This window comes from Lates calcarifer, linkage group LG6 (assembly GCF_001640805.2).
Source record: "Lates calcarifer isolate ASB-BC8 linkage group LG6, TLL_Latcal_v3, whole genome shotgun sequence".
NCBI classification, from domain to species: domain Eukaryota; kingdom Metazoa; phylum Chordata; class Actinopteri; family Centropomidae; genus Lates; species Lates calcarifer.
Window position 1 is genome coordinate 5,546,932 of NC_066838.1, and position 122,538 is coordinate 5,669,469.

At 39.5% G+C, this 122,538-nt stretch overlaps 2 protein-coding genes across 2 annotated transcripts; both read left to right on the plus strand.

The window, feature by feature from the left end:
* Positions 1-20,417: 20,417 nt before the first annotated feature.
* Positions 20,418-69,927, plus strand: ctnnbl1 (catenin, beta like 1). The gene is made up of 16 exons (XM_018675295.2): positions 20,418-20,582; positions 21,418-21,657; positions 23,438-23,544; positions 23,961-24,100; positions 24,788-24,885; positions 27,126-27,219; positions 30,396-30,487; positions 31,586-31,658; positions 33,158-33,216; positions 33,836-33,984; positions 39,193-39,374; positions 47,491-47,588; positions 49,468-49,548; positions 61,182-61,319; positions 62,375-62,447; positions 69,315-69,927. Exons 1-16 carry the CDS (start codon positions 20,553-20,555, stop codon positions 69,401-69,403), a joined length of 1,743 nt encoding a protein of 580 aa, XP_018530811.1. The 5' UTR covers positions 20,418-20,552; the 3' UTR covers positions 69,404-69,927.
* A 6,239-nt stretch (positions 69,928-76,166) lies between these two features.
* Positions 76,167-120,687, plus strand: LOC108882650 (V-set and transmembrane domain-containing protein 2-like protein). Its single transcript, XM_018675294.2, has 4 exons — positions 76,167-76,531; positions 113,503-113,672; positions 114,767-114,811; positions 117,958-120,687. The coding sequence occupies exons 1-4, from the start codon at positions 76,414-76,416 to the stop codon at positions 118,420-118,422; spliced, it is 798 nt and encodes a 265-aa protein (XP_018530810.1). The 5' UTR covers positions 76,167-76,413; the 3' UTR covers positions 118,423-120,687.
* Positions 120,688-122,538: the final 1,851 nt, after the last annotated feature.

Consider the following 122,538-nt stretch of genomic DNA (forward strand, 5'->3'; position numbering starts at 1 on the left):
TATTTTAAGATCAGCCAAGGTTATTGGTTGCAAATCAGAATTCCATTTGCAACTTTGTTCAAGAAACATCAAGCAAAATTATTCATTTTGAGAAAAATGTAAGAAATGCAACACCTACACAGCAACACAATGGATAAAGTGCTAACACATTACACTAGAGAGAGAATTACATTCAGCACATTTCAGTGTGATCACAGCAGCGGAGATGAAGCCTGCATGGATGTATTTGCACCAGACCACAGTCAGTACACCATACGTGCATGTTAGACTGGTTCAGACATGTAAAACCCTTTATAAAGTCCTCACATGTCTTTCCTGTCTTTTGTGGAGCTGTGTAAAATAACAGTATATAATTTAAAAACCCAGCCCTGTAGTGCTGTATCCACAGAGATTAACTAGATTCACACAGGCACTCTCTTGTTCTTTCACTAGACCCTCTATGCACACAGAGAAAGGAAAAGAGAAAGAGTGAGATGGAAAAGCAAGAAAAAACAAGAGAAGTGTGAGAGACAGTCAGGCAGTTCAAACGACAGACAGGCAGATAGGAACGTATTGGTTGCCATGCAACGGCCACATAAAGTGGTGATGGCCAGGGTAATGCTACCTGGCGTTCTGTTCAGTGATTTAATCAGCTCACCCAGCCAGCCATAAATCATCATCAGGCTGAGTTACAAATGCTTAAAGGAGAAACGCCAGCAAACACCAGAATTCACATCACGGTTGCTGAAGGAAAAGCCTGTTGCCTGCACGTCTGTGTTTAAACCTTTTTTCAGGACAGAATGATTTCATGGTCCAGAGTGTGGTGACCGGTCTTTCTCCAGATCTTAACATGCAAGTTACTGGTATAGTATTAAGACTTTAAATCATCCTTAAAGTCAAACTGCCAGTGTGAGTACTGGTTATTTGATCAGTGCAGTATCTGTGTGAAAAAAGTTTGTAATCTCACTTTAGTTCCAGTGGTCACACAGGCAGTTATCAGTTGGGCATTGTAGCATTGTTGGGTGTTGCTTAGTCCCATCTGTGATTCAGCATACCCTATGTTACTCTCCTCCATATGTTCCTCCATGTTGTGATTAAAATCATGGGGTACTGTATGGAGTGCTGTTACTGAAATGGTTTTGAAGTAGTCCAAACACAGCACTAAGGTTGGGGAGCTGTCAATGATTCAGCAAGTGTAGAAATAAGGTAATATCTAGTAAAAAAAATCATTGCTAACATTAACAAACCAGCTTGTTAGCTTCCGCTACCAAACTAGATTACAAACATGGCAGAATAGGTCGTCCTAAATGTTGCTGTGTTGTAAAGGAACGGACATCTTAAACTGCTATGGTATATGGACTTGTGAAAAAAGGTGAAAAAAACATTGATGTTTGTAGGCTATGGCATTCTGCAGTCAGTGCACCACAGAAGTACAGTTAGCAACATCTGCTGCCAAATGTCAGTCACCATGGAAACATCAACCCAAAGAGCTGAAGATTTGACAGTCCCCACAAATATGTCCAAAAACTGTTATCCACTTTTGAAAAATTGAAAAATTTGAGCAATAGCCTCAGTATTGCTACAGATTTTTATTTCTTTATACAAAAAGCCACCTAATTTCAGTTGGACTTTGAAATGCTCTTCCAAGGAACATTGTCTGGCTTTGCCATACCTGACCACATCTTCAAGAATCTCTTGAAGACTCATCTCTTCTGAGAGCACCTTGTCTCCTAACATCTCCAACATCAGTAATGCCTAACTTGCACTATCTGTGCATTTTTGGTGCACTTCTTCAACTGATTTTCTTGCATATTGTCTTATTGAACAGATTTAGCATGTAATACTTCACAGTCTGCTGTTGTACTGAAGCTTTAGCTTTGTTCCACCTTGCTGCTTTGGATAAGTATCTGCCAAGTAAATGTGAAGTATTTTATTTATTTATTTATTTTAATGGGGTAATAGGATAATTTCAGTCAATATTGCTCCTTAGAAGTTTTGAGCGATCACCAAGGCTCTAATTTGTGGTACAACATTATGCAAATTCTGTGGGACTCACTTGAAATACTTTTGAAAGTTTACACAAAAACTTAATATAACAGGAGAGTTATTATTATAATGAACTGTGAATGTGCTGGAAATTCCCCCTCACTTCTTCCACAGCCCATGCCATCAGTCTCCTGCTGTCTGTGGACCAGCTCCCGGCATCATATATGGTGTCAGAAATCAAGTTTTGTTCATTATTGTCAGTTTGTTAAACACTCACTAACATGACAATGGGAACAACATGGGCAAATTGGATTTAACAGTGATCTGTAATTAAACAGCCATTTTGTCAGGTAACTCGCTAGGCAGGGAGATGAGATTATGTTCCTTTAATGCATCTCTGGGCACGTTAGCTCGTGCCTGACTCTGGTGTTTGCTTTATCACATCAAAGAAACTACACTAGCAATGTCACAGTAGCTAATTTTCACTGCAAGCATTTAAGTATGTTTAGTCATGATAATCATCATCTTTTACATTCTGACAAGGAGGGTTGTAGCCAGGATTTTTGAAACACTAATTGTCATAAGTCACAATTACCACCACTAGCAAAGAGAGAGAAATATTGGTAACATTTTATCTTGAACCCCATGAGATCACAAACTTAGAAGACCACATTTGCAATTTCACCATGGAGCAGAAGCAGCATCATGTAGAAGTCTGCTAGCATCTCTGTCAACAGGCCAGAGAGATGAAAGCTGGGTCTACAGCTACAACCCAAAGACCAGAGCTTGTAGTCTTCAAGTCCAACGAACACACATCAGGTCTGGAGAGTGATCAAGAGCATGCTCATTGTTTTCTTTGACATTTGTATGGTTGTGCACCATGACTTCATCCCCTAGGGTCAGATTGTCAAAGTCAAGTTCCACTGCACCGCTCTGAGGGAGGACATCTGGCACAAACGACCTGAACTGTGGCAAGTGGCAAATAGGTGCTCTATCATGACAACATGCCTGCTCTCTGTACTTAAAAACATGCAAGTTTATTGGCTGTAGCAACACAATCGTCACTCAGCCTAGTAGACCTTTGTCAGTGCATGGCTACAAAGCCCAAGATCCCTGCAATATACCGCAGAGAGACTTGAAACCCCTTGACAGCACACTCAACAGGCAACAGCATGAGAGCCACCCCTGCCTGTGATACTCATCCACCAAGCCCTCATATTTGGCACTTTACCTCTTGTTGGCCTCTTCAGTTAGTCATGGGGAAGAGTCTGCCACTGTGTTTCCAAATGCTATGATATTTAAAATATTCTACCACAGAAATCTTGCCTTGTGTGTGTGATAAATAGAGTCCGGTCAAGATAAATCAGCTTGTAAAGCACATTTCAAGGGTCATTAAATAATCTGGCCTTTATGTATTAAGATTTCTCTGCTGTTTGATTGGGTAATATTGGTGGATTTGGCCATAAGCACATAGAAATCCTCTCTTCTCTCTCTATAGTAATGCCCTCCAACTCCCCTTTAAGTACAGGACAGATGGCTGCTGCGTCAAGTAAGCTGTTTCAAGTAAGAAGACAACACACACAAACACACATATGCACACAAACACACCTGCAGTAAGACTTGAACCGTAGGTCTTATCAGGTTGCCCCAGCTGTGTTGCCAGACGCTGGCCTCCTCTCTCCGTCTGTCTGCCAGAGTTAAACTGGGGGTGTTTAAAATTAGATTTAACATCGATCATTTCCCCGGCCTGAATGGGGCCCAATGTCAGAGGCTGGCAGGGGCAATCCCTCACCCACCGTCCGTCTGCCTCGCCTCAACACACCATCAGTCAGGCCTGGGAGAGACAGAGGGAGGAATGGAGAGAGAGGGAAAACAAGTGAGGAAAGAAAATGAGCTAAGTCAGGAAAGGGGGAGGGAGGGAGGAAAAACAGGGGGGAAAAAAAGGAGAAAAGGACTTAAGGAAAGATGGAAAAAGGAGCTGATAAAAGGATGAAAAGGGGATGGAGAGAGGAGGTAGGAGGAGGTGACACGGATTAGGAGGAGGGGGGGAATTAATAAGTGAAGGAGGGAATGATGAAGAGACGTGGAGGCCTGAAGAGGTGGAGGAAGGAAAGACTAGGGGAGGGAGTGAGGAGGTCAGGGAGGAAGATGAAGACATATTTACAAATAACATCTTCATGTTCTCATTCTACCCACCAGGTGGATCGATGTAGCGATGTAGACCTTGAAAGAATACTTTAAGAACACTTTAAGTAAGACTATGCCCAAATGTAGGTTCAGAGAGAGTTTAAAACAGTTACTTTAATTTATTATATCATTCCTGCCCCTGAATGGATAGAAGAGATTAGACAGCAGTGATAGAAACTGCCAGTTCTTAGCAGTGGTGTCATTTACATGACTTATTTGCATGGTAATTGTATTTTCATGCTACGTTTCCCTTTATGCCACAAGTCACCGCTGAGTAAAAGAAGGATGGTGATCTGCATATTAAAAAGTTACATGGTGGGTAATGGTGGCACAGTGTTGAATAATAGATTAAGTATACATGTATATTCTAACTGTTCCTGGATTATTGTCCCTGTGGTGTAGCTGTGTTTGAAGGAGCATTTAATGTGTTTGAAATGTGGTTAAAGATGTGTTAATTCTACCTTAAGCACTTTTAGGTGCTTTGTCTCTCTGTCTGACAATAATCTGAGATATGTTCAACTCCCAGAGCAGCACCCCAGCACACAGTTCCCAAAAACATTCCCAGCGGTGTATGGTGCAGCATATTTTTTACTTGTTTTATGTCTCTCTACTCCTTGAACGAAATTAAGACGTCAGAGAGAACGACAGACAGAGAGGACAGAACACTGTACAAGTTCTTAGACAACAGAGATTATAACCAGAAAGTTTAAAAAATGAACACTGAGATCACTGGTGAGTTTTAGGGACATGGACCCACACTGCCGTGCTGTTTTTCTATTTTTTTGCAGGCTCTCAAATAATCATTGTTAAACATAAGGGTTTATTATCAAGGTTTCAATTTCTTACAGCAAGGGTGAGACGTCACCTCTGTTCCACTACTTTCTGTAACTCAGTGCAATTTCTCATTCAACAGTTCTTATATTAAGACATGCACTTTTTTTCATATTCTAAGATAAATCAGCTTCCACTGCAGCACCTGCCATAAGAAACTGAAACCTTGGTGATGCAAAAAAATTGTATACAGTTGTCAGTGATGATATGAAAGTATGATGATTAGTCTATTTGCTCAACAAGAGAGTGATTCTAAGTATGTGAATCCTAAATATGGTCACCACAGAGTTTACATGGCTTTCCAATTATCTGAAAGTCTTTATAATGATAATAATGAGCTTAAATTGTAGGAAACATTGTTACAACCAGCACTTTCATTAGTATTTTTCTGTACATCAGATGGCTAAATGTGATGTGAAAGGAGTTGGTTGAAGTAATGAACCCACAGAGAATTATCACCTGACTCTGAACTCGCTCAACTCACTCACACAGTTTTACAGCCTGCAACTGTACTGTTTCAGTTCACCTCTGAAACACGGGGAACCTAGCTAACACCCAGGACCGTGCTTACACTGAAAGGTGACAAGCAACAAAGAAAACCTGAATGACAGTGAACAGGCTGCTGATGTAGCCTTCTGTATATTAGGGCTACAGCTGCTGGCATGGGTACTGTTGCCAGTTGTAATACCGTAAACTACACAGTTAAAACAGGTGAAACAATACATTCTGAACTGAACTTCTGAACACAGCTCTGCTCCCCCTCTCCTTATTTAAAAGACCTAATTCATGACTTTTGTCTTTTTTTTAATCTAGCGAGAAAAGAAAGTTCTTAACTGTCTTTAAATCTATAAACAAAATAATATTCTTGATTGCTTCAACCTGTCAGTGCAGCTCCTTGGTGTTAGAGAACTCCAAGCCAGTTTAAGTTAAATCTCCAGTGTGTGTCAGAGGATTTAAATAATTAATGAGGGCATTCACACTGTGCCAGATGTGTGTTATATTACACACAGTTTTGGAGAGGTATGGGTGTGTGCGTGTGTGTGTATGTGTGGTTGGTCTGGGCAAGTGGAAACACAAGTGGAAATTATTTACTGAGACTGTACATGTCACCACGTTTTATTTATTTTTCAAAAATGTATTTTTTATCTAGTTCTTTGTTTTGTGACACTACAGTTTTTACCCATACTGCCCAGCAGAAGCTCGGCACATACTTAATTATCCTACTGGTCAGGACAGAGGTCATATATTAAAAAGTTAGGCCGAGTCAGGTCCAGAGTTGATTTAAAGATAACTAAAGGTAAGGGGTTGGTTGTGATTCAGAGTTTTGCAGGTGCACAGCAGCTTTGCAGAACTGGACATATGCAGTATTTTGGACAGAGGATGACAAATATTCCCATTGTGCAAATGTGTTAAAACGTTTTAATAACATCTTATGTTTTTTAATTGCATGAGACTCCCCAATTGTAATGAGTATTTTGCAAACTGCTCCCAGTGCTGTCATCAACCCCATTTCCAGCAGCAGCAGCAAACAGCTGTTTTTAGCAATCAAATACAAAGTAAATGTAACACGTAAAAAACTATGCATAATAATGAATCATCATAGTCTGGAATAGATGGGTGAAATGGTACATTCTTCAAATTTTCAGGGTATCTCCACATTGTTTTTTATGCAAATACACTTATTTGTATCCTGGATGTGTACTTTGTGCTTCAGTGATTATTACCATGAAAATGGTGTCATCCATTTTGGACAGTAAAATATACAAAAAATAAAAGCAGATCTTGTAGAACATGTAAACAGTCAAAAAGGGCCATTGTTAGTCTCATCTCTGCTGTATCCACCTGCCTGACCCTTTGCCACTCAAGCAGCACATTTTTTTTTATGAAACACAGTAAAGTCTTTCCAAGCATGACATTCTCTCTGTAATGCCATCCATCCACCACACCCCAGTTATGGCCTTGCAGCTATAATACCTACTCATTGGACTGTCGCTACTACCATCAGCATCCTTGTTATGTTTGTGAGGCATGGCCTTGCCAAATGCAAGGAACATTGATTTTTATATCCCTGCTCCAAGCAAGGTTTGTAGCATCTTTAGTCTTCTTATCTGGCCTTGCAACTTAGTGACAACATTTTTGAGTGAGTACAGTAATTGAGCAATTAAGGACTTTCTGATAAACATTTGATCAGCAGTGTGATGAACTGTTTCCTCGTCACAGAATACTGTAAATACTTAACACTCTTTCTGTTCATTTAATTCCTGGAGTGGATTTCTCATTACTCTCTTAATGGTTGTTCAATTAGAGTTGCCATTACTTTGAACTGAAAGTGAATTAGCCCAACACTTCAGACCATGAACTGCAGTCAACTGTTTTTACAAAAGGGGCCATTCAGGGGGTGAAAATGGGTTTTCCTTAGGGATGAAATCACAGGGCTGTTACAATAATGAGAGACAGCTCATAGACTGAATGTTGAGGGTATAATGTATATGTGGGGTCCAAAATGTCTTTATATTAGGATTTATATTATTCAGTATCAGTTACAGCAAAAATAAAAGAATGTTGTACTATCAGTTCTTTTGTACTGTAAATAAAGGCTGTGGTTTTTGTTTAGTGGTACATAGTTTGTTGCTTATATGATGTTTTAGGACGTATCTATTGATGTCGCTACATTGAATGTGAGCCTGTTGCCCATGTATCATGTGCATTGGTGTGGATCTGCGGGTAGCGTGTCTCCACTTTAATGGCACAAAGACAAATTACTGCACTTTCACTGTTGTACGTGATAAAAATGATGATGTGATTGTGTTTGCAATTATGACTGTGATTTCTTCTGTGGGGGGAAAATATGCCTAATGATGCCAGGAGGAGTCTAAAATACAGAACAGAACAAATTCACTGCTTCTCCACTCATACATATACATATACTAAGTATCAATAACTTTCCATCTTGGCAAAAATGTGTCATTTGTGATATGCAGCGTGTTCCTTCTCTGGACCAGTTCTGTTGTTTGGTGTGTATTCTGTTCCCACTGACAGATGCTAGTTATGGAGAAGAAAATCTGAAAAATCTGAGTTGAGCAGGAAGTTAAAGTACCCATTTCTCAGCATCTTTACTGTAGGTATATGTAGATATCCACCAGAATCAAAGAGCAAATGTTTCTTTGTTGAGTTGCCACTTTACTCAAAATTTTAACATTCAGGGAGAAATCTATAGAAGGGACACACAAACCAGTTTTACCACAGCCTCAGTGGCTTTGTGTTTCTCTCTACCAAGCATGTTGCACCTTGACACTGCCCTCTGTCTTTATATTCCTTTAAAATCTTTTTACAGCACATCTGCTTTGTCCCCTTATTCAATGCCAACAGCACTGTGGTACCCATACTCAGTTTCACTTCAGTTCAGTACAGCATCAGTGTTGGTGGAATGGAGCTCTCCTGTGTGCTGGGATTTTTTCTAATGATTGGTATATTTGTAGCCATGCTAGCAGCATGGCTCTATGGTTTGAAATGTCAGTTACTTGGGCGGTCCACCACTGTGGTCCAAACTGAAATATCTCAACATTATTTGGATTATTATTTGGAGTGCCATGAAATTTTGTACAGTCATCCATGGTCCTCAAAGGATGAAGCCTATCGACTTTTCCTGTCGCACTGCCAGCAATTCACTTATTCACTTATCCTGCCATACAGACATATAGACATTCATGGTGCCCTGACAAATCCTACAGACCTTGAATGTCCCCTCACTTTTCTTCTAGTACCTTCATCTGGTTACTTATTTTTTCTACAATAGCTTTACCTGCAAAAACTAATGACATTCCCATCAGTCTCAGATGCATTTAGAGCTAATTTGCAAAATGTTAGCATGCTGGCACGCTGAGACAGTAAAGATGGCAAACATTAAACTGGCTTAATATCAGCCTGTTAGTATTATCGTCGTGTGCAATTTTGCACGTTGATGTTAACATTCAACGCAAAGCCACTGCTGTGCCTAATTACACCCTCACAGAGTTGTTAACATGGCTCTACACTCCTTGTCCTGTTATTTAAAATATTGCCTAGAGCAGATTTAAGATAGCTGTATGCAGATGAAAAAAAGGTAGAGTCATGGTTCATCATTCACAGTACTGTATGCCAGAGTACCCTGTTGTTTAATCATTAATAAGGACTATAAGCCATCTCTCACCATATCTGTCCTTTACTTCCAAACTAAGTTAATTTTCCTTTTTTTTTTTCCATCGCTGTCTTCTTCCCTCTTGACCCCTCTGCGATATCCATCAATCCTTAACTGTTGAGGGACACACTCATTTCACGGGTCAATTAATTTTAATCAGAGTATGTCAATTTAATCTGAGTTCAAACCGCTAGACGGACACTTTGTGAAAATCTCATTAACCTTCCCATTTCCAATCTGCTCACTTCATCAGCAGGGCAGAGCAATGACTCAGACATTTTCAAACCCACGCCTTTTCTGTTGGTAAACAAACTCCTGAATTTGGATAATGTCATGGGAAAAGAGGCGCCTGGGAGGAGAGACGCACAACATCCTCTTACACTGAAAATGACACTGATATTGACTTAGTGTCCTCAGGTAGGTGGTTTAATAGCAATAACACCAGCAAGAAAATCAATGTGATCTCAAGATAAGGGTAAGGTTAAATGATTGTCATGAGGATAAGGGATGACTGCTACAGGAAGACACACACAAGAAGCACAAGAAGACATGCAATTAAAGATAATGCAAACCATGGCACTGAGACAATACATAAGTATCTTCATCAGACCAACTAAGACTGAAGGGTCTATACTATATCCACACATATAAATGTGCTTATTGAGACATTACATGACACACATCAGATATCTTTTAAATGCTCTGATGTTTTCTGATTCCAATTATGAAGTGTCACTCTGAACAGACAGAACTGTTATTAACTGTCCATTTGGCAAGGAAAACACTGGTACATCAGGTCAGTCACCCAACTGACAGACAGCAAGCTCACAACTATAATTAATATTTAAGGAGACACTTACATTCAAACTAAATTACAAGGGACACGACAACCAAAAGAAGATCAATTAAAGCCACAGCTGATTCTTTGCCTCAGTCATAACAGGAACCTTGAAAGCTAATCACTGTGCAGTTCCTGTCAGCGATACAAAACGGTTTAGAGTCCTTCAGCTTATTGTTTTGTTTTTATGGTCTGCCACTTAAATGTTTTGATTCACTCTTCACCACTTTCATGAACCTTAATTCCAACAGACAGATAAACACACTGTACTTCACAGTACAGATGCAGTGACCTATTGCCAAACACAGTGGAACATTCAGCAGCTAAAGACAAATATTAAGAGACCAAAAACATTTATCCAGTGTCTAGTAGCACAGCACACACAATGAATATGTATAGATGATAATATGTCAGATGTTGTATTTACAGATGGTGGCACTGCCCCCAAGTGATCAAAAAGAAAAATAAAAAATTTAAACTTTAAAGCTGAGCTCAAGGACAGACATCAGTCAACTCTGTAGTCATGACTTCATCTACGACATGTCCTTATGTGCTGTAAGAAGTTTAGCTTTTTATTTTTCTGAAAGTCCATTTGAGCTGATTCTGGATATTGTTCACTTTTGTTTACCTAGTTTAGATGTCCTAAAGTGTTCTGAACTGAATAAGATTCATCAATTTTTTAATTTTACAGATTTTTACAGACAAGAACACAAAAAACTAAACTAAACTAAGAGATTTCTTCTGATTTAACATCTCCACACACAATTTTATTGTGTTTTCTGGGGCAAAAACATGCTGATTGTTGTAGTTTACAGTAGAAAAGAATGTAAATGAGCTGCTGATTATACTGTACACCAGTGTCTCTAAGAAACTAAAAAAAAAACATAATTTAACAGCAAAGTGTTGTGCTGACAACTGTATTTTTAAAACTTGATTATCACCATTTCTTTTATTTTCAAAACAAGCCACAACAAATTTCCTTTATTTATTTATTTATTTTTAAAACCATAAGAATGAACATAGCAATTACAGCGGAGCAGATGTGTATGTGTGCATAATTAGTTCTTATTAACAGACATATATACTGTAGACACTGCTGTGCTGTTAGTTAGTCACATCTTCATATTGCAGCTTTCACATACTGGTTCATTAAATTAACACCACACTAGAAAGTGAAACTCTGTGACACCACTGGAAAATACAGTTCATATATGTTGCACAAAGATTACATCTCCTCAGTCGAGGTTAAACACACTTCATTAAGCCCAACTCTCATTGCAACTAAGGCTTAGTGCTTTTTATTCTAGAGATTTCTATGTGCTTGACAGACCAGATCAAGCGCACCCGACCACTACAGCCAAGTATTCATTATTTGGACTTGGGTGTCATGGAGAGCTGATAAGATGCGAGCTCATTTGCATGAGAGGCCAAGACACCCTTCAGAAACCACAGAGCCGTGCAGGCCAGCCGCTATAGTCAACACTGGCCTTTCATCTCTATCTCCTTTACTCTCCTATTCTCTTTCTTCACACGAGCACACACTCACACAGCCAGGCACAAAAGAATAATAGGCACGCACTGCAAAAAATGACAGGGTTGGCAAGAGATTTTATTCGCTATCACAGCTTATCAACCTCATTTTGAGATAGTTTCAGTTAGCTTACACTGCAGCAGATTCCCGGCAGGATGTGAATTGTATTCAGCTTTGAAAAAGAGGAAGTTGTGTGGAGACTTTATGATTCTTTGATGGAAGAGGACATTTGAAGTGAAACCAGTGGGGTTCAAGAGAATGAGCAGCAATATAGTTCCACAAAAACACCCTGAAGTAAGGGTGATAATTCTTGCTGCAAAATACAAGCCCTTGCCAAGCTTGTAATTTTTACAGTGTGGGAATATGAGGACAGGCACACACACACACACACACACACACACACATACACACTGCTCTCTGCACTCTTTATCCCTCTCTCTCTTTCTCATAAAGGCACTCTCTGGCCTCTTTAGTATTCTGATGTGGTTCGTGATTCTCTGTCAACATTTGACTTCACAGGCGGTGGGGATCAGACTCATACAGAGAGAGGCCAACTGCCTGTGGCTCGCTGCTGCAGAGAACTGTAGGTAGGGATTACGCGGACAGAGAGACGGACTGACAGGGTGGCATACAGACAGACACTGACTCTCCTTACACCTGGAGTTAAAGAGCATTAAGTAATCTTTGACCTTAAATAATCTTTATATTCAGCTACAAAAGCAGGGAACTGCAAGAAGTGAGTAGGTGGATTGCGTCACACCTCCTGTCGCCTTCAGTTACAGTGGCCTGTAATTGTTACAAAAACAGTGAAGTCAGTTTGCCCTAAAGGTGACAAATAAGCTTTCTAATTACAGGAGAGGCCTTTATCAAAGCCCTGCAGATATATGATGGTCATTCTGCACTTGGAGGCAGTCACTATTTTACTTATGGCTCCCTTAACATTCATCTCACATCCAGTTTGCTTCTGGATATGATTCAGCTAGAGTACATTTACGCCTGACATTAAAATGCGCCTGCGGTATACACAGTGAAATTGGATTTCTCTTCCCCTTGCTTAAATGCAGATTGTGTCCTTTACGTCCTTCAAGACTGACAGTAAACATCTCATCTTGCTTGTTGTTCACCCACAAGTGTCCATTTTTGACATGTGCCTTACAGTCCGAGCCGTCTGTTGTCACTTTGATTTGTCTGCCTGTAGTTACTCTATGTGGATGTGGAGTTGTTTTACATTATCTACTGTATTTAGGCCACTTCAGGGTGTCTGGGAAGGGAAGCTACATCCTGCACACACACTCACCCCTGCTCAGAGGAATACATTTACACATGCTGCTGCAGTAGTATCCTGATAGTACTGGAGCTGATAAGTAGTAGAGCTTTTGACCAAATGCTAAATTTCCTAGCATGCTCTTATCATGCTCATATGCTGCATGCTGCATCTAGTGGAGGCTGAGGGGGACTGAATAGGGAGCGCTGTACTTCCTCCACATTTGTCACTGAAGAGTCCTGGATGAAGACACAAGTCTTTCTGGTCAAAGTTCTTATCTTTGCTGTGGCTTTGCCTTCGAAGTGGATTAGACATACCTCCCATTTGCTCACAAAAATCTGAAATCCTTAAGGTTGACCATTAAACTGTATGGTTGACATTTTGTTAGGGCTAGATTAGGTTTGGCTGGGTTGTGGTAATGCTTGTTTTTATGTATGTGGTAGGAAATATCAGATGTAAACCTTTTTTTTTTTTTTTTTTTTTTGCTGAGATGAGGTGTGTCTACACTGGCGATAGTCAAGATAATTTTCTATTCTTTTTTGAACATAACTGCCATGATGTGTATTGAGCTCTCAGTGTTGCTGAAGCACAGATGACCTACAGTCATTCCTATGCCTAAATACAGCATGTGTAGATGCTGTAGACAGAGCACAGAAGCTGTGGCTGCTGTGCCAACATGCTGCTTTTAAGCCTTTTTCCCTTTCAGTTCAGTTAATGGGCAAATACAAACTCCAAACCATCCAAAGATGCTACAGAGCTGTTAAAGCGAAATGACAGCTGATCCAGCTGTGCTGTCATCATCAGAAACAGGTGTCACTTCAGATGACATTTCAGAGGAAAGGACGTCTCATTTCACTAAAAAAAAAGAAAAGAAAAAAAGTGTTTCCTCTCTCCTCACACCTTTTCTGTACAGTTCTCCTCATGTCTTAAGTGTTGATGCAAGGAAAAGACACAAGTGAGGGAAGTGGGATGCACCCTTTATGCCAGCTGAGGCTAATTACCTGATGAGACATCAGAGTTGTGTTGATGTTCTCACCTGACTCTCAGTGTATTCTGCACATTCTCTAGTCATATACGCACTCTAGGGTAATAAAGTGGGTAATACTTAAAACTGTGATGTTGTAGGTTATGTGTGTCTTTAAATTTTCTGAACCGCTATGTGTGTGGAGGCATGTGAGTGAGGAAATGCTAAAGAGAATCTGAATGGGGACAAGTGGTGTGTACAACTTTATGTGTTCACCATGTAATTGTATATGCATCTGAATTTGTGAGTGTGTGTGTGTGTGTGTGTGTGTGTGTGTGTGTGTGTGTGTGTGTGCGTGCGTGCAAATGTCATTCAAGACAAGCAAAGCTTTAGGGATGTGATCCTGTATGTGAGCAACTAAGATGGAGGAATAGAGGGATTAATCCAAAGGGATTTCTTCAGTGTTGTGAATAATTCATTAAAAATGTGAGATAATGACACATTTGATTTTAAAGCATCACTTGGGACTTGAGATTACTGCTTAAGAGTGGAGTTATAAGTGAATGCAGGGATTTGGAAAAGATTTGTGTGTGTATGTGTGACAAAGAGTAAGTAAAAATGTGGGAGTAATATTAACAGTTTCTCTGTACTTTATATGTAACTTGATGTAACTCAGCTCAGTTGGACTCCACAAAAACTGGCTAGTTAAGCAACCACATGACCCTGCATTGTGTTGAATGGTGGACAGGAGGCTTGCATTCTTTTTTTGCTGTCATTTATTGTCTGAATAGGAGCAGAATAAATGAACTGAGTCACACAGTTGGCTCCCCATAGTCAGATCAGACCCAGTAAACTATAAAAGATCAACAAGTTATTTGTTTGCAGGGTGCTATAAACTGTATTACAACCACTCGTTCCACAGCATTTCAATGAACCACAACACTAGTGTATTCATACTGATTACACAACTACCAGTGGCATTTACCTACTGAAAGAGAGAGAGAGGTCAACCACTAAACCTGAGCTACTGGATTTGTGGCATTATCTCCATTACATATCCACTGACTCGAGTCATTTTTCTCTCAGCCCAAAATCACACAGTGGCTGGTTCTATAACTTGGTGTCCTCACACAATGGATTCTTTTACAGTAATTGCAGAGCTTTTCTTTGTGCAAGTGAGCAATTTGTGCTTTTGGCAAGTTGCTCCAATTAATTGCAGCATCTGTGTCTGTCAGTATGACAATGCCATATTGTCTGATTACATCTAAAAGCTTATCTAATTTTCCAGCGTCAATAAAAACATACCCACTGCAATTAACAGGATGACTTAAACCTCAAAAAAAAAAAAAAAAAAAAAATTGTCTGCACTAAAGGCTTTTATCATTGAGTTGTTTTCACTCAGAAATTCCAAGACCATTAAATTGTTAAGATGGTATTGAAACAGAGGCTCCCTGCATCTGGTGGGTCTGTGACTTTAAATCGGGTTTCCACTTACTATTCACCAGGGGTGAGCAGATTAATTAATTTCATTAATTTTCATGCCTTTAAGGAGCTGTTAATCCACCTAAAACACTTTCATCAGTATCAGTTTCTTTGGAGAGTTTTTGTATCACATCTTGTTCTGAATTCTGTGTCAGAGGCTTTTCCATCCCACCAAGAACTGTCTGTGTCTGTGTGTGTGTGTGTGTGTGTGTGTGTGTGTGTGTGTGTGTGTGCATGTGCATGCGTGCATGCGTGCAGACTGCTCTGATTAGCTACCCTTGGTCCACTATCACCCAAAGTGGTGCATGGGCCACCACCACAGCACACTACAGCCATCATATTCATAATGGAGATAAAATTAACCCTCCCCACCCCCAGTCTCTGACTGCCACTCTCAACCTCCTCTGCTCCCCCCCGTCACCCTACATACATTTATCTCCAAAGTCCAGTGAGTGTCCTGCCACTTGCCATCTCCCCCCTCTCTCTCTTGTTTTTCCTTCATCAGTCTCTGCCATGTTACAGCGCGCCAGGCAGCAGCCTCCAGCCTCTATCTGTGTCAGGTTTATGTATCAGACATTAGAAAAGAAAGTTATTGGATACTGGCTTTCTTTGAAACATTTTATAGACAATAGGCCTGAGCTTGTTATAGTTTTTGTCAGTTGCATTGTGTCATTCTTGATACAACCTACAGTATGCAAATAAGTGTCTGCTAATAACATTTAAAGGAAAGGAAAACAGGAAAAGCAGAATAAGAATGAAAGAATATATCATGAGGTTTTCAGTCAGCAGATGGATTGCCAAATAATCCCTGAAGTCCCTAAATAAGTCTGAATAAACCTTCTTCTCTTGCTTTTCCGCAGCAGGAGGGTCAGTAAAAAACGAGGACCTCTCTAAGCTGCAACAGCAGTGATGTACATTAGTTGAAAATATAATGCTGCTTTGACGTCATAGAGGAATTGCCCTCAGAATGACTTGACCAATTAAAGTGACAAATTTGAAGTGCTTATGCTCTAATCTGCTTTCACCACACACTTACTGTGTTCATGTTTTGGAGCAAGCCAGAAATTGCTGCATCACCCCCCCACCCCCATCACTTTCAAATCAAGTGCAAAAGTGCCTTCTGGGAGCTTTTTAAAACAGGATATTTCTCTGACTTAATGTGACCCCTACACACTATTTTTGCTGAGATGTCACAAGAGAGCTTCACTTCAGTGGTCAAAGTAAGTCAAGAGAGTAACTTAACACACTGTAAAATCTTGTCAATCTCTTAATGGATTTAACTTCTTACTTTTATGCTGTAATGTAAATGTGTACTCTAGAGTGTGTCAGTACACCACAACAACTGTTGGATGAGGTTAGAGGCATTTCTGACCATTTCTAATCACACCCAGAGATGTGTGAGAATAAGTATATAAGTATATTTACAGGTCAAGCAACCTTCCTTTTGTGGAATCCTCTGCATTAATTTTGTCTTTGTTTAGCATCTTTGGTATCTTTTTTGTTTGAACACAAACTCAGCCATAAGTCTGACTTAGACCTTTGACAGTTCAATAATATATAAAGCTGCCAGTAACCTAAATTACAAGAAAAATGACATGAGCCCCTTTAAAAATGTACTTACTGATGAATAGATGAACATGAGAGTATAAAGGTAAAAAGTAATTTCTCATGGACCAGATGGAATTTTAAAGCTGGTACCTCAACACAGTGATACGAGATTAATACATGTCACAAATAAAATCAACAAACTCAGTGGATGATTATGTATATAACACTTTTAAACACAACTTATCCATCTCAGAGCGGAGTCTCATCCACTCTTGTCAATCCATAGAACACCGCTGGATATATCACTCAAACTCTTCAGTGCTGTGGAAATCTATATATGTACCTTATTGATTTGGGTGCTGTTGGGGGGAGGGGGCTCTGAAAGTCTCTGCTGATGTGATATATAACTCAAATCATATCTAAGAGGAGAGAGAATCATTTGATTGCGCCACTTGACTGAGGAAAGGGGGAAATGACAAGGACAATCGGTCCTCATCATCTCTCTCTCTCTCTTTTAATAATAGCGTTGCCACTGAATTTTGAGCACACTTATGTTGGCCTCCACAGCATGATACAATCACACTGACCTCATGTGATTTAATGCAATCAACCCTCACAGCTTGTGTGAAATTGTATTGTTCTGTTTCAGAGGAAACGGGGAATGATTCTGTGGAAATGATCCTACAGCGTCGCCACAGAATAATTCTGCAGGGAAATGATGAGGCGATGTCATTAAGCAGACAGTTGTGTATGAAAAGCTTTTGACTCCTTCAGGGATTGTGGAATGTGTTAATCATTGTGTAGAACGAGAAGGATTTGTAATAATGGAGGCTTCAAGGCAGCTACAGCAGAGGATGAAATTCAGCATTAGTTGATTTCTAGGATGCTAATTAACTGTATTTGACATGTTTATATAAAGTATACAACAAATTTTGACTGCCAAGCTGTCTGTCAAATATACATAACATCTTGTTGGTGTTGCTGGTATTATATTATAGGATTGCTAAGACAAGGTGGCTCTTTGGGTTTGACTTAATACATCCAACCACTGTTTTCTAATATTTTAAAAGTGGGCTCAAGATTGGTCCAGCAATAGACTGCACCTTTCACTGTAGATTGTATGCATGTAGGTGGTGCTGTATTTGTTGCTCTGACACAGAGAAATATTTGAACACTGGTGTTTATTTAATTCCATCACCTACCTGTGTGTAAAGGTCAGCAGTATTGTCCTTAAGATACTATCACCTGTCACTTTAGTTAGAATGCACATCTGATCTGTTGAGAGTGAAGACTCAGTCGCTTTGGTTTGAATGAGCAGATGACCAGTCACACAGTATAACTCACTCTGTCCTCTGTGTCGTGACAAAGACTGTCACATTGTGAAACATCAGTGGGAATGATGTTGAACTGGCTAGTTCTGTCTGAACTTTTTGAAAAAATTGAAATTCAACCTGACATAAACTCAGTCATACTGAAAAGAAACAAGATGAAATGATGATTGTAATAATAGTTTAACATGTATTTGAATATTTCACAATGTTCTCAAGTGGTCTAGAACTGTATTCTAACAGTTTTGGGGGTTAAAATATAGATGTTTTTTTAGTCTCTATCCATCCGGGACAATTGTCTGAATGACTGGAGTTCTGATCTAATAAAAACTCATATATTAAAGAAAAAATCAACTTTTTCCATTTTCCATTACTTTTCTTAAATTTTGGGGTTTATTGTGACATGTCAAAACATCTTCCGTGAAAAAAGTCTATGAATATACAGAAGTTACTCACATACTAAAGTTACAAATTGTGTTTGGATTAAATTAAATTCAGAATTTCCTGTGTGCCAGTTCACCATGTGTTTAACTTGCTAATGGATGGAATGGATTGCTCAGAAAAATAGTTGTATTGAACATTTCATGCATAGATTATTACTTGATGGTTCAAAATCTGTGATGAACTCACATCATCTTGAGATAACTCACCATCAAGACTAATTTTAATCATCAATGCATAATTTTAGAAATACTGGTCTTAGCTGACCTAATTTTCCTCATTAAATATGTACAGATCATGTGAGAGTTGTAAAATGAACTGTCTGTAGAAGTGGTTAAACTTACTATTCTTAACTCAAATGCACATATCAACCTCATTAAAAAAGAGTGCTTTCTAATTTGCCCAATCAAGGCTTTGTATTCATCTGTCTCTAGCCTTGTGATTTCCATATAAATTTCTCTTTTCACCCTGCTTGCTCTCTTTTATTCTCTTTCACCCTATTTCTCTCGCTTTCCTTTGATCAAGTGCGTTCTCCCTCATGTTTGCTGGGACGTCAAGCCTGACATTCTTGGCAGTGGCCATCCTTTTAAATGTTTTTTCTATTGCTCTACTGTCACAGATCACTGGCCAGAGACTGGAGTGGCAATGGAGGCTTCTACACCATGCACCACTCATACATTTCCCAGTGATGCTCATTGAAAAGGTGATTTTCTGCCTGTCTGGAACAATAAGCCAGCTTGGCATATAGAGCTCTGCTGGTATGAATGCAACAAAATTGAGCTCTTAAGACCAGGATTTCATGTGCAAGGTCTGATGAGGAAACATTCATGTCTAATTTTACTTGCATCATTGAGGGGGCTTATTACAGGATTGGTGAGTGAGCCCAAAGGATTCTGTAGAGGGAAAAACATATTTTTTATGAGAAGCATGTTAATGCTGTTGCTGGCTGAGGTGAAGCTAATCTTAACTATATTGTGTGGTAATTTTTAAATAATTATGCATCATCTTTCATAAATGTATCATGTAAAATCTTAATCTGTATAGGAAAAAGTACAGTATTTCTCAAGTGAAGTACAAGTACATAAAAATTGTTCTGAGGTGAATTACTTAGATATCAGTACATTGTTACATTACACCACTGGGCTTTTCTAGATGCTGTGTGACAATGTAGAAGTTGTATTCTGTAGTTACAAGTGCACAGAGGGAAATACAGGCAGTGGACCAAATAACATTAAACACCTGCATAATGCATTCATTACAACGCATGACATAAAATGACAGTGTCAACAAAAACTGAACATTATAAACTAAATATTATTGCATAGCTGTAATTGTAATATGTTGTACATGTATTCACAAACCTTTACAAGCCTACCAACATAATACACTTGTAAATACATTAATAAGTGTCTTCTAGGAATGCCCTTAACAGTGTGCAGACCTCTCTGTCCTGCCTAAAGGTGTCCTCTTCTCCTGCACATCTGCTCTACTCATCTGCTGTAGGTTGTCAGGCTGGACCCACTGGCTCTTTGTGTAACACTGACTCACTGCTGTAAAGAGTTGTGACAACTCATATCCTCTGTGGAAAAACTCAACCAGAATGAATTGACAGATTTTTGTGTGTTTTTATTCACAAATATTTCAGGCTAAAGTGATGCTTGAAGCACATCTGTACATCTAAGCTTTATGCAAAGATATACTGAGAAATGAAGGCATAAACGTTATCAAGTACATTTTTTTCAAGCTTTACTGAATCAAGAAGTTAATAGTTATATATCATTGATGATTTGTGGTCATAGACAGTATTGGGACTATTCATATCATGGGTAACAAAGCTTACGACAGTGTGTTACTACGACAATGAACAGCATCGCTTTACGGCAAGCATGTGTATATGGGAAGCTTGTTGTTAGCCGAAAACCCAACTGCTCGCTCTTGTTTTATATTCTAAACTCAATTAAAACGGTGACCCGTTTAAGACTTCTAACCCGGACAAATGGATGTTGGAGAGCTCCTGAACTATCAGGTAGACATTTAATCCTGCTCGCCAGTGTTAGGGAACCCTAACTTTGCTGACCTCAACTCATCTCATTCATTGGTTTGCATGTATTAGCACTGCTAGCAGTTACCCCTGAACGTTAGCGGGTAGACTGTAGCTTAGTCTCGTTATTTACTTTGGTGTGTGTTTGCGTTAGTTACTTAACCGCCGGTGAATAGCATTAGGTTTTCCTTGTGAAGCACCTGCATGACAAAAGAAGAACTTACCGTTGTCCCTTTTTACATTAGACTACGTTAGCAGTTAGCGTGCTAGCTGGAGAGGTTGCTATGTGGCTGCTGTGGATGAAGAAGGAGGCTGCGATACCAACTTTTGCTGGCTGTTGTTGCCCAAAGTTTTAGGGCTGAAGACAAACACATATGCTATTGTACACTGGGTCCGAGGGGCACTGTGTTGTCAAAGACAGTCAGTTCGAATACGTCGTCTGCCTTGTATATCAATATCCAATGAAGTTTCTCGTAACTCATACAGTTCTGTTCAGGATATTAAACACACACACGTGTCAACATACGATGAAATGCATTTTACCAGTCGTTAGTATTCATTTGCAAATTCGGCATGCAAATGGCCCTCTAAATAACACTTAATTTCAGTAAAATCTCACCATTTTACATCATTTCGAACTGTTTGTTATAGCTTGTTGTCATTTTCTCAGAGGTGGTACAGTGGTACAGTGGTACAGTGGTACAGGCAGATCAAAATGATTCATGAAAGGTGTAGAAAAGGTGTTTACTTATTGAGTTTCTGTGTTACTGTCTGCCATATTTTGTATCATTACATTTCACCATCTCTTTTCATCCTGCAGCCTGATAGAGGAGCAAAACGTCCCAGGCAGGATGATGGAGGAGCAGTGGGAGGAGAGGAGGACTCCAGAGGAGGGAAACAGCATAAAGGACTGGGTGCCAGGGAGTTGGCCAGATACCGAGACATTGCAGCAGGAGTGGGAACTGAAGGAGGGGTTGAGATGAGGGAGACTGAGGAGCTAGCTGGGGACAAGAAGAAGATCCTGGAGAAACTAATGGACCAGGATGAAGAAGAACCTGAGGTGGGGAAAATTATTATATAGTTAGTACAGAATTATTGTTTTTGCAGTGTAGTGTACACTTATAGCACTTGCTCATAGATAGCAGTTATATATATATATATATATATATATATATATATATACATTTTATTGTGTGTGTACAGTTGTTGCGATTATTGACTTTTGTTGGTATTGACCTCTTTCAAAATGGTGCAGGGGCGTGAGAGTGTTAAAGCTGAATTCAACACCCATCATCTACCCTGCCTTTTGAAAGAATAAATGGTACCTCCATACAGCATGCTTAAAGTTACAAACGTCTGAATCGATTCATTTATTTTCAGGGTAGGGTTGACATGGCTATCTTAGCTGTCTCCCAAAATATGTTAAGGTTTATCCAAAGCCAATTAGTGACCATAGGTATTGAAAATATTATAGTGTTGCAGCATAGCAATTATGGTTCTGTCACTCTTGTTTATCTGCAAACTTGTTGCACATTTGTTCAGAGAATGACCTCCTTTCAAGTGGCCTTGTGTATGTGTGTGTGTCTGTTGGTGAACGTGATAATGGTTATTAGATGTTTATATTTACACACTGTTGTCATCACAAAATAAATAAATGTTATTTATATTATATTTGGATCTATTTAATACATGTGAGCTACACAAATTGAGTGTGGCTGAAGATTAATGAGATCATGCCCTAAATTTAAACCTGAGTCTAAGCTATTAATCTGTGTTCACCCTGCTCAAGTGGCTCTTGAATCCATACCTGAAAGCACACCACAGTAAAGACAGTGGATATAGGAAAAAAAAGGTTTGAGAAACTTCTGGACCAGGAAAGTTTCCGTGTGATTGCTCGTTGTCAGTACCAGTGTCGCCATATTATGTAGTTTTCTTTTTTTTAGTTATTGTTATCCTGCTCTTATGATCCCTCACTGCAGCATTTTAAATATTCACTGTGTCAGGAGCTATTCAGAGAAAAGTGCTGCTCTGTTCTGTAATGTCAGACCATTATAATTTCCTAACCTGTCATTATCTGTCCAACACTTCACAGGCTTTTAAGCTCTCACGGGGTCAAACACTTTCCCTTTCCAGTGAAATGCACTCATATTTCCCCTGGCTGTAGAAAACATCTGGCTACACTGCTCTGCTCATATAATTGTGGTGACCTTTGTACAGGCTCAAATTAGGGTCAAAAAGATTTTGAGCTTGTAAATTTATGTTCACAAATAATTTCAAAGTTTGTAGTTGTAAATCAGCCTTTCTCAACATGTAAAATAAATCCCAGGTGGATTTGTTTATATTTGATGATACTGTAGATAAGAACTAAAAAACCTACTACACCTTTGTTCAAGTAGATTCAGGTACAAATTTCATACTTGTGTCTTCAGCATCACAGTGTGGGAATTTTGAATGCTGGGTTTTACTCAACTACTTGTTTTTGCACACAGATTTTCACAGAAACACTCATTTTTTCACATTGCCTTTGTGTAGCCTCACCACTGATATCATTTGTTCACATACATTCTTTTTCTACAAATACAAATCTTTTCCACTCATACAAATTTGAATTTAAAATGCAGATTTATTTTATAAGTTTGCAAAAGTTGTTTTACAACTACAAACTTTGGAGTTCTTTGTGAACAAAATCTTTTTGAGCCTAATTTGAGCCCATAACTCTGGTGTCTTTTTGTTGCTTTTGCAGAAGTTGCCTCAGTAAAAGGCTTTTTTTCTTTTTTCTTTCTGTCTCCTTTTTTCACCTGTTCCTCCCTTCTCTCTCCCCATGTGTGCTAATCAAACAGGCCGAGCCAGTGGATGAAAGCTCGATGAAGAAAATGATCCTGACCTTTGAGAAAAGATCATACAAAAATCAGGAACTAAGGATTAAGTTTCCGGACAATCCAGAGAAGTAAGCCCATTAGTGACAGTCCACAGTGTTTTGCTCTCAGCTGAATTTGAGAATTTCAGTAGAACTAATTTTTGTTGAACTGATATACTCTATGTTCATTAAGCTGAACTTCACATGGTCTTTCTAAAGCTTATTACATTATTTTGTTTAATAGTTTGTTTAATGCTTAAACACATTTTCAAGTGAATTTTCACTGTGACTCATTGTCACCAAAATAAAATGTCTCTTTTTCATTGGTTAAACCAGACATACTATCAATATGAGAGAGTGCAATTACAAACCTGGAGTTTCAGTTGTGTAGCTCCTCAGTTCACAACAGGACATCTGTAAAACTAATAACCAAATACCAGAACTGCACTTTGAGATTAACGGCTAATGCTGACATGCTAACATAACTTTCTTGTTTTTTAAACCAGGTTCATGGAGTCGGAGCTGGATCTGAATGACATTATCCAGGAAATGCATGTGATCGCCACAATGCCAGATCTCTATCACCTGCTGGTGGAGCTTAATGCTGTCCACTCGCTGCTGGGCCTCCTTAGTCATGAAAACACTGATATCCTTTCACTGATGGATTGATTCAGACTATCTGTCCATTTTGATCCACTCCAATCCTGTGTGTAGAATTTAAAGTTGGTCTCTTCCAGATAAGTGTGGTGATATCATATATTTTTTCTTTTTTGTTAACAAATCCCAAGATAAGAACAACACTAACAATGGATTGAGTATTGCATGTAAGTGTAATCTTATATTGCTTATTTCTCTGTGCCATAAAGCCCCACTGTTGTCCAAAACCAATTAAAAAAAAAAAACAAACATCAGTGAGCTGCACCATTGTGCTGGGGTACATGTTACTTTATTCCTTAATTTATGCTGTTAATAGAAATGGCTGGGCTGGAGACTGAGAGCCATAGACACATTGGGGGGACAAATATGGTTGGTCTTTTCATGGGATTTGTTGGCAATATAAAAAGCATATAATATTGCCAGCCCTGTGCTTTAATTATGACGGAGTTATGGAGTTATGAATGGAGGAAACGTTCAAAAGAAAATTGGTTTTGATTAAAAGAAATGCATTAAAAACGTTAAAAAGAACAATGACACAGTAACAATTACAACACAAACATCACTAAATGATTTTCTCTGTGGTCATCTTGAACACAGACTGAAAGAGGACACTAACTTAATATGCAGTTCACAGCAACTCAGCAACCCCAAGCTATTTGTCCTTAGCCTGAACTACATGTCGCCATAGCAGTGGTGGACCTGCTGCAGGAGCTGACAGATATCGACACTCTCCATGAGAGCGAGGAGGGTGCCGAGGTGCTCATAGATGCTCTGGTGAGTCCAGGATTTTATATCAGTCTTTGATGATATTGATGAAGTAGCACTTTGTGGAGTCAGTACTTCAGTTTCTGGGCTCTGGCATCTGAACCATGCAGAGAGGATTGATTCCTTTGTCTCTGTTAATGAATCAAAAGCAAGGCCTTGGTTGGCTCTCGTTGATTGAAATACATGCAGACATTTTGAATTATTGTCTAGACTACAAGCTGTTGCCATGATTCTGCTTCAGACCAGTATCTGTCTGCATCTGATACTGTATATTGATACTATATAATCATTTTTCCACTGGTAGAGATAATTACTTAATCACAGATTCTTAATGTAGAATTATGTTAAAATGAATACAAACATTTGTTTTTATTGGTGTTATTATTAAAACAAATAGTCAGTTAACTTTTGAAAAACACTAAAAATTTAAATGTGGCAGAAAAGTTCACTCTACTCTATGATTTCTCTTTTGGTTTATCAATCATTAATTCAACATGTTAACATTCTTTTTTGGCTGTATGCCAGAGTCAGTTGTTCTTGCTATTAAATTAATTAGAGATTGAAAATCAAGTCAAGTCAAGGTGAAAAAATCTGACATTTTAATGTGTAATGTCATCATAATTCTAACATCTTTCTCACACTCTTTATACCCTTCAGCTGTGTGTGTTGGCATCAGTTCTAAGTTTAAGATTTGTACTCTTTGTACTTCCCTCTCTCTGTAGATTTAGTCTTCTCCCACTCTTGCTCTCTTTCTCTTTTTGTCCCTGAGTCTGTTGTGCTGTCAATGAGCCAGGAATGATTTTTGATGCCCCATTATGTTTGCTGACATTTAGAGCAACACACACAAAGGTCAAACTACAATAATGTGCTGATATACCTATAGTGGAGGGAAGAACGGTGTGCCCCTGCTCCTTCACGGCTGTCACTGTGACACTTCATCAAAGAATCTGTTGGCTTGAATGCGCCAGGTTTTGTGCCAGGCTACATCTGGGTGGCACTCATCAGGGATACTGGTGATTGTGTCCCACCACACCTGTTGTGTCTGATGTCTCAGGGGTCTTTTAGCAGTCTGACCACATATTTTACATTTAAAGTCAGTAGTTCAGTGAGAGAGGCATTAACTAACACATAACACATCTCTTACTGGCTGGTTAGTATCTAACAGAATGAATGTCAGATACTCTTGACAGAAGAGCTGCAGTGTGTGTGTGTGTGTGAATTAGCTTGTGATGTGACAGTGAGTGAGACAGTAGTTCAGGTGGCTTTGCAACGCCCTAAAGGCATTATATAAATGCAGTTCATTTACCATGCAATGGAGCGCCCATAAACCGCTCTCTTCTTTATAACCACAGCCAATGGAAACGGTTTCAGGGCAGCAAGGGGTTGGTTGAATCCATTTGTCTCTCCTTTTTGCTGTAATGCCTCCAGCTCCACTGTCCTTGTTGCCAGAGGGCCAGGTGGTGTCCTTGATAAGATGAATCAAAATGATCCACGACTGTCTCCGGTGCTTCATAAATCTGTGTCGACCGTCCATCTTCTTTCATCTGTGACTGTACTTTTATTCAGCCAGTCGGCACCCCGCCAGCTCTGTTTGGTTATGAGTCTCCAATCTTGACTTGACTGATAACATGTGTACATGTTCAGAGAAGCTCCGACAGGAACCGCGTTTCCTCTGCCAAGACTGAGGCTTAAAAGTGAACCCTCGCTCTGTCACCCGCAGATTCTTCTGCATCTTTGTGAAATGAGTTTGCCAATTTGTCAAGTAAGGATTCAGCTGGCAGATTCCCAGCACAGGGGAAAAGGTTGAAATTTGTGAGATTTGAAAAGTTTTCTGTTAAAAATGATACTAATTTAAAAAGGTTCTGTTAAAGGTGGAAAATTAGTGAGTGTGTGTTCTCAATCACATACCCAACCACAGCAATCATACTTCTTTCAGACCATAGTCATGATGAGAAGGGGAGACATGTTTCTTGGTTGTGAAATGCCATATACATTTCATTTTAATACAAAAAAATTAAACTTTGTATGTGTGAAGCTTTGTAGTTTATTTATTTATGTATTTATTTTTAAGTAATATATTAACTTCCTTCCATAGTTGCAAACTGATAATTGATTTCAAATTCAGGAGATGAAAACAGGGTTTTATAACACCTACATAGAGGAATGACGTCTTTCATCCCTGGTGGACATGCCTCAGTCTTAATGTGTTAAAAAAGTGTCAGATCCTGACTTCATCTCTCTGTGTGTAGTTGGAGGGCCAGGTGGTGGCCTTGCTGGTGCAGAATATGGAGCGGCTGGATGAGCAGGTGAAAGAGGAGGCTGACGGCATCTACAACACACTGGGTAAGAAGATGTAGACCATGGCATTAACAATGATGTTCCAGCTAGTGTCCATGTTGAGACAAACACCGACATTAACATAATAATTTTGCCCTCAAATGGCCTAATTGATATACACTACATATGTAGTTCCACATTTGACTGAAGTTCTAATAAACTCGAACACAGTACAATTTTTTTTATTTTCAGCTCTTTGTCTTAAATGAATCTTTGTGTCATTTTTTCCGAAACTGCCATTGCTCTGTTTGTTTGCGCTCTTCATTACCAGAGCCTTTGACCAGACATAAGGTGTAGGAGACCACAGCTTTGTCAGCTGGAATGTATGGACAGATTGAAATAGTGAAAGAGAGAACAGAAACTGAATTATAGTAATTTCACTGTCACCTGTCACTGTATGCAGAATACATCTGAATCAAACAGCTGAAAACTTTGTGTACCAAATTCAAATATGCATAATGTTTTGAACAGAATCCCAGATCACTGTTGAAACTGGCCAAAGCAAGTGCCAGAAATTAAATATGGAACAGTTTTTCTTATAAACAGTGTTGCTGTCCTATTGTTCAGTGATTGAAAACCCAAGTAACATTACCAAAAGTACCTCAGTGTTTCTATATGCAGTTTCATTTTATTTTACATTCTAGATATGCTTCTTATGTTTCTCATTCATCGAAGAGTTGAATGTGAGTCACTTTTTTCATTGGTAATGTTTGATTTAGAAAAAACACACCACAGGTGCTCTCTGGCTTTTCTGTCTTTCTTGGCAATCTACCAAGAAGAGCAAGAGCACACATATGCACAGTCCTTCTAACGTCAATCCATGCATGCTTATTGACCATATGCAGTCCTCCTATTTTTTGGTCAGTTCCTTTTCCAGTTTTGTCTGTTATGTTCCTGTTGCTATAGCTGACTATAGTCTCACACAAACTACTACTGTATACATTTCTCAAAGCTCAGAACGCATGCCCACATTTGTAGGGGGTTATGTGGCCTCACAGCACCACATCTGCCACATATATCAGATTAAAAGATGATCTTTGGTGTAAAGTCATCTACTATTTTAACCAGCTAGCAACTAGTTAAACTAGCTTACTCTGTGTTGCAGTGGTAGCTTAGTGTTTCTATAGTGATGCTTAACGTAAAAATATGCTGATGCATGTTTAAAGTCAATAACATAATTTGTACTCTTCACAAACAATCACTAAATTTGCTGATTTTGCTTTGTTGGCATAGAAACTGATTTATAAAACACACTTTTTCAATGGTAACACTGTCATGATATTGTATTGTTATGCACATTATAAAAACACAAGTACTACCACAAGTTAAAGACAAAATAATGGAGTCGGAGCACTTCCTTATTGCTGAAACACAAGGTCAGTGGGACATATCAACATACGACCATACATGTGTCTCAACAGCAAAGCAAGACCTAGACTGGAATGCGCCTTCACCGGCTGCAAAGCTTTACACATTCATTCATATTCAAAACATGTGGGACAAATATCTGGTAGAAATCTGGGACAAATTTCACTACAGAGACATCTCTATGGTTCCATACTGAACATGATTAAAAAAACAGGCTTGGATAAAAATAGTATCTCACTAAAATTTGAGTATTCGGAGCAAGCATAACTGATCAACCTCGTCTTGTTTAGCTCTGAAACATGACAAGCTCTTCCAAAGGGAGGTATGCCTTTAAGGTGTGTTTGAGCCTATGTTAGAGCTTTGGGCAGTGTGGTGACAGGGAGTCCTGGTGGACTTTGGTTTGACATTACAGAAGGCGAAGACAAACTTTGTTTGTATTCTTTAAGCGGTATCACTGTGCCCCTCTGCTGCCAAGTATCCCAAACTTTTTCTGTGACAGCGAATGGAAGCTGTCAGTGTCTCATTTAAATGTTTTGCCAAAGAGGAAGCACTTATTTATTGGAAGGTTTTCTTTTGATCTTAGTGGTTGAAATCCTCAGAGTCAAGCATGCAGGTTACAGATAGTGAGAGTCATTGTTTGCAGCATAGATTTGACAGCATTAAATAGAGAGGTCTATGAGAGGGCACAGGCCGGCAGATAGTTTTGAGAAGTCATGGTCTCTGTGTTTAGCCTCACGTGAATCAGACTTTTCTGCCTCTCAGCTCTTTTTGTGTTGAATGAGTCCACTGAGATGATTTTTTTCTCTGTTGCCAGATTGAGGCCGAGTGTCAGGAGGGCTTTTTAGGTGTGTGTTTGGATCTGTGCTTGAGTGTGGGTTATATCAAGGGAGGAGTGCTTGTGCATCCTTTATTCAAGCTTGTGTGGTGTGTGTGTCTGTGTGTGCGTGTGCGTTATCAAGGGAGCTTTCCAAGCTTGAATAAGCCTTTTGTCTGCCTTGGCTGCTCTCTGCTCTGAGCCTGCTGTCCTCCAGGATGCTGTCTGTCTGCTCTGTTTGAATCACTGATAAAGGCTCTTCCTCTCTCTCTCCCTCAGCACGCTTCCTCTCAATCTTTACTTCTGTTTCTTTTTCTCAACATTTCTCTATCATCTGCAGTCCCCTCTCCAGATGTTGCTTGTTTGTATTTTTTTTGTCTTATTTCTTCTTAATCCTCTCCCAACTCCCTCTACCCTTTTTTATGCTCGTCTTTTTCCTCCCTTCTGCTTTTCCTCTCTTCTCTCCTCCCTCTTAGTTTCCCATTCCTCTCTCCTTTCATCACCACCCCACAGTGTCTTTCTCTCTCTCTCTCTGTCACCTTCTGCTGCAGTCTGCTCTGATAGAGATATCATGTGGCAGAGACAGCTTTCTAATGATAATATTAGACGGAGCTGGGACAGAATCCAGACAAACACTCTATAAAAAGATGACTGTCATATTTCACTGTTCCTCTCCTTCAAAGTTAGTTTGCATATTATCTGTACTGTATATGTTAACTTGTGACTGATCTAGGGCTTTGATATTAGTCTTTGACTGTATTAAATTGGTAGTAGGTGGAAACATTGAATTTCATAATGTCACAGAGAAAGAGAAAGTTAAATGTTTGACTGAACTGACCTGATCCACTTAATAATATCAGTACCAGTACTAATCTGGTGGTTCGGATTGGTTCATCCCCAAGTATTTCATCTCTATCATAAAATTATAGGTGTCAGCAGCAGATATGGGTGTGGAGCTGTTAGGTTCTGATGTTTTTTTTATGTTGCCTGTCTTCTTCAGCTATCATAGAAAACATGGCCGAGTTCAGACCAGGCCTGTGTGCAGAGGCAGCCCAGCAGGGACTCATGCAGTGGCTGCTCAAGAGAATCAAGGTAAGAGTGTGGTGGAGTATTAGCAGTATTGCAGTTTTTAGTCATTTAATTGAATAGTTGATTGTCAGAAAATTGATTGGCCAACTATTTTGATTCGTTAATTATATAAGACATTATTCAAGCACAAATTTCTAATAAAGGTTTGTTTATGCTTCTCAAATATGAATATTTGATATTTTCCATGTCTTAACTACAAAATTATTATTATTTTTTTTTAAGTTTTGGACTATTGTTTGGACAAAACAAGACAGTGCATGGCATCACAATGAGCTGTATGAAACTGTGATGGGCATTTTTAACACTTTTATAATGTCATATAGACCTAATGATTAATAAAGAAAATTACCTCAAGATGAATTAATTAAGAAAATAATCTTTAATTGCAGCAATGTCATTGTCTTTACTACAGAACCTTTGGTTGCACATCTACTTGCATGTAGTATAAGTTACAGGTTAAAACATGTAACCCATGTTCATTATATGTTTAACAGTATCCTGTGGAGATCACTGCAAGATTTCATTTTCATTTGATTTGTTTATTCATCAGGACAACACAATTTAGTTAGCATTTCTGTTAGCCTGCTAGTTAATTTTCAGCTGCAGTTCTTTGAAATTCTAAAATGAATGAAGATGTTCCTTGAAATTTTAGAAAACAGAAAGATCTACACTGAAAAAATGAATTGTATCACTTTCTTTCTTTGATCGATTCATGAGACCGAGTATATTTTTATGTATGATGTTATTGTAGTATAGCTATGCTTATTACTTTCTGTAACAACCACAGTTTCACTCTGTTGGTTTGTTATGAACCATGAAATGTTGCCATACGCATGCTTGGAAATGCCCTGTGTTGTTTGTTTTTTTTTTTTTTGTTGTTGTTGTTTTTTGTCCAGAGAAAGTTATTTTAGTTGACCAGTTCATCCAGACATTGAAAGATTTGAAGTTGCTGTTACTTTATATCCATCATGATGTACTGCTTATGGTTAAAAAACTGCAGGTTTTGTTGTAGAATACATGTTTTTGTAATACTACTGGACCCTGGGGAACAGAGTTTCTCAAGATGAGTGATAATTGGAATTTGGTTTCTCTCCCTCTCAGGCAAAGATGCCATTTGATGCTAACAAGCTGTACTGCAGTGAAATCCTGGCTATCCTGCTGCAAAACAATGACAGTGAGTGTGTCAGTAAATGGTTTGTGGGTTTCTCAAACATTTCTTAAAGCATGCTGTCCCCTTATTTCTTTCTGTCCTTTCTTTTCCACACTTCTTTCATTTCTCCTACTCACTGATCATTTTCTTTCTCACTTTCCTTTTCCTGCTAGTACTGTCTTTTTCTTTCTCTCTTTCTGCCTTTCCCCATCTTCTCCTTGCTTCATTTTCGTGTCCTTTCATCTCTCCATCTGTGACCTCCCCTGGCACTGTCCTTTCTGGTTGTTTCTTGTCCTTCACATCCTCTGCCCTTTTCTCCCTCCTCCTATTTGTTGTCATGTTTTCCTCTTTTTAATATCATGATACCTTTCATGTTACTTTGTCTTCTTTCCATTTTCCCTTTCTCCCACTACTCAATCTCATCTTACTTTTTTTCCTTCCCTCCTTGTCTATTTGCTGTCCTCACCACCCTCTCCCTCCCTCACTAAAACCCTGTAAAGCCTCAGATAGCTGCAGGACTATCAGGTCCTTCGACAGGTTCTCATTAATGGTACAAGCCATATTGATATTCAGTGGGAGTCGTGTCTCATTTTACTCTCATTCTTTTCCCCTTCACCAGCGCTGCCTCCTTTCATCCTCCCCGTCCTGCCCCTCCAATACAAAATAAAATCTAATAAAAAACATACTTTTGACACAACAAAGGAAATGTGCTGCCATAAATAATGTTCCATATCTTGATACCGTCAGTGTCTTGAAATAGGAGTAAGGAAAATCACAAGACTACTGTTAGGAAAATGACAATTTTGGATTTTTTGTGATGTGCTAATTTGAATGTAATTATCACTTCCTGCTGTCAAGTTTGACTAAAACACAACTCTGAAGGGTTTATATGTAAAATACTTGCTGTTGTGAACGAGAGGAGCCTTTTATCTGTACTAAATAAGACCCTGAAGATTCACCATTTTGTTCAAATCAAAGTCTGCTCTTAGTTATGAACACATCACTGTTCAAACAAAGTAACAAATGCAAAGCAAAAAATATTGCGGTAAATATTAGTGTGCTGTGTGTGCATTCCTGATATGAATTTTCTGGATTTCTGGTCTGTTGAGATTAAGACAGTTGGCTCTCACCTCCATTTGGGGTCACTAAGAAGTGAAATTGCTTGTGTAACCTTAAAAAACATTTTAATACACAGGTCTAGGTGGAATAACTAGTGAGGATACGTATTTTTCAGTGCCCTCGTTTTTCTTCATTTTCTCTCTCTGGAGGTTTCTCGTGAACAGTGTGTTTGTCCGTGTTTATGCTCATTGTTTGCCTCTGTCGCACTTCTGTTTATTGTCTTTTTGTCTTTTGCATTCCTTCATCCAGCTACTTAAAATCTTTTGCTCAGGCTGTTTTCTGTTCTCTCTCCCACACCTTAAATGTCTGTTTTTTTGGAACCATCTCAATTTAATCTCCCTGTTGTCCTGTTCCTCCATTTTTATCTCTTAGCCTTTCTCCCTGTTTGTTTCTCTCTTCCACAGATACCAGAGAGCTATTGGGAGAGATGGATGGCATTGATGTGTTACTGCAGCAACTATCAGTAAGATTTTGCTTTTACTTCCTATTTTTAGTTTGCTCTACCCTCCTTATGAACCCATTTGAGCCCCACAGGAGTAAATAACAGTAATTTCTCAGGAGCATCTCCACACCCAGGTTTTAACATAAATTCTATGCTTTATGGTGATGCTCCAACCTATGGGTCAACACCAAGCCCAGTCTAAACCTAAGCCAATTTTTTCCCCCTTTTTAAGCCTTACAGTTAACAATACATTCATTCATAGATTGACTTTCATGTGGTTCTGAGCATCCTGTGACATTTTGTGGACTCAGCCAGCCAAATTATAGTTTATAATCTTCCAAATTAGCTACTAACACTTTCATTGACTAGAATTTTGGTGGAGACTGCTGGCACTTTCCCACCCTGTCTCTTTCTATTCTCTTAATTATAATACAGACCTGTCTAACTATGTCACACTAGGCTTGTTCCTGCTCATCATTTAAAAAGGCTCATTTTGCCCACATCTTTAAATCATTCTAATAAACCTTTTCAGAAACCGTCCCTGAAGAATCACCTTTCCATGCAAACGCAACATGCCCCCTGGGTTTCCTTTCAAAATTCTCCCTTATTTAGTGCTCTCTCCCCCTGCCTTCTCTTTCAGGTTTTTAAACGTCACAATCCGTCCACAGCTGAGGAGCAAGAGATGATGGAGAACCTCTTTGACGCTCTGTGTTCCTGCCTCATGCTGCCCAGCAATCGGGACCGCTTCCTCAGAGGGGAAGGACTTCAGCTAATGAACCTCATGCTTAGGTGAGGTTGCGTACTGTAAGAAATGCCAGAGGATGATGACTACTAACTTTGGTGACCCCCTGACCTCAGCTCTAGTGTGATCATGAGGTTGAGTTTTTGCAGGGGGATGACTTGTTAGCCACTAATACATGCAAACAATGCTTTTGTTTTTCTTGCTTAAACTAGCAGAAAGAGACAGCGTTAGCTGACCTTTCAGCCTGCTGCACTGCTTTTTTGTTTTCTAAGATTGGGAATATCATTTACACATGACTACAATATGCAGCTAGTGCTAGCATGAGACGTGAAAGCAAGCCACTCCATTCCCCCTCCTTCTCCCAGCTCTGTTACGCTCCACCCCACCCTTCATTGACATTCTCATTGAGTACACTGTCTCAGTTAACGCAGGAATTGGGATCTTGCTAGTTTATGAGTCAGCCATAGTGACGTCTTCTAGCAGCTAAAACTAGCTTGAAGCATCAGTGTGAGAGGAGTAGTAGACCAGAAGTGCATTCACTTATTGATTGACAGCTGTGAGCTCCCACCCCTGACTCTGGCCCTCTCTGAGGGAATATCTCTGCACTGCTTCCAGGCCGTTCAACGAGTCTGGGTCACAGAGGCTTTTGACAGCACATTAAGATGAGTTTTGGAGCATTTTCCAACTATAAAAAGTTACATGCTGTAGCTTAAATGCCAGATTTAAATGAGATATTAGTCTTGCTTTCTCAGCTTTCACTAATATGTTGTTGCAGATGTTGTCTCACATATATTTGATTCACCAGTTTCTCTATAAATTGAGTGCGAAACTTGCTGCTCATGCTGTCTACCTAGTTTGTGTTTTATTTTAAAAAGTTCTGTTATCACTTATTGCAGTGATATGAACCACCATATGCAGAACATAATTCAAAAGTACAGTGGAAATCTGTTGTCGAGAGCTTATGATATCGACAGTCACCTCTAGTGCACTAAAATATCCAGCATCAGCAGAACTTCTGTGCACCACACAAGTTGACAGGATCCTTTCTACATATTCAGTATATTTGTTATTCATGTATTATTTATTCGTTATTATATATTTTAGCAGTTTTCTGTGTTGCTCCTAAGCTGAATGGACAAGTGTGTATGAGACTATAAAAACTCCAACTGTCTTTGTTAAACCATTACCCTTAGAGGATAAGTTATTGCAGACCTTTCTTATAGTTAATTTATCAGTAATCAGCAGGCTAAGGCTTTGGGTGAGTAAACACTAATAAGAGGTTAAAATGTGGAAAGGCAACTGACTATTTTGTAAATATTTGGAAAGTTAAAATTGTCAAAATAAAAAAACAACTAATTCTTGACACAGAGGAAGATTCCTCTTTATCTAAAAATCTTGAGGGAGCAGGGAACTGTGGGAGAGAACTTCCCTCATACATTTGTTTTGAAAGGTGTGTTTTTGAGCTTGAGGGAATCTCTGACTTCAGAAATTTGGACGTCAGCTGCCAAACAGCAACCTTTGTGTACAAAATTACACAATTTTGGATTATGTAACTTGAGTAGGAGCATCAGTTAAATTCAGTTGAAGCAAGGCATTTGACTGTGTAATACAGCTGCATCACTTCAATGCACATGCAGTGTTTGTACTTAAGCATTGATCAAACATGAATAAACAAAAATTAGTGATGTTATTGGCCAGAAATAAATAATCACTGTTACAGAAACACAAAGCTCCCGGTAATATTTACCTCTTACAATGTACTGGAGTGCTATAGTTAGGCAGAATTTACAACATGTGGACAATAGGTGCTTCAGTGCTATAAAATATTCTTTAAAAGTAAAATATACAGTGTTGAAACCTACACAGACAGTGTCTTGATATACAGGCCAGTGCTCACAGTTCAGGTTAGAAGGTTTTTTTCCCCTGTGCTTTCTGAACTGTGAAAATTTAAACACTCATAACACAACCGGGTGTAGCATTGCACAAAACAGCACGTGTGTCTGCTCTGTTGCCTGATGAGACCACCAGTCCAATCAATCAACAGTTGGTGGAGTGCAGCAAGGCAGAGATGTGACCTTAAAGACTCATAAAGACACATTACACGCATTTATGAAACCTCCACAGCTTCTGCACCTCTGCACTGATAATCACATCACTGGACAAGTAGATTTAGGGCTTGGATCAATATCTCATTATTGCAATGCAAAAACTCTTTTGTGTTAAATCATCCACCAGGGAAATGGAGAGAAAAAAAGTCAGAAAATAGCAGGGAGAAAGAGCTGACCAAGATATGACTTTGGGAAAGTTGTTAAAGTCTTTACAGAGAAGCTAACTGTGAATTCATGTCAATTTATTCACCATTTTCATTCTGCTTCATACTGTGAGTACACAGGGTACAGTACACGAGTCTTATCTGACACAACACTTACCTGTAGATTGGTAAATACAGGTGGATCTATACTTGTGTGTTAAACACTGACCCTATCAACTGTGTTCGATTTAACTTGTTGATACCATCACTGCAACACTTGATGGTTGACACATTTCAGTTAGTGATTATTTAATGTGTACTTAATGAACTGTCAAAGAATTGTATTTGGTGTGATGAATAATTCTTACTGTTGGCCAAGGCTGACGTCATCATTGGTTTGATTTGTTGGTGATCTGATTGAATCCATATTAAATGACCATTATCAAAATCTAGTTTCATATAGGGTTATTATTACTCTATTTTTACTAAATACTGGTGCTTTGAGATGCATTACCTACATCTGTGAGCAGGAGTCCTCTGCACTTCTTTTATCAGATGTAGCAGTTACATTTAGTAGTAAAAATACATTGCAAATTACTTTTGGACCAAAAACTTAGGAGTCTTAAAATTAAGACTGGCAGGTAATTTCAACACATTCAAATTCAGAAAGAAAGAGAGAGGAAAGAAAGCTTAGTGTTAGGAGTGAAATAACATGTAAAATGTATAAAACACAATAGAATAAGAGAATAGAATAAACCTTGTAATGAGAACCTCTCCAAAAGGCAGTAGTGGTGTTAGAGCAGCAGCCCATGTTGTAAATCTGTTAAAATCATATTAAATTATCAAACTTCCAGCAGTTTGAGCAGTTTCATTATAATTTTGAGGAGAGATCAGCTCTGGCTTTCCAATCAAGACTCAGTGCAGCTACAAAATAACAAAAACAGAGAGCAACAGAGTACAGAACAAAACAAAACAAAAAAATCTTTTTCTCTCACCAAGACACATTTATTGGTTTTCCATCAAAAACCCCATTTCAATTCTTACCAGGCCTCATCAGCTTTGTGCTACATACAGATTTCACATCTGGTGTCTTGATGGATTCATGGTACAGCTAAATGTTAGTCAGACCTGAAACTGATGTACCACAGCCATTTTCACACACACGTATAAGAACCATAGTTCAAAGTGAGTATAACACCAGTAGATTTAATGTAATATACTAAAGAATCTAATGATTTCACATTTTTCCAAGTATCCTGAATATTTTGTAATGCACAGCTCCCCTACCCTGAGTGTTTTGGTCAATGTTTGGGCCGTACACAGGTTATAGACATCTCAGCCAGACCAGGGCCGGTCTCTGAGCGATTCAGTCTTATCTGAAATCTGAGTCTAATCAAAAACCCGCTGCTGTCATTGTAGCACCCACAAACATCGACCCACAATCCATCTTGGAGTTGACAACAGCATAGTTCACGACACCAGGATGCTGAGTTAAAGTCAGCTGTCTACCAACTGAACTGCCTAGTTTCCCTTTGGAAAGTACACTGAGTACAGCTCCCCCTCCGGCCTCTCCCGCCGTCCATCATATGTAATGTGTCTGTCTGGAGAACCAGACTCAACTGCCTGAAATATGTGTCCCTCTTCTGAGATAAACACAGACATCTGTCATTGGTGGGAATGGAGGAAGTGACACCATGACAGACGGCTACATTTCTTAAGAGGAGGTGTGGGGTGGGATCCAGGGGCAGGGGGAGATTGCAGGAAACCTAAAAGAAGAAATAGTTAGTCCCTCTCGTCATGTCATTTTTTGATGATGAAAAAGAGATGAATATTTATACTGCAATTTATTTGTTTGACAAAACACACCTTTTCAGGTTTATTGTGGTACTCATTTTTTTCTAACTTAAACTTGAATATTTTATACTCTCCATGACTTTATTTAGAAATATCATGTGGCTTATAATTAGAACAACATTTATTGTAGTTGAGTAAATGCTGCACTCTGATTTCATCAAAGCTCAAGTGTAAGCTGCTGGTAAGAGACACTTTGGGGGATTTTCTTTGCCTTTGGCTGCTTTAGACAAATTAACAAATGTATTTTTAACATTTATTGGATTCATTTTGAGTTCTCATGTGCAGTAACCTGGTTGACAGTTCAACTACATTTTGTGAGTAGAGAGAAATTGTAGGCAATTTACAGAATTTAATTTTTAGTGAGTTGGATCTCACAGAACTCATTTAGTCTTATCCTAAACTTCACTCACTTTTCTCTGTAAATATGTCATAAATCACTGTTTTCAATGTGATAAATGTTGCCTGTTCATGAATAGGTCCATGTTTGTGAGATTTGATCACTGGGATAATCAACACCATTAAACAGCTTCTTTCCTGTACTGTAACAGGAAAAAAAAAGAGTGAATGGTTTTACTTAAAGCTAGATGCTAAAAACATCTTGCTTAATCAAAACAGTCCATGACAGGAGATGTAGTCATGTAGATACTAGACAAAATAATATTCTAATATTAACCTCCTGACTGAGACCTGCAGAGGTAGCTGCTGGAGCAAAAGTTTTTTCTAACAACTACTGAACTTTATAAGTTGCCATAACACAAAAATTAAATAAAATTGTTACATAAGAAAGGAAAAGTGTTGTTGAACTTCAGGAAACTAGGAAGGTATGTGATAAGGATAAGTTAAATATCTTTTAGACAAGTTTGTGTGTACCTAAGGGAGAATTCTTATAATGAGAAATTGGTGAATATGACAAGCTACTTGATATTATGTTTCACTGTTTTGAGATCTAAATTGTCAAACTCCAGGGCCCTTTTTTTTAAAATCAATTTGTTAGTTAGCATTGTGTTACTGCCACTTCACTCAAAAAAAGTTTTTGTGGTCCTACCTTCTCATGGCACTTCATTTAAAATGTGCATGTTTTTTATATTTATTGGAACAACAATAAGTACCTCTGGCTTCAGCACCATTTCCTTTTTTTCCTTTGCTGCAGAGAAAAGAAAATGTCTCGAACCAGCGCTCTTAAGGTTCTGGACCATGGGATGATTGGACCAGAGGGAGCAGATAACTGCCATAAGTTTGTGGACATCCTGGGCCTGCGAACCATCTTTCCACTTTTCATGAAAACCCCCAAGAAGATGAAGAAAACTGGCACCTCTGAGAAGGAGCATGAAGGTCAGTCACTAATAACAACAAGGAAACAGCAGATTTCTTCACAAAGGCTGCAGTCAGCTGCAAGTGTCCCTGATTTGACCTGTTAAAGTGGTGTGACTCATTGGGCTGAGCAGTGAAAGCTGCTATGAGAGCAGCATTGCACTGTTTTCTAATCAGCGAAAATAAACGAACCAATGGAAACTAAACCACTGAGGTAAAAGGTTTTTCTGTGTGATAAAGACACATTAGAGATCAATGAATTCTCACAGATACAGTGAGAAAGTGATATAGAAATCAAGTTTATTTCCAGAGTTCCTTAGTGTCCTGGAAAATCTGGATTGCAGAATAGGTCAAGCACTGGAAGTAGTTGAAATATGAGAGAAGTTACACATCCTGGAGAGCTATTGTCATGTTTTCTTTTTCTTTTACTGAGAATTGTGAAATCCTGCTACAGGGACTTCATGTTCGGGACCAAAACTAGTTGATATAGTCCAGTCAAGCTTCAGGGCTTTAGTTGCCTTTTCTTTTGGTATTGTTTTACATAAATGCATACTTAAATCTGTGTTATGTTGCACGCTTAAATCTAAATCTCCAAAATCACTTCCAGTTTCCTGCATTCTGTATTTGGATCTTACACTTGATTTTTGAGATTAAATATTTAACCTATTTATAGTTGTAATCCCTGACATGTTTGTACAGTGAAACTCCAATTTTGAAAATATTTATGGTTGGTATCTTTTCTGCAATAGCTGTTCAGTGTATTTACACCGGTGAAACTACTATATCTCTATATTGTAGTTATTACTGGTAGTAGCAGAGCCTGCCATGCAGTAGCTGGATTCAGATTGTCTGACTAAGAACAAGGGATTCACAAGAAAATTAGACATGCATGTAATCTAGATTAATTTTATTTCATTTTGACTGAATCACAACAGGACACATTGAAGGCCACAGGTTTGCATTAATGGTAATTTCATGTAAGATATTTTGCATGACTTCGTTGACTTGTTTTAACTATTTTCAAATTTTACTTTTATGTTACTCAAACCCAATTGGCATTAATTTAAAGATTTCTTGTAAAATCTTATTGAAGCTTAATAATTTGAATTTAATATTACCTGAATTGTTGATGGGGAACATTATGATTGATAATTTTTGGGTTTCTTTAAATGTCTGGTAATGGCCTTCAACTCTCTTATTGTTATTTGTCAGGTAAAAAATCTATACATTGCTGACTGTACTAATTTAAGTTATTATACTAATCACGATGGGGACATCTGTTCTCTTCTCCTGCTGCTAGTTTTCCGCACTGTGTAGTCACACCCGTTTCCTGCAGACACCCTCAATCCTAATCTGCTCATGTATCACGGTTTGCTGCCTCTTCGGCCTGTCAGTTTACTCTATCAATCCAATCTTGATTGATTTTCCTGCCTGTGCTCTCAAACCTCTCTTGTCTCAGAGTGAGAGATAGGAAGTGCAAACAAGAACCAGAGAGAGAAAGATAGGATGTCCGTGTGAAACAGGGTGAGAGAATAAAATAGAGAAGAGACTGAAAGAAAAAGAGGTACAAACCTTGTCCATCTTTTTGCTCTTTGTTTGATCAGCTATGTCCAAAATTGTGAAACCCCTCCTCTCTCTCTGTCTGTATTAATTAAGTTTGATATATCCCGTGGGGCAGAGGAGAACAAATTGTCTTCATCCCGTCTCAGCCAGGGACTGGATGAATTAACCTTTGACCTCCTGGAGCCGCAGGAGGAACAGTAGGGAAGATAACCTGTCGTAACAGTTAAACCCCCCACATTGCCAGGGGCTCCACACGCTTAAAAATCATGCTTTAAAAAAGGTGAGGAAACCCACCCCGAAGGCTCTCTCTCCCTGTGAAGTTTGGCAAGTGTGATCTGGATTTCTGGGTGATGAATGAGTATTTTTGTGGAGAGGGGAAAATCAGTATGATGCCAGCCTCTTGCGTTAATACCTCTGTTTGTTAACTGAATATTTTAGTGTCTTGTTCAGAGTGAGCCCCCAGGTGTAAGCTTCTAAAACAACTATGTAAACTACCATTATCAAAATGATAAGTTTGATTTATTGAACCTTTACTTCAGAATTTCAGAATCTCAGCATAAATAATGTGTGCATGAAGAGGTATGATAAGAAGGAAATATAATTTGCTGCATTGTCAGGCACAAATTCATATGCAGAACAAAAACATAAAAATACAAAACAGCAAAGAACTGAAACAAGTTAATGAAAATACACTGTACTGAACAAGACAACATCGTGCTACATTATTATGTACTGATTACAGCCAGGTAATCCAGATACATTAGCTGCCATAATTTGTCAGAGGAGGAGATGATATTCATATAAATACACATGTATTTATAATAACACAAAAATGCATGAGCACACACACTCCTATAAACCCACAAGTGATATACCTGTACTATGTAACATAATCAAAAGAGAAAAAATTGAAAGCAACCACAAAAACTGTGATCAGGTCAACAGTGTGATGAGAGTTTCAGCCTGTATAGGTTCTTCATGCCTCCATTGATTGTTGAACAGCTATAGGCATAATGAGATGCCTGTCATAATATAAGGCATATTGAATGAACCCTCCTTCTCAGTAAGCCTGCTAATTGAAAATGCAGTGAATAAAGTGGTTCTCCAGAATAACACAATAACACAGTAGATTAATTAATTATCAGCTGCTTCAAACAAAAGTAATTAGGAGGTAGGGGCCTCTCTGTCCTCCTGTCCTTAGTCCTCTCTCTCTCACACATTCATTCTGTAGCTCTCTCTATTATAAACCTCGGTGCAAAGATTGATCCCCGTAAAATCCTTTCTGAAATTGAAACAGTCCAAATGACCAGGGATTGCCAGGCCGTATTAGCATACAGAACAACATAATTAATAGAGACGTTGTGAGTAGATAGGAAAAAAGCGGAAACAAAAAGGGAAAAAAAAAATCCAAACAACAAATTACATTTCTCTGCTCATGAATATTCTTGTCACGCCACTGCCATTCACCTTGTTTTTAGGGTCTCAGTTTATTGGTGTATGTACTCTGTCATTACCGGTGAAATGAGATTGTATGATGGAAATTGGTAGCAGCCGGTTGTTATATTTAGGTGGCTAATGATGCGAGCGAGTGTGAGAGGGAACAGAAGTAAACAACTCATTTACATGGCGAGGCACAGTAGTCATAGCTCTGTCTCCAGCTCCAACTTGGAAAAGTGTTTCTTTGTGTGCTCGTGTGCACGTGGGTGTTTGTTTCGGATCAAGAGAGTGCACGAGGGAGAGGCTGAGGGAGGGAACAGAAGCCTTTGTAGTTGATACATTTTGAATGCTACACAAACACCTTCGAGTGCTGAGAATGCCCTTATCATGACCTTTATTTTCTAATGAATAAACTAAAATAGATAATGAGTGAGGCATGCGAGTGGGAAAAGAAAAGCATTCATTGTGTGACTCTGCAGTTCAAGTCAGTTTTTATTTAGATAGCACAAATCACATTTGCAGTATGGACAATCAGAAAGACTGTAAACATTAATGAATATGATCTGGGAGGTAATCAGGCAACTTCAGGTGCTGCCAACAGAGAGAACCTTAGCCATACACCTTCTCTCCACTATGGAGACCTGGAAAGAGGAGAGACTACACAAACATACAAGAGCAAAACCAAACACATCATTTACACTTCTAGGAGAAGGAAACAAACACACAGAGGGAGAGAGAAAAATCCAGATCCAAAAGATCAGGAATGTGGCACCGACAGCCAGAAGGGGAGGAGAGGTCCCAGGACAGGCTGTGGCCCAGCACAGAGAGCCTGAGTAAAAAGAGAGGACAGGCTGGAGAAGATAGGGTGAAACAGAGAGAGGGAGAACGAGAGAAAGGCACACAGCCTGGACACTCATGTGCTTCAGGGAATAAACAGAGGGTTAGTGTCAGTAGGACACCATGGACTTTACTACACGTCCTAGGTTAAATGGATTGACTGAGACTGAGATCAGCAGGTACCAGGCCGGAAGTAACCAAAGAATGAGCCACTAATTGTAAGTTAGTTAGTTTGGATTTAAATGACTCAGTGGTATCAGACAGTCTGATGTCAGCAGGGAGGTTGTTCCAGAGGAAGGGAGGCATAATAGGAAAAGACCCTGCAGCTTGCTGATTTTCTGAAGAGTGAAGAGCATGTGATGAAGTATGAGGCTTAAAGAGAGGGTATGTGGGGGCCCGCCCATTTATAATTTTGTATGTCATTAGAAGTGCCTTTAAGTCTGACCTGACATGGATAAGAAGCCAGTGAAGGGAAGCCAAAGATGGTGGTTAAGTTTTTTTGGATTTAGTTAAAATTCTAGTTTCAACATTCAGAATCATCTGACTTTTAATGCTAGCACGAGGCAGTTAGATGTACGCAGTGAGGGGGGAAAGATGGAAAAGGCCATTTGATAGAGATAGGCATGCTTTTATTAAAACATTTTATCCCGCAAATTATGGAAGTTTCATGACAAAGATAAAACTTTGAATTTTATCAGCCCATTACTTTATCGCCAGTATCTCTTCTCTGATATTAACAAATGGAGATTTAAAAGGCATGACTTCATAGAATATATGAGACTAGATAAGTGCCTGTAATAGAGAAACTTGGTTATCTGGATTTAATGATGAAACTTTCATCATATATTTCAGTCAAAAGCAGAGAATCAAATAGAACTCTCATTTAATCATCATCTCAGCACCAAGCGCCTTTGGCACAGATTGAGATTAGTAACATTTTAGATGATACAAGTTTGATTATAATCTGTTTTGTCAGAGTCATGCTGTGTAATCCTATTATTAGTGTTTTCAGAGGGAGAGATTTGCTGTTAGATCCCTGTGTAAAGACACATCTAATTAACATCTTCTTCACGTTTGGTCTTTCCTCTGGTGGGGATTGATCATATTCCATGTCTGTAAAGTCATACTTGAAAGAAATGTGCTGTGGTATATTTAGATGTATATGAAAGGTTTCGAAACACTTAATATTCTGTCGAGGAAAGGACGTACTCAACATTTTGAGGGAATTTATCACTTAGTAGTAGGAGAAATGTGAATAACTCAAATCTTTTCATATCAGCCATTTGGAATGTATGGCAGGTTTTTTGAAGTGGGACATATCTCACAGTGGAACAAAATTGCAATATGCTGTACGTTTCATGAGAAATTTTAATAAAAGCTGCAACATCTTTTTTTGTATAAAAGACCTAAAGGAATGTGTGAATAATGCTCCCTCTGTCATCACAGACTGTCTTGTACAGAAGGGATAAAAGCAGCCATACTAGTGTATTTGGAGACATTCTCTGTGGTCCCTTGTCTCCAAAGGAACTTTTCCACGAGCCTTTACAGGAGCTCAGGATCTCTTCTTACATTTTGATCACAGTAATCTAGTTTCTGTGTCCCTGGTGTTGTTTCTTCCTGCCTGAATGGCTCTGTTAAACTAGTCTTAACTAAACTGGAATTAAAAGTCCCTGTACCTACTTTTGTTTCCACCACCTCTGGAGATCCAACTCTCCCAACAGAGAACCACCTCTGAAACTTGTTGTGCTAAATGTAGCAAATTGAAGCTGTTTAACTGTTAACTACTTGTTGTAGAAGAAACTCCACAGAGGTCTATACAAAGTCCATAGCTGTTGTAAAGTCCATACCAAGTTGTAGCTGTTTAAACCATGGTACACTGGTAAACTGGCTCCTAGGGAGGCCTGTTGTCATGTCCAACAGTGACATGACAGTAACATTTTAAATGTAAAATCTTTATTATGCATTTGATTATTACTGTCTTGTCATGGCTCTGTCTTTGTTTTCTTATTTGTCCCTTGTTTTTATACTTGATAATGAAGTGTAAAGCAAAGCATGTAAATTAACTATTGATTGGACACCTTTGTGAAGACAAATGAGGAAGCCGTTTTATTCAGCCTTGCCCTCCATCTTGTTCCCACAATGTAATCCTGCCTTCACCCCTTCACAAATCTCCATGGAGCAGTCGCTGTTTAGTTTTAAACTCTTTGGAGAGAACATTCCACAGCCCGCGATCAATAGCCTCTTCGGCAGGGCGTGGAGGTGGCGACATCAATTACCACTCGGATCAAGTTGATAAAGTAGTGTCCTTTCGGAAATGGCACTTAGCTTCCTTGTCATTGTGTACAGCATATATGGTCGTCTACATGAAAATAAAAGAACCTTCATCTAAGCCTAACTGGTGTACAACCAGAGCACACAGCTTGGACTACATGTAATACCTTTGATTAGATTTTCACTCTATGAATTAGATTCCTTAATTAAAGCTTAATTTACATCTGAAAACACATCTTCTACCTTAATCTAAATCTAATTATTTAGCCATATATTCACTAATTTACCTATTAATTGGAAAAGGTGAACTAAGCCTCTAAAAAAAAAAACTAAATTTCACCTGTCACCCATGCCATGCCAGCAGCCCTGTCAAGCTATACTTAGACAGAAGAGTTCTTTGAGCTAAATGCTTATGTCAGCATGCTCACAGTGACAATGCTAACAAGCAATGTTTACCATGCTCTCCTTATTTTAGTGTGTTAGCATACATGCTAACATTTGGTAATTAGTACTCACCAAAAGGTACAACTGAGGGTGGTTCGGAAAAGTTGTTAAAAAGCCTATAACCTCTGTATAAATAATAACTTAGGATGTTGTTTTCCAAACTTTAATTGTTGCTAATTATATAATAGCTATGAATCTTTAATGTTATAGAGATTTAAAACCACATTTTCAAGGACTTAAATCACATCATTAATAATAACTGAGGGATTCAGTTTAATAGAGGGGTAAACAGAAGAGAGCAGAAGTGTTTCAAATCAGCAACTCTTTCAAGGCTTAAGGCTCACAGATTTTACAGTAATTATCAGAAATTTCAAAGTTGATAGGAAATATTTTCAAAATATCTCTTTCTAAAAGAACATGCTTACATTTCTTTTTGTATTAAGTTTCAGTATATTTTCCTGCCTTATGGGCTACAAACTATATTGATAATGTAGATGGATATCTGTGTAGCCTGAAAGATTTGACATGGGTATGTGTGTTACAGCCTTTCGTTTTCTCAGCGTTCAAGTCTTGTGGGTAAGAATGCTGTGGGTCGTAGGGGATTGCACAAAGGGAGCTGACAGCAAACACGACCCCTTTTAAAAAGCAGAAATGGGATTGATTCCTGTACTCTTGTTGCTTAGCAACTGCAAAGCCTCGTTGAGAGAGAATATTGACCTCTTGTTGATAAAGTCAAATTACATTTTTTTCTCCACTCTGTATATCCAGAGCTTTTACAATGTCATATTCTGTGTGTACAGTGTATTGTTCATTCAGTATCATAGAGAAATATTATACTATGTTTGTCACCTGCGGGTGCAGCCTGTGAGTAAGAAGATCCATGAATGAGACACCACATCTTACATAAATTGGTTGACAGGGCCACTAAATGGGACTAACTGGTTTTTGTAGTTAATTCAGTCAATCAACATGTTTTAGACCCCACCCCACCCCCCAACCCCAACCTCTAAATGGCCCCAGAGCTGCCACAGACAAATTTTATCACCCTGAGAAATGTAATTCAGCTACAGCCAAAACACATGTTCCAGCATGCCCTAAGAAGAAAATTGATTTCTAAATTTCATTAACATGTTCTCTTGTTCTGTGCACTCTCTGTAAGAGTATCCATGCTTAGCTGGCTTGCTTGCTGTAATTGCAAATTATCAAGTGCTAATCGATTTGTTCTTTCCTAGGGCTGTGGATGTGGGTGTGAATGAGCTTTGCAGTGATCAGTTTGTTTTAACTGAAGAGCATAACAGTAGCTCATATGATAGTTAAAGCATGTGCACCTGTTTACTGTAAAACACAGTGAGCTGTTTGATGAATTGTTATCATGTAGGAGGTTTACATACTGTTTGTGTATTTCTAAGAGAGTTACTGAAGAAAGGCAGTTGGATGATTTATTCTGTAAAGTAATAAAATATGTGCATAAAGATCGCATCTGAATTAACATTTGATAAAACTAAACTGGGAGAATGTTTGAGATGCTGTCTTGGTGATACAAAGGAGCATGCTTTAGATTTACTTCTCATTTTGCTTTCTTTAGAACATGTGTGCTCCATCATCGCCTCCATGCTGAGAAATCTCAAGTCCCAACAGAGAAGCAGACTCCTCAACAAGTTTACAGAGAATGACTGTGAGAAGGTCAGTTTTCTTTATCTTCCTACTTTCCTCTTTTGTCCTTGTGCTCCTCCTTTCTTTTTCTTTATAACTCCTGTTTTTGATTGCCACTAGATTGTATTGTCAGGATGCCTGAACTGTGGTATTTGTGTGTCTGAAATCAATAAGCTTTGATTGCAAAGTATCCACAGTTCTCTGAATCAGAGGTCCCTACCGATTTGAGAAGATATTTTCACCTTCTATGGGCAATGGGGTCCTACATGAATACACTTATTTTCTGCCAAAGTTAGAGCAGTTTTGATTTTCTCACATAAGAGATTTCTGTGTTTAAGTTTTTCCTCTGTGCTTTCTTTACTTGGTTTGAAGCGGGCACAGCTCAGGTGGAAAAATCCATATTTTATCATATGTGACAGTAAATTAAGCATTTTTAGGTTTTGGGACATCAAAACATTAGCTGTTTCATAGACTTAACAATTAATCAATTAAGAAAATGGAAGATTAATTAAATGAAAATTGTACTTCGTTGAACCTGACATGTTTTTCATGCATGACCCTTTGATTTAAATGGAGCAGTTTGCAATATTTTTTTTCACACACAATAATGCTTTCACAAATTAAGCAAGACACTGTATTCTTAAATTTTTGCCTAATGTTTTTTTTTCTCATTCTGCCCATTAATACATTAACAATTCTCATTAGCTATTTTGATATGGAAACAAAGCTTTCAGCAGCTTTGATTATTTGAGTTTCAATATTTAATACCAGGTATCTTAAAAATGGGTGTTATTTGCTTTTAATTGCTATAAACACTATTATTTTATTTGATCAGGATGCTTATCATTTCCATGACATTGTGTCCATTGACTATAATGATAAAACAAACATAGTAAATAAAATGAGAATGATGCAGGAAAACTGAATCATCAAATGATGCTGTTACTCTCCGTGTTACTCAGCACGTATGGCTGCTGTACAGTCCCGATTCTCTTCATGCACGTTCTCAACACAGCCACCCACTTTGTATCGGCGGGCTTCAAAAGACACATCAGAAGACACTCATCAGGATTAGATTATCATGTCGTCATATTGTGATCATCATAAAATGACTATATCCAAACATTTTTGTCAGTCGTAGTTTTGCCAAAAGCTGGAGACAGGAGTTTAAAAGGCAGGTTGAATTCATTCAGGTCACTTGGTCAGGGGTTAGTGACTGCACTACTCTGTACCTGCATGTTTCTGTTACCAAACTTGAGACAGTGATTATCAGTCTGTATTTTATTTTATTTTTTTATTTTTTTGTATTTTTTTTCCACCACTCACACAACTTCCCTCATATATGCAAAAATGTTTCATATTCAGTGTGTTGTTCAAGGCCATTTTAACATGGCTCAGGACTTTTGATGTAGAAACCGCCTGATGTGCAAATCAAACGTGAATGGTTTTCTCACTATGAAGCCATCTCATTTCCATCATCCGCTTCCTGCGCTTACTGTATTTGTTCATTTTATGGGAATGTTTATGTGACTATAAATAAGGATCTTAGAGATAATTTATTTTCTTGTCTTATTTTTTACACTTCATAAACCCAGTCTACTAGGTCTGAAGTGGAGAGATAAAAAGAATCGATAAATGATTAATGTGAAGTAAATGAAGACATAATTTGAACAAGGTTGAAATATTGTTCCACAAACATAATGATATATTGGGAGTAGACGATGCATATGTTTTATTTGATCACTTTTATCAAATTATTCTGGGTGTTGTGTATTTATCTCATCCTGATCTGTCTCCTCTTTCTGCACTCTCTCTCCCCCTCATACTTCTCTTCACGTTATTTTCTTGTTTGCTGCATCTCACTTGCATTACTTTCTCTCTGTCTGCCTCGGTTTCTTTCTCTCTCCAGGTTGATCGACTGATGGAGTTGCATTTTAAGTACCTGGAGGCTGTTCAACAAGCTGACAAGAGGATTGAAGGAGAGAAACATGTGAGCATCTCTCCTCTTACTTCCATCCCTCCCTCCCTCTGTCCCCTCTATCCTCCTCTCTGCACTGTGTCTCCACACACTGACTTCATACTATGCCAGCTCGTTGGATGGATTGATTCACATGAAACACTGATCTTTTTAGCTTTGCTGTATTTACGTGCCATCAGGGATGTTGTCAGATGAAAACGTCACTAGAAGCAGTGATGTTTAACAGTGCATTTTTGGTATTTTAGTGTAGGAACTCAGCCTGATGAGCAGTTTGATCTTGTTCTGACTGTAGCATGAGAAATCTGTCCAAACCTGATATGAGGCTGACAGGCCACAGTGCAGACCAGACGAGTAAAATCATTGCTTCTTTATTAATGCTAATATTAATAATGGCATGATGTGTTAATAATGAATTCATGATCCAAAAGTCTTCCAACACTGAGTTTAAATTCTACTTGAGTTCTTGAGTTCATCCATAAATCAGTGCCAGACAATGTTACAGCTGCTTTTAATCTTAATAATCCTTTGATATGAATGTGTTCTTCTTCTTCTATTCAGTTGTTGTTGTTACTGTGAACTAACATGCACCCTTTAAACAATATGATTTTGCCACCAAGTCAAACCAGACCAGTCTCAAAAACAGGACTAATGTATAGTAAAAAACTATGCAAATTTTTCATTCTACATTACTACATAGTATAATTTAGTTTTGATGTGCATGTATCAGAGTGGCTACAGAGACCATGGGCAATATTCACCATGGATTCATGGATATTTTTTTGGTACAAAGCCTAATCAAATCATTTTTGATAAAGGTCTATTAGGTGTTTTGTGCAAGTAAAATAGCAGAAAAGTGGCCCAGCTGAAAATTGCATGTTAAGTCTCTTGTAATGTGTATTTTAAGGGAATTCTGTTCAGAGAAATTTATAGAAATGTCCCCTGCAGCTGATTTATCACTGCTGATGGACCACTGCAACAGAGGAAATTATGTTTGAAATTCCACTTCTGGGAAAACCATGTGCTTACCAGCAGTAAAAGGCATTTATTAAACTTGTGCTGGCTGAGACATAAACAACAGAATTACATTATTCATGTTACAAAGTAATGTACAGAGATTGAGTCTGAATATATTTGATTTACCAGCGTTGTGTATTGGTGTGTGATATCATTTAGAGCTGCAACAATTAATTGATTAGTTGGTCAACAGAAAATTATTGGCACTTATTCTGATGGTTGATATAGTCTTTTTTCAAACTAAAATGGTTAATGATTGATTGATTCTTTTCTTTGGTATATATGATGCTAAATTGAGTATTTTTTGGTTTTGGATTTCATTCTGACATCAGTTTTATAGAAAGTAATCAATTTGATTATGAAAATAATCAGCAGATAATTACCTGCAGACACTGCAGTGTCTGCTGACACTGGTCAGTGCTGTCATCATCATAATCTTCAAAATTGTTTTCATTAGTTGTCCTGGTCCTTACTGTATCTCTGGAGAAAAGTTCCCCTTAAGTCATATTTAGTCCTGTATTGAGTCATACAGTCTTGCAGTCTGTCATTGAAATAAATTAAAGAGCTTTCCAAAGGGGTGATAATACTCTCACTTGTTATGGTAACTTGCATTATGAAAGCAATTTTAAACAGAAAATAACTGCAAAGTGTGATCCCATCACACATTCATGGTTTTCTTTATCACCAACTAGATAAAAAAATCAAATTGCATTATAGATGCTCAGATATCAACAACAATCCCTGTTATAAAGGGTTGGGTTGTGTGATCAGAATGTCGTCCCTTTTTGGTAGATAAGATGTGCAGTTCCACACAGTGTCACATCCAAAGCCATGAAGAAAGAGACCAAAAAAAAACCATTGCAATCCTGCTGATAACAATATGACAGTTTACAGAGGAATGGAAAGCTTGATAGCTCTGTGTGAGGGCCATATTGAGATGTCTGCCTGTGTGTGTATGTCACTGTGTTGAGCTGTGGACTGGACAGACTGATGTAGGGATACAGAAAAAAGATGTGTGGCCAGGGGGGATAATGGCTTCAACAGAGAGAAAAAGAGAGGAAGAGTGTCCTAGGACGACAGGAAAAAAGGCAGAGCGAGACACTGAATATCAGGGCAGGAAGTACAATGAAAAGAATAGGAGTGGATTTTTCAAAAGGAAAATGCAAGGAAAAGGAAAATAAAAGGAAAAGAGAGGGGAATTTGAGTGATGGAGGGGATGATGGGGGGAGGGAGGTGTGGGTGGAGACAGATAAGCGTGAGATTCCTATCTAAAGATGACAGAGGATTAATTTCTCAGACAGACATCGTGGTGGGATTGTCAAGAAAAGGCCAGACAGTTTGACATTTTTTCCTCCCTGTCTTTTTTCTCTTTTTCTCTCACCCTGTCTTCCTCTGTCGCTCTCTCGTCTCTTCCGCTGGGATGAGGAGAGTATGACTTTGTGATAACCTGTTGATAAGAAACCTTGTCTGTGTGTGCCACTATCTTTGAAGCCACATGGTTAGCTTTCCTCCAGTTCAGAGCCATCCAGTGAGCTAGGCACATGTAAGGCAGAAAGTATAAAAATACCCATTTGTGGCAAAGCAACAATATTCTATTCATTATACACTAAAGATCTATAGAAAAAAGCATAGTATCTTAAAAAACTTTTTCCACTGACTGTTCCACCCATAAGACTCAAGGAGAACTGACAGATTAGACACATTTTCCATCCCAAGAATAATTCTGATACAATGCACAGGACCTTCAAACCAGTGACAGTCTGATAAAGTAATAAACACTTAAATTCTTGATGTCCAATCTGTTGAAAGCATTTAACAATTTAAAATAGCTTCTTAAAAGAAACACACGTCTTAAATGGTTCAACTTGGTTCAAGGTAACTGTTTTTGCTTTTTGTCCATGAAGAAAGAAATACAGAAAGAAGCAGACAATGAATGGGTGTATGAGATGAAGAGGAGATTGAGTGTAACGATGATAACAAGAGAAACAAAATCAAATAAAAGAGACATGAGCATGGTCTTGATATGGTTAGGTTGGTTGGTTGGTGCACTGTTTTGGTCCAAATATCTGTTTTGCCCAGACATTAATGGAGCTCAGTGGGTGAATACTACTTACTTTGATGATCTCCTGCTTCTGTACATACAACGTGATGGTGACCTCACAAGAGCAAGAAGCAAAGCTACTTTGTTAATTGTATTTGACTGAACAAATACGAAAAAATCAAAAAAGTGGAAAGAATTACGCGTGTGACTAACAAGAATAGGGCCAAGGTTGGGGAATACAGTCTGCGTGAGATGAGAAGCATTGATGAGGACAAGCATCGTGCTTTGCATCACATTCAGAGCCTGCTTATCTGCTCTTGTGAATATGGGCAGATGAGGTAATATGCAGTACTGTGCAAAGGTTTTAGGCGCTAAGTAAAGCAAGGATGGTTTCAGAATAAATGCCATGAATCAATTAACTTCATACAAAGTGCAGAAGACAGAAAAAATCTTAATGAAATCAGTATTTAGTGTGTCCATCCTTTGCCTTTAAAACAGCATAAATTCTCCTAGGTACACTTTTTGCAAGGTAGTTGACTGGTAGGTTGTCCCAGGCATCTTGAAGAACTTTTATGCTGTCTCTGTCTTCTGTCTCTTCATGTATTCCCAGTCTGACTCCATGATGTTGAGATCAGGCTTCTGTGGGGATCAGACCATCTGTTGGAGGACTCCTTGTTCATCTTACCATTGATGATAGTTCTTTTTGACTCTAGCTGTATGTTTGGGGTCATTATGATGCTGCAGAATGAATTTTGGACTGTTTTTTTTTATACTGTCTCCTCTTCAATGGTATTTCATAATGGATAAGAATCTAAACATCTAGTTCTTAAAACTTTTGCACAGTACTGTATGTCATGCCTCACAACCTCACAGCCAAGGATGCAGCAAGCATGTAGCAGTCTCTGGTAATAACCACTCAAAACTGAAATCAGCTGTTTTTCTCCCAGGGTCATTGAAGCAAAGGAAAAAAAAAATCTCCCCAGCAATTTTGAAACAAACGATCATACAGACGGTGTACGGATCTGTTTTAGTATTCTTCTGATCCCTGATCAGCTCAACCATTCAGTGATTTTGTAGATGAGAGAAATTTGCATGTAAGTGTACGTGAAAGTATTAAATCTAATCTTGGTTGCAGACTGCACACTGATTTGTTCTGAGCAACCCATTTTCATTTGATTCAATCATTTACTGAATATGGACCATGTGGTCATCAAACAGTCTTCTGGGTGGACATCTGTAATTTTAACATCCTCACCATCTAATGCAAAGAAGAATTACTCTCTGATGAATTTGTGTCTTATTCAATCCTAAACTGAGCTGAATTTAACATCAGATTATCTAAATTCAAACACTTGGGTGGGTTGGGAAAATAATTTTGCTTCAACATATTACTGATACATGTATTTACCCACAGCATGGTTGAGGTTCTGTGCCGCATTAAGCTCTATATATTGAGCAAAGGCTGTGGTTTAATTCCTGCTACAACTCTAATGCTGAAAACACCCGGATGATATTTTAAGTCCGTATGAATCAAAGCTTCCACCAAATGTCACATGTTATGTTAAATAAGGTGATAAAGACGCCAACCCAGTTCTGTCCAGCGCCTCAGCTGAATCAGCTGCCGTCAGCAGCAGCGTTTTATCTCTCTCTGCCGTGCCTTTTGGTTTTCCCCAGTTAAGCCTGTTTTTAAGGGGCGGTAAGCAAAATGCTTTTCCTCTGCAACATATTATCCTCAGATTTCTCAGGAGGATAGCAAAGAAAAAGCTGCTGCTGCTTTTTCTCTGCGTCTCCAGCCCAGTCCCTTTAATAAGCTGCTTATTTTCCTCCCACCTTGGTGTCTCTCTTCTCTCCTCTCTTTCTATCCTTCTGATTCTCCTTCTCTCCCTTAAAGCTGCTTTTTTTCATCCTGCTATATTTCTCATTTTTGACTCCCTTCCTCCCTCCCTCCTCTCCTCTGTTTCTCTCATCACTCTTTTCCTATCTTTTATTCACCCCCTGACATCCATTGCTCATCTCCTCCTTCCACTCTCAAGTGTCTTGTTTTTCTCTCCCCATGTGGTCCCCTTAATTTTCATATCCTCTCTTTCTATTTGTTGCATCTTCCCTGTTTCCCTCTCTTGCTTGTTATCCACTCAGTTACACCTTCACATCTCCCTTCTTCATCTTTTCATACACCCTTCATTTTTCATTTGTCCTCGTCGCCTTCCTTTCCCCCTTTTTCTTGTATTTCTTCTCTCCTTCTTTTCTACTAATGTAGCTGCTTTCACCTCTCTTTCTCCATTCCTTTACCTTCCCAACCTTCTCTGTGCTCTCAGCTTGTTGGTAACAGCTCTTGGAGATTGATGAAGCTCAGCAAAATGGCTGAGGCTGACCTCAATACTGTAAAATGCACAGTAGAGTGCACTTTCCCTAGCACCTAAGAACCCAGTTGCACACTGTGTTTTGTGTGTGTGTCTTTCCTGTACTGGGCTATAGCACGAGTGTAAAGCAGAAATGGACTGGTTTAACTTTGCTGAGAATAGACTTTTTCAACAAAGTCTATGTTAAGTTGGAACTGTGCACCTGGATGTGATATACTACGTTTTCTTAAATGTCTTCCAAGAATAGATGCTCTCTCTCTCTCTCTCTCTCTCTCTCTCCTCTCTCTCTCTCTCTCTCTCTCTCTCCTCCTCTCCCTCTCCTCTCTCTCCTCCTCTCCCTCTCCCTCTCTCCTCCTTTCCACCTCTCCATCTCCCTCCCTCCCTCCCTCCCCTTGTCTGTCTCTTAGTCACTGCTTGTTCGTCCTCCCATCATCATTGCTCTTTTTTCTCTCAGTTTTCCTCATCCATTCATTTATTTATTCATTCATTTGTTTAGGATGAGGGTATGTAACAAACTGCTGTGCTAAGCTGCTGTGAAATTTGCTACTAAAAACTCCAACCAGCATATTTTGTGTTTGGATTGGTTTATGTCAATTAAAGAGCTTTTACATCTTCAGTCCAGTTCATTAGTTCAGGTTATTTGTTCTCCGATTGCACCAAGATGCCTGAAAATATCTCAGTCATCTTGCTTAAAAACTGTAGAAAGGTTTGGTCTAACCTGTCTCCTACAAATTACATTCATATGCATCTAATTTGCAATGGCTATTAAGTTTTGGAGGAAACAATAATTGTTTGCAACAGAGCAGCAGCCAATGTTGTGTTCCAGTGCAGGAAGCTGTAAGAAGTTGTGTAGAGCAGGACTGGCGGGTAATAGCACCAGAGACCACACTTCACGTCCTGTCTCCTCCTTCAAGCCATTGTTGGCTTCCTCAATGTTTAACCCAAGACCACAGTCATTCTCTAACCTCAACCAAGGGATTTGACTTGATCATGTTTTAGTTGCCCAGAGCAGATGTTGTTCGGAAGACAAATTAAAACAGCAGCAGTGAACATTTTGCAGACATGTACATCATACACTCCGCTTATTATGTGATGGCACAGTTAGTGCTGCTAAGATTATTTGTTATTAGGTCTCTGGGACTTAATTACCACCAAGCCTTATGGCTGTACCTGCTATTAATATGCCATCACATATGTTGAAGAATGCAGGCCTTACTTCATCAGCAGCATACTTATTTAACTTTCTGCAGTTGATCAAGTCATTCTCAGTAGTGCTGTCCACTTGGCTGCGTGACTGGACCAGCTCCTCCCAGGTTTACTCCATTTCTATGTGCCTCAGTATTGGTTTTAGTCCATTTAGGTCAACAGATACCTGAGGGATGAGGGTTATTATATGTTGTCTACAGTCTTAACAAGAAGTTGCTCTCTGCATTAATCTGTTCTGGGTATCTCCAAGACCTGCCCTGGAGAAGTTTAGCAAACATTGAAAATGACAAATGACAACTTGTGACTGTGACAGTTACAGAGTTTTCAAACTAAAACAGGGCCAGCAGCATTTCCAAAAGTTTCCATTTTAGGGGCTCAGAAACTCCAGACTCGTATGCTTTCCAGGTGTAAGCATACCAATAGTGATGTGTTTTGAATGTAGCCTACGAAGCTGCTTGGGACTCAACACAGGCAAAGTCTGTTCCAATGCCCAGCATTTAAACATTTGGAAAGAGTTCAGCCCAGACTGAATGCCATGGTATTCTCAGTAGCACACACCTCCTCCCTCCCGGTAACACTGCTGCTTTGCTTTGCCCCACTTTGTGAACAAACTCTAATTGATGTGCACCCAAAGCACAGGGCTGTTGTTTCTTTTGGAGATTATCATAACTTGAAATCAGCAAGTTGTGTCATGCTCTCACAAAGTTTCATTTTTTTCCCTCAAAGTTTACCTCATTATCAACCTCTGTGGCTCTGGTTTTTAATGAGGATATCTAACCTTTCTCTTTTTGGTGTTTGCTTAAGCCTCATAAAAAGAATTATGGCACACACACACACACACACACACACACACACACACACACACACACACACGCTTATACACACAGTCACAGTGGGTTTTTGCAAAATGCTGACAAAGAAATCACTTTAATTCTGCATCTAAGCATCCCAGCGGAAACGGAAGCACATGAATAACAACCACCACAAACACACACACACACACACACACACACACACACACACACACACACACACACACACACACATGCATAGACACTCATATACAGGAAAGCAAGCACATTTTCACACATACACATACATTAAGGAACACATGCATGGTTTCTAATATACACAGCAGCACGTGATGCTGCCCACACAGTCTTACATAAATCATACACACCCCATCACACAAACACTCTTGTACAATGCAGCTGAGTTACAGTAGAGGGACTGAGACTGAAAATCACTGCTTATTACTTTGTCTGTACTATAGCCAGGCTGCCAGGCTCCCCTGAGGTTGCAGTAATTGACTTGTCCAATCCCTCCTTTAAACACGTTATTCTTTCTCTGCTTCCTCTGCCCGGTGTTTGCCAGAGGGACAGAGCTGCCACACAAAAGATATTGGCCGCAATGTCAAAAGTCACGAGTGGACAAAACTCTGCTGCTGTAATAAATACTGCCACTCTGCCCACATCAGCTTGGGTTTTAATATCCCAAATGTCCACTTCCACTGCTCACAATAATGAATATTTAATGCACTTGTCATTGTTCAAAACCTTCCACTCCCCAAACAGAGTCAAAGGTCTGGCTTGATTCATCATGTGTTTTGAACATCTTTTTTCTGTTCCATTACAGTGAGGCTTCCTGGAGGGTGCAGAAGTTGACTTGTCTTAGACCTTCTTTGAAAATGTTTTTCTTTCTTTTTTTCCTTGACAAGTCCACTTGTTGCTATGGAGTAACCTGATAGGAGGAGTTATTGCAGGTGTCAAGAGTTTCAGAAGTAAATGGCTGGCACCGATGATGTTAAATTACTTAGAGTTGGGGCATTTTTTAGGCTTGGATGGGCATGAAACTCTTCTGGTTGAATCATTAGTGGAAAAAACTGAGCAGTTGCATGTGAAAATATCTCCTTTGTCGAGAGTCAAAGGTATAAGCCTGTGTAGCTACATATAAACCTAAGAAGACATCAACTAAGACATTTACAGTGACAAGGCATTCTGAATTTGTTACAGCTCTGATTGGTCCCTGTGACCAGCTTTTTCCCCATACCATTCCACTGGTATGGGGAAAAATCCAACCAGAATTAGTTGTTCCTTTCACTGCATCCCTTTACAGGGAGCTAATACACAGATTGTGAGCACAATGAAAAAATGCTGAAACGAGGATGTTTTGTTTCAGAGCTACAGTATGCTTTCTTCAGTGTGCTTTATTTATTTCGTTGAGGCAGGAAATGCTTCAATTCCAACAATTGGGACAATCTAACACTGCTTAATTCTTGGTCCGTCAACATACCAGAGTGGTCATCAACCCTAGCTGCCAGCTAGCTTTCACATTCACATAGTAAAAGCAAGGAAAACCAGTTTACTCTGTTTACTCCTGCTTTTTCTGTCACACGTTAAGCTTAACTGTAATTTTCTTTCTTTCTTTAATATTGTGGATGTGGATGACTCCCTTTGCCTTCACTTGCCTTGACAAGCTGCACACACCCAAAAGATATATATTAAAAATTACACTGGATGTGGTTTGGGGCTGTATTTGGGCAGATTCTGTCCCCTTTAGAGGTGGAGCTGATGAAGCACTTAAAACTATATTAGTTGCTGCCAAGTTTATATTGAGGAGGAGTGTCCCCATACCTAGTTTTCTCCTGTTCGTCCTCTGTCATTTTGACAACCACATCTTCCTCCAAGGCAGATTCTTTGTGTGGTAAATAAACTAAAGTGAGCCTCTAACTGCAGGGTCACATGAAAAAAAATGATGCCAATTTGACACTTGCATCCGAATCATGACACATAAAATCTGATTTACAAGTACCCCTGGCTGGGAGTCACAGGTCTAGATGATGGAGACATGGATTGTTGTGATGAAGTAAATAACAGCAAAAAAGTTTCCTGAATTCTTTCATAGCAGGTCATTTCCCTGCATTGCCTTGATTGTAATGTGTTGCCTTGATGTTTTACCTTGATCTCAGAATTAATTTCTGACTGCTGACACATTGCAGTCCAGCATACTGTATTTCCTCTAATCTTGCCAGTACACATATCATAGACTACACTGCAGTCACATTGTTTCATATGGTTGTGATAAAGTCCCTCTACAGCTGAAATGGAAACATGTGGATATGCAGTAATTGAGTAGAAAGAAAATGCCTCCCAACTCTTTGCAGTGGTGACCAATGAACAGTAATGAGGATGACAGGAAACAGGACTTGCTTCCTGTGTGAAACAGTGAGAGAAAATCCAAACGCTGGGTGTTTTGCACATCTGTGTGTGAGCCTCAGGGGTCACATGTATGTATTGTGTCCTATTTATTACCGCATTAGGCCTACATCCTGTGTTTTGTTTCTTTGCTGAAGTTGAATTGTGAGGTTTGTGTAACTTTGCCGCTAGCTGTATTGGCTCTGAATAATGAGCTGAGTTGTCCTGGAAACTGAGATAATCTTTTTCTCCTACAGGAAGTTGAGGAAACACAGTTTACATTCAAATTGCTTTGTTTCAAGTTTTTTTTTTTTTTTCATATTTAATGGGTGCTAGTTGACAACAAGGCCAAGCTTTGGGACTATTTTCGAATGCGATAACTCTCTGCTTTGTAATGTAACAGAATTCTGGGCCAGTGTTTTACCCAGAAGACACAGAGGAGACAAATGCCCTACATTCAGCTGCTATTAAAGGTTCATGTTTTAATTATCTGCATTGCTTTGCATCTTTAACAAGCCACAGTTGACATTGTACAGTAGGCCTTTGTTCTGAAGTTGTATCTGCTTGTCTTTTCTTCTCTCAGGATGAAATAATTAAAGTAAGAAGAAATCCTGCTTTCAGAACCCAATGTCACAAAACTGGATATGTTGTTTTGTGTTCCAGCTCTACAACCTGCAGCTCCAATGGTTTTCCCAGAATAGTCTTATACTGTAGTCTCAGAGCTGCCCTTTGATTGAGGCATGTTAATGAGCTGAACTTCACAGCTATAATTGAGTTTTACAGTGTAATTGATCTTTAAGGACAAGGCCTTTTGAAAGTTTTAATTTTCTGAGATTAAATCATTGGGATGTAAATGTCACGTGTAGTACCCTTTAGCTTGATGCTGTAAGTTATTTGTTTTCATTAGGAACGGTTTGAAATGTTGCCCTTTTTCTTGATTTACTGTGTCACATACTGTAGCACGTTTGCTTTTTTCTGTGTTGGGCCATCCTTTTATAGACTGAAACAGATTTAGGTTCAGCCTGTGTGGGGCATTAGTCAAATATAGTTGATGCAGAAATGTTAGGTAGATTTGCAGTATGCAGGTAAAATGTGTCAGTATGTACTCCACTGAAATCATTATATTGTTTGAAATATTTTTTAAGAGAGAGCCATGGACAGTTTAAAAAGGGTTGCAGAAGAATGCATAATCCTTCTATTTGATTAGAATAGAAATCATTAGGACAAGAAAATCACATTTTTTCACATTTTTCCATATGTGATTATATATACATATATAAATGAACTAATTGGCCTTAACAGAATATAGTTGCGGATCTCCCTACTGTTCATGCATAGAGGTAACAAACCCTTAACACACTGTCTATGTTTCTGTCCCAGTCCAATGGCTCACACTCCAGACTCCCCTCTCCCCCCCAGGTCTGCTTCTTAATCTCTAATGATGATTAATGTGGGCCGTGTGCGTATTGGCAGCGCTGTGTTATTGGCATACTGACAGGGTTGTTAAGATGGATAACTATGCAAGTGTGTGTATGTATGTGTGAGTGTGTGGGCCATGCCCCCCCCTCCCCTTTTTTTTTTGCAGCGTGCCTGTGAAATCAATTGATTTGTGTGTCTGGTCAATGGAGAAAATGGATTTGTAGAGAGGGCTGAAAAACAACACCTAAATTAAACTAGGTCTCTGATTTTCTGTTTGTTGAATCTGTTTGAAGTGTACAGAAAACCTCCAAAAAAAACAAGAACATTGTGATTTATTTGCGACATCATGCATAAAAGCATGTCCTCTTTTTATGAGTGTGTTATATCTTTGTGTATGGTGTGTGTGTGTAGGAGATGGTTCGTCGTGGGGAGATCCTGGATGACAGCATGGAGGATGAGTTCTACCTTCGCCGCCTGGATGCCGGACTATTCGTCCTTCAATTGATCTGCTACATTATGGTGGAGATCAGTAACTCTGGGATCTCACAGGTACACAAACACAAACACACACAAACACATACTCTGACTCTCTGGTTTGCCAAATGAGTTGTCTCTCAAATGAATTATTGTTAGGGCATCTGATCAGACAAGCAATGAAAGCAAACAGGAGTCAGATGGTTTTCATGGGTGCTGCAGCCAAGTGGCTCATTCACTTCACCACCAATCTGGGCCTCATTAGACTCTTGCAGTGCCACTTTTGGTGTTTCAGATTGGACACAGGAGCTGTTTATACCTGCTGTTTAAACCGCTACACTTACACCTTACTCATTTCACGCTTTTTAGGGAATGATAATAAATTAGTTGCCCCTTAAATTCAGATATTTGTTTGATATCCAACATGACTCCCAGCTGATATTGATGCCAGTTATTAAAAAGAGGATACAGCAGTTTCAAGAATGTTTGTGAAAACAGCCTTTAAGCTGCAGGCCTCTGAGTGGGTGTTTCCCATGACAGTGGCTGACTGACATCTCACAGTCAGTGTTGCCTGGAGACACGCTGTCAGTTTCTGTGGCGATCTACTGACTGGAACACATCATAGCCCCAGAGCCCTATACTGTATAGCCTCCAAACATTGATAGATCTTTTCTTATTTTCAACAAGTCCTCATGGTGTTAGCCATCCACTGTTAGCAATTTAAGACAGCTGTCCCTTTACAACATTCATCATTTTGGAAGACCCATTGTGTATGTCATTCTGAAAACAGAGGCCAGCAAGCTTAGCTTAGCTTAGCTTAACTAGCTTTAACTCAAAAAATGGTAGCTAGTTAGCTTAGCTTGCAAATGTACAGATATTTTTTCAACACCTGCTTAATCATGGTTGGCAGCTTCCACACATGTAGTGCTGTGCTAGCTAGCAGTAGCTGTCTGAGTTTAGCTGTGGCAATGTCAAATGACCAGACTGTCCAAATTTTTCCTTTGATAAACAAAATAATATCTTGACCAAATAATTAGACAAGTCCAAAAAACCCACCAAGGGTATATACACTGATATACTGAAGTTTTTCTACACATTATGTTCCTGACCCTCTTTTTCTCTGTGTTTAGCTGCAGCAGAGAGTCCATCAAATCCTCAACCTGAGAGGAGGCTCTGTCAAAGTAGTACGCCACATCATGAGAGGTAAGAACCTTTTATTTCCTTTAACACAGTCATTTTTCAAATAAATACAGCACTCAATTATGAACAGCTTTTCTAAGAAACAAATAAATTCAGTGTAATGTGAGAGAAATAAATAACCAGTACACATTCTGTTAAATTCATCCTAATTTACTTTTTTGTCACAGTGTTAATTCAGTTTAACGTTATAGTCATGCTGTTCTCTTTGCTCTGTTGCTCTGTGTTTTCTTTTTAACAGAAACTCAGACCTTTCTTACTGATTAATGAATTTCAATCAGTTCTACTTTGCTTTGGTTTCTCTGCAGTAATCTGCTGTTGCTGAAACTCACTTCTTGCAGATGTTTCACAACAAGGAATTATGGTCCCCAGCACACTGCTCAAGCCTTTTAATGTGCAATATGGAGCAATAGTGAGAAAATTGACTTCTCACTAAAAAGATAAAATATTTTTGTATAATGAGACCATTTAGAAGAAAAGGCATGTCCTTCCTAATAGCTTGTTTCAAATAAAAGCCTTCCTTCAGTTAAAGCAACATTATGCAACTATTTTACCTTAAAATAACACCTTCAAAATCATTTCAATGGTACACTAACTTTTGTTCTCAGTCCGTGCCCCAAACGCCTGTTTTTGCAACTATGTAACTTGGTTGAGCAGGTATGATCCTCTGTGAGCAGTGCATAATGCTTGTATAAAGAGTGTAATGTTTTACAGCACTATGTCACAGAAGAAACTACCTCAGTAATTCTTTCCTTCAATTTTCAACCCGTTAAATGAATTTTGTGTTCCTTTGTTTTATGTAGATGAACTGTTAGCTTCTAGGGGTGCGCTACTTCCAGTACTTAAAACCGCTCAATTTGGAGTTCAGCTGACTTTAATGTGCCTGCATCCTGTAATTACCACTGGTGGCTGCAGAGGTTGCTGTTGACACTGTTCAGTGCTCAGCAAAAGTTACACAGACTTGCTTTTAAGGAACATAATTTTAAGGAGGTAATGAAATCACCTTGTATGTGGTTCCTGTTAAAACATGTTACCAAAAGTATTTTACTGTGTTTTTTTCATTAAAGTTAGTAAACACTTGTATGGTTTGACCCCTTTAACACTGTCTGAGTAAAACTAGCCCCGCTGGTCCCGCTACAGCGATAAACAGATAAAATAAACTGTTGTGTTTTTTGTCAGGATAAGCAGCCTACCTACAGTAGCTGCCCCTACACCTAAAACATAAAGACTTTGAGAGAAACACTTCACTGACACAGTTTTTAAAATCCTGTTTCCCAGCGTTTCTCACCCTGGCAGAGAAACAACATTTCAGGGGGAAGTGTTGGTATAATCTCTGCTCTTTGGCTGTGGATGTGGTTTGATAGCAAACCCTTGCCGTTTGCCTGCCAAAGTGGTTCTGCTGGAATATAATAAAATACTATGAATGTCATTCTTCCTTATTCTGTGGAACAAAGAAACAGACTTGGGCCAACCTTGAAACTGGGTCGTCAAAACTCTACTCTGTACTTTTAAAGACTGAGAAGGGTTTTTTTTATACTATCTAAACCAGTGTTTTGTGCAGACCTCTGTTCAGTATGTCCCTCCTGTGCAACTTGTACATTGACACAGCTTTGAAGCAAACAGCACTTGTCCATGACTCATGGAGACCTACTGAACAGAAGAGGATGTAAGTAATAATGAAAATCATTTAATATAAAATCCAGTGGGGAAATTAATTTAATTTTTAAGACATTGCAGCAATAAACAAACAGAGTAAAATCCAGCATCTAAAGCATCCAAGCAAAAGTGTATATACAAGTGTTTATCTGCGTATTATCTGTGTACAGATGGGTGAAACAATACACAGAAATGCATCCTGGCGTGTGAATATGCATCATAATTTTGATCATATTGTCATTGTGAGAGGAGCAGCGACTGTCTGTCTGTCATTCACTCTCTTTTGTCTCCCATCCCAAGGATTTCTTGTCCTGCGGTATTTGTTTTCTGTTTGGTTTTCAAAGACCTAGCAGGTGTGTTTCTTTCTTCCCGGTGTGACATCCATCCTTCCTGTATCATTGTCGGATAAAGCTCGCGGACGAGGCTCCGTTCACACACCCTCTGGCTCTCTGTGGCATGTAGCTCTGTAGATAGAGCCATCCGTCACGCATGGCAGTGCCAGCAAGCATGGCAGTTCTCCAGTCTTTAGTGTGTGTGTGTGTGTGTGTGTGTGTTTGTGTTTGTGTTTGTGTGTGTGTGTGTGTGTGTGTGTGTGTGTGTGTGTGTGTGTGTGTGTGTGTTTGTGTTTGTGTTTGTGTGTGTGTGTGTGTGTGTGTGTGTGGGAATGTGTCCCTAAATGTGCCATTGTGTCGCTTTTGTTTTCATCTGAAAATTTACATACATGTGTGCCTTGCTTGTCTGTGTAGGTTCCACAATACGTTTTTGCTTACTAACATGATTTTTTTTGTTTGTGTGTGCATATAAATGTTTGCCTTTAGCATGTCTACATATTTGTGTGTGCACACATGCCCTTGCTTGCTTTCATGTGCATATCTTTTTACATATTAACATCCTTTTGCAGGTATGTTTCCTTTGTGATGCAGTTTACATATTGTGTTCATGTCTGCCTTTGCATGTTTTAACATATTAATGTGCATATTGTGTGTACTTGTCCTTGTATGATCTTGACATATACTTATTTGCCATGCACTGCATTTATGTGTTTGGGGCTGTGTGTGTATGCATCCGTAATGGCATAGTGCTGATGCGTCCGTCCATCTTAAGCATCTGTGTGTGTGCGCGTGTGTGGCTCGTAGAGTGTTCCCTCACTCTTTTCATTAGGCTGCACAATGGAGCCCTCTCCCATTTCAAGTGCCCCACCCGGTCAATGTGAAACTGCAGAAAAAGGTTAAGCACATGCAGAGTGTGTCGCCAGCTCTGATGTCTTGACCTTAATGACTTTAGTTGGCTGAATGAGAAACAGCTCTGCAGGAAGAAAAGCTCAGCACACTGGAAGTAAGAACATTGATTTCACTAACATTGTGAAAACCTGCAGTGAGGTTTTCCACTTAAGAAGCCTTGGATGGGTTATGTCACAGGTAGTTAGAATTGGCATCATAAAAAAGTGATGTTCATTGTCTCTCTTTGTGTTGATAAGATATTGTTTCAGCTGTTCATGTTTAACACTGTATCTAGCCTTCTAGGTAATGCTAATAGGGCTCTGAGAAACTATATGACAAGAATAGGAATAAAGGACATTCAGGTGATGTAAAATGTACTTTCTGCTGGACTTGTTTTCTCCTTTGCCTTAGGGTTGTGTTAAGCCCAAACAGAATTAGTTGATACAACATGTTGTCTGACGGTGAAAGTGTTTATAGCTGTTCCAAACAGCCACACTCAAAGGTGAGGTGAAAAGCCAGTTCGTCACAGAGAGGGGGAGAAGAGTAATGTTGTTTAAATATGGGGGTAACAGCACACATTTTAAATGGTCCCCCTCGGAAGGCATTCATAGTGTTGCACTCTGTTCGCATGAAAATTTACCAAAATGGTTGTGTAAAGAATGAAAAAAGGAGAGCTAAAAAGAGAAGTTTAAAGCCTGGCTCCTTTCTCACCTCCACACAGATGACCAATCACAGTGTGAGGTGACTGTGGTTTTGGAAAGTTACAGAAATTACAGGATGCAGGGCCTCTAGTCCAACATCAGAAAATGTTTTTTTTTTGGGGGGCACGGTTTCTGATGAAGCTGTTAGACCATCCCACAAGCAATTTTGGTCTAGTCAGCCACTCACAGAGACATAATCCAGCCCAGATCCATTATTTCAGCGAAGCTGCTTTGGAGTTACTGTATGAATTTGTCACGTATCCTTCATCAACACTTCAGCCACTGTTGAGGTGTCACTTCTGATAGGTAATCTCACATATCAATGAAGGATAATGCTGGAATAATTGATTTTGTTTTTATTACCAACAAAACCTATGAAGCTTTATTATTGTCCAAAAACTATGAAAAACATGGCAAATGATTTTTCTGATCCTGAGCTTTTGCAATAGCACCTGTCTGACACAGAACTATACTCCAAAGATCTAAAATGCCGTTATAGTGATGAAGCAGTATGTTGCCTAGTGCGACTGTATGGCTCTTTTATTTGCAGTACTTGTTAATGCTGCCATTGTGCTTTAAAAGCCTTAGAAACAGCTTTTTCAAAAAAAACAGCTCAGCAGATGGCTGGCTAGATGTAGTCATACAAATTAGCTAGTGATTTTTCTCAAGGTGTCCTTTTTATGTTTTGATGGTCATATTTTATAGACATCTTTGGAGTAGGTATGACCTTTGTGTGTGTCTGTTCCTATAATGTAGATATGATGACTCAGTTAATCTGGATGAGTAGGTGAATAATACGACTTGAATGAATGAATGATTTCTTCCCTGTTAACCAACAGGTTTGTGTCAGTGACTCAGTGTAATGACCTCATATATATTCTAAAACATGCTGGTTAGATTATCACACAACAGAATCATCTGTGCAGCTGGATCAGACCAGTTTCAGACGAGTGTAACGGTGTTTTAAATGAGCTGTGGCGTCCCAGCTGCAACTGTAATCACACTCAAAGTCCCAGAGTGTGTCCCTACCCATGGCTGCTGCTGCAGAGACTGCTCCTGGAAATGATTCTCCTTGTACTCACGGCAGATCAGTCCCAGTCACTGACCTGAGTAATGGCGATGCTCAGTACTGTATTGTCCTCTGCCGTGTTGCCGTGGTGACGGAAGGAGAGAGTACCAGCATGCCAAAGAAAAGGTTCTGCGGAGAGTTGAAGAGTCACAGAATCTCTGACCTTTCTGTCTGTGTGGCTGACTGCACCGCCATTTATAGACATGGAGACACATACACAGAGGGACAATGACAGGGGTACAATGAAAGGAGGCTGTAGGTTTTCATGTTTTTCTTGAGTCTCTCTCTCTCCGGCTCCCCTAACCTGCTTTTCTCAGTCAACCCTAAAACTCTGCCATTCCTTAGTTCAGTAACATCCCACACCTCCAGGGATCACATTCAAATCCCTGGTGCTGCCATTCAAGGCTGCTGTGGAAGCTGCATATCTCTGTGCCATGGTCCAAATCTTCTGCCCCATACCTCCACATACTGAACTTACATTTTTAGAAATCTGCTCCCAGAGCTTTGGTCTTTTTCAGCCCAACTCTCCTCAGAATACCCAATGATGGAGTGAAAGAAACTCTTCATGTACTGTACTGGTCTGTTTCCTTACAATTAATGTAACTGATGTTGCCCATGACTAGTACCTCTCTGATTGATTCCTTCACTCATGCAGTGACAGAAGGTAGTGTCATTTTCAGGTGCCTGTTTTTTTACTGATTATGATATGATGATCCTTTACACCTTGCTGTCATTTATAATAATGTGTCACTTACAGAGGACAGTTTTTGCTTAGCAAACACTGTTATTTAGGATACTTGAAGTGCATTTCAATGATAATACTTGTACTTTCAGTTAAGTTGGATTTTAATGGAGGACCAATGGAGTGCAATGGAGTATTTTTAAATGGTTGTTGTGCTACTTTTACTGAAGTAATGGATCTGAGCACTTCCACCACTGCTGTCATGCAACACAGTGGTATCATTGCTTTGAGTTGCCGATATTAAACTCTTAAACTTGTTTTCTTTCAGAAGCCAGGTGGAAATGTTGGTGTAGGATTTTAAGCTGATAGTCAGAGGAATACCGTTAAAGGATAATTCCATTTTATTAAAACCTGGACCTACTTTTTATAGCTTCGGCATGATTTTCATCAGTATTCTCACCAAGATAACTGTTGAAATCTGGTTTGGAAATGGTGGTAATGCTAAGAGTTGTTAGACCAATTAGAAAAATTTGAAGAAAACCCCCGGGTTAGCTGAGCTTATTTAATGAAAGCAAACTGTAAAATTGTAAAAACTGTTAAACAAAATCTCCTCGGTGTCTTTGACAACCATGTTTCATCTGAAACCCCTGTGGGCTCTTGTCAGGAAAGCCCCCTTCATTCTCTTCTCTCTGCAGTGTCTCCCAGAGAAAAGTAAGTCTTTTCATCTTTCTGTTTCGACATCCCTGGGTTTAATGTGTAATCCCTGCCTCAGAGGCTGGCTGAGAGACAGAGCAAATGCCCGGACTCCACCGGGGCTGCAGCAGCTGCAACTTTCTCTTTCTGCACATTAGACTCACAAATCGACTGTCGGATGGTCTCAAAGGCCTTGTGTGGGAGGCAGAAGCACAAAATGAAGAAAGCGTTCAGGGGCATGCAATGAAGTATGAGCAGTGCACAATACACCTGGACTGGTTACTGTTCACAGCCAGAGGACACAGTTGCTCTCCTGGGACTTCTTATGATAGGACAGCATTTTTTTTTTTTCAAAGGAAAGATCTTGTAATATGACTTGTTACAAAGTGACTGGAAGACTAGAGACTGTTTACACTATAGCTAAATACATTATTCAATAATGGTAATCCTTTAATGTCCTGTGTCTCCCATCTTTGTCCTTAAAAACTATGAATAGCTTAATTTCTTAATACCTGCGAGTACAATGAAATCTACTGCAAAGATGTCACTCACTGAGTTACAGCATCTCCTGACGTCTTCTTTCTAATTATTCAGTGTTCTACATGGAGGACACAGGAGTCATTCACCCTTTACTCCTTATTTTTCAAGTAACCGATCAAGTAACCGATGCTCTTTCACCTAAACCACGTATTATTCCCTTTCTCATATTTATCTTCCAGTCAGTGCTGGGGAGATCGAGCTTGTGAATTTCTGGCTCCGAGGATGTTCCTCTGTACTCTCAAAAGTCAAACAGCCACGCCTGTGCTGTCGAGTCGATTAATCCTCTGACGTCTCTTTGTCTCTTCTTTGCAGAGTACGCAGAGAGCATCGGAGATGGCAAGAGTGACGAGTTCAAAGAAGCTGAGCGGAAGAGGATCATGGACCTCGTAGACAACTTCTAATCTCACTTTTTCTCTCTCGCTCAACACGAAAAAATATGTTCTTACACACGAGAACATTGAAACTCTGCAGTTCTCATCTGGGACTGATGGTGACCTTGAGCCAGTGGTTTGTATTGAAGTCACTGAGGACATTTACATGCATAGAAATGTAGCTACAATAACATGGATTCCTTTGCCTGAATTTTTGACATCCAATGTGGGGAACAAAGAAAAAGTATCCCAAAACGAATAATTAATTAAATGTTTTAATTAATGAAATCTTTTTCATGTAATAAACACAATCATTATGTATAAGAGAATATGTGCGAATCCAGTGAGCACTGTGCATGTAAATGTGCTTATTGACTGTAACACACAGCAAACACAAGATGTGCTCAGAGCTGCAGTGCTGTTTATTTTCTGTACTGTGGTGTTGAACACTGCAGGATAATTATGGACAGGCTTTGCTCTCCCACTCTACCTGGTTTGTTTGTTTTTGGATTTTGTGTTTAAAGTATTTTCTAATAAAACATTTGGTAATAAAATCTTGGTTGCATGTTTGGTCTGTTTGATTAATGTCACGGTTTAGTGAGCGAGATTGGCACAGCTTGTTGATAACCGTCTGTGCACATGAATCTCATTATGACTGCTCTTGGTTACTGTTGCACACAGACACAGATGGAGACAACAAACCTATATCTGCAGCATCCTGCGCAGAGAGAAGAGAATCCTCACAGAAAGACAGACCCGCTTCTTCTTTATTTGTCTGAACCCACCCACTGCTGGATCTCGGCAGCCTCCCGGAGCTCTCGCCTCATCAATGTGGAGGTGTATTGTGGCAGAGCTGTACACACAAACAAACCTACTCTTTTATTCTGCCTGTCTTGTGTACCGTACATCACTGTATCTTTCCTGTCTTTATGCTTAGGTGCAAAAAAAAAAAAAAAAAAAATCCCAATTACTTGTGCATTTTAAGCGAGTGAGAGAGGAGAGGGATCATTGCAGAGGGGAAATGGAAGAGGATGTTTTGCAGAGACTTGTAGTAAAGAGCTGACCCACTTTAACTCAGTTTACCCTCTATTTTACTCTGATATGAATCTTTATGTCCTCTTCATAGCACACAGTAGGTGTCGGACAAATTGTACATTGGGAAAAAACAGTTTTCTAAATATATATCTTATTTGATTAGAGCCAGCTACAACACAGAGATGGAAATGACCTCCTGCTGTCGCTAATAAGCAGGTACTGGTGTAGCACTTGATCCTGTCCTTGACCTTCTAACCCAGAAGAAACAGGAAAGTGGTGAACTGAAATTTCTATCACAATACACATAAACCTTTGGTTCAGTAATGATAAGGTAGAAGTTGTTATTGGTCGTTAACAGCTGACTTCAGACTTTTTTACAACAATTCCCATAGATCACAGGCTAATTATAGGTCATGAAAAGTCAAGTTAAATTTTAAACCAGTGCAGCTCAGATGTGCTGAGAGTGCAATGCAAAATATGAACATCTACAGTTCCATGAAAACTGCCCAGACTTTATCTGCCAGTAACAACTGTGTGATATGCTGAGTGGAGATTGTCGCCAGCTGCTGTTTCTGGAGGTCAAGAAAGAACTGTCAATTTCAGTGGGCCTCATGCAAAAATATTTTTGAATTCAACCTTGGTCTTGACTGTTATTACAGAGCTGATGATTGTCCATCTCCTGCCTCTGAGTTGGCTGTGTACGGCTGTTTGCCTCCTTTAAGCTCTGTAACTATGAAAATGAGCAGAAACAACTTAAAAGCATGCCTGTATCTGATGCTGTGATTGTGGTTTTCTGAAGACCTTTACTGATCCTGATCTGTTGTCCTGTCACACCTGCTCACATTGAATTGATTGTATTCACCAAGTATTATTTGATGCCAAGGTGAACTGTATTTTTCTAGTATTTATCAACTAATTCTGCTAATAGACAGCTCTCAATTGTCTTTCACATATGAAACCAATGCAGCATCTCTTGGTATCAGTATCCCGTCTACTGTATATGTCTGCATTATTAATCACTCATTTTGTTCCACACCTTCTCTGGATCCATGATCATGATACTGGCAGGAAGCAGCAGTGTTTGGAGGGAACAGGGGGCTGCTCACTGACAGCCGTCACATCTGCTGCCTTTCCTAAGTGTCTTTACAAACTCTAATATCGCTTAGTAACAAGATGGGCAGAACGGCGGGGCGTCGTTTGCATATTGTATTGGCAGAGGAGGCCCGGCCCCATGCATCTCTTATCAGTGATTATGACTGCAGCGTGTTTAACAGCGGTTGTACAGCAATTTCACAGCCGAGGGCCGGGAGAATAATTGTATTTTCCGAATGAATGAGTGCAAACACTGTGCACCGCTGTGCTTTTGGGCTTCTCTCCTTTTAGTAGGGGACTGAGAGGAGAAGGTATTCTGTTATTGAGAAACAGGGGCATTGCAACTTAAAGCTTTGGTGTAGACAGGCCTCCCAGACCTCAGAATCAACACCTTTATGACACTTTCTCAACAGCTGTTAGACTCTGTCATTAAATTTTGCACACATTTACGGTCTCCAGAGGATGAATCTTAATCTTAATGACTTTGGAGATCGTCTAACTTTTGCTCTCATGCCACCATGGCATTTGTGGTTTTGAGATAACCTGAAATCATTTTGTGTGTCATCTTTTCATTCATTAAAATGTACCCTAATCAGGAGTAACCTGTATCTCAACATTTCTCATCATTTTAACTGTCAAATAATCAGTCACTGGCCCATTCACTCCAGTTTATCCATCCATCCATTATCTATACCGCTTATCCGTTAAGGGTCGTGGGGGGGCTGGAGCCTATCCCAGCTGTCATTGGGCAAGAGGTGGTGTACACCCTGTACAGATCGCCAGTCCATCGCAGGGCCAACACATACAGACAAACAACCGCTCACACTCACATTCACACCTATGGCCATTTTAACGTCACCAGTTAACCTAACATGCTTGTCTTTGAACTGTGGGAGGAAGCTGAAGTACGCAAAGAGAAACCAAACAGGCACAGGGAGAGCAGGCAAACTCTACACAGAAAAGCCCCAGGCTCGAAGCAGGGCTTGAACCCAGAACCTTCTTGTTGTGAGGTGGTAACCACTGCACCACTGTGCCACCCCACGCCAGCTTCTGGAGCTACACAATTAATTTGTGCATCCTCACAGATTCAAGTAGCACTGTCAGGAAGCCTGACAGTAAGTACTGTGACTGGGAAACTACAGTAGCTTGTTTTAGTAGCTAACTAACAGCTGATAACCAGACAATATGATAAGTAAGCAAGTTAATTCAGTAGCAGTATTTTCAGTGCAAACCATGCTATACCCTTTTTGTGGAGTGGTTAATTACTCTGGTACAGAGGTATATATAAAATGGTGTGACACAGCTTACACTGGTCTGGATCTTCGGTCCCTAAATGGTGCCATTATAAAAGCTGGTGTGAACAGACACTTAGACCATCAGAATAACTGAGGTAAATCTAGGAAGAAACCCTTATTGCAAAAACATAAAAACTGAGAAAACCTTGGGAATCTCAAGTCAGTGAGGCATCGCCCATCAGGACAGGTGAAAGAAGCATGATAAGGGGAAAGATGGCACCCACCTGTGTCCACTGCCAGGTGAAATCACTGTGTGTGACAGGTGTCTGTGCTGAACCTGCCCAGCTGACTTGGAGTAGACACATTCAGCCATGAACATGCTCATACAGATGGCAGACATTCACTGAATGTAATGATGCTGACAGGGTAAGAGGCAGCCCAGGGCTGGCTTCTTAACACCCTCTACATTTATTAATGTCTGTGTAAAGTTAAGGCAGAGACAGAGGGTGCATGACAAAAACAACTGATGGGATTTGAATTTGAATTTTAAGATTTCCTCAGTTACAGAGGGATGTCAGGGATGATGGAAAGGAAAACACTTGTTTAATAGGACAACAGGATCACTGGGCACAATGAGACTTAAATGTCAGTAGCTATTATATATAGTTGTAGTAACAGTGTTTACAGGTTACATTTATTAAAGTAATGTCCTTAATTCCCAAAAATGATCAACCTTGTCTTGCAACCTTATGAATACATGTGCTCACGCACATAAAGCCGCCATCATTCAAACTCATGGGCTCAAAACAAAGCTGTTAACTGCTGCCATAGTGCAACTGTCAGGCTACAGCAGCAGTCAGTGCAGAGCCTGAGCTCAGCTGCTGTATGAGTTTGGCCACTCTCACTGTCTACATGTTATTGGACACTGCAAAAACACATTCATTTGCCCTGATTGTTTTAGTGGAGCATAGTAAAATATTACCAAGTCATATGTCCCAGTAAATGGGGCCTAATGACACCCCAGAGGTAAACTGGCCACCAGTTGGTGATCATCATAAAGGCATCTCAAGCCAGGAGTGGAAACAAAATATCAAGTATATTGTCCTTTTTTCCATCCCTTGTTTATCTCTGTACTGTTGATTATTATGGAAAGTTGTGGGAGCATTTTGTGTAATTTTCTTTTTCATGTTTTTGTGGTAAGAACCCTCTTAGACTGAAAAAAAGAACACAAACCTCTGGGACGATGGCTTTTATTAAAGAGTAATTGGAGTCAGGTAATCCAATCAGTGTGTTGACATTCAAATATGGGTTACAGTTCCCTCACTTAAAAAAACCTGGAAGGAGAGCCACATGGTCTGCTCTGTTGAGGGAGAGCCTGTAGTTAAGGATAACACAATGAGTGACAACTTGTTCAAATATAACAAATGTGAAGCAGAGGTTAGCTCACAATGTAACTTAAATTATTTAAAAAGCCATGATTAAAATGTAATTCAGTGTGAATCCTACCCATATACAAATGATAAATATAACACACATACTTTTCATCTGCTCTGTAATGAACATGCATACATAATATGACTTAATACAAATTACTGAGGAAACTGAAGGGTTTTTCTGCTCCGTTTCCTTGAAATAAATGTGACACAATGTATTGTTTTGTCTGTCAAGGTGGATAATCCCCAGCTATTCTGTTCTTTAGCAGTTACATAAAGTCCAACGGCCCATATCATAGCTTGGCTTGTCAGTGGAAATATTATCATCCACCGTTCAATATGTGAGCAGGACTGAGGCTGCATTTCAGCACCATGGACAGCGACACAGCACAGAGTCAGTATGTTGAGTTGCCCTAACATCAAGTAAATAGTAAATATAGTGCACTTGAATCAAACTTGATTCAAATATTCCTGAATCCTGATGGGTTATGGCCCAGATCTTGGCTGTGATGTGGACTGCACCGGCCCAGAGAAAAAAATAAACAAAAACAACAAATCAAGAAATCTATAATCTAAGTTTGTGTGGGCTGAAAAAAGAACCAAATGTGTTCTAACTTTAGCAGAAAATAGTGTGTTCATTTAAAGGGGTTACCTGTAAGTTTTCTCTCCTGCTGAATGTGGATTCTTGCAGGGAGCGGCTGGTGATGATGGTGCCAAGAGCTCCAGCCATTGTTGAGTTAACAATTCAAGAGGTTAGAATAAGATGAGCTAGCTCATTTGCATGCTAACTTCAGCAGAAAAAAAGAAGTGAGAGAAACAGAATAAAAACATTGTCATTGCTTTCCACTGCTGAAGACAGCACTTGCTGAGTAAAGGAATGAAGGTTGATGCTGTACTCGCATCATTTCTTCTAGACTGGTAAGTAAAAACCTGTTAATGCTAACACTGGCTGTGATAACTAAAACTTACAAATAGCTCCTTTAAGGTGGCATTGCTCATTGTTGACAATGAGTCCCAGTTCAGTTCAGTCATTTATTTGGGAAACTTGACTTACAGTCAGCTGACGATGATAGAAAACAACAACACAGTACAGAAAGAACACAATACAAAAGTATACCAAGCAAGTACAACAATATTACCTAACATATCTCCAGTACAAGGTGCAAAAACAAAAACAACAAAATCTCTGAAACACTGGTTGCTAAAAATATTTATATATTTTTTAAGTACTAAAAGTTTATATTCATATAGAATCACATGTGCAAATTTAGCAAATTTATTGCACAAGCAACAAAGGAGTTTTTACTTCTTATTGCACTTGAATCAGGTACTCTGAATCTGTGGCCCACGGTGATCTGAGCAGTCCTAGCTTTGCAGAGGACCTGTTAGTTAAAGATGGCCGTCAAGGGGGCCTCTGTGGCACTCATCTCACTAGCCACCTTCACAATATGGCTCAGGTAATTTTTATCCCCAGTGTTAAAGTTACTGTACCAAGCAATAATAAAGAATGAGAGAACAGATTGGATAAAAGTAGACTTGTAGAACAAGAACATTGTTTTACTATCTAAATTAAAAACACTTCCTCAAGTTGCTGCCTACCACCCCAGAATTATCTTTTTTTTCATTTATTTTTAATTCAAGAAATTTCGGGATTAATTTGTTTATTAATCAAACAAATACTGCATGTGGTCTGGTATGGGTCAGTATGGTTTTGTTGACAAACCCTGTGCAGCTAATGTCTGAACGTATGCCATGTAGACTATACATCTGCCTATAGGAAAACATGTTTATCCGTTAATTATTTAATGAGAGAAAAATAAAATGCTAGAGCTTTGAAACCTTATACTGGTGTTACGGTGTTTCGTAAACGCATGTTTCTTGAGCGTAAAAATAAACGTCGTAAAGTTTAAGGTTGGTGACCGCGTTGTAAATATCACTCATCTAATTACTGATATTCCTCATTGCGAGCCGCAGCACTTACCATTTGGGAGAAGTCTCCCTCCGCCGCATGTAGAGCTGAGTGAGCGGAGACCGAGCTTCAGTCAGTCTGTTAGCACAGAGGGAAGCTGCGGTGACTTCCTCGTTTCTTTATTTCTCGCAGGTATCTCACTCACTCTCTCGCCACAAACAAGTCAACTGGATTTTTTTTTTTTAAGAAACAAAGAAAACTAAATAACGACGTGCACTCTTCATCCGATGTGAAAAAGAAAGAGGGGGAAAGGAGAGCAGATAAAACAGAAGAGAAATGGGAGCGTTTCAGGTGCTGCTGGGGAGTTTGCATTACATGGGACTCTACATTCAACTTAGTGTCTCCACGAGGCAAGCTGGACACGGGGAGATAGATTACCACATCTCTGGGAACGGTAGGTGCAGACCCCTCCAGGTCATTTTCTTTTATGAAAGGACGGCATAGGTGATGCCATCTGCTCACATGCAGAGAGGAAATTAAACAAAGAGCAGCATACAGGCTGAGAGGCTGATGCTGATAATATGGCAACTAATGCTAAATTTGTTTTCTTTGACTGCGCTGTGGACACACAAAGTGCTTTTTGTTTCTTGCTGTCAGGCATTAAATGAAATGAGTTTAGGTGTGTGCATTGACTAGATCAACCTGTCACTCAGTCAGTTCATGTTTATTATTCATCTTATCTGACCAACAAGGTTAGTCTTATTAAATGTCTGTCTTTAGACCTTTTGAGTTATACTTACTCAGTGTGGAAGGCTGATAAATGCCACAGTGCTTTTTAATGAGTGTGGGGATTGTATTCTGTGAGATAATTGGCAGTGTAACAGTCTGTGATATATAGTGAGCCGGTGCTCATGACTGACACAGGATTTTGTTTTCTGAGAGCTGTAGCTCCTCACTCCCAGCTCTCATCCTCCTCTCTCCTGATCAGTGTGCGATTCATCCAGGAGGAGCAGAGGTGATGTCAGCTGATAGATGGAAGTTAATATTCTTTAATATCCTCAGGAAATCTATACTGAACGATCTTCCTTCCAGTTCAGATCAGCCTCCTCCGCTCTCACCAGGAGCTTCCCTAAATGGCCTCCAGTGTTTACACTCGGTTACGTCATATAGTCTAAAACAGAGAGTGTCACGGCTCTCCGGTCTGTCCTGGCAACTTTGGCTCGGCCTGCCAGTCTCCACAGGTGTTTTCACACTGCCAGCTTGGCAGATGTGCCGAGGGCACTAAGTTTGTGTGGGCTGAAAAATCAAGCGAGGAGGAGAAGGAAAAGAGATTGAGCGGAAGTGATGGCCAGCAGGTCTGAATGCTTCAGTGCCCTTGAGGCAGTGACTCTTACACTAGATCTATTACCAGCTTCTCTGACTCCTGTGAATGTGCTCCATCATCAGACACAGCAAACAACCTAACCTGGAACCCAGGCTCCCTCAAACGACACCCATGACTCAGTTTGCATCCCACACACTAAGCTGCATTATGCAAAATTTGCATCTAAAAATACACTTCAATTAAATTGACTCTCAAAGCATGGTTCCAACACAGATGATATTCCCACTCCCTTTAATTGAGACCGGGTTATTTACAAATAGAATTACCTTGCCAGGTACGATCACGTCTGCACCCACGGAAAATGATTAATTGAAACTCGAGAAGAGTGAGTGGAGTTCTAACTCATTGCAAGCAGCACTGAGTGGGTGCATCATCCAGAGGAAGTAGAACTCAGAATTGTGTGATATTTTTGACCAAAAAATAATAATAAAAATCTCAGAGGAATAGGTTGACATTTTGGGAAATATTCACTTTCTTGCTGAGAGTTAGGGGAGAGGATCGATACCACTCTCCTATCTGTCCATTAAATATGAAGCCACAGCAAGGAGCTGGTTAGACTGTAAACAGGAGGGAGCAGCTAGACTGTTCCTGCCCAGAGGTATAAAAAAAAAGGAATCTACCTACCATCACCTCTAAAGCTCACTGGCCTTAGCTCCATATTAACATGTTAACAGGTGGTCATATATGTGAGGGGCTGGGGTTGTTCTCTCATAGACATCCTTGATTTTTCTCCAGTCGTCCGCTGACTCCTGACCCCCCTCCCCAGTGGATGCTGTGACCAGTTTTGTTCTGGTGTTGTATGTTTCCGGTGTTAATTCAGTCCCTTGTTCAGGGTCATTGCTGTTTCTCTGCTGTAGTTAAATAGTTAACACCTGTCACATGTGTTTACATCTACTTCTCCAGCCTTCCTTGTCAGTGGGATGGGGGTGGTGGTGGTGGGGTGCTCTTGTCTTTAGGTTAGACCAGCAGAGACCTCATGGTGTTGAATGTTTTGTACCAAGTCCTGACTCCTTGTGACTTGAAACCTCTGGCCAGACATTCTGACAGGCCCGGCCATTTAAAGGAGTCCTACTGGGATGTGTCTGGTAGCCCTTGTTGATTAGGCCTGTCCATCCTGGTCTAAAGTCAGGGCAGGATTCTCATCATATATATCATCCATTAGATCTACTGTCTCTCTTTTGTATCTCATGTTAAAGAATTTCTCTATATTCAGGTGTAAAATATTTATCATTTTGTCGCTATGCGGAGCAATGTGAGTAATATCTCATGGCAGGTTGGTGCATCCATAACTTAAAGGATGTGAATGGGTTTTCAAACTGAATAATGTGCTTGTGGGAAGAGATACCTTTCAACAGTGGCTGTGTGGGGATTTTTATGGAAATGAGTGTGTGCAAATACACTTGTTTTTGTTTTGTCCTGAGGGTAGAATGAAAAGAATTGAGGAGGGCAAATAGAGATTTAAAACTCTGGCAGATGTGAGTGCTACAGGCTTAAGAACTGTAATTCCTAATTAATGCATAATACTGCAGTATAAAGTTAAGTTTAATAGGATTGTCAGGTGGACCACAGGTGTAATGATTTATAGGAGGAGGGTGATGAGAATTTAGGGCTGAAGATGAGGTCAAGCTTAGCTGAACTCACTTTAATACACACACATTTGCAGAATAAATCTTCCCATTTTATTTTTTAGACTGTCCATAGTTACTGTATGAGGTGAATTCGCAGCATGGGCTACACCATAGTGAGTTATATTAAACAAATGGCATGAGGACAGGGTCAACTCAGGGGAATCAAAAAGCATTCATCTGTTTTTTGAGAATATACTGCAATTTGTGGTGTATTTGTGGTTCTGAGCCCCGGGGAGTCATAATTCATCCTCCCTTTCCTTCATTGGCACTTCACCAGCGGGACTAGAGAACAGTGAGCTAAAAAGAAAAAAGGAGTAAGAGGAATAAAAGAAAAACAATTTGGAAATCTCTTTGCTCGATTTTCATACTACTCCGGTCTACATCTGCCCAGACTGTGTTTTAGTCATTAATACTTTTCAATTAACTCCTAATTAGAGCATGGTTATCCAGCGAGGTGATTGTTCCAGCCAATCAATTGCCTTAATTAATCAGAGAAGGGTAAATGAGCTGTTGGGCCAATAAGATGCAAAAAGTTTGCAAAGGAAAACAAACTATAATGAGACAACAGGAGCAGTTCCATTACCAGATTTTCTCATTCTAGCCATTTAAATCACACCCCCAACAGCATGTGTCACTGTTTCCACAGCAGCAATCAAAATTAAAACATATTTTCCACTTTAATGTAAAGTGACAAACATGTATTTTTGGTTCCACTGACTAGAGAGGTAATCCATGCCTGCCAGCCTTCACTCGGGTCCCAGTCTCATATCTTCACCCTGTTTTGACCTCCGTCACTGGAGAAACCAGAACCCGCTCTGACTCCTATTATTGGATTGGATTTGAACCATTTTCTTCCAATTCAACAGGTGAATCATTTACCATTCAGTGAAGACAGAATCCTTTATGGCTGCTTCACCACCTTAAAAGGCTTCAGGCATGGCTGCTCCTCAGCACTATGACAGTATTTGAGCAGAATATAGTGGATGGATGCATGAGTATAAACCCAGGTCTGGCACAGATGCAATCACAGCCTGCGATGGATGAGGCTCCTTTACAGCCCTGCCTTTACCACCTTAAATACCCTTTTCTACTGTTGGGTGTGTTGTATGATAAATGTAATTGGGGGGAAACAGGACTTGCACTAAAAGCAAACTGGAGCACTGAGGCAGTGACATCACACTCTACTGTTAGACTATTAAAAATTTAACAGTGGCCAATGCAGTATCACTGGCAAACATTCAGCAGCAGCTTGTGGGGTTTACTCGTGTCTTCTGCAGAATCAGACACCAAATGTCCCCGTCTGCTCACACACAGTTCAGTGTCGATGGAGGCGTATTGACATGGCAGTGGGGTTCCATACATCGTCACAGCAGTGAGTGCAGATGAACAGAATTGAGTTGTTGAGTTGAGTTGTTTGTCTTTCACTGTTAACTAGATCAGCTAGTATGGGCACACATCCAAGTCGCAGTGAATAAACAGTGCATACTATGGGCTTTTTTCTTTTGAAATTACATGAGCAGCTGCTTCATCACACCAGAGAGATTTTGTAACAATATTCAGCTAAATTAAATTAGAATAATATAGAAAACATTAGAAAAAATGAGCTAAACATTCATTTACAAATATATGCTGTCAAACATATCCATTTTTTGTAGCTGCATAAAACAGCATACATTTATTATTCTTTTTCAATGTATTATTCATTTTCTAGTTGGTTTAAAGACACTCAGCTGATTTTTCTCTCCTCCACTAGCAAATTAATTTGTAGCATCACACAACAGAGTTTTATTTCTGCTGTAACATTATTTCAGTGGCAGAGGGTATAGACTTTTTTCATATTTATGACATTGCAACACGGCCCACAATTTTTGTTCATACCAGTACACTACTAATTTGCATTAGCAACTACAGTTTGTAGCAAATATGGTTCTGCTTGTGTTATGTTTTTTTTAATACATAATGAGGAGACACTGATAGTATGGAACCTTTCTGCAAACTCACCCCAGCATTACAGCCCACATCTCCAATTACTCCAGAGATTCAGAGGGGTTGGATATTGTGCTCACTGGTAGGTGTTTCCACCGGTTGGAGAAACAGTTGACCAATCAGAGGGTTGTAGGTGGGATTAACGTTTCTTTTGGCATAGCCAGCTACCTAGTCGCCAAATGGCAAAAGGCTTGGCTGAGATGGACACAGCTGCAAGTCGACTGACTGACAGAAATAACAATTCATAAAGTGATAGTCTCCACTGGTTGCCTGGCAACCTCACAGTATCTACAAGTCTTGAGAAATAACCCTCCACACAACTCCCCACCAAAGCCACTACTTGTCATTCTTTAACTTTTTTTCTACAGTTTTAACAAGCTAAATTTGTGTTAGAAGGTCAGTTTAAACCTAGGCTAGCTGTCTCCCATTTCCAGGCTTTTTGCTGACCTAGGCTTATTAGCTGATGGCTGTAGCTTCATGCTTAGCATAGAGATATGAGAGTGATGTCTTTTGATGTTTTTTGCAGGTTTTTGTCACTGATTGGCAAGGACAAATAGGTGAATTAAGTGAAACAAAAAGGCAGTTCACTCTGATTTATGGGATACTGCTAACTCTTTACTGATTCACTATTTTTTGTTTCTGCAAAACAGTAATTTTCAATGTGTTTTCTTAAACTAAAATGTGTATGTACCCACACACTAGGTTAACGGTAAGCAAAATTCGTGTTATTGCTTAAATATAGAGAAAGTCAATGCTATTTGTAACACCTGTACTTTATATACTATGACAAGTCAAAATGCCTGCTGTGAAAAAAGGGCTACGGCTTGTATACAGTATACAAGATTGTCAGCTAACATTTTACCATTTGCTATAAGCAATCCAATATTAGCCATAACTCCAGAAAAATGGATGAAGTCATTGTTGTCTATATGATATCTCAAGTTGTTAAGTTACTTTAGTTTTAAGAACCACAGATGTCAGTGTCAGTGGTATTTAGATATGAGTGCTGTGAAATAGAAAATGGTTGCTACAGTGCTGGTTAGCTGAATAACCGACTACTTTGGCAAGAGAAACAACTACAGCAACAACAATGATAATTTATCAACTGTTCATTCATTCAGAGAAAATGCCAGACATTTGCTGGTTCCTGTTCTCATTTGAGAGCTGTGGGTGTTAGAAAGTCAGACAAAAAATATGATCAACATTTTTTAATATTTTCACAAAACAATTCATTAAAATGAACAATGATCAAATTACTTAATGATGAAAATAACAGATAATTGTGGTCCTAAATGTACTGTAAGCCCACTCAGTAGCTTATGTAATTGTACTGTGTAGAGTAACCCAGTTTGCCTTGATATTCTTTCCAATTCCCTTTGATGCTTTTTCCAATATGTGATTTAGCCTAAATGTCTTCCTGACATAAAATACTTGGGGCTCCTTCACTCTCTCTCTCTGTCTGTCTACCACTGTCAGTAACTATGTTTCTCAGAAAGAGACATAAAAATGGAAGGAGTAACGTGTCAGAACAAACAGGAAGGATGGGTGAGGGAGCAGAGGAGGGAGGGACAGCCTGACAGTTTTAAAGCTTGTTGGTGCTCAGCAGTAGGTAGAGTCAATGTATTTAGGTCCTGACCTCAGTATATACTCGTCACTGAGCAGACGAGTGCTGCAGGGCAGCCTAGGATATACTACAGAGAGGAGAGAAATTATCACTGTAGCTGCACTCTCCCTCTGCTCAATACACAGCTTGGTTGTCTCAGGACTTAAAAATTATCTTTTATCTCTCCTGGCTTTGTCTGCACATTCTTTCACAAGCAAAATATACTCAAAGCTGTGTTACATGACATTCATATTAATAGGTGTTGATTTTGCTGCTCCCTGCCATTCGCTGACACAATTCCTTAGAGATAACTGTTAAATTTCATGTATTTTCATGTTAGCGGGCATCAAATCTGTATACACCCACACAGTCCTGAAAATAAGTCTTATCCAGCAATAAGTGAACACACCTGTGTGGAGAGATTGTGAGCAGCTTCACCAATCTGCCCCTAAACAGAGCTTTTCCCACCCAATGGCAACGGCCAGATGGACCCCTATTTACCCGTTGCAATTTTTGACACAGTGGCCCGGGTTTGGATGTATTTTGAATATGTGCAGAAGTCACGTTGAGGCTATAACTAGGTGTTAAGTTGCCCCTCATAATTTCAGTCCATTCACTCTGCTTCAGTGGTGCATATCTACAAGAAAATTTGCAGTTAATCTACACACAAAACAACTGAGACTGAGTTCACCAGCTGGTGGTGCTAATTCTCCAGTCAGTTGCCATTAAACCATCACAGAAGAAGGTTCAGTAAGATGACGCCATTAAAAGAGAGAGTCAAACCTCTAACGGTGACAAACTATGTAGCAAACAGGATGGAAATAATGCACTTATATTTGATTCATGTATTTTTGTAAGGAGCCTCACAGTCACCACAGTGCTGCTATTTTTTGTCTATTCAGCAGAACAGTCTGTTTGCATTGCACTTGTCGCATTTTGTTTTATTGATACACAACCTTTCCACCTCAGTCAAGTGTAAAAACTTTTTTTGCAAGATTTTTTTCATCTCCAGTGTCTCTACCCAGGTTTTTTTGTAATTCACAAATTGAAAATGTGCATAGAAACAAGTTGGATTGCAGCTCACCTATAGACATCATGCTTCCACTGTACATTTCTTGAATGCAAAAGTGCAAGAAACTGCTCAAATAAGACACCTGATTCAATAGTATAACAGCTCTGCACTACCATAGGTTTGTAAATGAATAATGACCAGAGAAATAAAAGAACAATGCAAAGAATAACTAGTATATGCCAGGAGCATTAAAACTTCAATCCAGCCGTCAGTGACAGCCGTTCTGTAGCTGAGGTCAGGGAGGAAGTCATTTGAGTGGACGACATTGATCGGTTGTATCCAACTCAACTGGAAAATCTATCAGTCTAACCCGTGAAGAAATGTGGCAGCAGCTCAGGTGTTGAAGTCATTGCTTGACAGCGTGGTCTTGTTGTCCTCCATCATTCTCGCCACCTCCCTCCTTCCCTCGCCTCTTACTGCTCTCAGTGTTGTGCGCAATAAACTCTGAATCCTCTCCCTTCCCCCTCATTGAGAACACTCTCTTCAAAATCGGCACAAACAAGCTTCGGGGTCAGCCGGCAGTCAAGGACTCTCCCTCTGTCTTTCTCTATAAGTGCCTTCTGCCGAGCTCATCCTTCTCTCTCTCGCAAAGCACTTCACTAGTATGTGTGTGTATGTGTATCTGTGTGTGTTTATGTGTGTGTGGGGAGGGACGTACTTTGGAGGGGAAATGATTGCGGGCAGCTTTGAACGTGGCGATCCAAAGCTGCACTTTCTCTGAGGTGTCCCTCTATGACTGAAACTCATCTCAGGGACTCATCATCCAACCCGTGTGTGTGTGTGTGTGTGTGTGTGTGTGTGTGTGTGGCTCTGTGGACTTTGTGTGAGAGATGATAAAGGCAGCTTTGAGACAGATGAGCCAAACCCTCAGTCTTTGTATTCTTTGTGTGTGTTTGTGTCTTTGCATGGGCGTACACTCTGAGTTGTGTATGTGTTTGTGTGCTTGTAGAGATGGAGGGGGATAGAGTATTCCCTCTATTGCACTCAACATGATGATGTTGGGGGAAGTGCTTGGCTGTGAAGACTTGTCTGAGAGAGTGTTGCTTATCTTCCATTAGACACATTACTGCCAACGTTGCCATCAAAGTGGAGACACACACACACACGCAGACTCTTAGATTTAGAGAGACACACACACACTTCTCCTGGGGAGGCACTTGGCAGGATTCATATGTTGGCAGTCTCACTGAGGGAGGAAAGAGGAGGAGGAGGAGGAGGAGGAGGAGGAAGATGACAGGCGAAGAGGGGAACGTGATGTATACGTGGTCCAGGATCAGTCATTTGCAGCCTGAAAGAGCTCCTCAGCCTCCAGCCGGCTGCCACATAATTTAGTGAAGTATCATTGTTCCCTGGAGAATCTCTCTGATTTGTGTTAGACTTTTTTTTCAACTGTATCTTTAAGTCACACGTTGGTTTGACATTGATTATTCTTTTTTTCTGCTCGCTGTGTCATTACTGTCCTGAGATTATCTACATTTATTTGACTCGTACTCAGAAAACAGAACTGTTTGTCTGTTTCAGCAAAAGTCGTGGTGCTGTATGGCAGTGTGACATCACACAGTGCCTCGTCTCCCCTCAGGGCTTCTGAGAAATGTAAAGTAATCATGAAACAAAAAGAAAATGAAAAGCCAGTATTGCATATTTGTTCCATTATAGAGGAATTGAAGCACAGACTGCAGAAAGCTGCTTTAGTGCTTTTTAATCACATTTAACGCAGCAATACAATTACAGGCTGCCCTGACAGTCCATTGCAGTGAATTCATAATTCACATACTGCTGAGACGTATGAAAATAATCATCAGGTCGATTATGCACATGGTAGAAATACATATATCATAGACTACCACATAATATCCTGACTACAAGCTACACTGAATGCCAGAGGATGCTGCATTAGACAGTCTCCCTGTTATTGTAACACACATTCATACACATAAACATTCTGACAGAATATCTTTGACTGATTTCAACAATAAGTACGTAATTATTTAAACATTCATTTTTAAAAAGGGTCATTATCTTCATTTCCAATGTGTTGATATAGTTTGTTAGAAGGAAACGGACACATGCTTCTATAATGACAGAAATCCTTATGTTTGGTTATAAAAAACAAGTATGTTAATCATGATCGATTGACATATGAAACAAATGTAAGTGTTGTGTCATCATGTGATTTGCAAACAGAATCAGCAGAGTAGATGATGGATAATAATTACTGCAACTCAAAATGAAAATGAAGAATTTCAAGTAGTAAATCTACCACTGTTGTTATTGTAAATGTAATGTGCCTTGTGAGAATGGAAGGTTTAACAGGTGAAACTGACAGTATCTGACTCGTCCAATTAATAACCTAACTGACATATTACGTTAAAGCAACAGCCATCATGATAACAGAACAGCAAAGTCATATCAAGCTATACAGTCTGTACTGCCCAGTTCTATCTTTAAGATTATTTTACCACGCTACTTTCTTATAGTCCTCACTTTGTGTGTGTGTGTGTGTGTGTGTGTGTGTGTGTGTCACTTTGAAAAATGACATTTTACACTGGCTGTAGCTGCCTTTATGTCATTAACTTCTATTTTATGTGCATATTTTGATATTTTTGTATTACTTTACATTGTTTTGTACACACACCCTCTCTCCTAACCTGCTGATTCCTCACCATGGCAACTGTCTCTCATAGACCTCCGCGGCTCTATATGCTGTGATGTTATGGTCTTGTGCCAGTCCCTTAGAATCAACTCATTACGCAATCAGCAGGCAGCATCCCGTGACTTCAAGCATATGGGAGAAGCTGACTTTGAAGACTGCTTCAATGCGTTTGCTTTTTACACGGCTTTTCATGTAGCTGATATCGAAGCAAACATTTACATTTTGAGAACTTCCTGAAGCGATTTTTCAAAGAAAGCACCAGGTTACATTATTCATAAACTTCACAGACAGGAGCTACTTTTTTTCCCCTGAATCTCTTTAACCCTGCCAAACCCACCAACAAGCCCAGTTGAGCCACATTTGATTTAATAGTGCAGCCATAAAAAACAGCGCTCAATATAAGCATCATGTAGCTTTAGTGAAGTGCTGGAGCACACAAACTGTACCAATGCACTGTACTGATATGTGACTGTCATGCAATGTGAGAAGTTTAAAGCAATGAAATTTTAGAAGAAAATATCAGAGTTCAGGCGGCGCCGTGGTGCAGTGATTAGCACTGTCGCCTCACAGCAAGAAGGTTCCGGGTTCGAGCCCGGGGCTTTTCTGTGTGTTTGCATGTTCTCCCTGTGCCTGTTTGGTTTCTCTCTGGGTACTCCAGCTTCCTCCCACAGTCCAAAGACAAGCATGTTAGGTTAACTGGTGACTCTAAATTGCCTGTAGATGTGAATGTGAGTGTGAGCGGTTGTTTGTCTATATATATATGTTGGCCCTGCTATGGACTGGTGATCTGTACAGGGTGCACCCCTTCCTCTCACCCATTGACAGCTGGGATAGACTCCAGCCCCCCCACGACCCATAATGGATAAGCAGTATAGATAATGGATTGATGGATATCAGGGTTCAACCATTTGCGGACTCTTTGTGTATGTCATGATTGAAAAAGACTTACAGTTAAACAATGTAAGTAAGTCAGAGTTTATGCTGCAGTGTAAAGCTGACACCAGCTCAAGAGTCTGATTTATCTGAATCAACAGTCCAGCCAAGATAATCTGGATATTGCCTTTGTACTTCAGCAGATTTGAAATAATAATTTTAAAAAATGGTAAGGAACTTGTTGACTCCTTTCAAACACTGTAATGGGAATGTCCTGACAGCTTTACATGTTGGTCTCATGTCTGATTAAGCACTCAGCAGAACAGCAGTGTTACTAGGTAAGATCTTTCCTGTAACACTTCCAACGGGACACAAGACAATTGTGCATTCATTCAACAAGTGAATTAAATGCTGTCACATTATCATAAAGGCCACAGTAGCACAGGAGAAATAAACAGTGAGATTAAATGCATGCCTTGTTCTGCCTTTTGAACACCGCCGCAATAAATGTATCAGCCAGCTATCATCTCTTATGCAGAAAGAAAATAAGATCTGTTTAATAAAGCAAGGTTCTCCTCATGTCTATAAACATGATTTTTTTTTCCCCTCACGGTGCAAGGCAAATGAGATTTTTTTTTCAGATCAACTCGGATGTGTATCTAAAATGAACCAGCTTATTAATGCAATGTTGACAATTACAGAAAACAAACATAAACACACATAACAATACCCATTCCATCACATTTCATGCACCTATACTCTTTGTTGTGGCTCTAAACCTATGGCTATACAGCCTGCTGTGTAACCATTTTCTTGAGCTCTTGAACGTATGTTTACTCTTGAGGCAGAGAGCTTTTTTTACCTCCTTGAATGTGAAGACCAATGATTTTAGTTTACTTTTGTGGCTGTGGCTCAGGGGGTAGAGTGTTTCGCCCACCAATCAGACAGTCAGTAATTCAGTCCTGGCTCTCCAGTCCAAATGCCAAAGTATCCTGAGATACTGAACCCCAAATTGCCCCTAATGACAAGCCATGGGTGCTTGAAAGCACTGAATATATAGAACAAGCACTGTATACATTTGTGTGTTAATGTGACCTATTCTGTAAAGTGCTCTGAGTGGTCGATATGACTAGAAAAGCACTGTATAAATGTGGTATATTTACCATCTTGTGGTGCGAAATATAACAGACTCCCACCCAGTATCCACATATGAACCACAGAGCTTCAAACTCTACATTCATTAGGTGCTGCTGGACACATAATCGAGCGAGTAGCAACAAAAAACAAAGCAAGCAGCAAGAAATGGCATTTTGGTAGCCCTCCCTTATGAAGCACGCACACATGCACGCACATAGATACAGCATGCTCAATTATGCGTGCTGCTCCCAGCCATTTTCAGACAGGGTTATCCATTACAACGTCTCTGCAGTGACCAGGCCAAATTACACCACTGTGAAGAGCCTCTTTCCTACACAGTGGGTGTGTATGTATATGGACACAGACATAGTGTGTGTATTTGTGCACAGTTGTAGCCTGTGAATGACTCAACATTCAGTGGTTGGTTCTGCAGTTACCCAAACTCGAGCCAAATTAACTGGCATACATGTGTGTAGTTGCTCAAAGTATTGTTTGGAGTTCACACACACACACACATACACACACACACACACACACACACAGACTGACAGGCGCACTTTGCTTAAATCCAATCATGCTCCTTCCCTCTTTTAGCCGGCTGCCAGTGATTCACATATTCTGTCTTTCATGTCCGACTAATAGGCTCTTGGCCATCTTTGAGGCCCTGCATGGTATTTACAAAGGGCTGCTGAGTTGGACAGCCTGATACCTGTGGGCAGTGTAGAATGAAGCATGTAAACACACACATACACACACAGGCTAATAGTCTTACACTCAGCTTGGTGTGGTAGAACCACATAAAAGTAAATGGTCTTTTCTCAGTGTGGTTTGTAATAGCAGGCTGCTCTGCAGATGACAGCTGTGGTCCAGATAGACACTGAATCCTGCTGGTTAGACTTTGTTGTATTTAATGAGTGTCCTTCAGAATAGTAGTATTGCTCATTGTTGGGGCTGCAATTAATATAATATAATAATATTTCCATTTAAGTAATCTAGCAAATATTTCCCATTTATTGGATAAATGGGGAAAAAAAGTTTATTCAGTTCCAGAGAGACCAATGTTACAGCCTCAGATTGCTCCTTTTGAGCAACTAACTATCCAAAAACTTAAGGTATTCAGTTATTCAATTTGTAATGATAAAGAGAAGAGAAAACCAACATTTTTATCATTTGTCAAAATTGTTGATTAATTTTTTTGTCATTTTAGCTGTAAATCATTGTAATACAATAGCTTTGGCTTTATAACTCCTGATGACAAAACTAGCTTACAAAGGTTTTTATGTGTGTAATGTTTTGACGTGTTAGTAATTTGACGACGTGTCAGGATATGGTTAGCCTAGCTTAGCATAACAACTAGAAGCAAATGGAAACAGTTAATCTGGCTCTCTCCAAACTACAAAATTCAATAAAAGAGCTTAAGAGGTGTTTGTAAAGGGGGTTTTGTCTTTTGTTTTTTGCCTTGGACAGAGTTAAGCTTGCTGCTCCCCCTGTGCCTAATCTCTATGCTAAGCTAACTGCCTCCTATCAGTCCTCTCAGTAGTATCCCAATAAGAAAACAAATAAGCATGTTTTCGTGAATGTTCCCAAAAGTTTTTCTTTAATTAACCATTTTCTGTATATTAAAATAATGTCTAGCCAAAGAGAACTTAGAAATGAAGTAGAAATTTTCCATACGGCCTCTGCAGGACATTGACAGCTGACTCCACAGTGATTGGGCTAAGGGAGTACCAGACATTTCATAGCTGAGACATGCTGAGGCCTCATCCAGGACAGAGTGCCTGTGGATGAGGCCACTCAGAGCTGTGTTTAACTGTCCCCTGGGTGGATTTCTGTCTGCATCTGGCTGTGCAGCTCACACAGGAACAGTTTGGCCACAGAGGATGCAGTTTAATATTGGAGCTACACAGCTCTGAACATGACATGATTGCAATGATGAGACCATGTTGCATATCAAGCTGAATTGCTACTAGAGGGATACTTTAACCATGAAACCGTTCAGTGCTGAAGCTATAACTCCAGACAGGGGATTAGTGATGTGAATATGTTGTCAAATCACCTTTTGACTGGAGGGATGCTTTACCCAGCAGTGCAGTTAGGCTCAGGCATTTCCTAATTTCTTCTCTCAGGATTCCTGGCTTTGCTTGTTTTTACTGCAGTTTGACTACAGTGGCCATTTCGCCTTCTTCCCAGTATGTTGTCACTGAAGAGTTTCAGGATCTCAAAATGGTGCAGGTGCAAAGCAACATGTTAGATCAAATTCGTCCTCTGCTGGTCCAGCTCTGGCAACATCTTCCAATCATCTCTGTAGCTTCTTATTACCCATCACTACACTACGTTCACTGAATTGACTTTTAATGGCCTATAACATAACTTCATCATTCTTCATCCCACATCATTGTACGACTTGAGTGACTGTTGTAAACCTTTTTATTTGTGTTGGAATATACATTAAATCAAGCGCACACATCTATTAATTCTGCCATTATGTGAAACTGATTTAATAAGCTGACATGATGCTTAAACTCCTTCTGTGACTCTTCTGTGTCACACTGACACATCAGCTCAGCTGAATCATAAACATGACTCATACAGGTCTACATGGAGCAGGATATGTGGAGGTGGGCACATGTTGAACACTCACGTCTTTGTTGAGATGGTGTAAGCAGCCTTTAGGGATCATTTGCACCCAGGAGCAATCAAAGAAACCAAAATATTTGGGTTTAAGAGCATTTTTACTTAGTGGCACCATTACCACAACACTGTACAAATGTGGGTTGATCATTACACCTTCAACATTGTGTCTGTACAGAGCAAATCTGATGTTTAGTTTAATGATCTGAAAATTCAGATCCTTCAAAAGTGTGAGACAGGTGCAAACCTATGTGTTACTATGTGACAATATTGAAGGATACTCGTGGTTTCAGTAATGAATAAACAATGGTGAAATCTACAAAAATATGACCCAACTTAGGATAAACAGGAATTAGTCTTTAATGTGTCCAAAATGTTAACTTACACAACAGTGCATTTGTGACAAAACAAGCTCTGTTCAAACTAATATGCACTATGCCCTAGTGCTCTACCATATCATACTGCCTTCATCTGCAGATGGGGTTTTTGCTCTGTAGATGTACCTCTACATCTTCTTGTCCACTTGTGCTTAAAAAGTTCATTCATGAAGTCCATGAGATTTACTTGAAAGCACCAGAACAAGCGAGTAAATGGACCTGGAGATGAGATTGATTCAACAGCTGTTCTCAGGGTCCAGAATGAACTGTAAAGAGTCAAATTGTTTCTGTTGCTTGGACAAAGATGTGAAATCACTTCTTAATGTAAACTGGTTCATCTGAGAACCTCTGATGGAGCACACCAAGCTATTTCAGATGAGACTGTGTTCAATATAAAAGCATTGGTATGGTCTTAATAGGAGAATTACCAGCTAATGGACACACGTTATTGCACCCTATTCTGACCACTTCGTGAGCCTGGGATACTTGATGATCCTCCTACAGGTGTTACTTTCCAGTCAAGTCCAAAATGGACTCAATCAAACACTGGACACTTTAAACTCACATGCAGATGAGGCCCATGTTACCCATGTCAAAATACTTTAATTCTGATTACATGCTTTGGTGCACGTCTCATTAGATTTAGATTAGATTTGAAAATGTAATTCTTTCTAGTAGATTAAATGTTATTGTGCTTGTAACAGTGAGCCCCTGATAAGCTCTGATGTCTCACTGTTGTCCTGAACTGTACGATGTGTCAAGCTCATTAGCTCAACCAAATTGTAGTTTCAGAAAGACAAACACAGCCACACTGCAAATGAAATCTCCTCCAAATGAAGCTTAGCGTCGCCACTGCAAATAGATTACAACCGAGGAGTTGTATTCCCAATGTCGCCTCTGATTAGCTGCTGCAAAGACAGCCGCTCATTCTGTTTTTAGAGAGTTGTTCCGGTGTGATAGCTCAGCATCTCTGAGGAGGCTTGATGTGTCGTGTCCCTATTAGATGTGACACTTTTCCTGCCTGTTATTCTTTTTTAATCTGCTGTGTCAAAGTCATACTCTCTCTGTTTTTTGTCTTTTCCTCTGGCTTTTTTGGCTGCAGCTCACTCTTCTCTCACCCTCCTCTTTTCTCTTCTTCTACACGTCCTTTTCTCTTTTTCTACATGTGTTAATGTGGCAGAGGTATCACTGATGTGGCAGCCGCCAGGGAAGATGAAAAGATCCAGTGCTGATGCAGGCAGGGCAGACACTCACCTATCACAGGCAGAGAGTTTTTTCACCTCTGATAAATCAAATGTGATTTACTTTTAAATTCTGGGTAAGTTTTGGAAAGTAGGCCAGGTCTCTCTTTTCCCCCTCAGCTCCTTGTGCTGCTGTCTGGAGTCCTGAGGTGGTTTTTAGTTAGATTTTTTTTTTTTTTAATGTAATGAGCTGCACTGAACTCCAACTGCACAGTTTGGAGTTTTGAAAATGAAGCTCCCCTCCTCTCAGTTTGTACTACCAGTTTATAACAAGCAAAATGTATTATTTGATATTTATACTGAATCAGAATCTGTTCAGGCTATGAATCTATACTCAGGATGTTGAATAAATTCTGTTATGTTTTTACTCACTAAACACCAGTAAGTTATAGCCCTGCCAGATGCCTAACAAGCCCCAGTGTTGCATTCAGTCACAGCGCTCAGAGTCACTGTCCTCTGTCCACCCACTGCTGTATCGCACAGTGATTTGTCATTATTAAATGACCAGACACAAAGAGCCGGCAGGCTTTATTCTACTTTGACTAAAACTGCTTTCAGATGAAGAAAAACACCAACAATTCAGTCCTAAATGATGTGTGAATGTTTTCAGACTTTAGGCAGACAAAGAGGCCAGGTAAAAATGTAAACCCCTCATCCGTCTGAATGGGTCTGTTTTGTTTGCCCAGTGGGTGTCCCCCACACAGATGGCTCCAACAAAGCAGTTGAACTATTTGTAGATAATTTTATGTAGCCAGTGAAAAACAGCCAGCTCACATTCCTGGTAGAGTACTTTGAAATGTGAACAGCATATTTCTACCGTTTACCTGACAGTCTTGGCAAGAATAATAGAATTGCTGCTGTGACATCTTACCAGAGATGTAAAATCCTGTCTCGTAATTTTTCCTCTCTCATAATTTTGACAAATGGCCGCGCAGTGTTTAGGCATCTGATAAGCCTTCAAACTCATGAATCTATGACTCACAGGCAGATCTGTCAGACTGTAGGAGGCAGAGAGGCCCTGGTGGGGTTTTCAGAAACAGACCTGTGTGGAAAAAAATTCAGCTGGGACCTGCTGTTTCAGGCACGGGTCACTGGTGAGATGATAAAATACGATCCAGGGAGATTTGAGTTGAGAGATCCATTAAATCCATGAGAGTGAAGGCTTATGAGTCAGCAGCTGCACATCAGTTTAAAAGTAAGAGTCGGGATTTTACACTTTTAGTCACTGAAAACTTGTTGGCTAAGCTGGTCAAGTAGGGCCCAGACAGTTAAGAGTCTTTAATTGATTCTCACCCTGTTCACAGGACATTAGATCTTGCTCCTTCAGTCTGCTGCCGCACTAAAAACAAAGAAACAGCTAAACTCCCTTTAATATCTGTGGCCTTTTAAAGGCGGAATATCTAAACAGAGACTTGCACATGTGGACTTCATCTTACAGAGAACAGCACTCTTATTTGGCAACCATTTGCCTTTTGTTGTGATGATTGCTCTTGTACCTGACTAACCAGCACTGTGCACTGTCAGATGATGTTGTATTGTGTTGTGGCAAATGTTGATCTGTCTTTGTTGCTGGACAACACTGCGTTGTTTTGCCAGAGACGCCCGTTGTGCCAGTGCAGTGCTGGCGTGTGTCCCCCTGTTGGGGAACGACTGGAAACTACAAGCTACATTCATCTATTGCTGATAAATGTGGCAGCTCTACAGTCAGACATTACCTACATTTCCTTGAAGACAATGGCCAGTGAATTGAGCTTATGACAAAAAATGCTCCAGCAATGAAAATGCACAAAACTTCACAGCTTGGCTTCTTCTAAACTGATTTTAAACGTGTGTTCTTTGTGGGAAAAATTTCCCTGACTGTGGCCTCATTACAACTATTTTTATACGAAAACTGTTTCCTATTTACTCTTGTAATATGTTTTTTTTTTCCCTCATGACTGAAATGCTGGAGCTCACCTTGTGGCTGCTTGCAGCTATAATTTATTTTTCTTTTCTAAATGTCATTTCTTAAGAGTCTCTGCTTCGCTCCAAAATACAAATGACATTTCTTGTTTATTGGATGCTGTAACATGGAGAAGCAGAGAAAACACGAGACCAAAGGGGGGTTGGCATTTAGCAATGGGCTGATTTGAAGCCAGTGTACAGTGAACTTCTGTTTGGACAACAGTGATGAGCTCAAGTTAAAGATGCACTGGCTCTTCCAGGCCCTTCACAGATAAAGCATCAGTGTGCTGAATTGCTTTTTTCCACAGATTGAAACAAGCTGTTTCCTATATAAAACAGGTTGTTTCATGTTCTTTTTTTATTTCAAATGAATTAAAATTCTTGAAATAAGTAAAACTGTGTTGCAAGTGAATTAATCTCAGCACTATCAGAGCAAAACTAAGATAAGTGGGAGCTGCACTATCTCAAAGCCTTTATCGTGCAGTTGACAGTTTCAGACCACAGCACATTTTATATTATTCCTCCATATCAGAACAGCAAAACCTTATTTACTGTTCATTTTTCTGATTTCACAAGGGTAGGAATCTTTTTTTTATTAACTGCTAGTCAATGATTTTAGTGGTCCCTCTAACATAGTGGTCTGTTCAGCTCTAGCTCTGTGTTTAAATAAACTCTCTGAACTCAAACAGTTTTACATCCTAATTATATAATGTCTATTAATGGATCCAAATCCCCAGTCATTTGTCGTCTTTTCTTGATGTTGATTAGGGTCACTTAAGAATTAATCACTTATCCAAATCTCTGGTTATTAGGATAACTGATGTGCTAATCACCATTTAAAACGTTGGTACTGTTAAACCACAGACAGTGATAAAATTGTTTATATGCCAAAATAAAGACTGAAATATGTCAAGTTTGAAAACTCTTCAGTTTGCTTAAAAAGTACAACAGGTCAATTCAGCACAGCACAACATATTGACCAGAGAGTGGTCAACTTTACAATCTGAATAAATTGTGAAATGCACACCTACATGTGGAGCAATTTTAACCATATGAATTTTTCCAAAATAAAATAAATCAGGGTGATATTATATTTATTATTAGGGATTATTACTATTATTAGTAGAATTCTATACAAATTTATCTTAATATAAAGATAGATCAAAGCATCTCAGGACCTGACGTCTTACCTGTGAAAATAGCTCCTGAAGTGAGTTAAGACATCAGGTCATCAGTGCAAGTAACAGCTGAACTGAGCTAATGAGAACATTCATTTATCTTCTTTGAAGTTAGTGGGAGAAATATCCCTCTGCCTCTCCATGAGTGGATCAAGAGCAGAGCAGAGTTATTACTGCATATGGGTCATTAAGACGTAAATGATTTATAATTAAATTAGCCACAGCTTGTCCAGCTAATTTATTTGTTAAGATCTGGCATCCTTTTATTCTGAAAATCCTGTCAGCAGCAGCCTGAGCAACACAGAGACAGACAGACAGGTGAGCTGCAGGCTCTCAGGTGAGCTCTGGTGTCATAGTGAAAGATCTTGCCATAGGTTCAGGAGCTGAATGAAAATAATACAAGAAGTTCTTGACATGATTGAAACACTTGAAAGAAAGACAGAGCTACAGAACCTCAGGTGAGATGTGAAGATGGCCTGAGCAGATAGTTTCAAACAGGGTGGCACACACAGACACACAGATACAGATTTTTATACTTGTAACCTTTTTTCTGAAAATATATCACATGTCAATTTTAAAGAAAAAAATTTGTTTCTGTTTTTTATTCATTTAAAATATGTACAATATCTGTTTAAAACATATGCATACATATGAATGAGAAAAGACACATAGGAAGTGCATATACATAACTGTATATTCTGGTTGTATAACAGAAAATGTCCCCTACTAAAAATAAAACCAAACCTACACTCTTGCCCCACACACGTCTGCCAGAGGTGTGATGTGTGAAACTTCTTTTCACAAAGCTTTACCTTGCTCCCTCACATGCAGGCTCACACTGCCTGTTACCGCTCCCACCTCCATCTTGTAGAGTGTAAAGTTCCCTCGCTGCTCTCTGTCTCTCTGATTACATTCATTCTGTGATGAAGCTAAGCGGCAGTCTGTCCTGTAATCTCTGTCATTCATCAATGTCAGCCTTAATAGAGGCAGAGAGGAAAAGGAGTGTAAGGGAGGCCTTTTGGTAAACCTCCAGTGACTGCCTATACATCTGCAAGAGTGTGTGTGTGTGTGTGTGTGTGTGTGTGTGTGTGTTTGTGCAAATCTAACCTCCTTTGACTGTATGTGTCATCTCAAAAAGCCTGTTTTGCGTTATGTGTGCGAAGGAATATGTACTTCAATTTAGTGGGTGTTGGGAAGATAGTGTAAAGGAGTGTTCCTCTGCATGGAAAGGTGTGTGTGTGTGTGTGTGTGCATCCAACAAGCCAGTTTGCTCGTTTATCTGTACTGTCAGCTCGCCCCATGAGAGCCTCGCTCGCACAACAGCAACCTGCAGGGAGGAGGAGGACGAGGAAGAGCGAGAGAGAAGAGCAGGAAAGGAGAAGGAAGGGGAGGGCGAGGAGGAGGTGTGCTTTGGGTAGAAGGGAATTTCACCACTCCCTGCCAGACAGGAAGGCTCGGTTCCAGCTGTCCTGTCTACCAACAAGCCCCCCGCCCCCTCCTCCCTTTCTCCCTGTTGCTGCCTGTATGCCTCCAGCATTGGACACAAAGGCTTTCTCAGCTCTGGCTTTTAACAGTGTGAAGATAATGGGAGACTCTTTGGCTCCTTGCAAACAGCTCTGCAGCTACTAGTGCTGCGCTTTCAGTCAAACCAAACAGAGCATCAATCACTCTCCATGTCAAAGGAAGATGTCCATGAGCTAACATACAGTACAACACATTTTCCATCCATAAATGTCTCCTGTGCCCGGACCTCAAAACTCCATAACAGCTCAATTGATATAGATGATAGATAATGTATTTGTGTCTTTACTACAAGGAGCACTGTGCTTAACTGTCTGTGCTTTATTTTGGTTGAATCAGATTCGAGCATATTTTCATATTCTTACTCAGATTAACTGTAACTAAAAATACAGATTAAATTATTGTTTTGTTTTGCACCCAACAAAACATGCAGAGGTGGTGCAGTCCATTTTATACCCTGGTTAATGTTTGCAGGTATTCCCACACTCCATCTAGCAAGGTATGGCAGACTGTGCGCAGCCTGAGAGGCAACACCCAGAGCAAAAAGAGTGCTTGTTGCACCACTTGCTGCTGCATTTTTAGACTTATTACTCTGAGGGCACAGTGATAACTGAAGGCAAATCAGATGAGCATGTTGACATTTTTATCAACTCCTCTTTTTACTCAACAAACCTGACACAATAGAAAAGAGAGTTTTTAAAGATTTTGACTCAAATATTGTGGTCAGTTGGCCTCATGCAAGTATATTTTTGATCCACAATATGCCTTTTTTTTTTACTCTGAGGTTTCCTTAAAACAAGTGTTCCAAGTCAGATTCAATAATTGCTTTTAACTGCACAAAGTTGCCTCAAATTCAACCTGACGATGTCTCCATTAGGAGGTGAGATTTGATCCAGAATGCTGGAATAAATGTTGTATGGACAGCTCATGTGGCAGGTGAGAGTACATTCAGGGCTGGACCTAGAGTGAGTCAGTTGATGCTGGTGTCCCAGAATCCTGCTGGTTTCCTCAGCCGAAGCAGTGCTGTTTAGATCAGTTAATCCACTGCACTGCCGCTCCCACCACCCTCAGCTGTGCTCTGTGTTTAGTGCCAGTAAGCATGCTAACATGCTAAACTAAGATGGTGAACATGATGAAGATTATGCCTGCTAAAATGTTGTCACTGTCATTGTGAGCATGTTAATATGCTGATATAAGCATTTTTCAAAACACCATTGTGTGCGAGTACAGCCTCACAGAGTCGCTAACATGGGTGTTTGTTTACTTTTTAAATACCAAGAAAATAATTTGGAAGACTTGTACATTATTTCTTTATAATTTCTAGTGAATGTTAAGAATTTATCAACCAGTAAAACAACATTTTTCCACTAAATCTGATAAAATCACAGGGTTATTTTTTATATTATTGCTTAGATGCAATATACTATTGACTCAGTCAGACCAATTTAACTAGTATCATACTTCTAAGTAATTCAACTTTGTTTTTTAAAATGGTAAAATGACTAAATCTGTGTGTGTGTGTAAATGAAGCTCATCTAGTTCCTCTAGTTGTTGCATTGTGTCTGTATCTGCGTTACACCTGTCTGTGAGTTTTACTTCTTTTCACGGGGGCAGAGGAAACACAAGAAGCAGTAAAGGCTGGTACCAGTGTGCATTGTGTGTAGCGGTTGTGGTTTTCATTGTGTCTAAGATTCCTTTTATTTATTTTCTACATATTACTGTAGGAATCCAGCAGAGATCTGGATAAGTGTTTTTAACAAGTGAAACAAATCCACAATGCGATTTAGCAATGCAAATCTACATGTTTCAACAATCTCCCATAAGCAAGAAGCATTATCTGTTTACTTGTAGAGGTGTGTGTGTGTTTGTCATTTTCAAAGATGCTGACACTTTCCTTTAGGAAAAAATGTGCAAACTGCACTGGAGGCAAACAGTCTATTCTCACCTTATTGACAGAATGTTGTATTTGTTTTGAAGAGATAAGATATAAAGTGTTAAAATCTGTATACATTTCTTGGTAAGGTAGACCATTTTTGTGATATAGACTTAAGAGCTTCAGGAAAGGAGTGATTGAAATAAGACTTTAAACCAACCCTGCTGATTCAGCCGTTCTTTAAAGCAACCTTCCTCCACCTGCCCCCCTTCTGCTCTGAGTCAGGCCCAGCAGGGAAAGCTTACCTTTAGCAGTAAACCTCGGGTGCTGGGTTTTAGCCTGTGCAACTGTCGACTCCTATCTATCTGCCTGTGTCGGTGCTGGAAAGGATACTCCAGGGTGCATTAGAGAGGGTAGGGAGATTAGATACTGAGTGCTGATATCTCCCGTCCCTCTCCTGCTACGTCTCCTCTCTGCCGCCGCTGCCTGGCCCAGGAGAATAGGCTGGTGGAGGCAGCTTTTAAAGAGGCAGAAAAAGGAAGAAAGATGCTCCCTGTTGTGGTTTCTGGAGGCCTGGTTCTTTCACTCTGCCTCTTCTTCCCTCTGAATTCATTGACTCCTCTCTTGCTTTCTTCTCTGGAACTAGTCCTCCTCCCATGGCTGCAGTGCTGCAGAAAATGAGAATACTGCAATATCACCAAGAAAACAGCATAGACAAGGCTGTGCTTTATGACAAAATAAAGCTTTGTTAGAAGCTTGTCTGGACACTGGGTATTTTCTGGCTGTTGTATTGCATCTACATGTATCTCTACACTGTGCAGCAGTTTTTTATGTCTGTTGGGAGCTGCTATAGATTCACCTTGGAGATGGTATTATCTGGGAGTGAGCTACACACCTTCATTGACTGGTTGTTTGCCGCTGTGCTTTAATTGCTGTGTGGTAGCACGCTGTAATGGTGGGAACAAGAAAATTGAGCTAGTGTGGAGACATAACTGTGTGAGGAGAAACACTGCAGGAGACACTGTAGGCTTAAAACAACTCTACATGCAGGTATGTATATGTAGCTGTGTGTATATGAACTAGGCTTCCTATGAGCCATGCAGCATATATTTAAGCAATATTAACTGAGAGGGTGTGCTCTAATGTCATTTGAGCACAGCAGTGGCAGAGTATTATTTTTAGTGATGAGTAAGGTGTGCTGTCATGCTGATTTGAGCACATTCTAAATGTCTTGTTGACTTGTGATCAGATTGCTTGGTCGGAACTACTTGTTACTATTAATAATAAATAGTAAATAATAAAATTAATAACTACTTGTTATTATTCTGATGATCATGTCATTCAGAGAACTCTGTTTCATATTTGAACAGTTTGTTTGTCAGTCTGCGCATCACTTTCCAGCCTGAAGTATCTTGACTATTAAATGTTCATACAGCTATTGGTCTATACGGCCTTACAGCATGTCTTCCAGAGGATGAATTCTGCCAACCTTTGTGAACCTCTGACTTTTCCTCCAGTGCCACCAAGAGGTTGACCTTTTAGTTTTTAGGGTCAGCCTTTGGATGGATTGTGATGAAATTTGTTATACATGCATACAGCACTACAGGGAACTGCTAGATAATCCCCACTCTCTCTCTTTCTCTCTTCATTCAGTTCATTCTTGACCTTGGGAACAGTAGAGGTCGTAGTCCTGTAAAAAAAAAAAAGAGCTTAGGTTAGGTTAGGTGATGTAGTATATAGACTGACAAAGTACCCATTAGGAGGTTGGGTTGAATGGGCACTGACTGCTGTTTTTAGATGCAGCTGAAAGCTCTGTTAAAAAAAAAAAAGCATTTGGTTGTGATTTTTTTTTACAGAGAGTAAAGACAGGCACAGGTCACATACCGTTTAACATAACAGAAGCTCTCAGTTTGAATAAGTGACTGAAACTGAAAATGTCCAATTCCTGCTGATCTTAGTATTGTGCCTTTTACAAACCGTCATGACCACCAAGGTACTGCTCGTAAACACAATGGCATTTTCTCATGGCTGTTTAAACCTTCATATCATCCATCACTGTTTTATGGCTAGTTAGCTCAGCTCCTGTCGTACTGACCACACACACCCTCCGGGGCATTTTCAGCGAGGCTTGTAAAAATCATTACACACCTCGCCTTGAAAAGTCCTTTTCAATATCATCTAAAAGCCAAAATACAGTTGCCCCCTGATGTGAATACTGATACATCATATTTTTGAGGATGTATTTTTAGTGTTCTTCAGAGAGGCGCAGGAACAGCGAGAGATTTATGATGATACATTATAGATGATAGACCGCAGGTGTAAGTTACATCACTGTTACACTCATGTTTCATCATGCGTGGACTCACAGAAACAGGTTAATTCTTCAAAAATGAGGATAGATTTTCTGTATTTACATAGAAAGTTCCCATGATCCTCTCAAATTTGTTACTCAAACTGCTCAGATTATCTTCACCACTTGGAAAACAATGTTAAGTACATGACAAATAGTGGGATGGGTAGGATTAAGTGCCTCTTCACAAGTGTTAAAAAGGCTATGAAGTTGTCTTTGGAGAGAAAAGTTGGCTTCTTTTCAGACAGGACTGCTTTTATACAGTTTTGAAACGGCATCTCTCAATTCCCCTACCCCCAAACTATTTTACATTTATTATGCTGTGGAAACACATTATTTCGTTCTGTTGTTTGGACTGCTGATGAAAGTTGTGAAGTATTGTAGACTTATGAATAGGCAACAGGCACAGCTAATTCCAACTGTGCCGTTCTACAGTGAATTAATTTGTGCTCTCTCATTAGAGAATCCTCAGAAAACCCCAAACGTGTTCCAAAGAGACAAAACAATCTCGTGGATTCTGCTTGCTCAGGCTGGTCTGTCTTTGGGTTTGCTCAGGCTTAAGGCTTCCGGCAGGTTCTCTGTGTAACTGATGGCAGCTGTTTACCACAGAACTGTGTAGAGGCTCATTATTAGAGCGTGAAGCTTGTTATGAGGCCGTGTGAGAGACTTGTTAGCCACTAATTATTTCTGAGGAGCTGCCTGGCAAGTCTGGATGGAAATGAGTAGAGAGAGAAGCAGAGACAGAGGAAGACAGATGTGCTATTGCAGAGACACGGGTCAGATGTGTCAGAAATTCTTACTGAGTCTTAACCTGCTGGGAGTCCCAGGTTGGTGGAGTTTATAACTTTAACTACTGTACATTCAGTTAGATTTTTTAAACTTTTTTTGGTGTAGCACATGTGGTTCCCAACTTGTGGGATCAGGACTCCCCAAGGGGTCAGAACATAAATCTGAGAGGTGACGTGAGGTGATGATTAAAGGGATAAGAATAATTGTTGAACAAAAATAAAGATTTTTCTAACTTCTTAGATTTTTGTTTTTCTCCTGTGAAATATTGGAACTTTTATCCTGTCAGGGCTCTAATAAAAAAGAAAACAAAATCAGACTCAGAAAACTGACACACTACTTACAATTAATGATATACAGTAATAAAGCAAGTTGTGAAAATATAAAGTGACCACGGTCAAACAGTAGCTGCTGTAGCTCAGAGTGGTACACATGGTAAACTTTAGGAAACAAGTTAAAGAATAAAAATAATGTATGCAGTGTATCTGGAATGGTTTTTAAATAGTTTTATAACTGATGATTAGTTCTTTGATGAGTTGAAGTGATATCCTGTTTAGAGTTTTGAATGTAATGTTGCCTCCCACTGCTGTTTCACATGGGATATGTAGATTACAGCAACTGTCCAAAAGTGAAGAACATGACAAACTGTGTCTTTACTGGTTACTGTGTTTACTGGTTGCCTCTAAGTTTGGTGTAGTCCTTCATCGTCAACAGTGTCACTGTCATCATCTCCATCAGCATTAAACTAAACATAATATTTTCATGAAATGCAGTTTTGTAGAACCCCACACTGTGAAATGTTGCATGTTTTCTTGCAGAGTAAAAGAGATTCCTCCAAGAATATTTTTTATACAGGATGATGTATTGGAGTCAATACATGGAAATTAGAGAATTTTTTTATTTTGGTTGCAGCTTCAACAAAATTGTGCAGAATGTTGCAGCATATCAATTTTACTGTAACAGAACACCCACCACCCACAGCTATTTACTATGAATTCATCGTAATTCATGTGCCCTTACCTTAAAGTGTTACCCTTTAAGATCTAGTCAGTTTCTGATATTCAGTACACCCTGTACATATCACACATCATAGCTGTGCACTGTGGCTGCAGTGAAAGGAAGTGGAGAGCTGTGTGTTTTTGCCCCAAGAGTGTCTCTCCATTTCCAGACTGTTGATGTTGTAGCCCACAGTCTGGCTGTCATCAACAAGCTAGCTCTCTAAATGTCATCTCCCCCACTGTCTCAGTGTCCATCCTCACCTACTACCTCTCTCTCTTACTGTTATTTTTAATGTGGCACCTTTTTTTTTCTTTCCTTCTTTTTCTCATATTCACATTTTTTCCCAACTTTTTAAAGATTAATTTTACAACCTGTCCATTTCATTCAGTCCAAGCAGCTTTTTAATGAGACTGGAAATACTGTCTGCAGCGTAAGCCCATTAATGTGCACCAGTGTTGTCTATGCATGTAAGAGCAATGCAAAGGTTAAAGGAGCTATTTGTAAGTTTTGCTATCGCTGCATATGTTACCATTGACAGCTGTTTACCTACCAGTAGAAAAAGAAAAAATGTTGTCAGTCGACGATCACCTCCACCCTCCCCAAGCAATAAACCACGGCAGAAAAACCATACAAATAGCTCCTTTAATGGGTACTTTGTTTTCCACCTTTCAATAAGTGCAGAGCACACTGACTTTGCCAACAATTAGACCAGGCAACATTTTAACAAAGCCCGTGGGGATTTGAGTTGTTGCAGCAGCAGGAAATATGTTAAAGATAAAAAGACGACAAATACAGAGAAAAGCATGTTAAGGGTAATCCAGTGAATAAAGAGATAAATAGGCCATCTCTGTTTGCTGTAGGTGGATGTGTTAAGTCTGCGTTGTGGTATCAAAGCAACCACATTCAATTATTCATGGAGAGTTTTTCCCCATTATTACCCATCTGCGCTGGCTCCAAATGTTGATCATTTATAACTGACTTGAAGATGTTCTGTTCTAGCCTTGATTCTCGTTGCTCCCAGTGAAAAAAGGAGAAATTTTACAGCACCTCACAGGCTGCATGTGTTTTTTTATGCATAGCACAGAGGACAGAAATAGCCCCGACTCTAGTCCTGAATTTCTTATTGTTCCAGCTGGGAGCTCTGAGCCAGACAACTGATGTGGTCTTACAGAACAAAATAAGGCCCCTGCTGGATGAGAAGCCAGATTCATGTGCTTGTACTATTCCTGGTCGTGATTAGAAAGGAAAAGCTGAATAATACTACAAAACACTGATTACTGAATAATATTCAGAGAGTGGTCGCTTTTAGATCAACTATACGTGGTAAAGGTATATGCCACACTAAAAAAGATTCAGGTAATATTCAAATATTTCACTTACTCAGATTACAAACACCATAATTAGCTGTTCTTTTACAGTTACTAATGTACATATTGGGTTATTCAGTGTGTTGTGATTCATATGTTTTTGGCACTCTTTTGAATGAACAAGTGAGCCTCTTCATCCACCTGATGTCTCATTCAGACACATGGTGAAGCAAGAGATGCTTAAAGCACAGTCATCTCAAACTGCTTTGTACTACAAAGACATTGTTTCTCTGAACTCTCTGAGCCCCATGTGTTTTAGTGAGGAAGTAATTGTTGTGTGATGATGTGGTAATAATTTGTTGTGCAGAGGTGGCACCTTTGTTGTGTTGAATTACAGAAAAAAAAGACTTGTCCTTGGTGTTCTGGCTGAACCGTTTGGCTCAGGAACCCATGTTCTCCTTTTAACCTTTTTTCATTTGATTAAGAGGGAAAACAGACATGACCCGACCTGCGCTGTGGGGAGGCAGGCCGGCAGCTGGGATTTGGGCCAAAACAGCAGGAAACTGAGCTCAAGTTGAGGGGCTGGCAAAGCTAAGGGTGGTGAAGGTCCACACACACACATACACACATATTAATGCTGTATACACACATACCCACACGTATGCATTTCCCTGAGTGTGTAAGTGGATGCACAGAAACATAACCATACAGAAAATATGAATATGACATGAGTATGCTAAACACAGAATCTGATGCTGGATAAAAGATATGATATTGTGTGGTGCTTAGAATACAGAAACTTTAATATATATATTACAGACACAAACACATATGGACATACAGTAGGAACAAATGTATCTATCTAGCATATAACACACACACATTCTGCAAGCCTTTACTCCTGGGATTCCCTTAAAAGCTCGATTAACCATTTTTTATTATATGAGCGTTAAATCAAATGACTCTGCACAGTAATTTGAAAAATAACACTTGAGGTGACAAACCTACAGCTCTACAGAGAAAACAGAGTGAAGCATTTAACAGCTGAAGAGTTGTTTTAGACCAAACCAGAGCTAAAAGTAGAGTGAATACTGTATCAAGTGGCATAAAACATGTTGGTACGGATGATGATGTCACTCTGTGTCTGCTGGGTGTGTTGCTACAGTTCATCATGTTCAGCTTCTGTTTAGTCTTAACTTATTTTTGAAGCCATAGCTTGTATAGTTTATGTATAGTTTATCTGCTCGACTTCAGTTCAGGTGTTAAGTTGCTCTTTAAAGCGGCACAGTTGTATAGCTGCATTTGTAATAGTGATTTACTGTAGACACCGAAACTTTTGCTGGTGCATCAGCTGCAAACACAGCAAAGTTCTACTTCACATTCAAGGGAAAAGTCTCAAATAATTATGACAACATGTGCCAATTGCAAAGCCTGTATTACTGAAAACTAAAGAGCACACAAAGTTCCCATCTGCTAATCTTAGATAAGGCTGTACACACGATCCAGTGGGTATACCCTCTTGTTTACTTCAAGCAAGGATTTCCGAAACTACTGATGTTAGGTAGCAGCACTGCTTCAAGGAATCCATCTTGTGAGTATGTGGCTGCAGATCTGATTGCATCCTCTGACTGACCTCTGACCTCCTCATGGAAAGGAGCGTGAGGAAAGTGAACTCCCTTATATAATATACTGTGTATGTTTTTATTCCATCATATATCATTGATCCCATGTGGGTTATCTTTCATGTCCTACGTTTGCTCCATGTTCCCAATGCTATCAGAACATTAGAAAGATCAATCCTGGTATTCAGTTCTCTTCAAATGTATAGCTGCATATAATGTAACTACTGTACATCACATACATCAGCACTGAGATTCAGAAACTGAAGCCACTGTTCAATTTTCCTTTTACTCATTTAGCAGACCTACAATAGATGCAAACACAATAGATCTTTATCTGATTCCATGTGAGTCAAGCTGCAAATAAATAAAATAAAAATAAATAAAAATAAAAACTTTCAATGAAGAAACTAACAAAATTAACATTGTAGTGAAAATACAGTTCTGTTTAACATAAGTGTAATTGTACAACACAGCAATGTATACCCTTCTTTTTCTCAGAGTGTAGTGGGGGATGCACATACAGTGCATCAGCCTAATTACCATTATAATAGCTAGTGAGTCACACTATACTGTAGCCACTTCCTCAGCTGTTATGAAGCCATTTCAAGAAGCTGAAAAGCTCTCAAGAGTAGTGTATGCAGCCTGCATTCACCACCAGCCATCTCGCACACTGAACAGCATTGACATTCAGAGGCTGACGCCGCTGGCTGCCCGATCATGATGGATTCAGATCGAGAGCAGAAAAGGCACAGAGAAGCTCAGTGTTGCTAGAGCCCTTATGTGCAAAAAAAACCCTGACTGTTGCAGCAGTGTGTTGTGGCGCTGAGAGAAGAATGCTGAGTGAGTCTGGGTGATACAAGCCCACAGGCAAAATGTATAGAAGCAAATGCATGACGGGTCTCTCAATACTCTTGTTAGGCAACTGTGAAATAACATATGAGCACTGGCAAAGTGATGTATTTTAGCTCTGTTGAGGCATGGAGGAGCAGAGTGGGAGAGGTGAGCAGCTAAAAAGTTTCATGTGCATGCTCTGCATGTTTTTAAAAATGCACAGGCTTGAATTTGCAGTCACCACAGTGGTAGTCCTCAGAGGTCCTTGGGCTTTCATCTTCTGGATGTTGGATCTATTTTGCAGCAAATACAGTAAGTAGAAGTAGAAGTATACATTCATTTTCAAGTCGCCTCCCGTGATCTGGTTGCAGAGCCGGTGGCAGATAATTAAAAGAAATTTGCCATTGCCTCCAATCAGTGATCATCATTAGACATGGATAAAAACCATGGATAAAATGGGTCTTTTATGATGCTGTCTTTATACTGACTGTATCAGTTTGATATTTTATACCATATTGTAAACTGTGAATTTGTGTCTTATGAGAGTGAAGCAGCTGTGCCAGCTGTGCCAGGCTCCGTATCATGTGTATCGTGTTAAAATGATGAAATCATCCAGCAATGATGGAAGTTAGCCTCAACCATAGAAACCTGTACATTTTTATTTTCATGTAGTCTCATCACTTTTAAAAGAATTCTCATTTAAGGTATGACTTGAGGTGTTTTGCTTGTCCAGTGACTCCCAGTAATTCCAAAGTTATCTTATTCACATGTTGTGTGTTCTTAGCTGCTTTACTAACATTAGCCACTGGTACATCGTCGATCAGGAGTTAGTCAGCCTAGTTTTGTTAAAGGTCTGAGATCCCTTTAAAATGCAGAGCCTGCTTGTTAAACCATAATATCTTGTTTGTTTATGTCTGTATGTTTTAAATGCAAAGCATTGATGTGAAAGATTTGCACTAGTTTAAAGGCGCCTTTGATGGAGCTGGACTGAGTTAGGAAAATATGAGTAATGTAACACATTACATCTGCTGCTGGGTTGTCTGTGTGTCTGTCCACCTGATGAGTGTAAGTCCATTGTCCTTTGTCCTTATCTCTTTGGCTGCTGTATGTTTGAATTTCTTCACCAGCAATGTCCAGAGGCTTTTTCAAAATTCCCTAACTGAAATTTACTGGAAACAAGTTAATGAGAGTGGTGAGACTGAATCATAAAGAAGAATTAGCATCCATAAAACCAAAACAATGAGTTAAAAAGGCTAAATAGAACTGCCAAGTGATAATTCTCTGTAGGTTCATCACTACAACTAAACTCTTGTTACACAGGAAATTCAATTTAGTGTTAATATAAAAATAGTGATTTGTGGAGCTTTAAAGTTATTAATTACACCAGTGTTTGATGAGACGAACGTCTAAATTGCATTGATTTGTCATTGTATTGGCACAACTATTTCCCTCCCACTCATTAATCCAAGCTTGTGTCCACTATGTACCACATTTACCTTTTGACTCATACAACTCCCTTGATATTTTTCTGTGTGTAATTGTGGTCTTTAGGCGTGACATAAAACAGTCTCCTTCCTCTCCTCCTGAATTGTTGGCATCTCAGAAAGCCGAGCTACTAAGTGGAGTAAGATGGAAGTTTAGGTAGGTTGGAGTGAGACAACGCCACAATGAAACACCTCCTGCTCCTCTTTTATCATGGCTGTAATTACCACATTCCATTTCTCAAAGAAATAAACGATAACACGCGTCCCTGCAGCTCCTCCACCCACAGCTATCTGCTACCTCACACATTGTCCTCCGCCTCCCTCTTCTTCTTCTTCTGCCCCTCTCTCCCTCTGTCACATGCACAGTCTAATATTAATTTTTCCCTTTATTCTTTCGATATATTAGTCTCTCACAAGCACACAGAGCCTTGCTCCCATAAACACTGACCTGCTCATTAATTCAATCTCTGGTGATGATTTATTTTCACACGCACACACACACACACACACACAGATGCAGGCACTCTTTTTCTCACATTAATTTCTCCATCCACCTCTCTTTCTTCGCTGTGGTAAATGGGTTGACACGGAGTCTGACTTGGCTGCTGTACTGCAGCTTTCGAGAACTGATTTGCAGCGACTGCCTGAGAGCTTTCCACTGTTTGTTTTGGAGATAATGATAATGCTTCAGGGTGAGCGGACCCAACTCATCGCAGCCTTTTATGGCCTCAACAATGACAGCGTGCAGATTAGAGATGACTATTGCAAAGAGATACAGCATTAGATAGCCTCTTGTCACACAAGAATCAGTTGAATACAGAAGATAATCAAATTTAAAGAGGTAATCTGTGAGATTTTCTTTTAATTTGTCTCAGTTTTTACAGTAAAAACAGTTTTTAGAGAATTCAGTGGGTGCTGAAATGAGGAAAGAAAGGTGTTACTGAAAGAGAGAGAATGAGAAACAGCTCTCATATGATCAGATTAGCATCTGCTGTGTGGATTTGTAAATGGCTTGGTGAAAGTGATCTCCCCCTACATTATAATGGACTGCTGATGACTATCACATTTTCCTGTGGTCTTCAAATATGTGAAGCATTAGGCCAGATATGTGCATGGATTTTGTGTTGTGGGCTTCACAGCTAAGTGGGGAAAGAGAGATTATCATTGCCAAGAGCAACTTCATAAGCTTGATCTCTTACACAGCAGTTTTTATGTCCCAGCTTTGAATATTATCTACAAGAGAAGGGCTGTGGGCATTGTTGCTGGCTCTGGCTGTGTAATGTCAAATCGATACCTGGTGCGTTTCGGGTTTCACAAATGAAAAATACAAGCAGTTTTGATCAATGTACAAGAGCGATGTATGACTTGAGGCTTGTACTGCTCTTGTAATAAAAGACAGATCCATAGCACAGCCTCACTGGTTGAACGGCTGAGGTTAATCTATGAGCTCAAATGAAAATCGGCACTTAGTTGACACAGGTTTGACTTGGATTTGGCTAGACAAATCTATGTACAGACACTTAATTAAAAACACAGACAGACAAACCTCTGAAGTGTCACTCTTCTGTCAGGGGACAGCTCAGAGTGACAGATAAACTTCAGTAACATTAAACAGTAGATTTAAGGAACCAGGAAACCATGTGGCGGAGCAGAACTCTTCATCTGTGACACAGGATTTCCCAAAAGGGAAAACACAGCCCGATCTAGTTGCCGGCTGGGGAATTCCCTTATTACAAGAGGAAAATACAGTAAGTTTAACTCTGTATTATTTTTCATGAGATGATGTATGGCACTGGTAATTGCCTTTCATGTTATAAAACATAATGGTTAATGTCACCTCTGATGTAGGGAAGGTTTCGTCGTCCTGTGTGAAATAATGGACTGGCATTTGATTTTCCATCTACATTTTAATAATTCATTTAAATGTTAATAAGTGTTTTTTGTGAATGAATTCTTTATGTACTATATTTCTTCCTCTGGTCTGTATTAGAGTTTGCTACAGGCAAGAGAAGAGATTATATTATTATAGATTTTGGTTTTCTTGTAATACAAGAGTTGATGTCAGAACATTTTCTGGAAGCCACTGAATGTTGAAACCATTTAAAATCATGAGTGACATTTGAAACCAAGTCAATGATGCTGATTGTTTAATATTAAAACAAGACTTTAACTGTAAACTTCAACTTTGAACTTTAATTTGTCTGCAGTAAAAGTCTTTATAGTTTTGCTCCTACAGCTCCAAATGATCTGGTCTCACCAAAAACTGATGGCTGATGTTAGCTAATGTTAGGGCAGATATTGCTCAATTAGTTTTCTGATTTTATGAATCTTCTCTACTTGTGCTACTGTCAGGTTGTAAAATGTTTCTGTGGCTTTAGGCAAAACATAAAAGAAGCATTTTTGTCCAAAAATCTTGACTCAAGGTCCAGCTATTAGCTTTTCTGCGGAGCTTTCAACGGCATCTCTTTCCATAGCACTGCAAAAAGTGAGATACAGTTGAATGCTTGAAAGTCAGAAAGTGGACTTTAAGGTGACTTTTTCTTTTTAATTTGTTCAAAAATAAACTTTCATACTCAAGAATTAAAGCAACTGGCTTGAGAGTTTTTCCACTTGTTTAGCTAAAATTAGTCTCCCTCAAAGTGTGAAAAAATATATATATATTGTATTACATATATATAATGTTGCCTTCTGGGTGACCTGCCAGCTCCACTCTAAAGAAAAGGCTCACTTTCACTGTTAAATTTGAGTCTGTGGTTTGATGTGGAGGATGAGAAAACTCCGGCTGAAAAGCTGACTGTCATGTTGCAGAAAGATATAAAAAGGGAAAAGGGAATACAAGTTTTGCAAGTAAGAGGATTTGTTCCCACAGGGCTCACTGATCAGAGCATGTCATTTACTAGTTGCCAAATTTAGGGATTCCAAATAATTCACTATACTCATGGTACTGTAATACGATTTGGATAACAGTGCCCACAAAAAGATAACTGACATTTACCATCCAGTCCGAGCCTTTCCAAGTCTGACGACTGTTCCGCTGTCAGTCCAGTTTCTGGCGCAAATGTCACTGCAGATGTGTCCCAGTTCAGACACTGGATCCTGTAAAGACATGAAATCCAGGACCTCAAGCTGAGCTTTCTCCTCTAATGAGGAGGCAGAAACTAATGGTGCATTTGGATGCTCCTTATCAACATGTTAAGTACGAATTTTCCAACTGCATCACTCTGAAACCTGATGTGGTGTAAATATTGCTTGAATGTGTTTTATAATGAAGGAGTTACAGTGCAAGTTCCGACAAATCACCTTAACCGTAACAAAGGCGGAGCAGGTAAAAAAATTTTAAAATAAAATTTCAGTGAAGACTTTATTCTCTATGTAAACAGTTCTTATTTATTTTCCTTTTAGAAAAAATCCAGGTAAAACTCCCACCAAACTAACTGTACAGTTTGGTGAACCCAAGTGTTCAAATGGTTTAAATTTTCTCCTACTGCACCTGAATCTAACATGTCACACTGTTCAAATCTGATAGGAAGTAAGACTCTGCAATGAAGAGGAGGATTTTCTATTTTTTTGTCTAGAATCTGTTTAACATTAGCTGCATGCTGCGCTACACAGTTAATGTGATGTCAGAAGAAGACAAAGGAAAAGGGAATACAAGTTTTGCCACTGGCATTTTCTGGTGACGAAATTCAGCTGGAAGTGTCTTGCATTGATTATTCACACTTTCAACCCACCGCTAGTCTTATTTAATGTTTGGTATCTTCACAACACTACAGCCTTGTGAAATTGTACTGATCCTCTTGAAAATCAACCTTTGTATCTAAACAAATATATTTGTTACTTTTTGTTGTATGAATTTGGCTTTGTGAAACACAAATCTGCCTCAGTCCATAAAATTTCAAAAAGTCAGCCAACCAAAAATCCAAAAGTTCTGGCGCATAACCCATTTGTGAAACTACAACTTGTACAAATGTGTAAGCTAAATGACATTCTGCAGCAAAGTGAATAGGTGTATTTGCCAAAAGTCAAACAATCCCTAATGAAAAATCACATAAGAAAAAAAAAAACATAAGACAGAACCAAGCTAACCTGAAAATTATATTCCTGCAGCATTTGAATATTATTTTCTAGGTTTAAAAAAATGAAACAAAACATTACATGTCTGTAGTTTTGTGATGTTCCAGATGTTCCCTGCCTTACTATTCAAGACTAAGCTCATAACTGTTTCCATCACACATATCAATCACACATTTTAGATGAAAAAACAGGAGAAAAAAAATCAGACACCATACTTGACTGCTCTATGCAATTTGGGTAATATGGATTTTGAAGTTATAAATTGTGATTGTGACACACATTTTACTTTCATTTTCTTTAATTTTACATTTAACTTTACTCAAAGTCAGCACACTTGACAGCGCATGCTTCTTCTCTGCCTCACTCTCTTTTACAAATACTCACACACTCCACTTCTTCACTTTCATCAGTTTCATCACAGACAATTATAATGTAACTGAGCATCTTAAAAATGTAACCAGGAAAGACCTCATCTTTTTTGATTAAGCTGTTCAGTGTTGGGGCTGCTGTAATATTATTTCAGGGAATATTCATGTCATTACACACAGTCAGTCTGATTAATCAGTCATTGCTGAAGTAAATTATGCTTTTGCATGAAAAATGATTTAACTGTTTGATGACTCATTACTTGGTATTTATCACTAAATGTCTCCTTCTGTAATCTGCACCTATGTTAATGAGCTGCTAAAATTATTTTTATGGGTTCAAGTACATTTCAATACTTGGTGGCCTAAAGTTAAACAATTTCAGAGATCATCTCACTTAATACCTCATGGTAAGGGCCTCATGTTAAGACTTTATTTTCTAACTGCCTTGAAAGTCATCATTAAACAGCATTTTGTTAATTGTGTCTCATTCTGTGTCTGTCCAGCCATGTTCACAGAGGTGCCTCATGATATGACCGCCCAGAGAGGTCAGGATGTGGAGATGGCCTGCTCCTTCAGAGGGGCAGGAACGCCCTCGTATTCCCTGGAGATCCAGTGGTGGTACATCCGGAACCATCTGGACTGGACAGATAGACAGCCCTGGACAACCAATGAAGTAGGTTCATAACAGGAACTCTGGCTCCCCATTAACTAGCAGCTTTTTTGGGTCTTAAATTTAAAGGATATTATGGTTTTTATGACATAGCAAGAAAATGGTGGTGAAGGTGATTATTAAAATTATTACCCAAATTGTCAGTTGTAAATATCCATCAGAGTTAACTACACACGTTGTGATGATGAGGGATTATTACTAACATTGCGGTGCATTCACTTTTGTTTTTACTTCAAAATAATATGTAGCTTATTTACAACCTTTAACACTACCGGACTGCTTGTGTTTCTTAGCCATCAGCAGTTATCATTTAAAAGGCATCTACTTGGAGATTGGATTCATATCTTTAAAGCATCATTAATACATTTTTGGCCACTATGGGGCAGAAAACTGGCAACGTGAGAAGACTGAAAAACAGCTGCCATCCTATCCCTGGATTACAATGCTTTTCTGTCTGATGTGGTTACAGTGTTCATATCTAACAGGGAATTTACATTCACTAAGAGTTTCTTGTCATTAGACAAAGGTAGTCCGGTATTACTTATCATTTTAACAGAAAAGAGAAAAATCAGCTGCTAGATGTTTGACTATGTTCACCAGCCACTTGGTAACTTTGTCTGTTTACTGTTTGGTGACTGCTGTACACAGGGGTTGATGTGAGCAGGTCACACTATACAAAATATACAGAAAAGTATATTAAACAAAAGACAAGCCAAAAGGCTACGTACAGATGCAGAGCTGGGTAATCCATGCATTCAAGGTGACCTTTGTCTCATTATACAGCCATTTGATCCAGTGTTTATCTAAAAAATATTAATTAATTCAGCTATAACATAGAAAAGATAAAGAAATACAGAATATCTAGAGCCACTTAAAAACAGAACATGGGAGAATCCTGGACAATTAATCCAGTACTTTCTTATTTATTGCAAATATCACCTACCTGGAATATCTAATGATAAGCACTCATGTAAGAACACACATAGATACATTTCCATCTCATAACCCCAATCAAACTGTAACTTAAATTATGATTTATTGAAAGGATTGAATTAAATCTTTTTTTCTCATTTGATTTGTTTTGTTTTTTTTCCTAGGTGGCACCTGAGGAGGAGATGCCAAAAGATGCTACAAAGATAAGTGTGAGTTAACCACTATCCGCTGTCATTATCTCAGAGAAGCCTTGTGTTTGCTTTGGTGTTATATGATGAAATGAGGCACAAAACTCCCATGATTACATTTAAAGTTCTTGTTCCGGATGATCCGCAGATGTTGCATTCATGCCATATTACACACAAGGATGTGATTTTCACTCTCAGTGCAGTGAATGCTCCAAACGACAGACACATCAACACGTTCACTTCATCTGTGATGGGTTTGTAGAATCAACCAAAGAGCAGACAGCGCTGGTGCCTGTGGGTGGCTAAGTGTCCTCCTCCAGGGGCCACGGCCCGCAGTGCATCATCTTCAGATTCTCATAAACGCCCCTGCATCTTTATGACTGCAACACCAAATCCCAATAATAAACAGTGAGGGGGACAGGCTGGGAAGTCAGCAGAACTTTTTATATCTCCTCTGGTATCCATAGAGACTTTTAGTAACTCATCCAGGCGAACAGTTTCCCACAACAGGAGGGCCTTTTTCCTCAGGAAGACAGCACAGCCATATAGTGACTCAAAATTTGGACTTTTTCCTTCTAATTAACTGCAGAAATGTCGAAACTACTGCATAGTATCTCCACTCCAACCTATACCTCCTGCTAAATCTCTCTCTGCTAACTTCACAATTACAAAAATGAGCAACAAATTCTACTGCCTAATCATACAATCTTTGCTCTTTAAAGCATTTTGTGTAAAAGAAGTAAATAAATATGTGTATAAGAGGTGAATATAAAGTTAAAAATTTAGATTTGTAAAGATAAAGATACATTTTCATTGGTCTTTGTGTGTGAGGAGACACACACACACCAAAAAAGCACGAAGCCTCTCTCCTTTCTCCCACCAGGCTAGCTACTGCTGATTCGCTGTAATGAAAGCACCAGCTGTGGCTTGGGTGACTGAGTGTGTGTGTCTGCATGTGTGTGTGTTTGTGTGGGTGGAGCTGAATACTGCAGGCTGTACAGCTGGAAAATCATTATGAGCTTTCTGTATATAATGGATGTTGGCCCACATCCATATGGTCAAACAAAAACACGGTAGATACTCACACATATGCCGACACAAACTGATTAATACAGAGCGGCAAGTGTTAAGCTTTTACAGTCACGCACGCATGCATGCAGGGACTGTCTGCCGCACACATACACACACAGTCCAACGTCTGCTGGTGTCATAGGGAGGAAGGTGGGTGATAAACAAAGTCGTATTTATATCTCAGTGCGTCACATCTCATGATGTCCCTGTTGCTCTGTGAACTTGCAAAGCTTTTACCTTCAAGATGTAGTCTTTTCATACTTTCAAGGCCACAAATAGAATTTGTTAAGCAGCACCTTTGTCTGAGTTTGTGTGAGTGATCAGCTGAGAGGAGGCACGGCTGTGGAGTGTATCCAGGCCACACTACTGAAGTGATTTCAGCATCACGTCTATGCTGTAGCTTTCATTCTTTCTTGTTATCCCTTCATGTAGAGTATCCATCTATCTGCATATGCTGAGCTATTTTCCCTTTTAAGAACAGCAACAAATGAGCCTAATTTATGATAGGCAACCATAAACCTTTTATATGTATTCAAACAGATAATCAGTGTAAAATTGTTCTGTGGGTGGTAACTGGCAGTTGCAGAGATATCCTGTGCTTTACATTCAAGAATGATGCTTACACCGTTACAGGAATAGTTTTAACATTTTGGGAAATTAGCTTATTTGCTTTTTTGTAGAGAGTAAGCTGAGAAGATTGACTGCTCTTGTGTGTGTGTGTGTGTGTGTGTGTGGTGTGTGGTGTGGTCTGTGCTCAGATGTTGTTTTTCCTGCCTTTCTCTTGTTTGTTTCTTCTAATGTGCAACATCAACCTGCCCAGGTACTGCAAGTGAAAACGAGCCTTTTGGCAAAACCTGACACACTGACAGTATGTTGGTCCAGGAGATGGTTAGCTTAGCTTAGCATGAAAACTGGAGACTAGGGAAAACAGCTGTTGTGGTTTTACCAGATATTATGTGCAAAACTGTTTATTAGTTGGGAGTAGTGATTTATTTTTCATTGGTTGCTTGGCAACCTCACCTAACAAAAAGACAGACAGTAAGAAAGTCACTGTTCCTGGCTGAGAATTAGTCTGGCACCTAAACAACAACCACTTTTACACTTTGTTTTGTTCAGATTAAACAAACAAGACATAATATTGTAATAAATGGGTTAGGGTTTAGGCACAAAAAATAGATTAAGAGCAAACCAAACAGTGGCAACTACAAGTAATATGCATCTATAAGTTGTTTTTCATTCTATACAATAATTATAAGTAATAAAGTCAGTAATGTGAGTCCTGATATGCCCAACTATGTCCACAGTCAGTGCGAGTGTGTATGTTGTAGCTGGTAGATGCATGACTGACTCAGCAATTACGGTTTTTGCTCTCATTACCACTCACCCCGTTTCATTGCCAGACAGTTCAACTGACTGAGCATCTGTGAGATAGTACCAATAAGTGTGAGTGTGTTACAGAGGAAATTTTTTTTTTTTTTTTTTAGTTTGTATTTTGTGCATCAGCAGTGGTTCTGCAAGTATTTCAATTTTAAGTCTCATCCTCAGCTACATATACAATAAAAGGTAAAGGCTATGATGGATGTCAGACTGGCAAAGACAAACTGATGTGCAGACAGGAAGAAATGCAGGGAGAGACAGAGAGAAAGAGAGAAAAAGAAAGACAAACTGCCTAATGATACCATCAGTGAAGTTTTTTTTTCATTATTCTTATGTGTACATGTTATATATGTATACTTTCAGTATACTTTCATATACACATTAGTATGTAATAGTAAGAGTACTAATAATGTAAAGTTTGAAGGTGTTTGCTTCAAATGGGAGCACATTGTTTTTTAAAAGAGGAAAAGGCACAGTCGTCTTCCCGATGAATTTTCTTGGTGTGGTGTGACCTGTAGCTTATTGTGGCAAATTTCTTTTTGAAAGATATTGCTGTGTAACCAGTGGTAAGATGTAGTTCACTTTAGTCAACTTCACAGCATTTATACTGCTACTACATTTTAGCATTAGACTAACCATTGCCTTTATCACACAAGCTTATAGTGAGAGTATGATTTCTTTTACCATCTCACCATACCCTCTTCTTTTGTCTTTACCAGGTTGTGAAAGTTGTTGGAAGCAACATCTCCCATAAACTGCGCCTCTCCCGAGTCAAGCCGTCCGATGAGGGCACCTATGAATGCCGCGTCATTGACTTCAGCGATGACGCAGGTGCCCGCCACCACCGTGTCAGGGCCTATCTGCAGGTGGTGCCAGAGAGCGACATCATCGACACCAACCACAACAACTTCGAGGCCTTGGACGACACCAAGAGAGAAGTGGGGTTCGTTGACGGGGACGACGTGGATTCTCACGGTAGCACCAGAGAGCACGCTCACGACCACCACCAGAACCACGGCCACCACCAGGAGCACGGCAAGAGGTCTTCATCGCCGGCTCACCACGGCCACAGCCACAGCGGCAGCAGTCAGCAGCAGAAGGCCGGCAGAGAGCTGAGGAAGAGGGACGTGGACAGTAACCACAGCCACAATGACTGCACCAATGAGCCGAGCTGTGCGCTGTAGATGTTGGCTCGTGACACCTGAGTGATAGATTACATGAGGATTGCATAACATGATGTGTGTCACAGCATAAAAAGCTACTCTTCCCACACAGTGCAGGCCTGTGCACAAATCCAGAACCCCTAGAAATGTACAGTATGGCTTATTCAGAGCACAGTGCTATAAACTGTGCAGGGAATGTAGCTTTTTTTTTTGCTGTGCACGAGTCTGGGTTGGACTGCTCACTGTCTGTAAAGCCTGGCTTCACGACATTCAGCAAGGGGGGGGGGGGGGGGGGGGGCTGATGTGTAGATCTAGGCAGCTCCACTGTTTCTGGTCTCAGCACCAACAAAAAAAAAGACTCTTGTCCCACTATTAACCCATGCTCTGTTCCACTCTTATGTTAGATACTGTAAAATGACATCCCTGCTTTGACGCTCATACTTCTTCCACTGCCTTACTCTTGTCATTTGATACACCCTCAGAAAAAAGTATAAAGTTATACCTTTTGAAACTGGGTCTATCCCCAGTAAAAGAAAATGTTCCTTTTATTCTGAGAGTGCACTGAATGAAACTCAACAGTCAGTAATTCTTTCCTTGGAAATCGTGTCCTTAGCTTTTTACCTAGAGCACAAGCTTCATTACATCTTTTTGTGCATTCAAATAATGGACATGAATACGGTGCAAAACTTGTATACAACCAAAATTCAGCAAGTAATTCCGTGTTTACTGACAGGAAGAAAGAAACATGCTTCCTTTCAGCAGGAATTCATCAAAGTCCTAGAGCTGCAGTGCTCATCAAGGACAGATACATCCTCATTTCGTTTCAGTTGGAGTAAATACAGCAGCAGTGTGGAAAGCGTGGGATTTCTACAACCACATTTGTACGCAATTCAAACAAAGCACATCACAGGCTGTGTTTTCCCCACAGCGCTTTAGAGTTTATGAACAACACCGCAACAGAAAGTGTGATTTTTATTCACCCCTTGAGCTACAGGTTCGATCCATTCGTGGCTGTTCAGGCTGAGAGAAATCAATCGAATTGTTCCATGTGGACACCACCTGTTTGGAAAGCCACGAAAAGATCAAATCTGAGCCACTAAATTAAAAATCTGATTTGGTGTGCCTCTGAATCTGGACTACCAATGAAAAGAAGAAATACGAGCTTGGTGCAAGATAATTTTTTGGGAAGAGCAGTGCTGTATTCCTATCCCAGCTTAGTTCCCTTATTCCAGTGCTCTGGCCCAGTGCTCATCAATCATTAAAAAAAAGCCTCAATCCTCTCCACTACAAGCCTCTAATCCACTCTGTATATATGACTGTATAATATGAAATAAAGTGAGTGCATGTTCAGTAATTTTCTTAAAGACTTTTTCAACCAACCATACACAGTGTGTTAGTTAAAGATATTTTTTGTCATTTATCAGTTTTGTTCATTTAAAAAAAAAATGTCCATTCTGTTCTGAATCTCTTTTTTTCTACTTTAGAAGTCTTGTCAAATAGATTTTTTAAGCAGTTTTCTGTTGCTTTACTGCTCTCCAAAAGTGCTGTACAGACAGATGAATGACACATTCTCTTCATAGCTGCTCAGAAAGGGGTTTCCCTAATGTATCTTAGTACTTCAGCAGTGTTTCTTAAACTACTGTACTGGCCTGCAGGGCTGCAAACATGAGTGTTACCATAGTTTAATGAGCCTGAACATGGGATTTATTTCATGCAGTTTGGGACTTGGTCTGAAAAGGTTTGGGAGGCCATTTTACTTCTGCCATTTTTGTAACTCAATGATAATCTCTTTGCTTAGATGCTTGTGTGAAGCACTGGCCTTGTCTGTATAGGTTATGGCAAGCATACAGTATGAGGGACAAACACTTCACTCTGAGGGGATCAAATAAGACACAGGGAGTGTGGATAAACATCCTGGATAAAACCTTGATCTGTGAGGGTGAGGAGTAAGAGGAAAATGTTGTTTGTGAAACACTGAAATTGGCTGTTTGTACTGCCTCAAAATATGGTCTGTGTCTCAAGGCCACAAGGGGCTTTACTTTTCTACAGTAGTCTCCATCAGAGGAACAACAGTGCTTGTGTTTGTTGTGGGCAGTCCATGGAGACTGGGAGGAGTCATCAGTGGGATTGTTTTTTCAACCAGTAACTTTGATTTGATGTTTTGTAAAGAAGAGATCACTGATGAAAAAAAAGAGGGAAAATGTACATTTCTTCTAGAATGTTTGGTCTCACACTAAGTGTATGCCTTTATCAAATGAAATAAATTGTATATGAAACAACAGGAAATCTTTGGTCATTTTCATCGTTGATATAGAGATGTGAAAAGGCGAAAGAAACAACAAGCTTAGATTTCACTTGGAGCCTCCTGAAGAGTCACTACACGTTTATATCTAAGGGGTGTTTGTTCAGTTCTATGTCAGCTGTGGTTTAGCTTCTGGCCCCTGCTGTGTGTGTCTGGCCATGTGCATTAAGGAGAAACAATATTAGGCAGTTGCCTGTGTGTAATAGGTGGTGCCAAAGCCCCCCATCCCCCACCAACCCACCTCCCATTTCTGCTGATGACTAATGGTGCTATTGTCAGCACTGGCAGCAGGATAAATAGCAACAGCACAGGACAAGATAAAGAGGTGCTTCGCCACGCTCGCCAGAGTTAAGTCAGACCGGCTAAATACAAAACACGTGGCGATCTTGTTTCCCCACACTAGAAGGCTCATACATTCATTATGGAGCAATGAGGTGTGGAGGCACTGGGCTGTGAGGTGATGCGATAATGGAGGGGGGCTTCCTGTTTCCTTCATTTGCACATCTCTTGAACAACATAGGGCTCCAAGTGATAACATGTACAATGATAGATTGGCCAGTGTCCCTGTCATGAGCCCCTCGATTTCTCTGTAGTAACACAACCTTGTCCATCTTCTGCTGACAGCACAGCTGCTGTGATGTGGGTGCCAGGATAACTCAAAGGTTAGTGAAGGAATCCCCTTATGGGGCAGAGTTCCTCCATCATTGCACAGCTACACCTATAGTGGAGGTCTCACTAGATGAGTCTGGCTTTATTGTATATTGTTTTAATTCCAAAAGACCAAAACCAATATTGTGTTAGTCAATCTCTCAGTGCTTTCTGACTCTGTGCCTCTTGAGCCTCAAGCACTTTGGTTCCTACTGAAGACACAAATATTTGAAAATGGGTCACATACAGTATATATTTAAGTTTTTGTTGTTTTTTTGAAAAGACAAAATTACTTTCTAAAACATCTGGGCACCATAGTTTTTAGCAAACATGACTCAGTTACACTTTAGAGCCCAAAAATTACAGCATAATTAATTAGTAAATACAAGGTGTCGATAAATACTTACAGGGTACCTGCATACAGACAGGTATGATAAGTACTCAGTAATGAGTGCAGGGGAAGAAGACAAAAGGTTGGGGAATAAAGAGGTGGCAACTTTGTGTTTGAGAGCAACACTGTACTCTCTAAATTACTGAGTGCTTATTGCTTAATTATAGTGCAGTAATATCATTACTGGATAATAAGGCAAGAAAAATGGGGGAAACAGGGTAACAGATTTGATATTACAGTGAAATTAGTTTTGCTAATTAATACTGAAGGGAAGTGAGGAATTTTCTGTTGCTATTATAGTTTGCCCTGTGTTCACAGTGAAAGTCAGTGTATCAAATGGTATATTAACTTATATAAAAGACCTTTTTTCTTTTACTTAGTGAAAGTGCCACACAGTTTGGATCCTGTTTTACAGCATGAATATGGTGAAAGGACATTTAGGCTAATTCTGTGGCTTGCCTGTAATTATTTAACACATACCTGGTAATTTTAAAAGTATTTAAAGTGTAATTTATTTCTAGGTCCCCAAAATACAAATTAGTTAACCCCTTATTCCCGGTACCACCTCCCCTGTACCCAGCAAGGATTTCACGTACAAAATATGTGTATTTAGGAGACTATAATCAAAACAGTGTCCTGTGACTCCAACAGTAGTGAATGGTGACTAATAGAGATTTGGTGAGGCTTGGTGTTAATGTTGACATTCACCGTGTACATGGGATTTACTCAAAATAAACTGCACTGCCCATGTTTATTGTAATGAATATGTCCAGAAAACTGTTAGCCACTGCAACTG

Bases quoted from the DNA above. Each gene is read 5' to 3' on its own strand.
- ctnnbl1 (XM_018675295.2), top strand. From the start codon at position 20,553: ATGGATGTTGGAGAGCTCCTGAACTATCAG. The intron at 24,886-27,125 runs GTGAGTCCAGGA...CTCTGTGTGTAG, and splicing joins AGGTGCTCATAGATGCTCTG to TTGGAGGGCCAGGTGGTGGC. The intron at 61,320-62,374 runs GTACACAAACAC...CTCTGTGTTTAG, and splicing joins GTAACTCTGGGATCTCACAG to CTGCAGCAGAGAGTCCATCA.
- LOC108882650 (XM_018675294.2), top strand. From the start codon at position 76,414: ATGGGAGCGTTTCAGGTGCTGCTGGGGAGTTTGCATTACATGGGACTC. The intron at 113,673-114,766 runs GTAGGTTCATAA...TTTTTTTCCTAG, and splicing joins AGCCCTGGACAACCAATGAA to GTGGCACCTGAGGAGGAGAT. The intron at 114,812-117,957 runs GTGAGTTAACCA...TGTCTTTACCAG, and splicing joins AAGATGCTACAAAGATAAGT to GTTGTGAAAGTTGTTGGAAG.